Consider the following 144,179-nt stretch of genomic DNA (forward strand, 5'->3'; position numbering starts at 1 on the left):
GGCTTTTAACAGCAGATGGTTCTGCACCACTGTTTGTGAGTGGAAGGCTGCCAGTAAGTTCCACTGACAGGAGAGGGTGATTTTTTACCAAGTTCCCCCCTCATACTGTTCCGTTCCATCAGAAGCAATTTACAGAAGAATCCAAGCACATCTATTTTGATTGATAGTGTTCTGTAACCTAAGGATTCCTGTAAGGACACAGCTACACATTGCATTGAAAACGTGTTCTCATAACTGCATTTGCCAGGCAAGTACACAGGTGGGATATCTGTAGAAGAAAACTGGCAAGTAGAAGGAGCAACTTAACCCTTCCTGTGCCTTCCTCCATTAACCCTCTCAGCTTCCTCTTCCTTCACTTGTCTTCCAGTCTCAGAGCCCAACTAAAAAATTAATTAAAATGATTGGAAATATTGCAAACAAGAATCACTGGACAGAAGGGTTCATTATTTCCATTCTATCCAACAATCCTCCCTTGCAAGTACCTTCCTAGCCCATATATTAGTGATGCAAAACTAACGGGGAACAGAATGGGAAACCCTGAGTTTATTTCATAACAAGCATTTTATTTCTGTGCCAGTGGCTTTCAAACTTGATCATTTATATTTTTCCAAGGTGGATTACATACTGCATGTGTGAACAGACTCCTCTGAATCTGTAATAACAACATTCTCTCCAGTGTGCTTAATTATTCACACAACAAGTTAGTATCTGCTACTGGGCAAGAAGGGATTGTATGTGAGAATATACTGGCTGGCTGCCACAGAACTTTGAGAATGGCCTCTGTTTATCATTGTCCCAGGTCTCCTCAAAACCTTCACTGTATGAAACAACTACTGAGTTGGTTCTGGTGGGTTTTCTGGGCTGTGTTGCCATGGTCTGGTGGATCTTGTTCCTAACGTTTTGCCTGCATCTGTGACTGGCATCTTCAAAGGTGTATCACAGAGGGAAGTCTGTTACAAACTGTGTCCAGTGTGTAACAGACACAGTGTGTAACTGTGATACATCTCTGAAGATGCCAGCCAGATGCAGGCAAAACATTAGGAACTAGATCCATCAGACCACGGCCACACAGCCCAGAAAACCCACCAGAACCAGTTGAATCCAGCCGTGAAAGGCTTCGACAATATAACTACTGAGTGTTTAACATGAACAGTTTGTATTCCATATGCTAAATTATGCAGAAGTTGTCATATTCCTGTGAACATTTTCTTACAGTATGGAACACTGTCATGTTGAATGAGGCATAGTATCACAGTTATATTGAATGAGTTACATTGAATGAGGCATAATATCAAAGGTAAAAGACAGAGTTTCAGCCTTATCTTTGAACTTTCATGCTTTTCCTTATGAGTCTATTACAGTTTTTGTGGTCTAACAGATAAAAAGTAACTGGTAGACAGTTGCATGACTTTTCACATAAGCTCAAAACATTAAATTAATTGGTTGCTCTGGACAGTGCTGATATTATAAAAATTACAACTGAACAATGAAGATAATCTGGCTCTTGTTTTATCATATAAATGCAAGTCTGTGGAGTGTACCTCAATATATTGTCTTCATAACAAGACATATAGTTAGATATGAAACACTTTTTATACTTTCCTAACTAAACACTTTGCATCTTCATATGTTCTGTTTTACAATTTAAAGTGATACCCAAATATACTTGTACAAAGAAAACTGTCTGTAGTGGTAGGTATAGCTAGCTAAGTAAGGCTAGTTCACTAGGAAGACTGGTTGGAGAAGACATCTATCGATCAGCAGTGGAATATGGGGTGCAGAAAATCAAACTGTGTGAGAACCAGGCTACAAGTTGTTCTTTACCCAGAGAAGATCATTAGTGGGTTTTGTGCACTCAAGAAAACTTCAGATCTAGCATGGCCTAAGGGTACTCCTCTCTTGTAATTATTCTCCAGCACACTCCAAATCGTTTGTGGGAGCAGAGGCACTGCAAAACTAAGGATTAGAGCTTCCCTATCTGTGGACAAGGAGTAAAATAAAAATAAAAGGTCATACAAACTTACATTTATTTAATCTCAGAGTTGGAACGGTCTACCTGGGGAATCTAATCCAACTCCCTGTCAGAGCTGCAGCTACAACTGTAATTCTCACCAAGTAAGTATCCAACAGATACTTAAAAACCTCCAATGACAAGAATCCATCATCCGTTTCCCCCATGAGGGAGACTGTTTCAGTACCAAACGTACTTCACCATTAGAATGTGCTTTTTCAAATTTACGGAAACTGTTGGATGGAGGGTGATTTGCTTCTCCGACCACACAAAAAACAGCAGAATATATTGTTGAAGGCTTTCACGGCTGCAGTCAACTGTCTGTTGTGGGTTTTCTGGACTACATGGCCATGGTCTGGAAGTTTGTTCTAATATTTGGCCCACATCTATAGCTGGCATCTTCAGAGGTGTGTCATGGTAAGATGTGTTTTGAAAATACTCATACTATTTCATGAAATCTATATTTAAAACGACCCTTTAAAATCATTTTAAAATTTATCTCCAAACTTCTTGGTCAGTCCTTTTTTGAGAGAGAGAGCATGATCTACAGTTTTCTCTTTAATGTGTAATTGCTTAAAATAATGTTTTATTTGTCTTGAACATTCAAGATAAAGCAAGTTACACACTGAACTAGTTCTTAATACATTTTTTTAAATGATGGATTTTCAAATGATAACAGTAATCTTGTTAATCTGACGTCTGGTTAATCACTTGGTGTGCACTAAATAAATATGCACGTCCTTCCATTATTGCCATCCCATTTATGCTTGCCAGCTTTCATGACAAATAGAAGCATTTTCATCAGTCCTTGCTAATATTTCACAGCATTGACTTTCCCTTAAACACCTGCTGCCTCCATATATGTGCTTTCTACCTGTAATCCACAGCAGTACAATAGGTGGCCTCTAGTCATTCATATTTTAATACACCTTTTCTACTTTAAAATTATTAGAAATTAAAAAAAAAACAAATTATGATTTCTGAGATTGTGAAGCAAACTTGTGCTACCAGCACGATTTATATACACCTCAGAAACATAACTGATTCATTAGCAATATTAAATCACTGACAGCACAGTCAAACTGTGCAACACCCTTCTAAGCTTACTGATTTCAATTAATTTAGAAGCATGTGGCTGTGCTTCAGATTGCACTGTGAGTAATCTAAGAGTGATCGGATTTCCACACCAATTCCAAGTCCACGGTCACAACAGAGCCTTCAATTCTCAGATCTCAACCCAACAGAATGTGGAGACGATAGAAAAGTGGCAGTGATTTCTCAGCTGAATTCTCAAAAGGAAAAAAAGTGCCAGAGATAAGCTTGTCATTAGCTGCTTAAGAGTCCCATCCAAAGAGGGCGGGGCAGATCCACTTGTGAGAATGTGTGTGGTCGCACAAGCAGATTTGCAATCCCTAGGGCACTTATCCTGGCGGAAGGGAGATTTTGGTGGCATGTAGCTAACATGTGCTCCGCCCCCCGGCCCTGGGTCATGGTGCCAGACACTAGAGTCAACATCTCAGTGCCACTGACTGTACCACTGGCATAGCGAGAGCAGGCCAGGGATGTGGCTGGGGGGAGCTGACATTAGTTGGCTTCTCTCCAACCATTCACTGCGTTATGCCAGAGGACAGGGCCTCAGAGGTTCAGCTCCAAAAAGGGTGACATCAGTCCATTATGGCAGTGAGGAGGCTTTACCTTGCCAGTCTCCCCATGCCGCCAGGAAGCCTCTTTGGGATCAACGGCCTGGTGTGGCCTCAGCCAGGTTCATAGCCCCTTGGATGGGACTGCCCGTAGCTCAGAGCAGTATCCAGTACCTCCTAAGTCTTTCCAGGGACCCATGTCCTTCACATACTGCTCAATAACAAGCAGAATCAGAATCACTTACAGGCACTGTCCTGGATACCACTAAACAACAGGATTACAGAACAGCAACATCTGTCAACAGTTATTTGGTGAAACTTTCTTTCTTATGTTGAATGTTCTGGGGTTGGGCTAACAGTATTTCTTGCCAAGCTTAAAGGTTCTAATGGTATTTTTGCCATATCTAATGGTATTTCTTGCCAAACCGCTACATCCCATTTTGTAGAAGAGGGCAGATCAAACTTATACAGGTATGGATAATTTTCACTCTGTCATTACAAACCTACCTTTTCCTCTTTAAAAAAAATCTATTTGGTAGACTACCGGGGCCTTCCACTGACTTTTTTGTTTTCAACTTATATGGTGGTATTAGTCTTTATTAGTCTTAACAGCCTCAAACTTTATCATGTATCCCTTAACACTCCCGGTTTCTGTTGTGTTTTCGCTAATCATATCACACACATCAAGATGTTAATGAGGTATTGAATAGATGTAGGCAATATCTAGAAAAGGAATTGATATAATCTCCCATCTGTCACATAATAAATGAAAACAAGCAATATGAAAATTGTACAAGCGACATGTGATTCTACAGCCCCCTCTCATCATTTGATTTACCTCTATAAATTGCACATTCTCTTAGGTCAGGGTTTTATATTTTCCTTAACGATATATTTGATAGAAGCTTGTGAAAATACTGCTTATGTCGCAGCTATTCTCTAAACAGTAGACTTTTGTCTCCATGGCTATACAGACACTATTTGTCTATGGGGTGATGTGGCTCATGTTTTTATTGCAACTTTGTTGGCAGTAAAAGCCTTACTCATATTTTAGAAAAAGTAAGATATGTGTTGTCATAGTTTTACAAGGCTGAAGAATAAACACAGATGTCACAATAACAGATAACATTTGTAACCATTTCTCTACTTACTTTCACTGACTCAGCATGTAAAATTTCAGTTATCTAATAATCAGCATAGAAAATGCTTAAGAATAGAAGCATTCTGAAATTTGTCCTACACAATAATTCTTTTGCATCTTCAATCACAATAAATTGACATAGTGAATCCTTATTAAATATTTTGTTTACATTTTAGAGAGAACATTGTGGTGTTTGTTATGTTGCTCCTGATGTTCTTTTTTATATTGTACTGATTGATACGTCACTGAGTAGGTTGTACAAAGACAAATGCTACTTTTGTTTCCCTTTCCTGTACTACAAATGAACTAGCGCAGTTAGTGCCATCCCCACATATTAATGAACAAATTTTTAAAAAACAAGAAAAGGAATCCACATTTTTGTGTCCTCCTAACAATGTAATTGGGCTCTCCAAACACACACACACACACACACACACACACACACACACACACACACACACACACACACACACACCAACCTCCAAAGAAAGATACTCCACCACACTCTGAGGTAGTGCATTCCACTGTTGAACAACCCTTACTGTCAGGAAGATTTTCCTGATGTTTAGGTGGAATCTCTTTTCCTTCACCTTGAACCCATTACTCCTGGCCCTAGTCTCTGGAGCAGCAGAAAACAAGCTTGCTCTCTCACCAACATGACATCCCTTCAAATATCTGAACATGGCTATCATATCACCTCTTAACCTTCTCTTCACCAAACTAAACATACCCAGCTCCCTAAGTCTCTCCTCAGAGGGCATGGATTTCAGACCTTTTACCATTTTGGTTGCCCTCCTCTGGATCAGTTCCAGCTTGTCAATATCCTTCTTGAATTGTGATGCCCAGAACTGTACACAATATTCCAGGTAAGGTCTAACCAATGCAGAATAGAGAGGTACAATTACATCCCTTGGTCTTGACACTATACTCCTACTGATACATCCCAGAATAGCATTGGTTTTCTGGCCACCGCATCACACTGCTGACTCATGTTCAGTTTGTGGTCTACTAAGACTCCCAGATCCCTTTCACATGTAGTGTTGTCAAACCAGGTATCTAATAATGAAATGTCAGGTCTTGCTTTTATTAGTTTATTATTTAGAAGATTTATATACTTCCTGTCCAGAGACCTGCTTGAAGAAACTTACAAAGCAAAAACCATGCAACAATAAAATAAAAAATTACAAAAATAAGAATTATCAACATTAAAACCAGTCATAACACAAGCCAAGAGCTCATTAGGTACAGAAAAACAGCAGAAAAACAATATTCAGAAGCCTAAAATAATATCATTTGATGTTAGGATTTTACAAGTCCTTGCTTCATTCAGTCAATCAAGAGTTAACTGTTAAGTCACATGACCAGAATCACATGAGCTTCTGCAATAATCTAGCCTTTCTTTTCCAGCAAAAGAAGAGAAACGGACAGTCAGACACACACAGATAGACTGCACAGATGCACAGACTAAGAACTTGCATATTAGCATAACATTATTTTGCTATCTACAAAACAACTCACTCACAGCTCTACCCTATTATTTACTCTGCTAATTCATTGCAATAACAACAATAAAGCAGTTCTTCAGGCCATAGAAACACAACAAAAACTATAGAACACTTCAGTTAAAGGTCTGGTTAAAGATAAACATTTTTGCCCTGGCAACTAAAATTCAGTGAAGAGCTGCTAAGCAAGCTTTGGGGGGAAGTCACTACTGGAAAACTGTCATCTGTTGCCATCTATTTCACTGCAGCAGGAAGGAGCACAGACAGCAGGCTTGGAACTAGAACTTAATGGGAGGGCTGGGCAGGATGGCAGGAGGCAGTCTTTCAAGCACTTCAAACCCAAGCCATATGGAACGTAGAAAGTAAAACCAGCACTTTCAATTGTGCCAAAAAGCAAATAGGCCACTACTACAAATCTTTCAGCATAGGAATGTGATTATGCTTGCATCCTGAACCAAATGAAGTTTCTGACTGTTTTCAAAGGGCCATGGGCCGTATCAATTACTCTGAGCCATGTTGACAAGGGAGAGCAGTCTAATTAAATAAATAATTAAAAAACCCTGATAATAGGAATAGCTGGTATATCCTCTGAAGTCTCTCCCCAGCTGTTTAACAGAGTTAAAAGCTATGACTCTTCCCCATCTTTTCAAATTGCACAAACATTCGCTTAGTTTAATGTCCTCTTTTAATTACAGCAAATCTGTGCTCTCTGCAATGTCCCTTTTCCCAGTCTTTACAACATACAAATGCTAGATTCATGTACTTGGATGACCACTGTGATAGTATTTTATCTTTTTTAATAATCTCAGTTGATTCCCATTTACATTATAAAGCTGTATTTTATCCAGTTTATACACCTGGCCCAACCTGTTCTTACATTGTCTAATTATATATACACTCTTGCCCCGGAGACCCACCAGGTGGCAACTCTGCAAGAGTTTAGGTATCTGGCCAAGACTATCCTCAGTACCCGGAAATAAGGGTGATCCCTCCTGGAAGATGCCTCCCCCCTCTCCCCATACTTTCCTATTTACTAGGTACTTGCCATCACTGTACTGGTACTAAACTGGTACAGCCCCTGCCCAATTTTTGAAGTGTGTGCTGGTGGGGCCATTATGGGAGAGGGATGGTTATGTATTTTTAGGGGGGAGATGGGGATGGTTTTTAAAGTCGATTTTATGATAATTTTAATATTGTTTTGTGTGCGTTTTATAAATGCACCCTGCTCAAGGACTTTGGTGATGGATATGAAGCAACAGTGCAGATACACAAACAAAAATAAACACTTCTCAATATCATCTGTAGTTCAACAAGACCCTTTTCATAGTAGGACTCTTTTTCTGAACTAATACTTGGTCACACCAAAGAGATCTGATCTAACCCAACTCCTTTTTAATCAGACTTGGTTTTTAACCAGTATTCCTCAGGCCAAAGCTTTTCACCTCACAGTTGTTTTGGGAACAGTTTGATTTCTTTAACAAGTCCAAGCATGTATCTCTCATTCAGAACTTGGCAATATACAGGTGCTTAGACTTCACCGTCATTCATTTCAGGTTTGCATGAAAGACCTTTATGACGAGACAGTTCCACCGACAAATTTTATGAAGCAACTGTGGAATTATGACCCATCATTGCTTTCTTACATAATTATGTTAGGGAAGCCCAAAACAAATCCAAATGAGAATTTTGTGGCTGACATGAAAGACATATATAGGTAAATAAACTTTCCCTTAATTCTGGAGACGTTAAATAGAATACTTTTTTAAAAAAAACCTGCTACTTAGAAGGAAATAAATGTCTACTTGATTTTACATGACCTTTACACTGTGCTGAGCCCATGGCAGTTTTATCAGACACAATAAATGCATAGTAACTTGCATACACAGCACAGTTTGTACGTAAGTGGGGCACACCTAGTCTGTTCCATAAGTACCGAATCCAAATGAAAGTATCTTTCTTTGAATGTTATAAGCTTCTCTTGATTTTACTGCCAGGCATCACTCCATGCCTTCTGAAAACAGTTATCCGTGAATTGCAAAGTTTTTGCATTATCTGGTTGCATTTGGACCACAATCAGTTTTCTAAAGGAAAAGCCTAAAGGCAAAACAGTTCTTCAAGAAAAATAAATCACTGCAGGAGGTTCTGCTGCTTAGTGCTAAAGTACACATTACATTTTATGACAAGTTGGGTATGGGTTGCTTAAACCTGACTTGCTTTTCCTTTGGCCAAACAGCAACGGAACACCTTTAAAATGTCCATGGGGCCTATTTGCCTTTGGACCATGATGTGGGGAGAATAAAAGCTCCTGCCTTTCCCGCTGCACTGTTTTTGAAGCTCAAATGGTTCCAGGGGAAATTATTTGCCGCATTTTGGAGGTGCAAATACACAGAACAATGCAGTTTATTCAGAATAGGCACATGAATAAGGAGAAGTCAAATGAATAAGTCAGTAATTCAGGCTAATGGAGGTTTCCAGTCAGCCAACAGCTTCCTTTATTCTCCAAATTAAGAAGCGTCACCTCGAGCACATTCTTGAGAGAGATGGCATAATTTTTTTTAGGTAGGCCAGAGGATGTCAGTGGCTTGTGGAAGCCACTTGTAGGTTTTCCTTTGTGCCACTGTAGGATGAAAACTGATCACATGGGACAAGTGCTTCAATTAGACTAAGGTAATTGATTTATGGAAGTGACTGCCACAGGATGTAATGGCCACTAGATGGCTTTTAAAAATTCATGCAAGACACTTGCATCAATAGCTGTTAGCCATAATGGCTCAACTAAACCTTAATGTTTAAGTGATAACATCCCTTCTGCGGCTTTAGTTTCTGTGTTTTGCCTGTATGTCTTCTGAACACATTGTGGTGGCCACCCTGTGATACTGGATACTGAACAAGGTGCGTCATTGGTGTGATGCAGCAAAACTGCTGTTGTGCTGGATAGACTTCATTTACTTCTAAATATGAAGTATTGATGTAAAAACCTCAACAACTTTAAACATCTTCTCCTTTTTTCTGAAGTAAACAACATAGCAGCTGCATGGGCATCCCTAAGTATCTTAGTGTTACCATTCCGCCCTGCCATAGTGGGGGAAATGCTTATTCACTGGTATCCCTGCCCACGTGCCAGCCTAAAGGGTGATGCTGGCGTTGCAGAGATGGGGAGCCCATTCTCTGGCAATAGCCAGGTCTACCTACAAGGAACTTCCAGGATTTTTTTCTCTTTCTGTTCTCACACTCTCAGCTTGCTTGCCATAGCAGCAGATTTTCAGCTCCACAGCCAAGGAAGAATGTGCCCTCAACATGATACAATAGCCCTGCTTAATGGATACTCATTTCCAGCCACAAGAGGACCCCTGACGACTTTGCCTCCCCCAAATACTCTCTTCTGTAACTAACTTATCCTGACCACCTTACAATGCACCAGTGATGTAGGTATAGATTTTTAATGGAGGCATGGTCACGCCTCCCCAAGCCCCGTCCCCAGCCTCAGTGCTTATAAAAGCAGCTCTCCAAGACCAGGGACGGCAGACTCCTCTGCCCCCCCCCGCCCCCCCCCCACTGGCTGGGCTTCCAGCCAGCAGCCGGCAGTCCCTTCTGCCCTCCCCTCTGGGCAGAGGTGTAGCTAGGGAAAATGGAGCCTAGTGCAAAATCTGAGCCTCCCCCCGGCCCCCAGGTGGCCGCTGTGATGCTGGAATCCACCCCCAAACAGCGTCACTTTCAATGGTGTTTAAACTAGAGAGCCCAGATTCCCTTTTTAAAATCCACCTTCAATGGAGAATCTGGGGACCCCAGTTAAAACAACATTGAAAGTGATGCTGTTTTGGGGTGGATTATCCCCCATCCTGAAACAGCATCACTTCCAATGTTTAAACAGGGGACTTCAGATTCTCCCTTTAAATCCGAAGGGGGTGGATTTGGGGGTGCCTGCTGTCAGGGGTGCAATTGTTAAGCTAGCAGCACAAAACTTTCAGGGTATCTTTAGGAGACCTCATGATGATACCACCCAGATTTGGTGAAGTTTGGTTCAGGGGGTCGAAAGTTATGGACCCTCAAAGATGTAGCCCCCATCTTCTATTAGCTCCCATTGGAAACAATGGAGGATGGGGGCACCCCTTTTGGCAGTTCTTAACTTTGGACCCCCTGAACCAATCTTCACCAAACTTGGGTGGTGTCATCAGGAGAGTCTCCCCAAAAAATCCTGAAATTGTGATGCTGCTGGCCTAAAAACTGTGCCCCTGAAGGCCAAAAACAAAAAAAACACCCCAAAATACCAAAAAACATAGACGGGGGCGGCGCTTCGGACATGTAATATGGGGGGTTTGAACCCGAGAAACCCCCCCCCCTTACCTACACCCTTGCAATGCACTCTATTGTTTCTCAAACAATCCACCCGAACACCTCCAAAAGGTTATACTAGCACCTCCCCAAAGTCGTTCTGATACCCCTAGAGGTGCTTCTAAACCTGAGGCATACCAGGCAAAAATGGCACCCAGGGCATGACTGGCTCCCCGCCTCCTCCCTGGCTCTTGGCGCCCACCCGGCTCCCTATGCCACATTTACAGCAGCCAGTAGGCAGGCTGGGGAGGTCAGGGCTTGGCGGCAAGCAGCTCAAGCAGGCACCACAGCAGCAGGTCGGCTCAGCTAGCAAGGGGTGCCCCCGCACAGAGGAAGCTGCTGGGCACTGGCTGCACCGCAGAAGAGGCCAGGCAAAAGGACCCAGCTGGTGCCCCCCATGTGATCAAATGGCGTGCCCCTGGGGACATGGGATACCCCTGTTCTTCACCCTATACATATCCTACCCTCCAAAGGACCAATCGCCCAGTGCCGTTGACAGCTTTCCATCTTTGTCACTGTGCCCAGCACGTTGTCCCCTGGAACCAGATGCTGGCCGTTTGGTTCTGAACCCTGGATCTTCTTCATATCGCCATCATAAGATATATCCCATACCTCTTTCATTCGAAACCTATTTTCCAACCTATTTATATTTTAGGAACTCTGTGTGTGTGTGTGTGTGTTTATTGCATTGAATCAAGTGCTTGTGAACCTCTTATCCCTACAATAAAGATTGTCAAATTTGCATTTTATTCCTCTCTGTGGATTTTCTTCAAAGAGCTGATCTTCGTATTCATTGGTGTTAAAGATTCCCTACCCAGCCTGTTTTTTCCCACATTATTGAGAGACTGCGTCTCCATCCAGGGTAACATTAGTTTTGTCCAGAAGTCAACAAAACAGACAAAACCTAGGAGTGCACCCTCACCCACACATGCACAGACAGAGGATTCCTCTACTTTCAACAACTTTGGACAGGTACACATTTAGCTGGTGAAGCATGCCCCAGAGATGGAGATAATTTCAGTTTCAGGGCTGCAGTAAATCCCACTGAAATTAATGGTTTCACTTCAAAGCAAACTTGATGAGGAGGGGACAGAAAGAGGTCAGAATTCCCTCAGGAAGAACATTTGCTGCTTATAGGGTGAAAAGGTGGAACCCTTAACGGTTTGATAGTTACAGACATAGCAACGTTGCAATATTAAATATGTGCCTTCAGGAAGTTTCTGCCCCATTTCGAAACGAACCTCAGCTACGGGTGGGTGAACAAGGGCAAGGGAGTGATGGCGTCGCCGGGAAAGTTATATTATCTCTTCCCCCCACGCCACCGCCGCCCGGGCCTCGTTCTTGTCGCCTCAGCAGCGACTGCCCGCCAGAGGTGAGGGAACGGGACGCCACGGCGGCGGCGGCGGCGGCGAGGACGGCAGAGAGGGGAAGGAAGGCAGAACCGCCAAGCCTGAGGGGAAGCCGCCGACCGTGGCAGAGGCCACACCAGCGCCTCCGCCAGCGTGACAAGCCAGGAGGGCGGGCGGGCGGGCGGGTGAAGAAGGAGGCGGCACTTGGGTTCCTCAGGCCCGGCGCGGGTTGGCGGGGCTGAGGCCGCGGAGGCGGGGCGTGCTTGGAGGAGAGCCGGCCCTCGTTGCTGGGCTCGGGCTGCCTGGCTGGGACTGAGGCAAGCGGCCGCCCTGGGGAAGGAGCGCTGGCGGAAGCGTCGCTGCGGATTTTTTCCCCTTCCAGAGACGCGCGGCCGGGGATGTGACAGGCAAAGGTGAGAGAGGCTGCAGGGTTCCCTCTTCCTCGCGCCGGCCTAGCTGAGGGGAGGCTGGGGGGTGAGCGTCGCCTTTCGGGCTTCTTGCCCGGGCGACATCCTGTTGGGCGGCGAGAGGCCTCCTGCAGCCCGGGGAGAAAGGGGCGTGCGAGGCGGAGGCGCTTCCCCTTCGTTTCGCCGTTTTCTTCGTTTTCCTGACGAAGGATTGCAATGCAATTCATGCAGCCCAGCTTCATAAATCTAACCTCCCCCCCTTCCCGGATGGAGGAAGTTAAGCGCTGCAGCTGCTTGCATGGCTGCAGCCCGCGCCTATGGCAGCCCTGATCCCAATTGCATTTTAGGGAAAAAAAGGAATCCGCCTCATTTCTTCTCTTCTCAATGTCATCCAGGACTGTACGGAAATGTAGCTCGGGGTTGCAAGCCTGCTAACGTGGGTTGTGTTGGTTGAAACTGCGGCATGCCCGAGCGGGAAAGTGGAGGTCTTCTGCCTCTCGAGGGGGCAGAAGATGGAAGGAGGAGGGAAGGCTGCAGGAGGGACTGACCGCAAGAGACTTTTTTTTCCCTTCCTCCTTGGTCAGAGTGAACTCTCCAGTGAGTTGCACCGCAGGTGGGCCAATTCTTAATCGCCTCCTAAATTAAAAACCACAACCAGACATTAGCAAAGACTCCGTTTGCTGACACGCTCTCTTTTCTTTTCTCCCCCTCCCCCCATTGGTATCCGTGTACTTCCGTCTCCTCCACAAGAATGTGCCAAGTCCATTGCTAGTTTATTCGGATTTTTTTTAAAGCAAACCGAAAGAGTGAATGGCACTCTGTAGTCTAGACAGTGTGCAATGGCACGATCGGAGCAGAGTCCCCGGCTACTGGGTGCTAAATAAAGCTGGCTAAATATTGACACGAAAATCCCATTCTCAGGATAAGTGAGCCATCCCCCAAGCTTAAATTGGAAAATTGCTTCACACAGTTTTCTTGATAAGAATTTTCATTGTATATCCAATGTCTTTCTTTTCTACCACTCTGCTTTAATTGTTCCTGCTACTTGTGCTGGATTTGCATACATTGACAAACTTACTTGCCTTTGGCTCCATAGACCTTCCCTTCGCATTGCTTTCAGACTGATTTTAATTTGTGCCTCCTTTTTGTGTATAGGCTCTTCCCACCCCATCCTAGATACTGATTTTAGTAACAGCTCCATCATGTGTTTAAGCTTGAGGTGCAGTACGCTGAATTCATTCAGGTTGTTACTTGGTGAGGCTGTAGCAAAGTATAGTAAGTTTAAAACAGACTTCTTGTGAGGCTTGGAAAATGTTTGGGTATGGAACAATCGCTTTTATTAAGTGTATTTGGACTTTCCTGAGACTCCAAGGTGTTTGGTTCTGGAGGAATAGATTAGAATTGACTGAAAGAGGTTCTGTTCACAAGCTTGAGAAGAAAGAAAATCTTTTGCTTTCTGTTGCCAAATCGTGGCTTTCCAGCTTTGGAGGAGTTGCATGTTTGGATTATTCTGGCGCCTGTGAGGAACAGAAGTAGGGTATGAACTCTGGCCTGCAGCCTTTGAAATGCAACTTCTCGCTCAGTGATTCTGGCCATTAATTGACCTTTGTCTGCATGTGTCCCTGCAACATTCTGAAAGGACTTGTTCTGATGTGGAACTTTCTTATTATTTGGTGGAAACTAAATAAAATTAAAAGTGTGCATGCTGTGATCATCACCTATAGTTGCCTTCTGGTCTAGATGGCTGTAGTGTTTGAAGAGATTTTAGATTTATTTATTTCATTTATAGCCTGCTTTCTTGCTGTGCTATTGATTCACATAATCTTTTGGACTACAGCATTTGCATCTCCAGAAGTTTAAGAAGAAGAGTTTGGATTTATACACCCCTTTCTCTCCTATAAGGAGACTCAAAGGGGCTTACAATTTCCTTTCCCTTTCCTCCCACAACAAACAGCCTGTTAACCCTACCTCACCCAGTTGTTGTAAGGGTAAAGTGAACTAGGATAAAAATACTCTGAACACCTATGAAGGACAGAGCTGCCACCACGTTAACTATAATGAACTCTTTATCCCAGGGGTACATCTTTAGTATGGGATAAAGAAAAGTGTTGTGCCAAAATGAAACGCAACTAGTTAATACACTGTTGAAGAAATGGCATCACATTTTGCTATAGAAATAGTTTGGTGTGGGTTGTAAATCTTGTTTATCTGGAGGTGTGTAATACTGAATTGACTCCCAAGTTAGTTTTTCAATGTTTGGGTTGTTTACAGAAGTTTTTGTGAGACCAACAGTGTGATCCTGTGCATAGTCATTGTAGTCTAAGTTTGCTGAAATCAATTAGTTTTGATTGGAGTAATTCTGTATAGGATTGCACTGTAAATCTTACAACTGGTAGAAGAACTTCATTTAATGTGAATTCACTGTTTGCTGTGTTGCATGTGCATTATGTGTTCCTTGCTGTGAACAGGTTCAGGAAGCCTTTGTAAGCAATATCAGATGAAAATGTAACTATAGTGATATGATGAGGGTGTGAGACTTGGGCACAACTATTTGAAAGAGAGAGGAATGCTTACTATCCAGATAATGTGCAAAACATTATGTAAGTAATAATACAACAAATCGAAGTAAGGGAAGTCTATGTACGCATCCTATGTGATCAGTGAGAAATAATTAATTCGAACATAACGGCTTGTCTGTAGAGGGATTCTTGTTTGGGGAGAAGAAACTAGTAAAATATCTGAGGTGGATAGGGTTTGGCAGGTCAGTAGAATGCAGGCACTGATAGGGTTTGGCAGGTCAGTAGAATGCAGGTCTTTTTTTCCCCTTGGAGTTGTAGGATTCTGAAATGACTTAGAGCATAAGAACAAACTTTTAATTTGAATGTGTGGTATCTAATGTTCACAGCTCAGTGGGTGAGTGTATGCTTTGTATGAGTAGGTTCCCAAGTCAGCCCCTATAATCTCAGGCAGGGTTGGGAAAGACTTCTGTCTGCGAACCTGGAAATCAGTCATAATAGGCAGTGCTGGGTTAAGTGGACAGATGGTTTGGTAGTATGAAATAACTCCTTGCATCCTTAAGCAAGGGAGAGCTCCATCTGTGTGCAGGGATGCAAATGGGTGCACTTATTTCTCTGCATACAGATTCATCCTGTAAACTTCAAATAGGTGAAATTTGGGGCATATAACTATTCTATTTGGCACATCCAGTTCTGTTTTGTTTAAAAGATTGTAATGCAGTTGGTGTATTTGGTTCTTCTTATAACTTATTGACTTATAAATTTTATAATTTCGGGACAGTTGTGTAACTGTAGCTAGAGACAACTTTAATTTTGGATTAAAGTAGTTGGTTTGCATAATATAGTGCAAATAGTAAAGATAATGAATAAATAGCTCTTGGTCTTTTCTAATTTGTAAGTCTAAGGCCCCTTCCGCATACGCAAAATAATGCGTTTTCAAACCACTTTCACAACTGTTTGCAAGTGGATTTTGCCATTCCGCACAGCTTCAAAGAGCACTGAAAGCAGTTTGAAAGTACATTATTCTGCATGTGCGGAATGAGCCTAAGAGAATGGCAGCTCTACCAGTACATCAATATGTCGCCAAAACTAGAAAATTCTTACTAACATGTCTTGATCAAGAACATAAAACTACCCTCTCCCACCCCAACTCAGATTGCAGACAAGAGAATCCTCTATATCCTATCATTGTACGATATTCTTGGCTGTGGTCAGCGTGTGATATTTGTGTTGCCTTTTGGGGCACTGTTGCTAATAAAGACATGATACTTCAGCCCTGATTTCCAAGCAGCCTATGCTGAAAGATTATTGAGAAACCAGAAATTGAATTATTTGGTTCAAAGAGCACATTACTATTTGTAAGTTCAGCGCTTAACAAAGAATATGCTGTAATATACTGGGTCTCTTTCCATGTGATATCATTAATTCTTATGCTTCTGGGAATTGCTGCTTTTTTCTGTGGAGCAGTCAACATTATAAACTTTCGTGGGTGAAATTGATTAAGCTTGATAATTTTCTCGGTGATTAGATAAAAACTTTGTTTGGACGTCTTTCAAAATGCTTTTAAACAAAAAAAATTTCATGTTTAAGATAGTAGATATTTCAAGGCATTTTGGACTTTGGGGAAGGTTTTCTGGTACATGGTGTGTGCTTATAGTTAGCTGTTGGCAGTGTTCTGGAATCCAAATCAAGGTGTGTTTAAATGCATTTACGTGTTTGTTGGAGGATTTAGGGAGGAAAACCATCCACATACAAGTGACTGTGGAACAATTTAATTAATGCTAATGATCTATTACCATCTGGTTTGTCAGTTCCTGTTCTGTTTCTGTACAGAGGTGTGACATTTCTAAATCAAGTAGCAACAAACTTCCAGGGTAATGCCTAAGTTTTAATTTCTTTGCTGGTGTATGTTAAGGTGTATGCCCTTGTAATTAAGAGTTGCTTTCTGTCCCTTTTCAGAAGCCTCAACCTAACATAAAGTATGTGTCTGACTTCTCCATAGGTACTGAAAATGCAGTGCTAAGTTTTGGGTGCTATATCTACAGGAAACTCTTTCTGTCTCTATGAGGGGCTTTCCTGAACATCACTCAAATACAGATATTATTTGCCTTTTATGCTGAATATTATTTTCCCCAGAACTATCACTACTTAAATTTGTCTGTCATAGACCATACACTCCTATTGTTTAGAAGAACCGTTTTCCCCTTTCTGACCAAATCTACAAACGAAGCACAATTGAGCCATCAACATTAGGAAGTCAAAAAAGTTGCATATTTTAATGTACAATTTGTATGTCTTTATTTTCTAAGCAAAACAGAGACTTTGGAGCACTGGAAGGAAGAGCTTGGGTAGGAAGGATGAGATTTATCCGTACAAGTGGTTGTGGTCACCTCTGTACAGTGATTAATAGCTCTAGAACCTAGGTGTCAAACTCACGGCCCTCCAGATGTTATGGACTACAGTTCCCATCATCCCCTGCCAGCATCAGTTCTGCTGTAACTTCTGCTTTGGTAGGGGCTAATCATAAAAAGAAGTTATTTCCACGTGTTTTGTGCTTTTCCTTCTTAGTAGTTTCTCTTTTTATTCACATTGATGGTACACGATTGGTAATGCAGAAACTGTTATTTTGCATTATTGTATTTTAGGAAATTTTCTTCTAACTCGAAGAGTTTTGATACTTTGTGAAGAAATAATTATCTTTTAAATAGTCCCATATGTTGAAATATATGATAGTCTCGTTAAGAACTCAGTTCTTCCTTTAGAAGGTGTTCACTACTCTTACAATTAGATTATGACTTGAACTTTGATTTTTCTGTAGAAACAAAATGAGTAACAGGTGAAATAATAAAACTTTATAAGGTACTTTCTGCTGGAATTTCTCTAAGCTGGTGTTTATTGTATATTTAAACTATTTTTTCAGCACTCTATTTTGCAACCAAGCCAACAAGATTGAAATGTCCAATCCTTATTTCAGGTATAATTTAAGTATTTGCCACTTTCCCACCCGATCCAAATTCTCCTTCTTAGGTGGTCTAGGTGTGTCGGCGGAAGCATAATTACCTAAAACTTTGGGAAGTCTATATCAGTATGAAAACAAATAGCAGAAAGCGTCCTAGAAAAACTGTACCTGTCATATTTTGTTGTTGTTGTCGGTGCCATCCCCACCACACACAGGCGCGCACACACACACACAGAGGAAGGTAATCGGGTTTGGAACATTAGGCATAACAGTGCTCTTTCTCTCATCTTTTTATCTTCTCACAAGTTAACACTATCTGGAGATTGATGAGTTGGAAGAAATACATCATAAATACCCATTATCAGTTATACAAAGATGGCTTGAATTTTATGGATAATCATGTGCATGTTAATTAGGATGGTTTCCTTGTTCAGTTTGTAAAACAGCTTTGGGTTGACCTTTATTTTGCATGCACCAAAGGGATTTGTGTGCTGTACATGTGTATTTTAAGAACAGAATCATGCAAAAGCATCGTCCATATTGCCAAGGGATCCTTTTCTGAGCTAGTGGTTCTTCTAGTGTTCTCTGTGCTGTCATTTGTGTCAAGGTTTTCATGATGAGTTGCATTTTATGAAAACATGCCAGTATTTGAAAAAATTCCACAGACGTTATCATATGTAAGTTGAAGCTTGAAATGACTTTGGAAATAATTCTACTAATTTTATGTCTGAATATTGTTTCTCCATAGGTGAAGAATGCACACAGAATTCAACAACCAGTGTTTTAAGACAAGCAAGAGATTTATGGCAAGAGGTGCAGCAAGAAATAATATTGAACCTGCCTTGAAATACTTTACCCATAAGTGCCAAGCAAATCTGACAAGGATCTAGTTGGGAGCCAGTACATAGATAGAAGAGAGCATTCTTTTGTATTTAAATATAAAACTACGACATCAGCCATTCAACAACAGATCCTGGTGCTTTCTACATCTTTGAATTACAATCTTTGAAACTGATACATTGCTTACCTTGCTTAGAAATCCTCAAATTACATATACAGTAAATGGAACAAAACTGTTATTGTTCACTAAAATAACTGAATGTTAAAACACTTGCCAAAATGAGTGCAGAAGGATACCAGTACAGGGCTTTATATGATTACAAAAAAGAACGAGAAGAAGACATTGACTTGCGCTTAGGAGATATTTTAACTGTGAATAAAGGTACTTTAGTTGCCCTTGGATTCAGTGAAGGGGAAGAAGCAAAACCTGAAGAAATTGGTTGGTTGAATGGCTTTAATGAAACTACTGGAGAAAGAGGGGACTTCCCAGGAACTTATGTAGAGTACATTGGAAGAAAAAAAATTTCTCCCCCAACTCCAAAGCCTCGCCCTGTTCGACCCCTTCCAGTTGCACCAAGTCCTGCAAAAATAGGAACAGACAGTGATCAACCAGGTTAGTTGTGTCTGTCTTTTTATTTATTATTTTTTGTTATTTGTGTTTTTGTTCTCTCTTTTCCATGTTCACATCGTCCCATCAAGAGAATGCAGTTGAATCCATGCTATATTTGTGCATTGAATTTTCACTGAAATATTACCACAGGTTACTCAAAATACTTTTAATAGTTTAGGAAGTACTTGTTTTTCAGTCTGTATTCTGGAGAACTTTGGAATAAATCAAAGAAACAGTCAGGCAGACAGACAGACCTCCTTGGAAAAGTAGACTGTCCACATCATTCCTGGTCTTCTCCTGCAGTCTACAAAAACAACAAGCATGCTATATGTCCAACCAGTGCTCAGAGTACCTTTCCTCAGAACAGTCCCTCAGAATGGTCTGTTACATGCATAGATACCATGGCAAATGTGCCACCATTGCCTACTAAGCAACATTAAGAAGATTCTGTAAAGGAAGGAAGTCAGGAAACTACTTCAGTACCATAATGTGTGGAAGAAGGAAATGCTGACACTATTACTACTTGTGACTAAATACTCCCTCCTTCCATGTATCCACTGCTGTTGGATTATGTTTCTTGTAGATCTTGGTCAGTGAGCTACATTTAAACTATAAAGAATAAATCCATGTTTATTTATTTATTTATTTTGTTTTTTGTAGTCAGAATTTATTAGTGGATATGTTTGTGTCAATGATAAAATTAATAATGAACCAGATTATTGAACATTTGAAGCAGAGATTGTATGTATGATCAACTATTAAAATATCGAATGTCCCAACCTTAAATGAAGTTGTTCAGTGTCCATTCAATGTTAATGACACATGGATTCAGCTATAATGAAGCAGTTTAAATGCTTAATAGGTTGCTTATCTAGCCCTTTTGTTGAATAGTGTTGTGTTCAGAATATTTTTTCCTTTTTTATCAGAATGCTATTTATCCTCCTTCAAATTCTGTCCTGTTTTGATCTATGCTGTTACTGAAATGAGATAGCTTTTAACTTTTTAAAAATAACGCATCAACATTCTTTGACTCCTGATGCCTTCCAATGTGGTCTTTTCTGTTCTCTTCAAACTTTCTTATTTATATGCATTTTAAACTAAAGATCCACCACAACTATCCAATCATCTTACTTCAATGACTCAGCATGAAATCCTATTGCTCAAGCAACTGTTCAGTAATGTTTGGTTTCTCCAGCTGTCACTGATAATCACCCTGTTTCCTATGGTTGAACAAAATGACTGATTGAACATAATGGCTGAATGGTAAAATGTCCGAGCATGTTGCAGGAAAGTGGTTAATGGAAAGGAGGAATCAGCTAAGTGATGGAGTAGAATGGAAGCCAGTTGCAAGAGGGAATATGGATTTGTGGATCTTTATCCATCCATTTGCTCTGATGGATGGGAATGTGAAAGAGGCTCTCAGATCTGGTAAGAGGGTCACTGGGCAGCAGGCCCTTAGAGTAAAAGAGGAAATGCGGATATGTATCATGCTCTTGTCTGTGTTCCTTGGTATATGTGTGAATCCTAATCACTTGCAGTATTTGAAAGCTTTCCTAGAGCGTCCTCCAGTTTAATACACCCTCTCGGGGAAGGGCGGTATATAAAACCAAATAATAAATAAATAAATAAATAATACCTAATTATTGCCTGGCTAGAGGATATGAATGATCAAAATGATTGGTACTGATGTTATTTTATTAAGTTTAATACCCTGCCCTTTCCTGGCTCAGAGTGGCTCACACACAATGAATTAAAACAGTCATGGAATCAATTCAATGTCATATAAATTAATAATCTATAAATTAATAACTGTAAATCAAAGAGACGGCATAGACCTAGATGTCCATAAGGACGCTTCAGCCCAAAATAAATTATCAGCCCTGTCCCATTGATCTCTAAGTCTAGGAAAAGGGGGGGGGGAGGATTGGGAGGCTGGTAGATGCAACAGACTCAGAACTGCCTCAGACAAAGACCTGGTGTTAGCTGGAAAAGAGTTCTACCAGGCCGGGGCTAGGGCTGAAAAAAAGGGTCTGGTTGAGACTCATTGAATGTCCTTGGACGAGGGTCTACCAGGAGATTTCCTTCCAAGGATTGAAATGTCCTTTGCGAGCAATGTGTGGAGATGCAGTCCTTAAGATACAAAAATTGCAGTGTGCTGAAGGCCCTAAAGGTTAACACAAAGACTTTGAACCTGATCTGAAACTCAACTTGGTAACCAGTGCCCCTGGCAAAGCACAGCTGAAATTGCACTCTTATTCAATCACCAGTAAGACTTCTCTCCGCTTCATTCTGGATCAACTGTGATTTCTGGAGCAGTCTCAAGGTTAGGCTAGCATAGATTGAGTTACAGTAATCCATTTTGGAGGGTGACTGTTCCATGGATCAGTGTGGCAACATTCAAGCCAGATAGGTAAGTAGCCAATTGACTATCCTGGCGTAGATGGAAAAGGCCAGTTTGACCATATGTGCAACCTGGGCCTCCATAGACAAAGAGGATTCCAGAATTACCCCCAGGCTTTTAATGGAAGAGGTAGGTGTTAATGCCTCTCTGTTCCATTTTAACAGTTGGAAACCCTCCACCAGCACTTCTTGCCCCTGCCACAGAACCTCCATCTTTGATAAACTTAACCTCAACCGGATTTTTCTTAACCATCCGCCACGACCTCCAGACACTAAGCCAGAACATCGGGGCAGTGACTGGCTGGCCCTCCATCAACAGAAAAAGCTTGGTATCATCAGTGTATTGATGGCAACCCAGCCCAAAACTCTGTGCCGGCTGTGTTAAGGGGCCCATGTCATTAAATGGCATTATAGAGAGATTGCCCCCTGCAACATCCACAAACCAGAGGATGCCACTGGGACATCCTCTCTCCAGTTGCCACCCACTGTTCCCAATCCTGAAGAAGTGAGGCCAGCCATTACAAGGCTGTGCCCCAAATTCCAGCAATGGCAAAGTGGTGGGTCAAAAGGTGGGTCAAAATCAACCATGTCAAATGCTGTGGTGAGATCTAAAGACACCATTAGTGCTGAGCTGCCTCGATCCAGCTCATCTGTGATGGCTGCCAGTACAGTCTGGAGCTCATCTGTGATGGCTGTCAGTACAGTCTCCATCCCATGGCCAGGATGGAAGCTGAATTGGAATGGATCCAAGGCCGATGTGTCATCCAAGAATACCTCCAGTTGATCCGCCACTGCCCTCTCAACTACCTTACCCAGAAATGATAAGTTCACCACCACTTTAAGCCTCCCTAGGAAAACTCCCTGTTCAAGAGAGATTGATAATTTTCAACAACAGAGGATGGCGTACCTAACCGCCACTGGCCTTCACAATGGGCATGGTTCAAGATGCCAGGTGGTAGGCTTCACAGCTATCAGTACTCTGTCAACATCAGCCAAGGAGAGCAGCCTGAAATGATCCAATCTAGGACTGAGAGACATCCAAGGGGCCTTCAATTCACCTATTGTATCAAATTTTGCCGGGAGATCACCCTAACACATACTGTAATGACATCAGATGTTAATATGGTGATCAGTATTCTACCTTCTCTGTGTGGAAGGCATGAAAAAAAAATTCTACATTGGATTCCTTTCTTTTCCTGCAACTCTGCCCCGTGGAATAATCATTCCTGGGGTTTCAGGAGCTACACAGGGGATCAGTGAGTTGGAGTGAGGAGGCTCAAGAGGATCATATCAAATCAGGCCCTTTCCTCAGGGGAGTTGAGCTTGCAGAAGAGAAAGGAGGAGGAGTTTCTACTTTTTACCCTCCGCTTTCTGGCCCCTCTCCTGCTGCTGACTATTCTTCTGTGTGGGAATGATTTTTCCAGGGGTTGAAAGGATCTGCAAAAGTAGAAAAGGGGAAAATGACATCCAGTGCACAGTGTGGTAGGATATTGGCCTGTTTTAGCTTGCGTGTGACTGTCTTGGAAAAAATGAAACTAGGAGAAAGGGAATGGAAACCACTACTGTTCATAAATACATGCTTGATCCAGAAAGAAATTGCACAATAGTTATCCTTAGCTATATGCTGAAATTGTTGACTTTCTAATACCCTGTTGATTATATATTTTGCATGAAGTTCACTCTGACATTCTGGCACAGACTTACAAAAACTCCTTCAGATCTTATGATGTGGGGGAAATCTAGTTCCAGAACCAGTGGCTGTATGCTCTTACAGTTGGCCTAAACGATTTAAAGTGGAAAAATTGGATTTTCTGCTCCCAAGAGAATGAAATAGTTACTCTTTTATACAATCCAGACACAAGTGGGCTACAATCCAACAGGAATCTTCCCAGGACAATAAACTATTTCTCTGAGGGCATTTTGAATTTGGAGACCTTCATGTAAGATTTGCTTGACTGTATTTGGTCATGTTTATATTTTCTGGGCTTAACAGTTTGAAACTGCTCTTTATCAATACAAGGGAGAGAGGCCAGGGAAATGATGTTTCTCACTGTATAATTTAGAGTCAGATTGAAAATGAAAATGTAGCTGCATTTGACTTGTATGGCCTGTAGATTAAGTTGTGGTTTCTCACTGACATGTTAATTTAGAATATCTATAAACTATCGTAAACATGAATGCTCCTGTAAACAGAACAAGATATTATGGGGTTTTAACTTGTGTTTATCAAAAGTAAAGTAGCCTATATTTGGTGCAGTTCTTAATAATAATAAAAAAGGAAGTGGGCAGTTTTTGTTAATTTACACAGTATTATTTAAACATCTGGTTATAAATAATATGCTGTGTTTGGGTTAACAAAGCATTAATCAATCTATATCCTGTTCTGCGTAAAGACCTAAGTAAAATTGTAACTTCATCTGTCATTTCCTGCTACCCCTCCCTCCACATGCTCCTCCCCCTTGCTCATTGTCTACTCCAGATCAGGCTATGACAATTGGGGGCATGGAGCACGTGGGGGGGGGCAGGAGGAAATGGCGGGCCAAGTTACAATTTTACTTTGGTCTTTATGTGGAACAGTGTGTAGGAAGGGAAATTTTCCTTACAATTTCCTATTCTAATTTGAACTTGTGTTCACAAAGCTGACAAAATAACTAAATCAGATTTCATACAGTGTCTGGTTTAGGGGTGAGGGAACCCTTTTAAACATTACCTTCTACCCAACATCATAGAAATTTCGGCAGATGCCAACACAATGCTAACAGTGGTCATCTTCAGTCTCATCACAGAAACTTAAAAAGTATAACTATGAACAGAAACATTGATTGGCCAGTGTATTTTCAAAGGCCCAGAAAACCCACAAAACCCAATTGATTGGTTGGTTTCTTATGATATCTGACTGTAAAACTTTTGTTCATGTGTGTAAACAAATGCTGGCAGCAAGAGCCAGTTTATATGTGACTGCAGTGATGAGTGCTGTTTCTTTTTAGTTGCTCAGCTTTGTGTTCTAGTGATATTTGGAAAGGAGGACTGTGGAATATGAATAAATCACGGGGTCCTGCTGATGTGGGAAGCAACTATGTTATTTTAAGCATTACTAGAATAGTGAAGGATTAATCTATTAGCAGGTGGTAACCTGCTACTCTGGTAATGTATTTAATCTGGCCTAAATTTGGTGTTAGGTAGCAGGACACTATAATTTAAGGATGACAGTCAGAAACATTCCTTTATAACTTGACATAGGTATACTAGATGTACATTTGTCAATTTAGAAACTTTGGGAGGTAAGAAGGGAGAATAATTGATTTTCCTTCCAGTATTGCAACATCCAGTTTGTCTGATAGCTTTATGTCATATGGGGGTTAGCATGACCTTAGAGCGGATGAAGATCTTCCTCTTAAGATTTCCATTGGATATTGTATGCGTTGTCTCGGACTAACAAAGTAGTTGTGTTTATCTGTTCTCTCATTCTAATGTTGGAGGTTTGTTTTCAAAAGTTAATAATTGAAGAGCACTTTCAGAAACATATTTAAAAAAGCATAACTTTCACATCTCCATTTGATGAAATGAACCAATTGGTTGCAGTAGATTTTCTGGTATTTTTGAGGTCAGAGGACTGTGAATGTGGCCGTTAGTCTACTCCCCATCGACCCTTTTCCCAAGTCCTATGCCCTGTAAAGAAAACAGAGAAGGAAAATGTGTACATTCTTACACTGGATTTTCACAGAAGATGCAAGAAGCCTTTCGCTGTTGTTGCTGTCTGTCAAAGCCCTGTTAGAAGGATCCTGTGCCATTTCTCTGCAAAGCAAAGGGTGACTTTTCTCCCTTTACCACTGGGCTACTGCAGAACAACAGGAGATAAGTGCTGCTTACAGGGTAAAGTGGGTGATGTATGCAAGAAGGAAAGGGAGAGGACCTCAGGTTATGTGTATAGTTTCTTCTGGTATTCTGCCTGGCGTTCCTGGGTATTCTGCCCAAGAAGAAAACTTTCTGTATGCTATGGACATGAGGAAAGGCCCATAGAAGAGTTTCTTTCTGTTCCTCCTTTCGAGGAAGTGCATGGGCCAGGACCAAGTGCATAGGAATGAATCCACCCAATTTCTTCTTTGAGCAGAAAGAGCCATCAGTCCCTCTCTGCTGCCGCCACCTTGAGCAGAAGCTTAACGAAAAGGGAGAGAACTTCAGAGAAAGCAAGAAGGGGAGTTTCTCCCACAGAGTAGGTTTGTTTCAGGAAGTTCTCACATTCTGTTACGAACAAATAACGTGTTGCCCTTATTTATATTTTAATGTAATGTTTCTGTTGACCTCTGAACAAAGAATTAAATCCAGCAGCAATAAACTGAGAGATCGGTTGTCAGCATCGTTGGTCTGTACTCCATAGAGCCATGGGGTATCATTCAAAACAGGATTATTAATGTACTTTTTGTATATTTTTATATCACTGTGTGCATGTTGTGAAGTGATACAGTTATTGCGATTTTGTTTATATTTTTAATTACTGCTGGTGAAAGGGAAGTAAAAAAGTATTGAGCTAGATATTATTTCTTTTGTTTGTTCTCAGCTCTTGTCTCTGTCCTGTGTTTGTGCAAACAAATTCACTTGTTTCCAACACAAGAGTTGGGTAGGTAAGCTCCCCTTGGTGGACAGCACACTTCTGTAATCAATCAACATTATCTCTGTTTTTGTTCCTGTATATACTTATGGTGCTAGGTAGTACCAGAAAACCTCTGAGGAACAGTGAGTTTAAGATTCTTAAGAGTTTATTGCAGAGTTGCCTGCAGTCTATATGAGATGCAGTCGAGTTCTGAAGGGGAGTTTTGTGACTGTCCCATAGGACTTAGCATAGTATTGCAAAGATTATCTGATCGCTGAGGCCTTCTGAGGATGATCCATGGCATTGAAAGCTACTTTCACAATTGTTTGCAAGTGGATTTTGCTATTCCGCACAGCTGCAAAGTGCATTGAAAATGGATTGAAAGTGCATTCTGCATGTGCAGAAGGGGCCAGGGTGAGGCTGCTTCACTGGGAAAGCAAGAAATTAGGACGAAGCATCTCTTGTCCTTTTTTTCTGTTCTCTTTCCTCATAATGAGGCTGAACTTGAGTATTTACATAATCTCCTTTGTACTGTTCAGAATTGTCTAAATTTTCATACACAATTTTGTACTGTAGTTAAATTCATAAGTTTAAAATGTCTGCCTATTAAGCGTTATTTATTTATTTTTTAAAAATAACAGTGGCTGAGGTTGGGGCTGACACAACTTGTCTACTTCTATGATTTGATAACACCTTCCAAAACATCCTGTTTATTTTTATCAGAGGAACCTCATTCTACTCTTCGTGCTGGTGGTTATTATAATAATTTTGTAAAGTATCTCTTTATTTAAAATTATGCTGAAATTGAGAATTTTCAGTCTTTGTTTCATAAGAGCACAAACATGTTAATCTTTTTTTAAAAAATGCGTAATATCTATTTTTCATCAATTGAACTACTCTCTGTTGTTTGACTCCACCTGCTGGTTAAAAAAATCATAGTACAGCAAAGATTCAAGAAATAAAATTGGTGTATTGGAATTCGATAGAATGGCATAAACTGCTTTCTGATAAACGTCGTATTTTAATAGTGTTCATTGTGTAAGAGAAGCGATTTAATACCTAAGCTTTAAGCTAATGGTAACTCCTGCTTCAGTTTTGAAACAAAAGACTTGTCGATTTTTGTCTCGAAGTGATTAGTTGCATGCCAGAGCAGTTAATTTTTTTGGTTTTTTTAAGTAAGTACCAGTCACAACTGGGGTACAATTTAATCTTGTGCTAGTATCTATTACCTGGCACTGTCTAGAATAGTTTAGCTGGCTTTTGGTGGGGAAGGGGGGTATTAGGGAGAGTATTTATTCAACATATGGTTGTTTGCAATGGCTAAATTCTTGCCGGTGATAATTCTGTAGTACTAGTAAATTGCTATGCCCTCTTAAATCTTTAATGCCATTTATGCACACACAGTTCTTGTGAAGGAACACAGATGTCTGCAGTGCAGCTGGCCGTAAAACTTTTCGCATGTGTATCTAGCTTACAATCTGGTTCCATGATGAACTACCGTGAAATCAATCTGAAGGCTGAAATCTGAGGAATTACCTTAATTTAATAGTTTGGAATGAAAAGGGCATTTGTGTTATAATTTAAGGATGGTTGTGTGGGGAAGGCTTAAACATCCAGAGACACTACTTTCACATTCTGAATTTGAAGAAGCAATTAGATTACAGTTCTAGTGAAAGAAAAACACTGATCTATTATTCATTTTAATTTTTATTTGAAATTGAACAGTGGATGACATTTTGTGCAGCTTATTTAAATGATTGGCCCACATTGTCCCAAAGATTCAAGTAGCAATGAGTTCTGATTTTAGAATTTTGAAAGCACATTAAAATCCAGTCTGTGTTGCCTGAATGCTGACCCCTACAAGCAACCTCAGACAAAGGTCTTACAGTGCACCTAAAATGTGCTTAGCCTTTGGCAAGCCTCCAAGGGGAGGGGAGTTCCACAGCTGTGAGACAGCCACCAAGAACGCCTCTTTATGTGCCTTTGTTGTCTGAATGTAGCACATAGATGGCATTGTTAAAAGATTACTCATCACTGATTTAGAATGTGAGGGAACATAAGGAGAAGCCAGTCTCTTGGTGGCGTCTAAGCAGTTAGAGGCTCATCGTGAGAATGACAATAAACCGCAGAACAGAAAGTTCAATGGTAATAACATTTAATTTGGGAATATTTTGCACTTACATTAACTATTACGCATCAAACATGTTCACCTGTACAATATCATTATGAACTTAATACTACTGAAATCCAGTCGTCAAGTTGACAAGTGAAATAGGATGTTTGATGTGTGGAGGGTGAACCATAACTGTGTTGCCTAAAGAGAAAAGTAAACATTGTGTTCCCCAATCCTGGCGTTTTTTTCCCCCCAAATGCTAATGCTGGAATGGGAGACCATTTGCAGGAGAGAGTAAAGTCTAAACCAAATGTGACCTGTGAATACTGGCGCCACTTCAGAGCAATTTTAAAATGTCATGACGTCCCAATCCTAATGGGTCCACTGTGTCAGGACTGAGGTGCTGTGTCCCCTTCCATCCATCAGGTCTTTTTCAAGTGCCAAAACATCCACAGAGGAGGGGGTGCAGCTGTTACAGCACTTGAAAGACCATGGCAGGGAAAAAGGAGTACCTCAGCCTACCACACTGTGAACCTGATTGAGATTGTGGTGTCGTATTTTGAAATCACAGGTTTCAAGTTGGACCCATAAACACAGTCACCTCCAGATTGCCCCCCCCCCCCCCACCACAACCACAGTGAAAGAACTCAGTGCTTGAAACCTGGTGTCAGGCTAGCAGTTCAAATGTAGAAGGAACTAAGGCCAGGATTAGAGTAAGCACTTCTTCTGCCACTACTATGCAATGCAGGTTTGTGTGTGCAGGCTGATTAACTTTCCCTTGCATTCCCCTCAAATTGTGTGTGTGGTCTATATTTAGATATAACAAAACAGGGCTTGTTATTACAGAAACAATTCTTTTGTAACCTGAAATTTCCATATTCTATCCAAGCCACATTTTGTTACTTTAATAAAAAGCACATATAATGGAGCTTGACTGTTACTACAGCAGTGGTTAATAGCCTCTTCTCGATTTCTGGTAGTTTTCTGTAAGCATTCTCTATCCTTGTTGCCCTCTAATTTTCACACTGCGGCAGTGACAGCAGGGAAAATGATTGCTGTTCAGGCGAGGCCAGTCTATCAGGGTTTGTATTATCTGTAGTCTGGTTGGCTGCATGGTCCAGCTACTGGGAGGACTGCAAGCCTCCTGGAAGAATCGGTGGACTTTTACTCTTGAACCCTTCTCTCCAGTCATGCTAGGGCCAGGCTAAACTCTTCGGACTAGAGCAAAGCTCCCTCCTTGGCTTTGCAAAAGAAGCTCCTAACAACAGTTGGTCAGGCCTGCAGGGGAAATGGAATCACTCACTGGCTGAGGAAACTCTGAGGGCTTGCTAGTCCTTTCTTCTTCCCCAGTAGCTGTGTGCTTGCTATTGATTTTTTTAAAAATGAAGGCAGTCTATAAGTTCTGCCTTGCAGTGGTTACAGCCACTTTCTGAAAAGCTCGGCAGATGCCAAAGAAAGTAGACTTATGTTGAGAAAAATATATCTGAAGTTAACAGTACAACATATTAGAAAATAAATGCAAAAGCAAGATGGTCAAGAAAAAGGAGAAAGCGCCTAGTTACAGTAACCAATAGGAGGCATCTGCACCATAGAAGTTGGTGATGGTTGACTGGCTAGCAGCTCCCACACTTGCACGATACTTCCAGTGACACCTTCTGCTTCTCTGTTCAACTTCCATTTGATAACACTCGGTTGGTTCATGGGAGTGAATGTCATCACACTGACTACTGCTGCAGCTGGTTTGTGATTAGCAACTCAGTGATTTGCTACAGCAGATAAGAACTGCTCCTTGGTGAACAGAGAAGGGTTTTTTTTGTCAGTTGGAATTTCTGTGTGTGATGTGATATGCATCATAATTAGCTAATGTAAGCATGTCATAAGCATGTCACATGTGAATAATACTTGAATTCATATGTGTTCTTGTTTGTGAATAAAGGGACTTTGGAATATAAGTTTATAGAAGGTGAAAGTCCTCAGTTTTGCAGCCTGTCAGGCATTATTACTATGATAATCATTTCTAGCATAGCATTTTCTGTGAAGTTTCCCTGCCTGATTGCTGGGGAACAATTATTACTGCAGGTAGAAAACATTTGATTTGAGATTTCAACTTTAAGTAAATGCAGCCTACTTTTTCTCTCTCAGATCAAGGGTTAATTTTTTTTGTATTTTAATATACTCTGTTGAAGGCAATCTTAATGCCTTCTCTGATATTTCAGTCAATCTTGATCATGTGCTTTGAGTTTCATTTGAACTAAGTTACCGTATATACTCGCGTATAAGTCGACCCGCATATAAGTCGAGGCACCTAATTTTACCACAAAAAACTGGGAAAACTTATTGACTCACGTATAAGTCGAGGGTGGGAAATGCAGCAGCTGCTGGTAAATTTCAAAAATAAAAATAGATGCCAATAAAATTACATCAATTGAGGCATCAGTAGGTTAAATGTTTTTGAATCTTTATTTCAAAGAAAAACAGTAAGCTGGCTCTGTAAGTGGAAAAGAGGGTCAACAAGAACAATATGGTATCAACAATAACTTTAAAAGTACAAAAACCTTAGCTCAACCAGCAACCAAGCTAAAACATAAGAGTTAAAATCCTCCAAAACTGGATTCCTCATCATCATCTGTATGTCCAAATGTAACCCAACTTAGATTTTAAGACGGATATTATCAGAAATGGAAAATCTACTATTAGCTTCCATTGTAAACAATGGGGGATGGGGCATCCCCTTTGGGGGGTCAATAACTTTGGATCCCCTGACCCAAACTTCACCAAACCTGGCTGGTATCATAAAGAGACTCTCCTGATGAGACCAGCCAGGTTTGGTGAAGTTTGGTTCAGAGGGTCCAAAGTTATGGACCCTCAAAAGGGTAGCCCCATCTACTAATAGCTCCCATTGAAAACAATGGGGAATGGGGGCACCTCATTTGGGGGTCCATAACTTTGGACCCCCTGAACCAAACTTTACCAAACTTGGCTGGTATCATCAGGAGTTTCTTCTGAGGGTACCCTGAAATTTTGGTGCCGCTAGCATAAAAACTGCACCCCCTGCTGGCCAGCAAAGTAAAAACACACAAAAAATTTTAATGACCCGCATATAAGTCGAGGGGAGCTTTTTCAGCATTAAAAATGTGCTGAAAAATTCGACTTATACATGAGTATATGCGGTAACTCCTTTTTTCAAATCTTTAATTTTTTTCCTTTGCTACTTTTAAATCTTTCTCAGACTGACCAATTTTTTTTGAGATCATTCTTTATTACTTTAAATTCCTTCAATAATTGTTGCTGGTATCTTTCTTTCATGGCTGTTTTTTATAGAGTCCATTTCCGACTGGAGATCTTATACACTTGTAGCTGTAATTTTAATGTTGTTTGACAGCTCCAGAATCTCCAAGGACACAGACCCTTTTCTTTTTGCAGTCATTGGCCGTTTCCGCACGGCCCATTTATGACGGCCTGGGGGTGCCAAAAAAGGCGCCCCCAGGCCGCCGTTCGCACAGGCGCCGCTGCTGCAACGCAGCAGCGGCGACCTGACTCTTCTTCCCTCTCCCCAGAGGCTGACATCAAGCGCCCTAAACAACAACCCTTTAAAGGGTTGTTGTTGAAGGCGTCTTCCCTGCGGTGCGGTGCGAACAGCGCCTGCCAGGAAGAGCGGCTGTCTCCGTCTCCGCCCCACTCACGGTGTCCTCCTGCGTAGCCTGCGGTCGCAGCCCCGCCCACACTGTTCTCCGACCTCCAGTGGTTGGAGGGCGGCGTGGGGCGAGCTGTACTTCCCGCGAAGCGGCAACGACTACCGTGGTGAAGCGAGGCTTCGATCGCGGAGCCGTCTGCCGGCCTCCGCTTATGGGCTTCCGCCCCCACGCCGCCCGCACTCTTGGCGGCGTGGGGGCGGAAGGAGGCCGTGCGGAAACGGCCATTGTCTCAAGCAGTGTCTTGAACATTCACTAGATGTCACTGTGAAACATTAGCAATAGACTATCACTGAAATCATTCTTTCTGTCTCTGCCACTTTCTCTGATTCAGTAAAATTTCCTTTCTTTATAGTGTTTTTTTTCTGGTCTTAATCTGGCATTCCATGAGCTTCAAAGAACAATCAGCTCAGTCTTATTTTTATGGCTGTAAGTCAGCTATTACTCTCTTCATTTCAGAGAATCTCTCTTAAACTAGGTTCCTTTTTTTTCTTTTGTAAACTTTTACTTTACTATAAGTCTGTACCTTTTAGAGAGATTTTCTAATATTGCTGGTCTTATCTGCAACAGGTTTGGACTCTTTTTATTTTTCTCTGTTTTTATCTTCTCTTATTCTCTGTTTTTATCTTCATTTCTTCAATGTGATGTGCATGGCCAGTCTTCTTTAGAAAAGTTGAAGACTCCAGTAGGGAAATAATAATGGTGCCACAGACTTGACTTCTCTGGCCCAGTGAATCACTGTGGTAAGCATTCCCTTCCCATGTAATCCCAACCAGGAGACACTTTTCTTAGGAGTCTATGTGCTTCCTCTGGCTCTCCCTTTGGTCTGCGGAGGCATGTAGCTCCCTTGGAACTATTGACTAGAGCTTCGGATCCCGAAGCAAGTCTGAGAATGACCATCTTGGCTAGACTGGAAATCCACTTCAGCTGCTTCTGTTGATATGGTAAATAATAGCTCAGTAGTACTTTAGAGACCACCAAGATTTTCAGGTTGTGAGATGAAGGGAGCTTTGACTTTCAAAAACTTATATCCCAAACATCTTTTTGGTCTCATTAAGATGTTAATGGATGTGAATCTAGTTCTTTTACTGCAGTCCGGAACAGCTACCCTCTGAATGTACTGTTGATATGTATGCTCAAAAATAAACCTTAGGTACTCAAGCAACAGTCCAGTTGATTGTACAGAATGTAGCACAAGGATTCAAGGAGCATAAATGTCTATAACAGGGGTAGGGAACCTGCGGCTCTCCAGATGTTCAGGAACTACAATTCCCATCAGCCCCTACCAGCATGGCCAATTGGCCATGCTGACAGAGGCTGATGGGAATTGTAGTTCCTGAACATCTGGAGAGCCGCAGGTTCCCTACCCCTGTTCTATAAGGTGTAGTTTGCGGAGGGATGCCTGCACTTAAATGCTGTTAAGGAGTTTATCAGTCAGGAAAGAAAACTGATTAAGGCGTGCTAGGCATACTTACTCAGCAAGGAAAAAATGTAACACTGAAAAATAAAATGCCTCCATGTTATCAAGAAAGAGATAACAATACTAAACCCCTTTGTCTATGGCATGATCCCAAACATCGGGAAGTTTCTGTCCCTAAACATGTCATCTTTTTCATGTAAGAATGCTGCTAGAGCAACGTATTCCGCAGTAGTACTAAGTAGTCCCACTAAAAACCAGTGGCTGATTATTTGTTTCTGTGTATTTGTCCATATGCAACCTACTGTGTAATGTTGGAAGCAGCCATCTCCTGTCTGGTACTGTTGCCACTACAAATAGTTCATTGATGCACCATTTCTGCTGAGGAAGAACCAAGCCTCATTCTACAGAAGAAAAGATTAGTTTCTTCATCAGTGGAAATGCAGAAGCAAATACAGCACTGACTGTGCATAGTATCCTTGCTTGCATTAATCTCCCCTCCCCTTGAAACTTGGTCTGTGTACAGATTCTCTGTAGCTGCTAAACTTTGAAGAAAGAGGCAGTGAGGATGAGTGGCATAGGAGATAATAGGTAAAGCATGGTGATGCATTCTTTCTATGCCTAAAGTATATGAACATCCATTTACATAACAACAGCTATTGCAGGAACAATTTGTTTGGGCAGCACAAGCTTTTGACAAGTTGCATGCAAGTTTATGCATGTGTGTGTTTCATTACTGGATTGCCTTAGGAGGCTGTTCTTCAAGTTGGCAGACTTAGGAAAAGGAAAGCTTGTCTTCCGGCAAGATTACAATATGGCAGGGAGGGGGAAAGCCCCAGTGTTGAAGCACAGTGGGCTTATGGTGCAAAGAAATTTGTGTTAGGAAACGTAGGATTAAATGTGGTTCCAGTTTATTGTACTGGGCTCAAGTTGTTAGTGTTTAAGAATAAAGGATTATTTAAAAGAAGAAGAAAAAAGAACCCACGTGATATTCTGGAAAACCAGAAATACTTTGCCATCCTAATACTTAGAAAGACTGGAAGTTTTGTTGTGAGTTATTTCTTAAATGTATGTTAGTTAGCCTGTTTGTTTAATTTAACAAGCAAAATAATGATAGTTGTTTGGCCTTTCAGAGTATATTGATGATAATCTGTCAGTAGGTTCTGTAAGCAGTTAGAGCTTCACATAGCATTTTTACTGTTGGTATAGGGCCATCCTGGCAAGGGCTGATGGGAATTGTAGTCCATGAACATCTGGAGTGCCATAGGTTCGCCACCACTGGTATAGAGGAAATGTGAGTTGTAGGACTTATTTGGAAAATAAGTGGGGGGTTTTCCCTCTCACTTGTACTGGGCTAACTGGAAAAATATAACAAACCAGATACTCTGTATGCATAATAATAATCTCAGTCAAGATTTTGCTGTTGACTGATATTTCATTAGGCCAGGCTGCGTTCTGAAACAGTTGATAATAAGCCTTAGAGACTGTTGCTTGGTCGGGAACCATGAAGTATAAATTGCACAAAGAACTTCTTAGTGTCTTTATGGCTTCAGTTCAGGAATTCCACAACTACTTGAGCAAATTCAGTGTCAGATTCATTATGTTTAATTTATCTATGCCTATGATGGACCAGCTGCTTACACTAGACAAAAACTACAAATCTTTCTCCCAGATGGCAATGTGTAAGACCACTGTGCCTTTTATACTGGAGGAAGATTAAATTTTACTGAGGTGCTTCGCAAAAGAGAAGATATTGTCCAGTAGTTTTTTAAAAAGCCCTGCTTCTAGAGAAGCAAATACATAGTTAAGAGAATAAGTTAATGGCCTTAAATTGCCCAAACAACACTCTTTTTGTAGAAAAACAGTGATGAGGTAGAAAAGATGGGCAATTGCTACATCAGTTCACCTGCAACCAACTTTAATTGGTGCATATTTTGCTGTAAGGCTAATTAGAGCCCAGCTTATTCTGACTTCAAACACAAATTCAATATATGATAAAATCATGCACAAAGTTTGGTTTCAAGTCCTGTAAAACTCTCATCCCTTTTAGGTTTTTCAGCACTGGCCTAAGAAAAGGTCACCCAGAGCAAGGTGGATTCTGTATGGGCCCCGGGAGTGGTGGGGAAGCAGTGTACCTGACACTGGCGCCGGCCTGGGGCCGTTCGCACACATGTGTGGGCGGCCCATAGCAGTGCCTCTGCACGAGGTGTGCCGCAGTTTTTAAAAACATACTTCCTTGTTTTTGCATAGCTCTGTCAGGACGGGGGGACACACCCCGGAGGGCAGGGGTTGTGTCCCCTTGTCCTGAAGGAGCTATGCAGGGACGAGGAGGTAAGTTTTCAAAAACAGCAGCGCGCCAGGAAACAGCGCTGTCTACCTGGTGCTGTTCGCTCAGCGGATTTAGTGAGTCAAGAAAACACTGTTTGGAGGGGGAAAGAGCGGCACTGCCTCGATTTGGAGGCGGCAGTTGTGGGAAGTTCCCCCTCCAAACGGTGTTTTTACTGGGCTGACAAAGTGATGTTGGCCTGTGCAGAATCTGCCCAAGATCTACTAGCTCTTCAGAGTCTTTTAAAACCATTTTCTGTTGAAGAGCTTTAATTTTTCTCTAAAAGGAGGGCTGCTTAAGAAAACTTTTCATTTCGCAATCTGGCACCTTGATCCTAAAAATGTCTTCTGGTTGCATTTCAGTTTTATTGTCGTTCCTGCTGTCTAAACATTGGAACAATCTTGGTACTGAAATCTCTTCCTGGTTGATTATCATTCCCCTGCAGTTGGTGTCAGTGCAATCCTAAACAGAATTGTACCTTTTAAAATTATTTTAACTCAGAGGATTTAGAAGGGCTTTGACAAAGCCCTTTAACTTGCAGTTACAGGTATGATAAGATCTGTACCTTTCAGAGGAGTAGATGGGCAGAGTTAAGAGCGCCAGAAAAAGCTGAAGAGGCCATGAGACCAGCAAACTAGCTTCGGGGCAGGCAGAGAATGGCTCCTCGTGTGTAAACAGAAAAACATGAGGATGCTCCTCTGCAAGCTCACTGAAGAGCCCAGAGGTAAGCTTTCTATGCATAATCGATTTGTGTTTATAGAGTTGTTATTATTCCATCAGGGTTACATATAATCCTGCTGGGAATAAAGATAATCGGGTAGAAGAGAAGACCTTCCTCTAACAACTGCATCCAAAGCCACTGCCAAGGAAAGAGGACCTTTGAAAAAACGATGGGATGGGATGCAGGAGACTGGAGCGAGGGAATCCACCAGAAATCATCCCCATCCCACGCGTGTGAATTCTTTGTGAAGCTTCTTCCAGTTGTGCACGGCAGAGGGGGCAATATCTCTAATCCCCCCTCCAAATGTTAGGCTTTGCACCATACCCTGCAGTGTTCTTCTAAATTATCTGATGTTCAAAAGTAGTGCCGGGGGGGGGGGGGGGGGTATCTCCTCACTCTGCCAATGGAAGGATTGCACCCATTATTTATTATATTTGTGTTCTACCTTTCTTTAATTGTGAACATTATAGGCTCTCCAAGAAGAGACAGACACCAAACCTGCTTAGCTATTGTGAGGTTGCTGTATCACACTCTGTCAGAAAGTATTTCTAAAGAAGCCAAAGCGAAAGTAATGTTATTAATTCTTTAACACCAGAGCTATAAAAATGGCCCATAGGGGGAGTGGAATATAACAGACACTTTAACTGCAAGCATGTTTTTTTAAAAAAAAGATTCCAGTTGGAGCCAGCGAAGAACATCTGTTGTCTTATTTATAGCTCCCGTTTCCAAGAAGTATATTCAATAGCAGATGAAAAAGTGGATGACAGTTCATAATTCATAAAGTTACCAAAGCCTGATCTGATAGAACATCATGTGCAAAACTCCGCCCCACCTCACTGACAATATTGCTTCCTTTTAACACAAGAAATCATGACTTTGCAACGTATTGAACTGACATCCAATTTACAGCATTTGTTATAATAAAAAGAGGTAGGAGTCAGGTGTCTCCCTTTTGCAAAATGCTGGCTTGAAACCCTCTGATGGTTAGTAAATTTCCAATTCCTACCATTGCATGTCATGCCTTGCATGTCATGCCTGTTACTAGATTGTTTTTACAGCAGCAAAAGTATGTGTATGGTGAGGCATATTCCCTATTCATATTCCAGAACTTACCCATACTTGGATAGCCCAGACTACCCCAGTCTCATTAGATCTTGGAAGCTAAGCAGGGTGGACTTTGGTCAGTATTTCTGTTGGAGACTGCCAATGAATACCAGGGTAGCTATGCAGAGGTAGACAGTGGCAAAACACCTAAACCCTATGGGATTGCTGTAAGTCAGCTGTGACTTGATTGCAAAAAAACAAAATCAGAACTTATCAAAATTTGGGTCATTATCTTCTATCAAGGTCCTGAAGGCAGTTGGGCGTAAATTCTCAGAATTGTCTGAATTCCATCCCACCTTACTACTCTAGAAAGCTCCAGTATAGCCAGAGGTGGGATCCAGCAGGTTCTCACAGGTTCCCGACAGTAGGTTACTAATTATTTGTGTGTGCCAAGAGGGGGTTACTAATTGGTGATTTTGCCACGTGATTTTTGCCTTAGTTACGCCCCATCTCTCAGCAGTAGCGCTCAGAACTTGAAGCAGGAGGTGCACCGGCATGTGTGGCAGCCTGTGCCTGCGTACATTCGTTTCCCGCCCAAGGACCGGCGCAGCGGCTGTGTCTTTGCCACAGCCCTGGCCAGGAATGCCCCGCCCCCAGAATGGCCGGCCACGCCCCATTGTGCCCCGCCCAGCCCCATTGGCGCTACACTACAATTTGAATCCCACCACCATGGGAACCTGTTACTAAAATTTTTGGATCCCACCACTGAGTATAACCACAGTTCTTCAGAACTCTCTCAGCCTCACCTACCTCACAAGGTATCTGTTGTGGGGAGAGGAAGAGAAAGGAGCTTGGAAGCCACCTTGAATCTTCTTACAGGAGAGAAAGGTATAAATCCTAACTACTCCTACTCCTGCTGCTGCTGCTGCTGCTTCTTCTTCTTGTGTTGTCTTATGTTCTTGTGTTCTTATGATCTATATGTAAAGAAGAGAAATGATGTAGCATGCCATGAAATGCATGATTACCCATTTCCCAGTATTCTAAATATATATATATTAAAATATGGCTTCCTGTAGTCTAAATGAGGGGTCCCCAGCCTTTTTGAGCCTGTGGGCACATCTGGAATTCTGACATGGCATGGTGGATGTAGTAACAAAATGGCTGACACAAAATGATTGTTACAGCTTAACTAGTAATATAGTGTAGATCCTTGTGCTGTGGTAGCAACTACTTCCAAAGCAACATTTTTACAAAATCTGTGCAACCAAGTAAATTTGCAGTAGTCTATCAGTAGTTTTGCTGGGCAGAAACCCCATCTGTCTCTAACTAGTTTCTTTAAGCGCTTGGCAGGCACTAAAAAAGGTGTAAGTGGGTGCCATACATGTTAGGGATTCCTAGTCTAAATAAATGACTGAAATTCGTCTTTAAGTTTCTGTTGGTAGAATTCCAAAATACATGCTGTAACATCATTACACAATTGCAATATGTAATTGTGATTTTCAGTTGTCCAAACTATGGTTGGATTAACCTAGTATTTTACATGGACTAGTGATGACTTCTGGAAAGAGAAAAACCATAGAATCATAGAGTTGGAAGAGACCCCAAGGGCCATCAAGTCCAATTCCCTGCCATGCAGGAATACACAATCAAAAGCACTCCTGACAGATGGGAATCCAGCCTTTGTTTAAAACCTCAACAGAAGGAGACTCCACCAACCCTCAAAGGCAATGTAGTCCACTGTCAAACAGCCCTTACTGTTAGAAAGTTCTTCCTAATGTTTAGATGGAATCTCTGTTCCTGTACCTTTGCTCCTTGTCCTAGTCTCTGGAACAACAGAAAACAAACTTGCTTTCTCTTCAACATGACATTCCTTCAGATATTTAAACATGGGTATCATGTCACCCTTAACCTTCTCTTCTCCAGATTAAACATACCCAGCTCTCTTAACTCTCTCCTCATACGGCATGAATTCCAGAACTTTTACCATTTTGGTCACCCTCCTCTGGACCCATTCCAGTTTGTCAATATCCTTCTTGAACTGCAGTGCCCAGAACTGGACATAGTATTCCAGGGGGAGGGGGAATTTTAATCTGGAATATTGGACGCCAACTATGCCATTTATTATGATGTATTGCATCATTTAGATTTTTAGCTTTTATCGCTGCTTTAAATGTTTGATTGTTTTATACTGTTATTTTATATGCTGTACACCGCCCAGAGCCCTTCGGGGATGGGGCGGTATAAAAGCCTAATTAAATAAATAAATAAAATAAATAAGTGAGGTCTGACCAATGCAGAATAGAGTGATACTATTATGTCCCTTGTTTTAGGTGCTGATCTTAGTGCTGTATTCCAATTGATGCAGTCCAGAATTGCATTAGCTAACTCATGTTCAGCTTGTGGTCTACTAAGATCCCAGATCCCTTTCACACGTACTGTTGTCAAGCCAGGTGTCACCCATCCTGTACCTGTGCATTTCATTTTTTCTGCCTGTGTGGTATTTTACATCTATCCCTGTTAAAATTCATTTTGTTAGATTGGACCCAGGTCTCTAATCTGTCCAGGTCATTTTGAATTCTGACCCTGGCTTCTGGGGTATTAGCTACCCCTCCTAATTTGATGTCATCTGCAGATTTGATTAGCATGCCCTCTGTTCCATCATCCAAGAAGTCATTGACTAAAATTTTGAATAGCACTGGGCTCAGGACAGAAACTGTCCAGGTGAAGAAGAGCCATTGGTGAACACCCTTTTGGTTCGGTCAATCAGTGTAAGACCTAAAATTAAGGGGGGAGTAGAGTTATTGCCCCTCTCGACCTTGCACAATTGGAAGAAGCTTCACACCTGTTCTGGTGTAACTGCATTTTATGCCAGCATAAATGGCATTTATGCCGGTGCCAGAACACACAACCTCCTGAGGGGTTTTGCCCCTCCCTAAGGATTGCACTCTATCTCTCTTCTTTTATCAAGTTGCAGGAAAGCTATGGAGTAACTTAGCCAATATCTAGAGGCTGTGAAACTAAATGAGGGGTAAATAAACTAAAACACACAGTGGTGCTGTGGGTCATGGGTAAAACTGATCCTGAAATAGGCACAGGATGGGGTGGCATCTTAAAAGAACAAGCTCATAGTTTGGGTGTACTCTTAGACGTCTAATTAACTCAGATGCCCAAGTAGGTAGTCCAGGTTGTGTTTTTCCAACATAAGGTGATATCCCAGCTACTGCTTTTTCTGGGCAAGGCAGACTTCCTGGATGATGGTCACACATCCCTTAGTAACGTCCAGGTCTGTGGGCTGGAGATCCAGCTGATTTGGAAGTTTCAACTGGTTTCGAATGCTATGGCCAGAATGCTTATGAGGTATCATTTTTGTCTTATGATCAGTGGGAATCCACATGATGGCTTTCTTGGCAGCTACTTCTGCCTGTGGAACTAATTCCATTCTGCACTGTGAACGGCTTTTTTTTAACAGCTAAAACATTGTTTATTTCAGAAGGCTTTAAAAACAAATTCTGGCATTTGTTTTCAAAGTCTGGTGGTTGAATTTTTCAATATTGATTTTGTGTGACTTTTAAAATATTTTATAAGTTGCCTTGAAGTATTTATTTCAATAGAAAAGGAGGGTATCAATATTTCCAATGCCTTCTTGTACATGCTTCGCTTATTTCAGTCTATTGTGCTTTCAGGGGTGCTGTGGGCTTGTTTTTAGAATATTTAAGGTTTTTTTGTTAGACATATTTTCTTCTGGAAAACTGAAAAATAGCGAATTCTCTGATGGCTACAGACTTAGCACCCCTTAGTTGTTTTCAGGGTTAAGAACCATGATGAAAGAACTTTTCTCTCAAAATCCCATGAACACATGAAGCTGCCTTATACTGAACCAGATCTTTGGTCCTTTGAAGTCAGAATTGTCTACTTAGACTGGCAGCAGCTCTCCCAGAAGATCTCAGTCAGAGGTCTTTCACCTCACCTCCTTTAGCTGGAGATGCCGGGGATTGAACCTGGAAAATTCAGCACGCCAAGCAGATTCTCTACCACTGAGCCCCAGCCCCTCCTTTAAAGTAGATCCAGTCACTTTCACATGGAGCTGCCTCATATTGAATTGACTTCTCCTCCTCATCCTCCTCCTATTTAATTAATTAATTAATTAATTAATTAATTAATTAATTAATTTACTAGACCGTCCTACCCCCAAAGGGCTCAGGGCAGTGCACAATAAAACCAACAACAAACAATATAACATAATGTAACAATAAAAATCAAAAGTGCATTAAAATCCATTAAAACAGTAGCAATATCATAACACGCAAAAAACCCTGTTTTAAAGAGGCGTCCGAATCAAACTCCCTACTCCATACCCCCTTGGGAGGGGGCCTGCAGATTGCCACAGATGGTATGTCCAGATGGTACATGGGGCATCAGGAGGAAGTGGACAATCTGCGGCTAGCCTCTCTGAAGGCCCGGTGGAACAACTCAGTTTTGCTGGCCCTGCAGAGCTCACCAACGTCCTGCAGGGCCCGAACAGTTGGAGAAAGAGCGTTCCACCAGGCGGGGGCCAGGGCCAAAAAAATTATGGTCCGTATTGGTCTACTCAGACTGGTAGCAGCTCTACAGAGTCTCAGGCAGGTGATCTTTCGCATCACCTATTTCCTAGTCCTTTTAGCTGGAGGTGCCAGAGATTGAGTCTGGAACTTTCTGCATGTCGGGAAGAATCTAGTCCACTGAACCGCAAGTTCTCCTATAGTTTTTCTGAAAGTCCTTTCATCACACGTCTTCCTTTTGTCCCCTTCTTCCCATGCCCTACCACATTAGAAAACGATTTTGAAACTCTGTTGAGCTGGGAAAAAAGTAGCTTGAAATGAGGAGCGCTACTGAAGGCAAGTTGGTGAATGAAAGCCCCACTAAGCACAAAGAAACCACAGCTAGTGTCATATCATTGATTTTTAGTGAATTTGGAGAATGCATTCACATATCTGAATAAGTTTCTCTGTGTAAATGTAAACAATGGTCAATGCTTAACATTGGTACATAGAGGATATTTAATAACTGCATATCATACTCCCTGTGCAGGAGAGTCACTGAAAATCTAGGACAAAAAGAATTGGTAGAGTGACTTGGGTTTATATTTAAACTAGAAATGTTAGCCCATAATCTTCTGTCTACCTTCTAGTAAATGAGCCTTTTTTTCCACAGTATATCTTATTACATTTCAAAGGGCAGGTTAGGTTATAATTTTTGTTCTAGTCACTTTCATCCTTCCTCCAGCAGTAATGAAAGATTTGGCTGAGACGCTTTAAGAGTCAGTCTTCCAGCTTTAACTTTCCATAGGTCTTTGCCAGGTAATAACTCTGAAATATCTCTTTTTACTGAGAACTCCTCCAAAAGGTGCAGCTGCGTGCCGGTTTCATCTTGCAGTTTGTAGCTGTGTTGGCAAAGCTTAGATACAAGGTATGTTTGTCAGCTCCCACACGTTGCTCTGCTAAATGCTGTCCAGGCCTGTCGCTACTAGTGAGAGAGAAGAGCCTGTGGATTGGAGGGAACTACAACTTCTGTGTCATCTGATTGGTTATCACTGTAGCGAGGTAAAAATAGAACCTGTGTAAAATCCTGCATTTCTGACATGTCATCAGAAGCCTCCCTTAACCTGGGATAAATGCTTAATGACTGCTGGAGAAGGCATTGCTAGCTTTCCAAGACACCATCAGACAGAGGGATATAAAAGAAAAACAATAAAAGTAACCTTTAGTTTTATGTGGAGTGTAATTATGATTACTTTACGTGAAAAACTAATACTGGATTGCAGCAAAGGGATCTGCAAAGTTGCCCAAATTCTGAAGAATGGACTTGGGTCGCCAAGCATCTGTGCTGTGTTACAGCGCACTTCAAAGCAGAAGATAATTTTGAAGTCAGGTATTGGTTGCAAACTTCCTGTCAAGTTTTATTAAATGCATGCCCTCACTGAACATGTCATCTTGAAAGTGTTCAGTTCTCACTGTAATTCTTTTACGTATGTGTTGTCTTCTGCTGTTACATCTAATCTACATCCAGAGCTTGTTTTGGCTTCAGTAGTTGGGATTCTTTTTTCCCTGTCCCCAATCTGTTGCTGTAGGATGTCAGCATTTTGAAAATTAAAAGTGCCCAGAACAAACCTGGTCTTCTTCTGGTTAAATGATATAAAATGGCATTTAGTGTAAAGAATGTTGTAAACTGTTGAACTTGGCTGGCTTAACACTCCCTGGGATTGTTTTGTTTTGCTTTGTTTTACTTTAAATGACTGTAATTAAGGTGGAAATTTTACTATTGAAAATACCATATCGGTATAAGGGTATGGATTGTTGTGCTTGAGACTTGCAGATCAGTACAGCTAGCTGCTGGGGGCAGTCATGTTTTAAAAAATTCAAAATATTGTTATATAGCATCCTGTACCATTATTTCAATGTCAGTGGCCATTTGAATTTCTCATTGAGCACTTCGTCATATTCCATTTTTATTGTTTAATTTTAATGAAATGTCTTACGAATTGGCCTTGGATATGTTAACTTTCAATAACAATAACTTTTACAAAAATTAGTTTTAATTAAGTGGGATTGAAAAATTAGATGAAGCAAAATAAACTGTATGCAACAAAAAGCAAACCAGTTGCAAGAATATGCTCAACTTTATATTTCATTATTTTGCTAAGTACAATAATTATAGCAAGATAAGAAACAATGTTTTAATTTGACAGATGCTATAAAATTACAGTGTGTTTGTATATGTATAGTTTCATGAACACTCATATTAATCCAGTGCAGGTGTCCCTTCCCAAACAGACATTAAATAGTTAAAATTGACCAGAAAAATCCAAGGCTGGCACTCTCAGATAGAGATTGCCTTTTCCTCTACCTTTATCTCCTTTTCAATGTGTTCCAAGGGGGTGTAGTTTTAGAGTACAGTGGCATTAGATGCTGTGAACATTCCACTTGCTTGTTCTGGTTTTTTAGTTGACATATAGCTTCTGTTTTACCTGGTTACAATAAAATGTATACAGAGACATTAAAATTATGTTGGCTTTTGTTTGAAAGTAGACAATAAAAGAGTCATAGCACATATTGTGCATATTGAATTTCTAACTATACTTTGACATTTCTGGAGTGCGTTTGAGGAGCTCAGAAGAATGAGGACATTTGTGATTTGCTTTAGTTGTAGAAGCCACTAGAGGGAGTAAGAGGCTGTATAATTCCCGTTTATCTTTGCCTACACGGATACACGGATACAGCGTCATGGCCAAGTATTTACTGCTCTTGTAGGAAAACCTTACAGACTCACAACTTCAGAAAGAGAGAAAGAGATGTGTGAGTGCGGGAAGGTGGTGCTTGTGGAAGGCGCTGATGTGTAGAGTCACTAGTGGGGAAGCCAGTGGGGAGAAGCAGGGCAATGGAAAAGACTTTCGCTAAGTTCCATTTTGCCCCTATGCTACTGGCAAGGAAAGATTAAACTAGCATTTTCCTCACTGCATTGAGAGAAAAGCGAGGTGTGCCAGTATTCAAAATAAGTAAATAATAATTGTGAGGTATAAGCAGCCAACAACCTATAGAATAGCTGTGTCTCTCTGTGTCAGTCACTAGCTCAGTGCAGCTGACTAGCCTTGGCAGAAATCACAGCATTGTACCCTTTGCCCATAGGAAACTATACATGTAATTTGAAGGAGTTCCCAGTTAGTAAAGGTAGCACGCCTTCCCAAAAGAGACTTTGTAAGGACATCAAAAGGCAGAGAAGCAGGGAAGCTTGGGCAGTAGTTACATTGTATGTCAGTTGGAAGTGAAACGTACATTAAGTGTATAGAGAGAGACCTCAGAACCAGGAAGCAGCAAAGAACAAGATGGAGCATGAGAATGCAGATTTGTGCCATATCTGTCTAGACTGCCCAGTGCAAATGGGTCTTGCATGGAGGAATGATGCAGCATCTTATCATAGGTTAGCATCCTGTTGATGCTCTCTGCTGCTAAGCTCTACACCAGGGGTGGGCAATTATTTTTTCCATGGGGCCGCATAAGAAACAGAAAATATTGTGGAGGGCCGGGCCAAAAGGCTGAACTCAAGCAATGTAGGAATGGGGGCGGACCAAGGCTGACCTACCCAACAGGGCTGCTGTGACAATAAAGCAGACACAAGGGGGACGAACGACCCAATGCAGTGTGGCAACTGGAGTGTCAAGAAGTATAGTAATTGGACCAGACCAGAGTTCAAATCTCCATGGAGGTGTCTGGGTGAACCTGAGCCAGCGGGGCCCACCTCGCTGGGTTGTTGTGAGCACCAAGTAGGCAGGAAGGGAGGAGGATAGGCCAGTGCAGGGCAGAAACAGGGCGATCGGGTGGGGAGGGGTCCCTCTCGGGCACACTGGGCCGGACCGGGCGTGCCTACCTGCCCGGGCTCACCTTGAAGTAGCCGCCCTCGTAGAGCGTTTTGGGGCCCCCGAAGATGGACCACAGAGTCGTAAGGGGCCAGACGGGCCGTCCTCCGGCCCAACCCCCCGCTCAGTGCAGGAACAGCCTAGACGGGCCAGTCAGGGTCATCTGGCGGGCCGGATGTGGCCCGCGGGCCGTATAATGCCCAGGTCTGCTCTACACCATGCCCAGCAGTCATTCCTTATCAGTCACATTTAGTATTGGGGGGGGGGGGGGGGCTGGATTAGGTAAGTAAGCTCAGGAGGAGCTCCATTTGCCTATCAGCGTATTCATGAAGGTATTTATATCAATGAAACCAGATTATTTTGCTAACTCTACAAGAGTATATTTATGATGTTAGGTGTATTTAAAGAGTTTTATGAAAAGGAAAGGTGACAATACCTTGAAAGGTAACAATATCCGGAGCAGAGTTTCTACTTTTGAAAAATTGTTCAAACATAACATTTGATATTTGGGAGTGAAATTTAAAAGTTTTGTTCTAAACCAGTGTAGGATTTTAATACACAAGAACCATTAAGCAAACTGTTTACATAGACCATAGATAAAGAGAATTTGTTCAGTGTTTAAAATTTAACTGACTATATTACATCTCATTACTTCCATAACTTACCTTGTTTCCTCTGTTTCTGTTATATTTTACAGCTTTTACACTTCCAGATCTTTCCGAACAGTTTTCACCCCCTGATATTGCCCCACCGGTCCTTGTCAAGTTAGTGGAAGCCATTGAAAGGAAAGGTATGCAGTGGATGAACAAGGCTAGCTTATTAATTCGTACTATGCTCAATTATTCAGAATAGCATCTTTGAAGAGTTATGTTTTATCAAGCAAGCAGCAGCTATAAATATTAGGAACACATCAGTTACTGCTTAATCTTTGCAGTCATTGCATCCTTGCATATTAATATAAGAATAGAATCCAGTGCCCATGAGTTTCCTGTTTTTCACCAATTAATAATCAAACAGATCTAATTCAGTTTTACTCCATGGATATGCAACTGCTGCTTGATTAATAACTGTTTGGGTTTTTGGAAAATCAGAACATTTAGAAAATTAGTCCAACTTGTATGGTTTGCCAGTTGATTATGTAGCTCGACTGAACTAGATTTTACATTGGCATATTCTACTGTGGATGGGAAAGATTTACAGAAGGTAAAGTCCCCAAATAACTGGTCTTCAAGATTGGGGAAGAGTCTTCAGAAAAGGGGAGCTTGCAGAAATGGTCAGTTCCCCCACTTATTCTGTAAGTCATGGAAATGTTCTTGTGGGGGGAGTTTGGTTGCAGGCCTCCAAAACATATCAAATTCTGTTACTATTCCTGAGGGTCTTTGGCCCCTTCCGCACATGCAGAATAATGCACTTCCAACCTACTTTCACAATTATTTGCAAGTGGATTTTGCCACTCCACACAGTAAAATCCAGCTGCAAAGTGGATTGAAAGTGCATTATTCTTCATGTGCAGAAGGGGCCTTTCTTTGACACCGAAAAGTGGCTGGGGTGTGTGTGTGTGAGAGAGAACTGTAGTGAAGAGGGGAATGGAAACAAAACTCCATTCTGTGAACTCACTCTTCGCATGAGTGTAGGATCTTTTGCTTCCTAGTATAGGATTTAACTGTTTCAATCTGGTAAAAAACCAGTACAAATAAAACGTTTTCTTTCCAGATAGCAATATTTCTGCCCCTGAAAGCAATACAATAAGCCTTTGTTCCCAGAGTTCAATAAAACTGATATTATGCATAACCCCTTCCCCAAGCAGTGAGAAGACTTCAGCTGTGGTTTCATTTGGATAAGAGACAGCTCTAACAACTTACGGTGCCTCTTAATATCTCTACAAGCAGAGCACTGGGAGAAAACAGATTCCTCAGTTTTAGTCAATTCCACTTTAAAAAACGCTTAGGTCTTCAACACTCTGTGTCCAAATTTGCTATGAAGGGTTTCTCTGCTCTTCAATCTAATTGAAGGGTGTCTTCTTCTAACAGCTGGGGGTCAAACATATTGAAGTCCCTTAAATTCCATGAGCTTAGAGATAGGAGACCCATTCAGTGAAATTGTCGAGTAAGTGTATGGAAGCATACCCATTTTCCCCTTAAAGTTTTCTTTCTTCCATCACATTAACCTATCTAGAAGTGCCTCTAGACAGTGCAGCCAAAGGTAAATATTGTGTGTCATTCCCCTGGTCTGCTTTCTTGCATTCCTTCAGCACTTTCCTTGTTTCATGCCTGTTGCCGCCTCCCAAATGGAAAGGCTGAAGTTCAAACAGGCGAGGGCATTAAGGTTGCCAACAGCTTAGAGAAGTAAAATATTCTCGCTGTTATCCTGGCAGGGATTAATGTGTGTAAATGGACATTAATAGGGGATTAATGTGGGTAAACGGGCAGATGAAGCTTTTCATACCATAGAGCTGTGGTGGTGAAGCTATGGCACTCCAGATGTTAATGGACTACAATTCCAATTGGCCATGCTGGCACGGGCTGATGGGAATTGTAGTCCATGACCATCTGGAGTGCTATAGGTTCGCCACCACTGCCATAGTGTTAAATGAAATCACTCATTAAGCCTCTGTTTAAGGGGCAAGACATTTTTTTTCTCTATGTTGCTGGCAACCCTAGTGGGTATTGTTGGCAGCTGGGAGACAGAGTTCTGTTTTCAGTCATTTTCTTTGCAGTCTTTCACCGTTATCCTGGCAGGCACGGCTGCCTAACCTTTGAGGATGGAAAATACACAGCATTTTAATGACCATTTGGATCCTCTGTTTCTCTTAAGTGGAGCCAGTGTTTAATGTCAGCAACATCAAACACATCCTTTGAACAGAAAGCGGCGGGTCAGGTAGCTCCTGAACCTAAAACTGCTGTTGCAAAATGTGCATTTGCTGCATCAGAAGTTCTCTACCAACGCAACTGCTTTGTATCTCCAGCCACCAAATTAAGGCCTTGCACCTATTTCCTGCTTTCAAATGAGGGAGGTTTTAACCAACATGTAGTCTGCTTTCTGTTCCTTCAGTTACCTTCAAAACCAAGGGCTGCATAAAAACTACCAGTTTATATAACATATCAAGAATGGCCTACAGTTCCCCTGGAAAGTTATTCCCACAGTGTGTTTTGCTATGACGCATGTGAGTCGCTGAGGATAGAATAACCCAACACTTCTAATTCTGAACCTGAGACCCAGAGTGCAGATTTTAAAAAATACAAGCAGGGAGAGAGGGTGGGCAAGAGCTGGAAGGCATAGAACAAAGGCAGTTGCTGCTGGGAGAAAGCAAAGAAGAAGTTGGAAGAGCACCAAGATTGGGGCACCGGCCAGAAAGAGGTGGAGGCATTGACGTGCTTTGTCCTTCTTTGCTTTGTCTTCCCCCCCCCCTTTCCTTTGAAAAGAAAGGTGGGCAGCAGCAGCAGTGGCTGGGTGGAATCTGGCTCCCCCCTCCCCTTCTGCACTTGCAGCCCTTCCACCCAGCCAGGAGAGATTTCAGGCAACTGACAGTGACTGGGAAGTGGTGGTTCCCATCTTCCCCTCTCCCCCGCCCACCCTCCCCCCGCACTTGTTAGTTCTTATTATAGCAACATGTTTAATTGAAGTTAAAATATAGAAAGAGACCGAAAATGCTTTCATTGATAAGACCAATCTCTTATGTGTTTTAGGAATGGAGTGTTCAACATTGTACAGAGCACAAGGGTCAAGCAACATTGTGGAATTAAAACAAATTACTGAGTGTGGTAAGTATGTTCATTATAAAAGAACTGGCTGAATTTCAGTATGATTTACTTTCAGGTCACTTCCTTAGGATCACGGTGTTAATGTTTACTGCCTCTGGAATCCAACAAGCTATTTTAAATGTGAACCATAAACGTTTAGATAAAATACTTTCCCAAGAATACTAATGTGGTTACAGTGTTGGTTGTGTTGAATGTATAGTCCTGTAAATTAACTATAAATTTGCAACATTGGTCATAAAAGAAATTATGGCTTTCCCAGAAGTCCCTTGTACAAAGTTAGCTCTGAAGGATTGGCTGGATACAAGATTGGCTGGATACAAGACAGACTTCCTGCCCAAAATTTGGCAGTATTCAAAGAGCAAGCGGATATTTTTTTTTTGTCTTATGTGCTGTTTTTTATGGTTGTGATCTAAAGAACTCCTTTAGTGGGCTATGTAGGCTTTGATTGTAGTTTATGGTAATACAGCCATTGATTACAGGACCTTTTACCAGAACAAGAACTTTCAGCAAGAAGGATGCTGAAACCAGTATAGCAATTTTTTTTACTTAAACGCAATTTTTGTGAGTGTACAACACATTTTTTATTTCACAGTGCTACAGCATTTTTGCAGTGTTTATGGTCTGAGATATCCTTTTGTCTTAGGAAAATGAAAACACACTTCACAAACCAGTGTTTAATTTATAATCAATTTAATCAACGGGACAAGAGTAGTTTAAATCTTAATAGACCTGTTGAAATAATTTGCTGACTCAGCCGACAGTTTTCCTTCAGCTGTTTTTCTTCAGTAAACAAACCCTATTCTTCCAGATGTTACAGGGCTAATAATAATAAAGTATGAACTTTATAAAGTTTGAGAGCCCAGAACTCTAGTGAACATAACTTAAAATAATTGAACTTATATACTGCTAGGAATTACATAATTATTTGGAACTTAAAATTATATTCATTTTTTAAAAAATGTATTCCATATGCTCAGTTTACCCAGGTGTGTGAGTGCATGCATGTGTACAATTGATTATAATTCATTTTTTCATCCTGGCTTTAGGATTAGTTGTTCTACATAGCACTACAAAATATTAGTATGTAAAATGCAGCCCTGTTAAAAATACCTTGAGCTTTCAAGCCCCATAGGAAGATTCCAAAGTGCACCAAAGAATGTTGAAAATATCTGTGAGATCTAGTCACTTCAGAAACATAATGGTCTAGATAAAATATTCACTTTGCTGGACTAGCTATATCAGGGGTGTCAGACAGCTGGCTCACAAGCCTGATAAGCCCTAAGGCAACTCCCTCTGCTAATAATCTGGCATGCTGATCTGGGCTGGTGAGCCTGATCTGGGATGAAACTGCCACTCCAATCACCAGGCTTGGCCCGACCAAGTCACATTTATGTCATATCCAGCCCCCATAACAAATGAGTTGATCTACATGAACTGCAGTCCACTATCAGTATGAAAACCTGTCATATTCTACCTATATACTGTCAGCTGGTATCATCACAATACACCTCTGGAGGTGTCATGGGCCTTCAGGAAAGCTCTTTGGAGGGGCAGGGTGTCCCTGTCCTCTAGCCCTGTTTGGATTGGGCTGTATGAAGCCTTCCTCCAGAGGAAGAACCACCTCCACTGAAATAAGGTTCCTTAGGCTGAAGAAAAGCTTTGCTGAGCAAAGTAGGAGGTTGTAAGCCAGTGTTTTTAGACTGATTGCAATATAAAGCTGAATTCCATTTGGCATCTTTTACGACAGTTTTCTAAACAATTTAAATAATCTGCAAAGTATACATTGAAATCAAATTGAGATATACACCTTGTGTCTGTTGATAAAAATACAGAAGAAAATGTCAAAGGTCTGAAAAGCAAAGCATTGTGTGTTTTTTTCTATCTCCAGATGTTTCAACAGTGGATTTTGATTCCATTGACGTGCAGATTTTATCAGATGCTTTGAAGAGGTACTTTCTGGACCTGCCAAATCCTATAATTCCTGCATCTGTTTACAGTGAAATGATTTCCACAGCACAAGGTAAGAATAAGAAAGCATTGCTCAGCACAGAATTGTCTTAAAATTCTCAGAATCAGTAGTGCAGAGATTAAACGTATTTCAAGTATGGTGTTATTAGTATACTTTAACATTTTTAGATGTTAAAAACCTTAAAACATAATGTTCAAATGGTTGTTCAAGTTAAGAACTTGGCGTACTTGACCCAGTACAATATGTGCGCAAACACTATTTCACCTATCAAGGATTCGTCTCTATGCAGAAAAAGCTAATTGTTAACCTTTTATCAGTACTTGCAAAGTAAATGTATTAAGCACAAGAATCTGAAGTCCATTGGCAATTATCAAATACCATGCAATAAATACATACAGATAAGCCTAATTGCTTGTAATAATTATTTCAGACAGTGGGACTATAAACCTTTACAGTGACCAGATTCATATTCAGTTGCAAGTTTTAGGGAGAAAATATTATTGATGGTATAGCCTTCAAACCAGAACAGCAACTCTCAGGCATATCTGCTGTATCTCAGTATTACCCAGTCATGTGATACTAAATAGAAGACAGATGGCTACCAACACAGGCTGAATATTTTGTGGTTTTTATTAAGTATTGGTCTCTTTCAATTTGATTTTTGTAGAGTTGGAGTTTTTTTGTTCACTAAAGTTTTTGCTCTTTAAAAGACTAAAAAGAAGTACGTGAGTCTCTTGAAAAAGTTAATGTTCAATGTATTGTCGAAGGCTTTCACGGCCGGAATCACTGGGGTGCTGTCTGGTTTCTGGGCTGTATGGCCGGGTTCTAGCAGCATTCTCTCCTGATGTGTTCTGGCAGCATTCTCTCCTCTGAAGATGCCAGCCACAGATGCAGGCGAAATGTCAGGAGAGAATGCTGCTAGAACACGGCCATGCAGCCTGGAAACCACACAGCACCCCAAAGTTAATGTTTTTCCTTAAAAAAAAAAAAAAACGGATACATTTTGAGTTTCAAAACAATTATTGTAAACTTATTTGGACACATGTCTTTCTTTGCAGAAGGGCAAAACTTAGAGGAATCTGCTGAGGTGCTAAAGCGGCTCATCAAATCATCTAATACACCTCAACAGTATTGGCTTACTCTCCAATATCTGCTCAAACATTTCTCCAGACTCTGTCAGAATTCTACCAAAACTCTCTTGAATGCGAGATCATTGGCTGAAATTTTTAGCACTCTGCTTTTCAGGTCCCAAGTAGCAAGGTGAGATATCTAATCATTATCTAGACTATTTAATTCACATTCACAATACTTTTTATTATTGTAATATATGGCAATTATTTTTATAGCTCTGACAGTGTTGAACACCACATTAAGATCTTGGAACTATTAATTGCAAGTGAATTGAATGAGCGACAACCTGCACCAGGTAAGAAAATCTGTATTTTGGAAAAGGTATTAATCTACAGCAAATGTATTTGCGGGGGTTTAATGATTTTTTTTTCTAAAAATGAGCTTTTGTTAGTGGCATTTTTTTCTTGTCATTTTAATTTTTACTCTTTTGAACTGAGGTTTTTCCTTTTGTATTCACTTTTTCTTGACAGTCAATAATCTATGCCTCTGAAATTAAGTAACCTGTTGAAAGGTGTAAGGATAAGTACATGCCCAATGCAGAGTTTTAAAAGGGAAATCTAGGGTATCATTTCCACAAGACATTCTTATGCCCAAAAGTGACAACACAGTTTTGTAGAATAGCAAAGGTTTTGAAAATCACTAAATTAGGTGTGAAGAACTTTCTCTGAAAACATACCAAAAATTAAAATATGTAATCTAGGAAAAAGCAAAAGTCGCATTATTTATTAGAAAGACTTTAATTGTATATGTATCATTTCATTCAGTTAGATGCAAGAAATGTACATCTAAATTTAATTCAAAAGCGCTTGAGCAGGACATATTTTATTATCATACATCAAGCATTGCTTGCTACAAGAGTCAGACTTTCCATGCTTGCACTGCTATAGTGGAAGTTCGCTCAGCGGGTACTCGGGCACTAGGTATGCCAAAAGCCAAAGGGGGGGGGGGGGAGAAAAATACTTTATCGGTATTTTTCATGGGAGTTCAGGGTGCACCAGCCCAAAAGGTGGCAGTTTAAAGGGATCCAAAATCATGCTGGGGGGGAAAGAGAGCACAATTGGGGCTGCTTTGGACGCGCCACCAACACAGCTACTTCCCAGTTCCATGTGGAGCTGGGAGGCAGCAGGAATTTTTCAGGTGCGGGTTAAATAGACTCAAATATTGGAACAACTGAAAACAACTGATACTGAGTTGTGGCTTTTTCAGGGTGTTAAAATGTTTTCCAGAACTATTAAACCCAAACCCAAAAAAAACCTGTTAAAAAAACAGTGCCCACCCTCTCATTTATTTACATTATTTATAGTCCACCTTTGTCACCTGATCTCGAGTGGGAGGGTATATAAAATGTGGCCAAGTACAGTCAACAAAATTGGACAACCAGTGCATTAGGAATGTCGAAGGCTTGGACCACCCAGAAATAAGTATAGCAGAAATATTAACATGACACATTAAGCACTATAAAAATTACATAATAGGATCCTACGTGCAGTAACCTAGACACAGCTGTGTAGAACACAGTCCCTAACAATTATTCCAAGTCAGTTTCAGAACTGTTTTGTGCAGTGCAGCTCTATTACCTGTACATTATCATTTTAAGTGCTGCTGGACTGAGCTGTTGTGTTGAAACATAGATCTTGGGCTGGTTTTCGTGAGTCCTGGTTGCAATTAAGCTTTATGGATGACATCACAGTTGTGTATGAAGAGTAACAACAAGAGCATAATTGAGAGCAGCCGTGAAGGTGTTGTGATTGCATATTAGCTGCATTCATTTGTGCATTAAACTGTATTCATGCACAAATTGACTACAGCCTTCCTTTGCCATATGCTCTGATGTTGCATGAAGGTCATTATCCTTCTCTCTGCTAAACTTGTGAACTCTGAGTTCAGGAATTCTTTGTATTGGGTGACTATTCCTATTTAGCAGTAGGTGGAGTCTGAACCTCTAAACCTAGGATGATTGTATCGGCAATGCAGTAGCTGAAGGCAAAGTTAGTCTTAATGCATTCTTTGTAATTAAATATGTTATGCTGCCCTTGAAAAGAAGAGTAGAACGGGTAGGTGGAGATGGGATGAGGTTTTAAACCCAGATATTTACATTTGCTGTAAAGTAGAGAGAGATCATTTTAGAAAACAATTGTTAAGTGTCAGGGACCATAGTGTTAACCTACATTACGGGGTTGCTATTGGGATTACTGACATAATATATGTGAGGTAATCAACAGCTAGTTGATTGATGTTATTAATTGATCAATATTTTAGAAGCAGCTATCCAACTTAAATGCTATGATGGAAGATGTATGTGCATGTGCCACGTATGATCCACCATTCTCACTATGGAGGGTGATACAGTATAAAATCAACAGGATAGGACATCCAGTAAGCAATGTTATAGGGCAAAGTTTGCAAACATCTGAAACTAAGTAGAAAGATGAAACTAAGTATAAGTATAATAAATTCCCTGTTTCCTTATATCCAGAAGGAAGAATGATGCCAGTTGCTTATGTATAATCTTAAATAACTTTTGTATCTCAAACAATTGCACTTAAAATTTTGTTTGCTAGGGCTGACCTAAGAATCACTGTACAAGTAGGTAAGGGGTTTTTGACCTGTGCTTTGAAAATATGGACTGACGTAATGTCCTGTATATAATTTTCTTTGACAATTCCCAAGCCTTTTAATTGTATTATGTACTAGAATTGAATGATGTATGTTGAAAGATGATTTGAAGATAATGTTGTTTGCTTGTGGGCCATAATAAAGGTTGACTGACTGTACTGTTATGTAAATTTAGTCAGTTAATTCATTGTACTGTTTATGTAAATTTAGTCAGTTAATTCATTGATTACAAAAGCAATCTTAGTTGATTAGTTGAGTGACAGCCTTCATTAGAAACATTACAAACATGCTGAAGTGAAATGAACAAAAGGTACAATGTTCAGCAACATAATTAGAATTCTGTGTGTTCATTGGCTTTACCATTACCTTCCATAAGCAGTAGGCTGTTTCATGCATAGGCTCTTGAGGCTCTGTTGTATAGTAAGGCAATATGGAAATTCATCATTGGTCGTCCATGCATCCTCACATTGGGACTTCTCAGATCCAGGCCAGCTTCAGTGAAGTTCTTGAGCTTTGTCACCAAAGGGTGTTCTTGTGGCCATTGGTCTTGTACTGATTTCCTCTCAAGTGGCTACTTGACCAATGGCCCAGCGCCCTCCCCCTCAGTTCCTTTTTTGCTGCATCGGGAAAGGTTCTTCAGAGCTTCACTCTTCAAATTGCGGGTCTGTTGTTTCTCTCCACTCCTTTTCTCCACTCATGGGCTTTTCCCCCTACAAATCTGAGCTACGTGTAGGAAGTTTATAACAAGTTATGCATGGTTAAGGTCACAATTGCCAGACAAAAACAAGCAGGTATCAGGATTCTGTTAGGGATGCTTGAACACTCGCTAGTTTGGCTGACGTCTTGTTCACCCATCCTAAATAGGGAGCCAGTTTTTCAGAGATCAGTTTGACTGTTTTGCAACCTGTCTTGCCTATTGAGCAGGTTGCTTAGTTGTATTCCTTTCTGTCCATGCAGTGCAACACAATGTGTTTTGGTTTGTTTTTTGTGGGTTTTTTGGACGTGGATGTCCTCACATAGTCCAGTGGGTTCCATTCCCTGCCCTCTCCATGACTGCTGTGCTCAAAAGGCAGTTCTTTAAATTGATGGTGAAATTATTCACATCTACATCAGTCATGGATAATTACTATGTTTTCATAAAATCCTACTCTTCGGTGTGTTTTGTGTAAGTAATCCTTAACAATGGTAATGTCTGCCTATTGGTTTGAATCAGTGACATCATTGTGCATATGCAGTTTCACAGAAATCAACTGCATATCTTTTCAGTGGTCATTTCTGGCCATTCAACACCAATCAAACAGACCAAGTAAAGAAGGCAACCAGGTCAATAGTTGAGGGCATCTGAATAGAAGTATGAGTAACAATGAAGACTCTAGCATGGGTGTAACACTGGAGATAGCAAGGTCACTGGTGGGAGCATCTGAATAGAGGTATCTTGGCCTTTGTTTCTTTTGTTTATGGTCATCCTGTGTTTGTGTGGAGCTGGTTAGATACTGTCCTGACTCTAGTATTTTTCAACACTGGCAGCCAAGTTCTGTTCATTTTCATAGTTTCTTCCTTCCTGTTAAAATTGTCCATGTGCTTATGGATTTCAATTGCTTCTCTGTGTAGTCTGACGTAGTGGCTTTCAGAGTGGTCCAGAATTTCTGTTTTTTCAAATAATATTCTATGTCCAGGTTGGTTTATCATGTGTTCTGCTATTGCTGATTTTTTCTGGCTGAAATAGTCTGCAGTGCCTTTCGTGTTCTTTGATACGTGTCTGCGCGCTGCGTTTGGTGGTTCCTATGTAGACTTGTCCACAGCTGCATGGTATGCGATAGACTCCTGCAGTAGCTAAAGGATCCCTCTTATCCTTTGCTGAACGTAGCATCTGTTGAATTTTCTTAGTGGGTCTGTAGATTGTTTGTAGGTTGTGCTTCTTCATCAGTTTTCCTATGCGATCAGTGGTTCCCTTGATGTATGGTAAGAACACTTTCCCTCTAGATCAGGGGTAGGGAACCTGCGGCTCTCCAGATGTTCAGGAACTACAATTCCCATCAGCCCCTACCAGCATGGCCAATTGGCCATGCTGACAGAGGCTGATGGGAATTGTAGTTCCTGAACATCTGGAGAGCCGCAGGTTCCCTACCCCTGCTCTAGATGACTCTTTATCTTTGTTCATGTGGCTTGTTCTTGGTCTTGCAGCCCTTCTGATTTCTGTAGTAGGTTTCTCCACCCACCCTGGACACTCCAACAGATATATACTCCACTTGCTTTCCCAACATCAGATCCTCTGAAGATGCCAGCCACAGATGCAGGCGAAACGTCAGGAGAGAATGCTTCTAGAACACAGCCATACAGCCCGGAAACCACACAGCACCCAAGTGATTCCGGCTGTGAAAGCCTTCGACAATACATTAGACCAAGTAAAACATCTGATAAACAGCTTCAAGTACAGATATAAATTTCTGGTGAAATTCTCAGCATCCCTAGTTCTTCCATCTTGATTCAGAGCAGTTTCCCATCTTTGAATCCTCGCACCAGTCACAAAAAGTTGAGATACAAATACTTTTGAGATTGTCATCGTTAAAATATCAATATTGGTCTATCTTTCATATTTTGAAGAAGTATTAATTTAGTTGAGCAGTAAAAGACCTCTAAGAATGAATACACAATTGAACAAGAATATGACATACTTTTTTACAGAATCTGTTAAGTGCACATGCCTTGAGATTGTGTTATAAATCTTGGCCATACTACATATATTTCAAGAAATAATTTCTGCGTAATTTTGACTTTTTTTCCTTTGCTCTTCTTTTAAACCAAAATTTAGTTTAATGTTTGTCCAGCAGGGGGCTCTCTTTTTAAGCTAATAGCAATAACCAGGAGGTTACATGCAATTTTGAACATATAAAGTATCTTACTGAATATTGGATCCCTCGTTTTATCAATGACTTTTTACTTCAAATGTAGAAATAGACTTCATTTCTCTTTGATATAAAGTGAGTAGTACATACATTCATTTAGGCAATTGCTGCAATTATCTGTACACCACTCAGCTGTCTGCTTTTAGAGGGTTTGGTAGCTGGTTTTCTTAAGCACTGTCTACTGTGTATCAAAACCAATTGTGCCAATAGAGACTGAAGTATCCTGCCATTATAGAACACCATCCAGCCTCTCTTTGAATCCAGTCCAGATGTTGCAGTTCCTCTTCCCACACATACACAACTGTGTGTACACATTGCTGTGTTTAGGTTAGGGTGATTGGGACCCTGCTGCTGGCTGTTATTTTGCCACTATTAATATCTGCAAATGAATTGGTTCCTGACAAAATCCTTGCATGTCATGGGGAATAGTAAACAGACATTCACCTTTTCATGGTTTATTAAAGCATAAAGAAAAATTGGGGCTTGCAAATATTAAGAGCAGTTTCTGGAATAAAATATGAGCAATATAAAGTTGTCAGTATGGTTACTTGAGCTGTTTTTGTGTAGGAGATACACAATAGTGTATAGTGAGTTCCCTGTTCTTTTTATGTTTCTTGTTTTAAATAACCAGTAGTTCATTTCTGCTGTGATCTATAACTACAACTACTATAGTCAGAAGCACTAATTGTGGAAAAACATTATAAGTTCGCATCTCCCAAAGGGCTGAGATTGTCCAGTTTCAGGGTTTTGTAGCTCATTCTTATCACTTAATTCCATTTGCATATAGCCCAAGGGTCTGCAACCCGTGGCTCTTTCAGCCTTATACTGTGGCTCCGTGTAGCCTGGAGGTCGGAGGGTAGCATGGGCGTATCCCTCCAGCCCCCCAGAGCAGCGCTGGAAGGAAAGGTGAGTGGAGGGGCTGAACCAGAGGTGGCTCTGTGCGTGAGGGTGCCGCTTTTCGCATCCCCTCCACTCACCTTTCCTTCCAGCACTGCACTGGAGGGCTGGAGGGACACCCCTGGAGGTCAGAGGGTAGCATGGGCGTGTCCCTCCTCTGCAATCCCCGCAACCACCATCCCCCCCCCCCTCTGCCCCATGGAGCAGGCGCCTGCCTGCTCCGTCAAGCAGAGAGAGTTTCTCTGCCTGGCGCCTCCGTCTCCTAGCGCTGGAAGGAAAGGTGAGTGGAGGGACCAAACCGGAGGCGGGTCTGTGTGGAGCCACCTCTCCAGCTTGGTTGATCTTCTGGGCTGTGGAAAACGGGTCCAAATGGCTCTTTGGGTGGTAAAGGTTGTTGACCCCGATATAGCCTGATCCCAGGACAGCACATGTTCACTTAGGAAAGAGAATGCCACCTGATACACAAGCACAGTTATCACAAGAGATGTCAAAGCAGGTTCCACTCAGCATGCGGATAGTTTAAGGTAAAATTTAAAACAAAATAATAAAAAACAAAACAGCTGCTAGGATGCCCGTTAGCTACTAAACCTTTACACATCCTTTTTGAAAACCTTCCAATAAATTTGATAACCAAATAAATCCTGCTGTTCGTTTCAGGCAATCTTTCTTCTGTACGGGCATGTACAAAAGTTCAGTTTGGCCCCACAGTTGGAACAGGGAAGAAAGAAAAGAGCAAATGTGCTGGCTGGGGTGAAAACAGGACACGGTTTTATTGAACCAGCAGCTATCCTGTTTGGTGGCTAGAGGGCTGGGCCTTGTGACATAGCTATAGCACCCAGTGTAGCTGCAGGCCAAAAATAGGGAGAAGAAGGACTCAAGACAGTGTCTGTTCAAGTTGATGACTGGTGCCCTGAAGTGTCAGCTCCCTTCCCATGGTTAATGCCCATGCCTATCTTAGGAATGGGTTGGTAGCTTTAGGAGGCTCCCACTGCCCATTCCAAGTCTCTGACCAGCTACAAAAATAAAAGCTACATAGCTATGAAAGATCATCCTCTTTGGTGATCCAAACAAAGAAGACAAAAAGCTTAGGACCTTGAATCAAAGTGTGGGTAAGTCTGAGCCCCTTCCCTGTGAATAGTCTGGAATCAGACAAGCGTAAGTTGGACTCCTGTTCACTTCTGCCCCATCATCTTGTCCCCATCTTCACTCCCCTATCCCCGGCCAGCATCACTGAATGTTACCTTCTCAAGAGATCATCTACTCCTGGGACTTCCTGCATAACACAAACCAGCAGAGTCCAAAAATGGTAGTAGATACAAACAAAATGACACATTTTTGCATGTTTAATTGCTGCGTGTGTGTGTCTGTTATCTGGCTCATGAAAATGTTCAGTGGTGGTTTTTCATTGTGAGAACTAAAAAGAAGTTGGTATGTTTGCTGCTTGGTTCACTCAAGGCTTTATTTATTAATTGACTGCATTGTACTGTATTTATATTCTGCTTTTCGTCCATCATGGAATTCCAAGCAACTGATATGGGGTTTTCAGGAGGTCTCTGATGCAGGCAATTAGGTTTTGAGCATAACAAATTTAATAGCGATATGGCCCTAAATTTGATTATTATTTTTTGCTCTTTTGTCCTTCACCATATTTGCATACCTGCCCTGTTAAATGCAGCAACATCGATTTGACCTAAGACTTAGGTCAAAATTTGACCTTGCTCAGTGCCCAATGACGCCACACGAAAAGAACGACTGTGCTGAATTTATTGGAAGTTCAGTAGCAGTCAGCTTATCAAACTGAAGCCAGCAGGCATTTCAGGAGGGGGTGCACATTGGTTTTAATTTGACTCTTCGTTTTATGGGTCTTCAGCAACACCTGTCGCTGTGGTCCGGTGAAAGTGTGTGGGAGGTGATGCAGTGAATGCTAACAAGTTTCTTCAGCATTTGTGGGCTCTGGGAGGTGCAGAAGTTTACAAGGAAGGCTTTCATTCTATTTTTTTCTCTCTGAACTAGCTCAGCCACTTCCTGTATTTGGCGGCTCATAATGCTTTTCTTGACAGTCGTCTGCTTCAATGCTGCATGCAGCAGCCAGTTACAGAGACTATTTTAAGGCCACTTACAATGGCCTTCTCATTTACTTGGCTAAAATGAGACTGGTTAGTCTTGCATTGACCACTTGTTAGCTGATGACAACTCTGACTTTGACTCTGGTTCCCTTCCCCCAGCTGAAATGCCTTGCTCAGCAAATATTTGAACCTGCCTGTGTTAATCATGAAACAGATCTTTATCTCGAAGAGACGTGCAAGCTACTAAGCATGTTTTTTTTAAAAAGCATTGCTAAAATCAGTGATGAAACAGAAATGAGCTGATAGCCTCAGAGAGCACTGAAGCTGATTCTTTCCAAAGCACAAGGACTTGTGCTTTTTTTCCTGATTATGCATGTTGCTGCTTTTCTTCTGGATTTAAGGAAGTAGAGGAATAGGTTCCAGGGCTACTTTTCCCTTCTGATCCAAGGATAGCTTATGTTCTTGCTTTTTAATTTTTTTTCACTTTGTGGAGCTGAACAGAGATTGTTGGATACAAGTATTTAAAGGGTTATCGTGTGCCATGCACAGTTCATAAAGTAAGTAACTTATAGTTTGACTGTATTTTGTCTAGTGGGAGTGGGAGACAGGGTGAGGTGGGGTGGAGGAATCTGATCTGCAAGTTTAACAGTTCCATAGTTTAAAATGTGAAGGAGTGAAAATTGATACCTGTCCAAAGTATGCAGGAACAGTGGAAAATCACCTGTCTGTCAGTATCTTGCCTATTCTGGTTTGCCACATGGTATTTCAGCAAGCTGGACTAGTTTGGGTTATGCAGTAACCTGATCATACAAGTGTAACTGTCCAGAATTTAGCAGTAGTAAAACCTTAATGGGAAAGCTCTTTTTTCCCCCTTTTGCTGTTGAATGCATGCAGAAAGAACCTGCCTTGTTGGACTGTGGTGTATCTAGCTTTGTGTGTTTTGTGTCTCTACTAGCCTAATTTAAGCAATGTACCTTGGCAACACAGCTATTTGGGTAGCAGGTGGGCTAAACCCTCAAGTTCAATGTTTGGACTTGTGTCTGGGACTGTCTGAAGTGTCCTGTTACACGAAGCAAATGGAAGGAATCTCTGGAACATGTCCACCTAAATGGATAGGGAGGGAAACTACTTTAGAATGAGTTTAAGCTGGACAACATATGTGTATGTTGTGTCACCACCCTTCCACTCTACTACTTGTCTCAAAGGATAGAAATGACCAAGATGCTGTCCGTTTGTGTAGTGCATAGAATGTGAATCATTTTACTTGAGACGTTTCTTCGTAGTTCCCGTCCAGTAATTCCATATGACATGTATGGTTCTAAGAAGTTATATAGCGTTGATGTTTTTAAAGTTTGGCTTTCTGCAGTTGCCAATTTCAGTTTACTCGGAAATTAGCCACAATGGTAAGCAGCAAATTCTTTTGGGAAGGTTGAGCATGAGATCTCGTTTTGACTGGGGAAATTCTAAGAAAGAGAAGACTGACAAAAGAGTCTTTGCTCTTTAGGAACTGCCGAAATGACAGATGCCCTGATGAAAGCAGGGTGAAAGAACCCGAGAGATCAGGCAGACTGGAATATTCTTCGGCATTTTACCAGACATTTAGTAACTCGGAGAGTGATTTAACTATCAGGACTCTATTTGGTTTTTACGGATTGTAATGTAATGTTGCTCTTAATGAAGTTTGATTGGCACTTAATACAGCCAGGCTTGATTTCAAACTTAAACCACTTCACATGTAATTAAAGAATCGTGTATCAGCCAGATTTTTTTTTTTTGCAAATCATCCTTTATGGACATATTTCTAACAACAGTGTGAGGCATTGTGACTTTTTAAGTATTAAATATGCACAAAATGGGCACTCTGCAATAGATTTGGAGCTTCCTGCCCGCATTGCCCTTCATAAAGCGTTCATACGCAGATGCTTCAAAACATGCATAAAAGGATTCCAGTCAGTAACCCCTACGAGGTATGCCTCAGAATGCCTGGGCTGAGAAGTGGTCCGGCTCTGTAAACCAAGAAATCTACTGTATAGAGAGAAAACGCTTCCTGCTGCAGCATATCAGCCTTTTGTCAACCTGCCAGCAGTGGAATGTACCAAGCAGCAGACAGAAAAGATTAAGGGGGGGGGGGGGATGGGGGAAGGAGACAGAAATCAGTGTAAACTGAAAATACATTCCGTCTCCTGAATAAGATCAAGTGCCGACCACAATTCTGTCAGCTCTTTTTTCCCCCCTCAAACGACAATTGCTATAATGTTAACAATGAAGAATGAAAATGATGAAACAGGAGTGGTCCAGTGACATTATTTTTGACATGATTGGCTGGGGATTATGATGTAATAGGTTACAGTGCAGCCCCTTATAGGTTTTAAAATGAATTCCAAGACACCATTACAAAGAGATCCTGACTGTTTCCTTATAACTGAGCTTACTTGCTGATAATGTACAACACTGTCTGGAACATGGAAGAGCTGGACATAGACTATCCCAGGACAGATATAAATTGTGGCACGGATTTGATGTTTTACATAGAAATGGATCCACCAGGTAATACTGCAGTGTTATTTTTGAAGGCTGGGATGTAGCAGTATTCTGGATGTAGCAATAACTGCTTCTTTAGGAGAATCTGGTTTTTAGGCTTATTGTGTCATTTCACGGAATTATGTTTTACTGAATAGAAGAAGCAGTCAGTAAAGGCTATTGTCTAAAATTTATTTTGGCTTGCTTAATGAAACTATAGTCCTGTAATTTATCTCACCTGTAGGTACGTTTGTTATAGAGTAAAAACAGAGCAGTCTTTTCTGCATTACGTCAGACACAAGATTCTGTTTTTTAAAAAGTGCTTTTTAGAAAACAGTACTGTCATACTGGAACATCTTAGTTAACAATGGTTAGGGGTAAACTGTTTTTACTTGCAGTTATTTAGGATGAGATAGAAAAATAATTAGACTATACTGAACCTATGATAATGCAACATTTGTTTTGACAGGTATGGTTTATGCATGCATTGAAGTATATAAACTAGCTTGTTGAATTTGAAGTATATAAACCAGTTTGTTGAATTTAAGCATGTGTGTTTGTGTGTACACACACACACACACACACATATGTATACTGATTTCAGTTTTGTTTTCCTTTGCTAATAAACCAGCAATGCTGCAGTATCTTCTCCTACACTCACTGGTCTGCAGCTCTGATACTGAGTAAAAAGGATGTGATTTTATAATCAGTCTTACCATTTGGAACAGTTTTTATCCTACAGAATGCTAAGATTAACACCAGGGATATTTGGGTCACAGATGGATTCCTTAGATAGGTTTTTTTGGGGAGGGGCAGAGGATCATAGAAATTCAGTTCCTTTCCTGAATTGTACAACAGTGTTGTGAGGATTTGCTGATCTAGCACAGCAACGTTGGAGCTAGAAAGCAAAATAATTCTTCCTAGATGATCAAATGGGGGTAGGGGGCAGATACAGCATATATTTTGTTTTGTGAAATGATATAAAGATGCTAATACAAATGTTAAAAAGGAGAAAAGATACTTCAGTAGGTATCTTTTAAAAACAAATTGCAATTCGTGAAATATCAATAGAGAGGGGAGGGACAGTTCTTGGCTGGAAATGCAAGACTTTTAGGTAACTGCCATGCATGTGTTAGTTTATGATCTGCTTACTGTGGAATGATTTTTGTTTCCTGATCCTTTGTAGAACAAGAAAGGATGGGAAATTTGAGAAATGTAGCTGATTTTAACAAACAAATCAAAGCTGCAGGAATTCCGTAGATTTAAGTTAATGATGTAATTTAACATATACTATATGATGTACAGATAGGCTAAGATATACTTTCTTTGCATTTACAGCACTTCCTCCTAAACCTCCAAAGCCTAATACTGTAACAAATAACGGTATGAATAACAACATGTCTCTGCAAGATGCTGAATGGTACTGGGGAGATATCTCGAGGTAAGGCTATCAACAAAATCAATTTATCTTGCACTGAATTATATATTTTCTTAGTATACACTCCATTTAAAGATAATAGAAATGTATTTCAACTAATAAGAATATAAAATATAACACAGTTAAGTGATGGCATTTGCTACAGGTGACAGATTGTTTGCAAACATATCATATCTCAGACTAAAGGACTTAATAGAGAAGGCTAAGAAGGGCAATATGTGTCCAGACTTTTTGAACTTTTTTTTGTATATAAAGGATGTAGGCTACTATTGAATCATTCCCTTGAACACGCTTCTTAGACAAGTGGGAAGATACCTTTTTCCAGCAGAAAATAATGATAGTAGCTGGGTTGTTTTAATGCAGAAAGTAAAGTACAAGAGTCCATGTGAAGCTTTCCAAGTACTGCAGCTAATTTTAAGATACTGTGATAATTTTTGATTAAGATAATTTTGAGATACTGTGTTTTAGTTGAAGTCTGGTATTTTTTTCAGAAGTCAGTTTCTAAACCAAGTTTTGGTTCCATCATAGGGAAGAAGTAAATGAGAAGCTTCGCGACACTGCTGATGGTACCTTCTTGGTACGAGATGCCTCCACCAAAATGCATGGGGACTATACTCTTACATTACGGTAAGGAGAATTGCATCAAGCTGTTGTTTAAGTATTGCATTTAAGAAAATAATTGGGCATAAATATGGCTGACTCTTTTCCTCAATTTGTTTTACAGAAAGGGAGGAAATAATAAATTAATTAAAATATTTCATCGAGATGGAAAATATGGGTTTTCTGATCCATTAACGTTCAATTCTGTGGTTGAGCTAATAAACCACTACCGGAACGAGTCTTTAGCGCAGTATAATCCAAAATTGGATGTTAAATTGCTTTATCCAGTATCCAAATATCAGCAGGTAAATATGTCCTTTTCTTCTGCTTGAGCACAGTACTGCTATAGTATTAACTTTGGGCAAGTTGGCTTTAATATCTGAGGAATTTGGATTTAAACGCCTTTAAAAATGTTCTTGCTATGCTTGAGTTCTATATATGATTCTCGCTGCAGAATTAATCATGTAAATCAACGAACAGTTCTCAGTGAGAAGGTTGTATTTTTATTATAATGTATTTCACGAAAGTGACTATATTAATCTTTTATAGCAAGCACATAGAAGAATCCTATAGAAACTTAAAAGACTAATAAATGTTTAGAGTGAGCTTTTAAGGCAAGAGGCAACCATTACATCTTATGAAGTAGCCTCTTGTCTACAAAAGTTCATTCCACAGTAAGTGTATATCAGTATATTCTGTTGTGTACACAATACAATCCTTCTGCTGCAAGAAGGCTCCCATGTGGATTTCCAAATGATAACCTAATTAGTGCTCTCTACTGGATATTAGTACTCTCCAAGAATCCTCATCTTATTAGAGATATGCCTATTTGTTTATCACCTCAGGATCAGGTGGTTAAGGAGGACAGTATTGAAGCAGTGGGAAAGAAATTGCATGAATATAACATCCAGTTCCAAGAAAAGAACAGAGAGTATGACAGGCTGTATGAAGACTACACAAGAACTTCTCAGGTGAGCAGTGTTAAATGTCAGCCTAAGAGCTCTTCACTGGAGCAGGGCCAAGTCTGCTCAGGAAAGTTGATATTGACAGTATTTTGAGGTTAAAGGTTTAAGGTCTTGACATTTTAAAGATTTTGATTCAAACTGCTAAGATGAGCTTTGATCTAAGTGCTTTAAAGCTGACAGGTTAAAATTGCTTAGATCTCTAAAGTATTGATAGAATCTAGTGGCACAAAATCAACTCTGGTAGGTATTTTATATTCTGAGTGCTCATTTGCTTAACAAGCATTGTGTCCTCTGATAAGTTCTAACACAATGGCATATTTTTAATAGATAACTTTAAAAATAATAGAATGTTTGATCAGGATAGTTAACTACAGTAGGAAGAATTAAGAAGACATTCTTTTTTAAAGAACTTCAATGATTTTCATAGAAAATATAGAATTTTGAGGATAATATGATAAAGATAGATAAGGGTGTGTGTGTATTTCTGTTTGTGCATGTTTCTGTGTGTGTATAAAATCCTGATTCTGAGTTTCGTAATCCTGAAATTGCTGTCTTTGTACATGGAGTTCTTATTGTGATTTTAACAGTACTTGTTTTTGGCTTTGATGATGACTGTAGTCAACTCTTGTCAAAAATGTGCAGTATTTTTGTGATGAAATCTTAGTACTCTTGGTTTCTGCTGCTGAAACCTTCAAAAGAAAGTGTGAGAACTTAATAGACTGTATGATCCATCTTGTCCAGCACCCTGTTTCACACTGTGACTAATTACTTGACTTGGATGTCCAATAAAATAAGGGGACAGAGGCCAAGGCCTTCCATCGGAATTAGGGAATGACTGGCAGGTAGTATAGTTGCACTAGAATTCGAAAGATTTGGGTTCAAATCTCCACTCAGCAATGAAGCACAGCAATCAAAATCTCAGTCTCCTTTGTAAGATTGCTGGGGTGATAAAATGAAGAATAGCAGAAACATAAGCTCCCTAGAGGAAGTAATTTATAATAAATTTTACAGATAAGATAAACCTAGATTTAATGCTGGGGAAATCACTCTTTCAGAACTAAATAAGTGTTCAGGGGCTGGAGTCTAACATTTTTGGATGTGCCCCATTGGATTTTTGATGCTGCATCACAGAATGCTTTGGAATGAAGTGGGAGAAGTGATAAAAACATCCCTGTTTTGAAAAATAAATCATTTGGGGTAGTTGGATGGTTATTTCAGTGGCTTCTTATATACAGCCTAAAATGTTTTTTTCATTCATTGGAAGAATAGATAGACAACTAACTGCTTGTGCTGTTTTTCTGTTCTTTTAAAAAAAAAACCTGCCACAACCAAGCCAGCAATATTGGATAGCCAGTTGCTTTTGAATTTTGCTGTAACTGAAGGTCACCTTTTCTCCCTTTCAGGAAATTCAAATGAAAAGAACTGCCATCGAGGCATTTAATGAAACCATAAAAATATTTGAAGAGCAGTGCCAAACACAAGAAAGATACAGCAAAGAATACATAGAAAAATTTAAAAGGGAGGGGAATGAAAAGGAAATACAAAGGTTAGTAGCAGTGTTTAAAATATCAGATTTGAAATATCAGACAGTCTAAAACAAGATAAATATCCTTTGAAATTATGAATTCCAACTGTCCAACCAGAATGTAATACCCAAAAACCTTTTCTCTAGAATTATGCACAACTATGAAAAACTGAAATCTCGAATCAGTGAAATTGTGGATAGCCGGCGCAGACTGGAAGAGGATTTAAAGAAGCAAGCTGCAGAGTACAGAGAGATTGATAAACGCATGAACAGCATAAAACCAGACCTTATGCAGCTCAGAAAGACAAGAGATCATTATTTGATGTAAGTAGCTATGAATTGGAAGACCTTTTTAAATATTAAATTTTTACAAATACTTCTGTGACTAATGTCTTCAAACCTGTTTTCAGGTGGCTGACTCAGAAGGGTGTGCGGCAGAAGAAATTGAATGAATGGCTCGGCAATGAAAATACAGAAGAGTGAGTATCCCAAATCTTTTGAACTGTTGTAGAATCTCAGCTATATTATTGCTAAGTGAGTTTTCAGTGATAAAAAATAAATCTGTTCCGTAAAGTACCACACCATTTTGACTTTGATATATCACTGGAAAAACTAGCTTTGTTAAATTCTGAGCCAGAAGAATGCTAAGAGTTGAGTCATTAGAGGAAACCTTAAAAACTAGAATTCTGGGGCGGTCCTTTGCTTGACTGACTGTAACCTACACCTTTTGCCCAATATCTTGAACAATAAGATAGATGTCCTTGATTGCATCAGATTCTCTGTGAATTCAGATGCGCTGGGCTATAGTTGTTCATTTAATTCTGACCATCCACAGATGCCTCATATAAAACATTGGTGTGTAGCACTTCCTATTCTCTTCAATAAAAGGAAGTGGTCAGAGAAGGCACAAGGGTTTTTATTGGGCACCCTCACATGTGTGTCATAACCACTAGCTAAGGACCATAGTCTTTTATATCCAAATTTGTGATTTGCAGCAGTTCATTTTTTATCTCAAGTGTCTGAAGCTGGAGGATGAAAGTGCAACCAACTTTCATTGATCTTCAAATGCTGGACACAGCCCTCTTTGAGAGGTTTTGCGTTGTGCAGTTGCTAAATTTTCTGATGTGTACAATGCAGTCCTTAGTATCAGTGAACACAGCAAAGCAAATAGTGAAATTCACAGATAATTTTTTAGAATAACATTTGAAAAATTGAAGATTGATCATTTGGTGCTGTTTTCTGCTTAGTGATATGATCAAACTATTGCTCTGAGGGCTTCTCTATTGGTATGGAAGGCTATGTGGTTATTATACTTCAGATCTTATGCATCTGTTCAGGAAGAATTCTTCTGTGATTTCTCTGTGTGCTTATCTGTAGTAGAGCCCAAAATCTCCATTTTAATGTTTTATTGGGGCTTCAGTGAAGATGTAGTAGTGCTGGCAAGAATGGAAGTATGGGGTCAAAACTCCACGGTCATATTATGTTTTTTAAAAAAGTTGTAAAGCTTACTAGAATTCTGTTGTTTTCTTTAGCAAAATTCTGAACAAAAGCTGCAACTGTATAGACTTGGGAATCTCAATTGTCACCACTATAGGGTGTTTCTTCCCAGATTCAGGAAATAATCTTTATCATAAATGATTTTAAAAGTTACTTGTTTCTCATCAGAGTTTAAAAGCCACAGTATTTGACCTCATGAAAGTTACTTGAGGTTGCTGAGAGAAAGCAGTTGAATAATATTTGGATATTAAATGGTTTTTGTTGCTGCTTTCTATACAGTCAGTACTCTATGGTGGAAGATGATGAAGATTTGCCTCATCAAGATGAGCGAACATGGAATGTGGGAAATATCAATAGAGGCCAAGCTGAAAATATACTACGTGGCAAACGAGATGGAACATTCCTTGTTCGGGAGAGCAGCAAACCGGGCTGCTATGCCTGCTCTGTAGTGTATGTATTCACACATTTTGACCTTACTATATGACTATAACCCGCAGTTTTCTTTTCCTCTGTTTCTGTTAAAAGTTTTCCAACTCAGTTGTGTAGTGGAACAAAATGTTTGTACAGTATACTATAGAATTCACCTTTTACTAATGCTGTCTCTTCATCATTAAAGAAGGGTTCCCAATGGCTCTCCACTGCAATTATTTAATTATTTCCCTTTGGAGATTAGTCAGAATTCAAACCTGAAGCTCTGTCTGTCTGACATATTTTTTAAAGGAATTTACAACAGAGAACAGGATTTTTAATAGCTTCAAGTTAGACACAAATGGCCCTTGAGAACACAGCAGAGTGGGCTGCTTCTCCTCCACTACCTTTAGGACACTTCCCACAATCCTCCACTACCTTTCGGACACTTCTCAGCCTAATGTCACACTTCATGGTGTTTATTCTAGCTATTCTAGGATCCTGAAACACAATTTTGGAAGCCCTATTCTGACTAAAAAGGTAAAATTGTAGGGTTGTCCATCCCAGTTTCACAGAGTAAATCTGTTGAGGCTCTGTCCCAAGTATGATTTTTCAGGAGGCCCATTTTAAACAGATGACTCAGAGGTACACAGTGCCTTTGAAGTTGAAAATGAATAATAAAAAATCTGATGATAGTGGAAGTGCCACAAATAGATAGCTGTAGCCATGAAAGGACTGAAAAGTCATAAAATATTATTGGTTGGAACTAGTTTTAGGCTAAGCAGTCCCAAATGACCAAGGATATTGTTTACTTCTTTATATGAACATTAATAATAAAGGAAAATCAGTCAGTAAAAATGTATCTTTTGACAACATACTAAGCTTTTTTTTTCCTGTTTCTAGTGTGGATGGTGAAGTAAAGCACTGTGTCATCAACAAAACACCTACTGGGTTTGGATTTGCAGAGCCATATAATTTGTACAACTCACTGAGAGAACTGGTGCTACATTATCAACACACGTCGCTCGTCCAGCACAATGACTCTCTCAACGTCACTCTAGCCTATCCAGTATATGCACAGCAGAGGCGATGAAGAAGCTAATACTCTGGGGTTTTTAACTTAAATGCCCACAAAGATAACTCAGCAATCTTGAGGCCTCTGGGTAGAGAAAATGCTCATGTGTGAGCGGCACTGTCAAAGCTGTCTGTCTTCAGATGGGACTGAAGCTTTCTTTGCAACCGCAGCGAGAGAGATTGCAGTTGAGAGCTGTGAACATACATTTCTAATCTAAAGTGCTTTTAAAAAAAATAATGAAGCAAAGGAAAATGCAGCGAGAGAGAGAGAGAAGTGCTACAACAGTCTCCCTGCAGGGACATAGAGGCCTTTAACCATGGTGCTTGTTGACCATCTCTTTAAACAGCTTTATGAGCTCAAACAGTGGAACTCTACAGACACACACACACACCCCCGCCCGCCAAGTTCAGCTGGGCCTGCATAGATGGCAGTGAAATTTCTCCATAGTGACTTGGGCGATGCAGCTGTGCACAGTGGATTCAGATGCCCAGCGTTGTGGATTGCTGGTGGATGATATGTAGCAGAATGGCACTTTTCGTTTTCAAGGGACACTTTAAAAAGACTTTTGATGACAGTATGTTTATCGGAGAAACAAACATGGTAACAGAAGTGCCAGGAAGTGTTTTTGTTTAGACATTTAAAATCTGTTTTAAGAAGATATTTAAGACTGAAGAAAAATCTGGACTTTTTACGGCATACAGTATATAAAATGTACATAGTACCGGATGACTAACTATCATAGGCGGATACTGTCACTACCAAGCTCATTCTGTTTTCCTTCTTTGTTTCGCCAAAAGCTGAATCCTTATACTGCTATGCAATACTTCATCTTCTATAGCCTGCATTTCAGTTTCAAGTGTAACTAGAGGATAAGCCTTTTTTCTAGGGTTTTTTTTGTCTCAAAGTGTCCCCTAAACCTAGTAGTCCTTGTGTGTTTTTCATTTTCCTCATTCTTTTTTTTTTAAAGAAATGTATAGGATGCCAATAGAAGTTGGCTTCAAAATCAAACATATAAACTATTTTACAGGGGGTTATTTTCCTTTGTATATAGTACTGGGCTGCTAGCTCAAGGTTCAAATTCATGATTTCCCTTTTTGACTAAATATTTTGTTGGGCAGTGCCTGATAAGCTTCAAAGCTGCTTTATTCAATAAAAAAAATATGAACATTGCGAAGTATCACTGAGTCCAAAAATATTGTTTCAAAAATATCTTCAGATTATGGTCTCCCACTATATTTTATTCAGAGGGTGTTTTACATTTCTGTCTTGCTTCTGATTGTATTTGGAAGAAGAGAGATTTACATTTTATAATGAATGCTGTAGATAAACAGATGGAACACACCGGCTACTAGAGTAGTCAATCTTGACCAACAATTCTAGACACTGCATCCAGATATTTTTCATGTCACATGGAAGAACAGATTTTTTTTCCTCTGAATTATGTGTGCATAATATATATAATAAGGATAATTTTAGGAAGCGCTCTTTCTGTGACATTTTCGTTTGGTAAGAATTAAAAATAGGACTATCATCTGAAAAGGGCAATTTTAGATCAGGTACCAATGATAAAATGTAATAAAAGAAACATAAGACCTCAGTGTTGTATTTACTCAGCCAAAATCTGCATTTCTTGAACAACTGAACATCATGGATGTCCTTTATATTTTACAGATAAGCATTAAGGAACTAGAAGACTGTTTAATGCAAATGCAAAAAGAAAATAGATCTCATGGAGGGGCTTTTGATGGCTTTGACTCCTTTATGCTTCTTAAAATGAAGCAGTAAAGACTTCTTGTAGATATAACTTCATTTTGTAACACTATGAATAAATTGGTTTGTTTTATTATCAGTGAAGCTGAGAAAGGTTTGTTTATAGCTACTTTCATGAGGAATGTGTTTTGTTTCATTATGTGGAAGGATTTAATTCAAACCCCTTAAAAACCCAGTGGGGATTTTGCAGTCCTTAATAATGGCTTCAGTGAGAGTTGAGGCCGTGTTCTCCTTCCCCGTTGCACTAGGTTGCCTCAGAAGGAAGTGGGTTTGGAGTCCTTTCAGGGAGCAAAGATCAGCCCAAACTTAAATCAGTGTTCTTTAGACCTCATATTCTTCCTCACTAGACCTCTCGGTAATATAAAAACATTGTGTTGCATTATGAAATTTGCTCTGTTTTAATTGTTATTTTGGCGGCCAAATTATTATTGGTCATTTGGCAGCAAACAATTTACAAATGTAATATAATCCCAAAAGCACTTTGATAGGGAAAAAAATTAAAAAGACCCTCCTGCAGAGAATCTAAAGTGTACATCAGTCTACACACAGCTAGTTGCCACACTGCCTGCTCTGTTCATCTGTTTGCAGGGGCAGGAGGACTGTATCTAGGCCTATTTGAATGAGCCAAGGTAAGATTCAGCTCTTCCTGCCCCGTAAACTAAACACGTGATCAGCGCTGTTAAATCTGACAGCATTGAACATCTATTTGGTGCTTTGTATGTGCTTGCTAATTCCAAAAGAGGAATCCCACTTGCAGTCAAGTGCAGGATACCAAGTTAGAGCCTGGCAAACTGTGCGAGACTCTGCAGTTCCATCCTGGGCACGGGGACACCCTTCTGAGCCCATTGATGTCAATGGGCATAGAAGGACGTAACTCTATTCAGGTTGGCACTGCTAATACGCAGTTCCAGGACCACTAGCGGATGAATGCTTTCTGTACATGCATCTCCCGCTGGATAAGGGCACCAAGAGACAAAACAAAAACTCACGAACTACAAAAGTAACTTTAACAGGGCTGCTGAAATATGAATTGCCATTTTTATATTGTGATGCGCCTGAAATGAGTAGAGCTACTACAGACAAAACAAGTTACAGATTTCTTAACTTGAGGCTTGGGTTCATGGTGTCTAGTATACTTTTGTATATATGTATTTTTGCGTGTGTAAAAAGAAGCGACAGAGAGAATGAGTTGTTGTTCTAAGTGTAGCTTTGTGCAAATTTAAATATACAGTGAAACTTCTCTTCAGATTTTGCATCCAGATGGCCAGGAGAAAAGGCAATGGTCTTGATTGGATTTTATTGTCATATTACATCATTGGTAGGCCCTAGGTTCTTTGTTGCCGTGTGGCAGGGAAAACGTTGTAACCATAAAACTGAATTTTAAACTTCCAGTCGCTGGATGCTTGGATAACTAGGAGTGTTCTTTACCATGAGCATCAATTCAATTCCAATAGCTAGGGCAGTCTTATCAATTAATTTTGAATTTAAAAGTTTTGTGTCTGTGCAGTGGTCATACAAAAAAAGAGAGCATATTTTAATATCTCTAGCCATTTTTTGAATGCACACATATTCAGATTTTCTTTGCAAATGAGGTACTCACTGTTGAAGAGCGACTGGCCAGGATGCACCTGACTGTTTGAAAGGCATGAGGAGCTTGGAAAGGTCATGTTTGTAGAACTTCCTTTTAATGTGTAAAGCCAAATTTGTTTTTCACTGTCAGCTGTTGTGTAGAAAAAGTGGCTTTGTCTTGTAATTAACAATGAGCTTTGATGCTTGGAAAAAATTGTTCTGATGTTTATGTTTTTGACGGGGAAGACATCAGTTAGTTTTTAATACAGTGCTTTTGCAATGCATGGTATTTGTTTGGGAAAGCAATTCTTAAGATGGTTTCTGTTCCGGATTGCTTTTCAGAACGGGCAGTGCTAAGCACAATGCCTCCCATGGGACATGCTTCAAGATGCACTATTCTGCTCTTTTTAACGAATCATGAAAGGCTTGATATAAAACTAAGAAAAGTGACATTGCATGTGTCCCTATGAGACTGCATTAGCTGCCCAAGATGCTGCTATTTTAATTTTTCCCCTCAGAAAATTAAGCTCTATTCTGTTAAATATCTTTACAACATTAACATTTATTTGTTTATAATGTGTGTTTTTGTTTTGTTTTTTAGGGAGGGAGTCAGTGGCTAAATGGGACAGTTATAAATTGCCTTTAAAAGGCAATATTTTAAAAATGTGCCTCCTTAAAAATGTTGGCTTTCTGGAATTGATGGAGTAATGTCCTGGGTTTTTTTTTTAAGTTGCTTTAAAGAAATTGTATTAGGTCTTCAAACAGAATAAAGATGGTTTTGAAACTGCACTTTATATGTTGAATCCTCAATAAGGGTATCTATACCTTGGGCTTATTTTCTGTTGAGTAATTGTATCTTGGAAGGAAATAATGGAAGCCAGCACTTTTTTAAAAAAAATCCTAAATTTTCCTCTTCCTAAGCTATTTGACACTCAAGTTGAATAAGTCCCATTTATGATGTGGATTTATTGTCTCACCTATCCTCTCTGGTATTATAGTACAACTACATTCTCCCAAACGGCTCTTTGAGAAAAAAATAACATGGGATTATTCATGGCTCAAGTCTCCTGCAAATTCCTTCAAGTAAAGAGCAATCGTCCAGAATTCTGGCTAAGGTCCAAAGAAATGTTCAGCTTGTTTTGAATGTCCAAAGAATAGTTGAGTTGTGTTCTTGAACTGTTTTCCATATCGCAGCTCTCTTTTGGAACCAATGAGCCATTCAAAAACTCACTGATAATTTTTTTTAATTATATAAAACTGTCCAGGCCGGAGTTGTAATAATGGTCAACCTAACTTTAATGGAGGTGCTAGGACTTAACTGAGGAATTTCCACAAGGAAAGCACTAGGCACTTCCAAGGAATATCCCACTATGCATGCTGCCACCAGTCATACTGGCTCATTAGAAGTATAAAACAGCCATGTAGATTTTTTCCATTTTTGCCAGGCTCCTACAAAGCTTTTGAAATACACCATCCTAGTTTTTGTGTGTATTTAAAAAAACCCATAATCCTCTTAGTTTGTTAAAAAACTGATCCTCTGGATCAGACTCCTTCCATTCTGAGGTTTTGAGGTGAAGTAGGGATTTAGGTAAAGGACTTTAGAAAGTAAACACTGGATGGGAAACAGATTTCCAGGTAGACATTAACTGAGCACATGGTAATAAAGAACCCCCTAGAACAGTGGTTCTCAACCTTCCTAATGCCACGACCCTTTAATACAGTTCCTCATGTTGTGGTGACCCCCAACCTTAACATTTATCCATTTTACAGATGGAGAACACTGATGCGGAGAGTCTTAGGCGACCCCCAAAGGGGTCCCGGCCCCCAGGTTGAGAACCACTGCCCTAGAATCTACTAGACTATTATTTGCCCGAGTACAAAGGTTGTGTATAACTGGGTTCAAGCCTGGTCTGTCTTGAGTGCAACCTGACAAGTTCATCCACCCCAGTTTAAAAGAAATATCTTTTACTCTTCGTCCTTTCTCCCCAATCTCAGCAGAAGTTCCACACCATGAAGATCAGGGTATTGTACAGGAGAATGAAGTTTATCCTCACAACAGTTCTGTGAGATAGGATAGGGTAAGGGAGAGCAGCTGAGTAAAACCTTGTCTTCTACCCTTGTTGAACTGAATGGCTGGGGGTGGGGGGAATCCTTACACCCCACCTAATAAAGCTGGACACTTGAAACAGCAGCACAATGCGAAACCTAAAATCCCTCCATTTTATTGGTTTGCTCTATAAAGACTGCAGAAAACTAATTTTAGAAAATGTGTAATGAGAAAAAGTATTGCCATTTCTAATAAATATTTGTGAGTAAAGAATTATATCTTTCATTATTTTGGAACTCCCTCCCTGGGGAGATTCATCTTTGTGTGTGTCTTGCCAGTAGGTAAAGGCTTTTTTTTGTTTTGTTTTATCTTTCATAACCTATTAATCCCTCCTTCTGGTGTTTGTTTATGTGTTTTAATTGAATTATTTTATAATTGCAACAGGCCAATCTTAAGTGGGGGGCCAGAAAGGGACTCATGGAGGCTGCACAGGCCCACACTGGCAAATTTGCCTTCTTCAAGGTGTGGCAGAGGCATTCCTGCAGGTGAAACCGATCTTAGTCAACTTTTCCCCGAGTTTGCAGCAGTTGTGCCATGACCCTGGGTGGCATAAATCTATTAAGCCCTGTGGAGGGGTTTCCGGCAGTGATGAGGAGTTTGTTTTATTTTTACCCGTCCTGCACTTGTGGAAAGCCCTCTGTGGCTGGTGTGGTGGGGTGACAGCGGCACCATCCTGGCCTGCCTGGGCCTCTAGATTGGGTTGCCCCAATTTTTCATTGCTCAAATGGTGTATTTTACATGTTCACCACTTTGTAGACCTTGATCAGGTAGAAAGGGGGCATGGAAATGTTTTACATAGTACTAATTAATGTCTGCAAGTTGAATGCATAATTTGAAACATTTGCCATTCAAGTCATAGATGGGCTAAAATATAAATTGCAAATTAAGGAACATTTTATTTATTTAATTACTTTATAATCCAACTTTCTCACTGAAACTTAAAGCGGTAAGTCAGTGCAGCCAATAGTATGAAGCATCTGATAGTGGGATATGTTATGTCTCCCAATTCTAAAAGAGTTTCAGAGGACAAGAGTGCAAGGCCAGTGATAGCAAAATGGCTCCTCAACAATCTGGCAGGCAATACCCTTTGCCAAACAAGAGCAGGAGCCAGATCCAGCTTTTGCCAGTATCATACGGCTGAGCCTTATAACTTTACAGGTGAGAAAGCTCAAGTTGCATTTCATAGGATCAGTAGAGACATATGAATATATGGGGCTTAAAACAGCAATAAATTGCTTCAGAGCAATGACATGTTGTTCAGAAGGTGAGGGTCAGGTGTAGCCGGGGTCAATGTAAAATAACATTGTATACTTCATTTATGACTCAGTTTATGTCATTCTCTTCTTCATTTTACTTTCACAACTCTTATGAGAAATTTATTTACTTCATTTATATGCTGCCTTCTTCACCACCACCACCACCACACTAGGTAGACCGGATAAGGGGCTCTAACCAATGTCTGGTCAGATCCACAACACGATTTCTGCCACTTGTACTCAAGCTGTCCTGCTTCATTTGCCATGGGGTCTGATGGAGTCTGCCAGATGGGCGATGACACTCAGGAATGATCATGTCAATGGCCCTCTTGATCTCACCATTCCACAGTGAGACCAGGGCTTCCAAAGAAGTGCCAACCATGTCGCCAGGAAAATCCACCAGAGCTCTCAGGAATCTTTGGGATTCCATACTCCTCCAAAGGGGCACCATTTTCATTAGTCCCTCACCCCTGCAGTGAGGGAGTGGCATCTGAAACCCAAATGTCACAAAGTTTGGACTTCAGATGCCACACCCATGACAAGGGACAAGTATTAAGTCCCCCAACTAACAGATCACCTCCAACCCGCCCTGTTGTAAAGACCAGGTCAAGAGTATGTCCATCTGACTCCATTGGATCAGAAACAAACTGAGAGCCCCAATTTTGGCCATGGTGGCCATGGGGTCTTGAGCCAGGTCATCAGAGGCACCCTCAATATGGAGGTTGAAGTCCCCCAGAATCACTGCACTGGAACTCTCCAATAGCACCTCCAAGACTACCTCCCTCCCTACCTGTTGGCCAGCAGGATGAGCAGTACACCAGCACCAACCTCAACTTATCTCTCTCGTCAAGCACCAACAACAAGCTCTCAACTCCAGCCACAGGTTGGGTGGGTCATCTGGTGTGGGTGATGGAATCTCAGTGGACCACAGCACTCACTCCCCCATCCTGCCCCACCAGCCTAGGCTGGTGCTGCACGCAGTAACTGGGGGGCAGAGTTGGGTAAGCACTGGGCCTCCCAGCTCACCCACCCAGGTCTCCATCAAGCACACCATCTGCAAATGTACAAAATCAACAATTGCCCTTACACAGGCTTTTTCTGTTATGGCTCCTGTCTTCTAGAATGACCTGCCTGAGGAGATCAGGAAAGTTCCCATTCTCCGGGCCTTTACAAACTATGCAAAACTGAACTATTCAAGAGGGATTTTCTGTGCAAATAATAGGGTTTCACCATACAAAATAGTTCACAAACTTACTTGGATAAAAGACTGGGACTTGTGATCTATACTGTTGTAAAGCTTATTGAAAGTAGGATCCTACTTACCATTTCTGTACACTTAATGGGCCATGCTTATGCCTATCAATGAGACACACATGCCACCAATAGAAGGGGTTGAGCTGGAATCATGAAACTTGCAGGGCATCTTCTTTTCCTCATGGTGACCCGATAAAGTCACACATTTCTCCAACTAATATTTCAGCTTTTGCAGTCCATCTTTGTAGAACATCTCTTCCTGAGTTGCAAACCACTGTTCCACAACTAAAGTGACCTTCTTATCAGAACAAAAATGCTGACCCTCCAATGACTCCTTCATAATTGGAAAGAGGAAAAGGTCAGAAAGTGCCAGATTGGGTGAATAAAAGGAGTGCAGCAAGAGCTGGTAACCATACCACTTCACTTATGTGAGTGTCTCCTCAGTTTTGTGAATGGGAACATTGTCAGCCAAAAGCCAAATACCTTTGGTCGGTTGTCCCCAAAAGGCTTGCTCCTGTAATGAAATAGTCATAGGTAGTTGGTGAAAATGGCACCATCATAATCCCAGATGACAGACAACATGAGCTTGTTTGCAAACGGTTGCACACCCTCTTAGGAAGTGGTGAGGAGTTGTGCCTTCACTCTTTACTCATGGTCTTGATTTCTGGGTCAAAGTGATACACCCAACATTGATCCATTGTCACCAGATGACCAAAAAAGCCATTTAGACTAACACATGGCCAACACAGCAGAAGCACAATCCAGCCATCGTTGCATCTGAAAAGGGGTGAGCAACTGTGATATCCAGTGTGCTGAGACCTTAAACAGATGAAAGTGGTCATGTAATACTTGGACCCCAACCCATAACTCATGCCCACTTCACCCACAATGGATCAAACATTTTGCAATACTAGGGGAATCAGTGCAACTAAAGCAAAATTGGAGCAATTTGCACCCAAAAATGCTGACAGTTGCAAGACTGGATATCTTATAAAAATTTAGAAATACTGTTCTATTGCATACAAGGCAAATTTGGAGATTTGCCTTGTATTCAGTAGTAAAATATATATAAGTTTTTATAAGATAGCCACAGTGGTGGAATTCAAATAATTTAACAACCGGTTGTTCACAAGCGCCATTTTAACAATCAGTTCTGCTGAACTGCTGTGAACCTGCTGAATCTCACCACTGGATATCCAGTCTCGTGACTGCCAGCACGTTTGGTGCAAATTGCTCTAGTTTGACAATGGAATGGATGGCAATTTGTCCTCCATGTCTAGCCTTTCCAATTTCTTCACTATGACAGCATCAACTGCAGAACAGGGTCCTCCTTCTCTGGGTTTAACTTCGAACTTTGAATTAAAAACTCCTGGGAGTAAAGAGGAATATCTTTTCAGCTGGGTCTGTCAGGGGAGGCAGAGCTACCATCTGAGGTCTGGAGAAAGCATTTTGACAATATGTTGTCTTAGGGAGCTGGAGGAGACTTCCAGGTAGTGGAAACTCTGTAAAGACCTATAACATCCTAAGTTCAAGAGCCTGTCCTATATTCTAACATCTGATGTTTCTCTCATTTCTTTTATGGATATTTTGATCAATCTGGTGCTGTAATAAAATTATGCTTGTAAACTTTTTTAAAAAAATTAAATACTTTGGATGTGGGTGACAGTTCTCTATACCACATAGACCTCCATTGTCTTGGATGCCCCTTATTTTTAAAAAGGGGACATCAGGAGGGGGAAAGTGGCCAGTATTCCTCCAGGACAGCACCAGGCAATAAATAAACCCTATGGTGCCCAGCAGTGGGGAAGCAGGAGACACTGAGGCAAAGCTGAAAAGGGATGCTGGGGAGGGGGTCCTGATCCTCCCCATGGACAGATGGTGGCAGTAATTAGAGAGAGAAGTCCCTCTAGGAGGAGCTGGAAACCTCTGGGAGAGGGTAGTGGTGGAATAGAGAGTGCACGTCAGAGCAGACCTATTGCACCATATTCCCCATAAGCAATTCTCAGTTTCACATAGATCTCTGTGTGTCCTTAGCCTTTTAAATGGAGGAACTTGATTACTGCCCTGTATTCAAGTTTTGGTAATGTACCAGCATCCAAGGACTAGTCATTCTCCCTGTTTTACTGCTCACATCTTCACTCTGCCTTGAAGTTAACTGAGTGACCTTTTGAAGGGCCATAGTATGTCCATCACTCACTGGAGGAATATCTGGCATGTCCAGGAAATTGTAGTTCTGCTAGGACACAGAAGAGTCATTGAGTTTGTTGTTTGTTTTTCAGTTTCCATCTTGTATTCCAATTGAAATCTGAGAGCGGATAATCTGAGGAAAGCCACCTGTTAGAAATGCTTGTGTCCCTGGTGCCATCCTTATCTGTTTTCTGTTTGTCTTAAGACTTCAGAACAACAAATCAATTCTACACCAATCTGAACAATGCCAGAATCAGCAATATTGCTGACAGTTTGAGTGACAGTAAGAAACCATGCCATTATCTTGGTATACACTTTAAAGGAGACAAGGGTGGAAATGAGGTGCCACAGTGTGTGTTTGTCCACTTCTTCCCACCTTTTTTACCCAGAAATAATCCCTTTCCTTGGGTTAATTAAAAAATTCTGTTTGTTTTAGCTATAAAGGTTATTCTTTAAATGCTTGTTGTGTGTTTTAATCTTCTAATGAATATTTTATGGATTTTACCATAATTTGTCTTGGTTTGTTTTTTGCTGTTTTTTGCTATGGCTTTGAGCTAATGCAATAAAACAAACTAATCAGCTGATCTCCAGATGACAGATATCAGTTTACCTGGAGAAAATGGCTGCTTTGGAAGGTGGACTTTTTGGTATTATACCCCTTTGACGTTATTTTCCCTCCAAAAACCCTGTCCTCCTCAAACTCAGCTTCCCAAATCTCCAGGTATTTCCCAACTCAGAGCTGGCAACCCTGGTAATCAAGCCTGAATACAAAACTATTCATAATATACTCTATTATTTCTGTTCTGAATGATTCCAATTCCCTCTGAAGGTTAGCTTGAAGAATGGAAGACTCGTCACTTTCTCTCCAGTCCAAGTTTTTGTGTTCCACCTCCTACCTGAAGGGCAACAGGTATATTTGGTATATATAATCCTGTCAAGCAAAGTAACAGGCAGAAATGTGAATTGTGCAGCACATCAAATTAGAATTGTTAATCTGTCAAAAGACCAGCCGTTTTACCTCAGAAGTTCATTAAAACATAATCAGAACTTTAATTAACCTGAGAGAGAAAATATATAGTATGTACATTAACAAAGTATCACAAATAATAGTTACATGCGGGGCTCATGGTTTGTTACAATTTGGTTGTGTTACAATATCTTTTAGTCAGAGCACTTTTTATGTATCATTTGGTTTAAGTATAAGCATCTTTCTTTTAGTTAGTCAGTCAGTCAGGCAGTCTCAGAGAGTGTGTGGGGGGGAACAGAACACTACCAACGGATTTTAACTGTCACCTTTAGAATGTTTGTGCAGCTTCCCAGAATTCCATGCTGCACTTGCTGCTGCTGCATGCAACGCAAGGCTGGAAATTCCAACACTACCCTTGTGGGGAACTTTCCTAACACCAAGCACAAGCACCCACTTCCTTCAGCTTTCCCCTGGCTGAGGCAGGAGAGACTAGTAATTTCCAACAAGAAGAGCAAGTATTTATTGAGCTCCTTTTGCAGCTGAGCTTATATCCTAGCAACAAATTAGGTCAGTTATAGTTTGGCAGAGCATTCCTTTTAAGAGCTGACTTCCCCTTTTCCTTATCCTTTTAAACTCTATAATGGAGTTTACATGCTAAGGGCCATGGGAGCTCTTGCAAACACCAGCAAACTTCAGATAATAATGTCAGTCACCCTTGTTTTCAGCTGCTATATGAGGTCAGTCAGAGATTGCATTTAGGGCAGGACCAGTTTCATTTTAGTCAACACTATTTTATTTTCTTATATACTTTGTTTTTCCAGGATCAATGGCTTTGACTTTTTCCTGTTTTGGTCTACATGACAATTGAGTCCATGTAGACAGGGCCAGTTTAAAAAATGCTGAGGCCCTAAATCAAGTTTAAAACACCCCATAGCATTATTGAAAAACTGGTCATTTATGTGTGGGGTGGGGGGAGTTGTATTTGGAGGCCCTAAAGTTACTGTACCTTACTTAGCTTGTGCATAAATCTAGCCCTGCATGTACACTGCCTTAAGTAAGCTCAGTTTCTATTTGTTTAGTGGTAAAGCAGATGTGTTCCACACACAAGGTCCCAGGTAAAAGGAACTTAGATAATGTTGTTGAGAAGGCCTCTAGAGTAGATCTTAGAAAGCCATCAACAATCCAGATAGATATACCAGGAATAGGCACACCCATTGTCTGGTTCCTTCTATAGCCCCTTCATATCAGATACAGTTAATGATGTCTAGGTTAATGAGAATAGAACATTCATCACAAAATTGCTAGAGGAAGAAAGAGAAGATGTTCCAGTCATGGAGTAATGGTTCAGTAGCCAGGAAGGACAAGATAGGGCTTGCATCCAAACTAACTGCAAAAAAGTTAAATGAGGTTTTAAGTTTTTTGTTTTAAAAAATTTGGAAAAGGTGTAACAAGCAGATTCACTCTGGATGGTTTTGGGCAGCTCAGTGCAACTGAACTTCCTTGTTTGCTGTCTGGTAGCAGATGGTGGAAACCACTTTGTGACAGACCTTCTCACCTTCTTTACTCACTGAGGCAAGATAACCACTTTTTGACCTGGCTTGTCAAATTTCCCACCTTTTTTCCAGGAACCATGCTGCTGAAATGGTAGAGAAGTTGCTGGGTTGGCTGTCGACATCGAGTGTGTGACCTCCGGGCTCCTTCCAGTCATATTTCAGGGCCCTAGCAAAACCACCATGGAGTGGGAGCTGGAGTCTTTCTGCAGTCACTACGAGTTTGATACTGAAATGCAGGCAAAGAGGAAATCTTCTCACAAGCCTCCAAAATCCTCAAAGTCACTCCTTGAACAACTGCCTTCATCCTTAAAAAAACCCTTTGTTTCTGAGATCATCAAGGGGTCAGAGAGCAACCGTTTCAAAGTCCCTTTGGGAAAGGCTTTGAAGCAGCTGTGGTGACCATCTCTCAAACAAGGTACCCATCTGTCTTATTGGTTCATCTTTCAAAGTCCTCCTCCTTGCTTGGGAATAATGGAAGCATCTTCTTCCCTCTTGGTGAAGGGGACACAAGAAGCCCTGAGCAGGAGTCAATGGGTCATTGAAATTATGATATGGAATGCTTTAAATATGCTTTAATTGTTAAATTATTGATATCATGTTTTATGTAAATTAAATATGTTAGATTTCGTTTAGAGTCATGGATATGCCCAGTAGTGTGTGTGAATGCAGTTTACAGAAACTTCTCCAGAGACATAAATGTAAAAGGTAAAACTTACATTTATTCAATCATCTTCAGTTCACAACTTTGTTCCAAGAAAAGGTAGATAGAAAGAACCCTAGTCTAAAGAGAATACTTTCCCTATGACAAGAGTATATGGGCACTTAACTAACAGCGCCATCACGTGTGTGTGTGGAGGTGAGGAGGGATGCTGCAGTGGCAAAGGCCCCCACTAGAGCAGGCTGCCATTGACCCATGCGCTACGGTTCAAAGGCTAGAGGCAGAAAGTGAAGCTAGCATGGGGAAGAAAAGGGAGTTAGTGGGCGGTCTCCCTGGCCCAGACTAAGGAGGGCAAACAAAGAGAGGCAACATCACAGTTAGAGGGTGATATACAGCACCCCCCAGTGTCCCAGGCATGCAGAAATTAAACTTATTCCAACACTCCCTCTCGACACTGCATGCTTTCCAGGCTATAACCACAATGTTCAGTTTGTCCACGCCCGAGGCTTTGGGAGACTTGATCTGCTTGGCAGTGGTTTGGTCAAGATGTCTGCTGTCATCCATATCAGTGGGACAGTAGCGAAGTTTTCACAGTTCCCTTCTGCCTGTAAAAGAGGTCTTACATGTGATCCTTGAATTCCAATGTGTTTTGAAATGCGTGCACTGTTCTTATCTGAAGAGAAAGAGCTATACAACTCTGGATTTATCTTCTAGCATTTGTACAGGTAAAGGTTCATCAATACCAAAATCTTCTAGCACAACATTAAAAGGCCCATTTGTAATTCTCTACATGTCTCTCAGAGAACTGATACCTAATTCTGATTCAGTAAAGATGAAGGTGAGCAACAACACTTTGTTTACCCGGGGTTGCCTTGCAACTTACAGCAGCGCACTTTCCCCATAGAAAAACTACACATATGCCACTGTAGTAGATCTTAAGATCTGTTGCTTTCTCCAAGCCAATCTGCATCAGCATATCCCAATAGTGTGGGATGCTTTTAGTTGCTGGCAGTTTCAGTTTGAAGTCCTAAGGAGAGGTACCTCTTAAAGTACCTCACCACTTTCGTTTAACAAGCAGTCCAGTCTCTTGTGGTGGAATTAAGCTAACCCTTCCCTGGACAATATACTCACAGCTGCTAATAGCAATGTCAGGTCCTGGTTGTCATTGCTAGGAGTACAAAAAGCTTTTGCCTATTGCAGTCCTGTAATCATTGTTGTCCAGGTAGCAAGTCATCAGGCAGGTACTTGTCTGTAGAAATCCAGAGACTCATTAGGGGTAGGCATTGGATTGACACCTTCCAGGTTCAGACTCTGTAGCAGTTCCAATATTTTCTGTTTCTGGCCCTAAAGAGGATAAACTTCCATCTGGTTCCGCGTTGATTTGGATCCCCAAGTAGAAGCTGGCATCTCCCAGGTGCTTGACTTCTACTTCCTTGTTGAAGGATTGGGATATAATCTCCCAGCACGAGGGGTCCAGTTTCATTTTCATGGCAAATAATCCAAGAGTCATCCAACATATGTCAGGATAAATGTCCATCTCCCATTTCTGTGCCTGCTATAAAGAGACAGGGGTCTGCATTTGCCTTGTTTGAAGTCCTGACTTAGTAGCATCTTGGCTAGCTTATCTGAGCCAAGCTTTAGCTGCTTGTTTCAATCCCATACAAGAGTCCTTTCTGAAGTTTACAGACTAAATGTTTATTCTTTTCCATCCTATAGAACCCTGGTGGATTTGCTTCATATAAAGCTCCCTGTTCAATTTAAGCCATGCTTAAGAAATGCAGTTTGCGATCCGAAATGCTCAGTTCTCCATGTTTCTAGATGCAGCAATGCTTAAAAGAGCATTCTAATTGTAGAATATTTTACAACAGGTGCAAAAGTCTGATCATAATCTGTTCCCATAGATCTGAGAGAATCCTTTAGCAACAAGTCTGGCCTTATATCTCTCAATCCTGACCCTTCCATCTTGTTTACGCTTTAAAACCCATTTACAACCCGATAACTTGTTCTTACCCTTAGGTAGTTCAGTGAGAGTCCATGTTTGGTTTTTATGTAGTGCAGCAATTTCTTCTTGTGCTGCCTCTTTCCCATACTTCTTTTGCTTCCTGGTTCCAGGCATTTCGCTGTAACTCAGACCATGAAGCTGGTTCATTGCAGTGTGGCCCTTGCAAGTGGAGGCTAAGTTTCTCGGCTGGAACTCCCCTTGTTGAGTGCCACGATGAGCGCCTGAGGGGCCAAAGGTCTGTCTGCCTCTCACGCCAGTAGTCTGTGACTCCCCTCTGCCTCACTTGTCCAGATCCTGGGATTTCCACAGCGCTGCTCCCTCTTCCAGGTTGAGCATTTGCTGGCATCTGCACGGTGATGTCATCCATGGGACTCCTGGGTGATGTAGGATCAGCTGAATTGCAGCTTATAAAGCGCCATCTCCCTCTGAATGGTCATCCCATCACAGCAGGCTTACCATACATCTGGAGTTGCTTTCGTCAAACTGCACAACTCTGCATATAGTAATTTGGTTAGTTTCTGGATCAAAAATCCTGTATCCCTTACTTTCCTGGAGAATAGCCCAAAATATGCCTGCTTGTGTGAAGTAGGGTCTAAAAAAAGCTTGGATCTCTTTTTCTTTTGGTATGTGAGCATAAGCTTTACATCCAAGAGACTCTGATGTGTTCTACATTTGGTTTCCTGCCATTGCCATAACTCATATGGAGTTGCTTCTGTGGCTTTGGTTGGCAATCTATTTTGTAGGTAAACTGCAGTCATTGCTGCCTCTCCCCAGTGCTAGCGAGGGAAGGCCCTGAATCAATGAGCAAGCACCCGAATCCCATGTCACATTATATAGCGATTTCTTCTTTCAGAAATTCCCATTTTGTTCTGGTGCCGAATGGGTGACAGTAAGAAGTCTGTGTTGGATCCCATGTTCCCTCAAAGAAATTTGTTTATAGATGTAGATTGTATTCTCCACCTCTATCCACGTTTGAGAAAACACTTGGGTTTCCCTATTAAACTTATTAGATACCCATAGCAACATAGTCCTCTTAATTTCTTATTCAGTCTGAGACTTTTCTTTTAGCAAATAACACACAGTGTATCTCGGTAGTCATCAATAAAGAGACAACAGATGGGTGTTATTACCAGTTGATGCTGGTTTGATTGAGTCCACATAGATCCAGAGTGAATTTAAGTCAAGAGGCTGGCATACCGAGCATCTTTGAAGCTTTGCTTTGAGGAAGTGAGAGGCCTAGTTCCCCTTTCCTCTTAAACAACAATCCACACACATTGGATTTATCATTTGGGACAGTCTTTTATAGAAATACCTGTTACCAAGTCCCTTGCTTTTCGAGAAACTTCAGGATGGCCTCTTTATCCCTGGTGGACGCAAAACCTCCTATGCCAGAGCTCAAAGACTGCTGGGTAGAAGTTGCCTTGGCTGTGCGGAGAAAACTTGTGGTTCCCTCACCAGTCCAGTTCAAGAGACTCCATTTCTTAAAGTGCACCTGTAAGGAATATAGCTCACCATTGCGCGAGATAGTGCACACATTATTCTCAAAGTGAACAAGCAAATCCCTTTTTTCTGATAGTGTGGGGCGGCTGATCAAGATTAGCCCTCAAGGTTTGCAATGTACAGGACATTTTTCTGCAACAATCTCAGTTCCATTTACCCATCCAGTTGGCAATGTAAAGTAACTTTGCCCTTTCCATTCACTGGAATCTGTTTTCCATTGGCTAAATACACATTGCATCCAGCATCTCTGTCTGAATTCATTGAACAAAGCAACATCTGTGAGCCATGTGCCTGGAAGCACCGCTATCAATAATCCACAAGGCTTATATTTTTTTCATTAGTTTGTATCATGTGGGTTATTTACCCAAAAGTTGAATGAATTTTTTAGAGGTAAAAATCCCTTTGTCTGTGTGAATAAGCAGTGTGAGATGGCTTGCTGCCAGTCTCCCACAGCATTCTTATTGCGTCTGGACACTCCCCTCTGGAGGTGACCAGGTTTATTACACTTGAGAACAGATGGGTGGGCTCCTCCTTTCCCCTGTGAGGATTAGTTTTTCTGTATCCAAATGATTTGGATTCCAGCCCCCCTTGCCTCTGGCTTCTTGGGCAATGTAACTTGCAGGCCATTCTTCCCCTCTGCTCTCAGAGAGATACTCTTGCTGCTTCACGAGAAATTCAGACCCTAGATTTAGTCCTAGAGATTTCCTCAAATGTGCCAGTCTTTGCCATTTGCAGTAAAGAGACAAAAGCTGAATATTTCTCAGGCAATGAGCTTAGAAGCTTGGTCCAATTTTCAGTTCTTCCTCCCAGGAACTTTGTGCCAGTGGTTCCGCTAGCTTATCAATCAGATTCAGCAATTTCTCTATATGGCAATCCAGCATCGTCCATTTTCTTGTAATGGTTGATTGAAAATAGTTGTTTAAATAAACTCACTTTGCTATTTCTGTCTTTGCTCTCCAAAGAGACCCTTTTTTAATGCTTCCTAGCATGTCTTTGGCAGAATCTTGTCCTTTTAACATACACCAGTTGTGAGTTTGTAGAGTACTAACAATTACATTCATGGCCTTTTCATCTGCTCTTTGCCACGTCTAGTCTCTTCATTTCCACTGTTTGGTTTTGGTGTAGTTAAAACAAAACCTATGCCCTCTTCCTTTACTTAGGATTGAAGATCCTGTAGAGCCATGAAGTTAAAATTCCAGGCTTGTAAGCTTCTCCAAGAATTATGCCTTAAGCTGAGCCATTTTAATGCACCAAAGGCTTTTCTCTGCAATCTCTCAATTAGTCCACACACACACAGAAGGAGGAAGCAAGCCTTCAGGCCTATGCAACCTTTTGTTACTCGCTGGCCTGTTAGAGCCAGGTGAGCAAGAAAACACAATAACCAAGGCAATGGCTGCTAAGCCATGCAAGGAAAAAAAATCTGCTCCAACTTTAAAATATCTGGGCTTCAAAAATAACCATCCATCTCTGCTACCATGTTAGATTTCGTTTAGAGTCATGTACTAAGATACAGCACCCCCCAGTGTCCAGGCATGCAGAAGTCGCTTATTCCAACAAAATATGTATGTTAGCTGCCCTGAGCCTGGCCTTGGCCGGGGACGGGTGGGGTACTAATTCAAATAATTTTTTTAATATATATATATAAATGTCTCAGCTCTGTAATTGTCCCAGAAGGTAAAAGGAACCCATTCTTTTACTTTCTTGGCAAACTCCTTCTCAAGGCACACAATAAAATTGAGGTAGGTTCAACTAAACAGAGTCTTTCTATAGCTGACTTTGGAAAAGGATGAGGTATTTGAAAGCAGGACAGATGTCCTGGATAAAAGATACTATAAGAAATAGAACCACCGTGGGCTGAAAATTTTGATTACTGCCATTTTGAATCTGTCCACTAATAAGCATCAGGGATATGCAAAAGTAAGTCACAGCTGGGCCCTAACCCGCATTCAAAATACATAAACTCATGAAGCTGCCTTATACCAAGTCAGGCGATTGGTCTGTCATGGACTGTATTCTCTACTCAGACTGGCAGTGGCTCTCCAAGGTCTTGGGCAGTGGTCTTCCCCACCCTCTACTGCCTGGTCCTTGAAACTGGAGATACTAAGGATTGGACCAGAGACCTTCTAGCAAGCATAGCAGATGCTCTGACACTGAGTCACAGCCAATTTATAATCCAGCTCCACCTCTCTCCTGCTTTAGAAGTGATTTGGACAAACTCACATTTAAAAAGACAGGTTGGCTGCTGTTATGTCTGGTTTAATTCAGGAGTTATGTAAGGTGAGAGATAAAGATAAGAAGATATGGATGGAAAGCATCTTCTGTTTACAAATCCAAAGATATTGACATGAGTTACCAAGCAAACAGTCATGAGTCAAGAGAAAGACTAAAGTCTGAAAATTATCCATTCTTCAAATTACCCATTCCTCTTGCACACTGAGGCTCATCTCCTCATTCGTCAAATCACCATTTCCTGTTTGGAGTGTAAAGCAATCCCAGAGAGGATAAATTAGCACTTATCTGTCTGACCAGATAAGATAAAGCTCCTAGTGTGTAAATGGGTAAAGCAGAATTGTTCAAGAGGGTGTTTTTATAGAAGGAACAGAGCTTTAGTCAAAGTCTCTGAATTTTTAGGTAGGTTTCCTTGAATTGTTCATTCTATACATTAGATTGTGTTTTTGTTGGATTGTTTTCCAGTTTTGTAATACTGCTTTATTTTTTCCTCTTATTTTGTAATCTGGTTTTATTGTACTGTTTGTTTACTGTAGTATACTTCCAGTTTGGCTGATGAAGAATATGAGAGGGAACACAAATGGTGGCAAAAGAGAAGAAAGTTAGCTGTAAGGGAGGCAAAAAAGGATTATGAGGAACGCTTGGCTGCGAACATCAAGACCAGCAACAAACAGTTCTTCAAGTACATCAAAAGCAGGAAGCCAGCAAGGGAAGCGGTAGGCCCGTTAGATGACAAAGGAAAAAAGGGTGTGCTAAAAGATGGCAGGGAGATTGCAGAGAAGCTGAATGAATTCTTTGCATCTGTCTTCACCCAAGAGGAGGTGAGGAACATTCCTGCACCTGAACCAAGCTTCTTAGGAGGCGAATCCGAGGAACTAGTGAAGATAGTGGTAGACAAGGAAGAAGTTCTGGCAGCCATTGATAAACTAAATGTTACCAAATCCCCTGGCCCAGATTGCATTCACCCAAGAGTTCTTAAAGAGCTCAAGCATGAAATTGCTGATCTTCTCACTTTAATATGCAACTTCTCCCTGAAATCAGGCTCCATCCCTAAAGACTGGAAGATGGCCAATGTCACACCAATCTTTAAGAAAGGATCTAGGGGGGACCCGGGAAATTACAGGCCAGTCAGTTTGACATCTGTTCCTGGTAAATTAGTAGAATCTATCATTAAATATAAAATTATAAAACATGTAGAAAAGCAAGACCTGCTGAGAAAGAGTCAGCATGGCTTTTGCAGAGGCAAATCCTGTCTTACAAACTTACTAGAGTTCTTTGAGGGTGTAAACAGGCATGTGGACAGGGGTGAACCGGTGGACATTGTCTACTTGGATTTCCAAAAGGCTTTTGACAAAGTTCCTCACCAGAGACTGTTGAGAAAACTCAGCAATGAAGGAATAAGAGGGAAGTCCTCCTATGGATTAAAAACTGGTTGAGAAACAGGAAACAAAGAGTGGGTGTAAATGGGAAGTTCTCACAATGGAGAGATGTCCCAAGGATCCGTTTTGGGACCAGTGCTCTTTAACCTATTCATAAATGACCTGGAAGTAGGGGTGGGTAGCGTGGTAGCCAAGTTTGCAGATGATACCAAATTAGGTAGGGCGGTGAGAACCACAAAGGATTATGGCGAGCTCCAAAGCGGACCTTGATAAATTAGATGAGTGGGCTCAGAAATGGCAAATGCAGTTCAATGTAGCAAAATGTAAGAGTGATGCACATAGGGGCAAAAAATCCAAACTTCACATACACGCTACAGGGATCCAGTGCTATCAGTCACAGACCAGGAAAGGGATTTAGAAGCGTCTTAGTTGATAGTTCCATGGGAATGTCAACTCAATGCATGGCAGCTGTGAAAAGGCAAACTCTATGCTGGGGATCATTAGAAAAGGAATTGATAATAAAACTGCAAAGATTGTCATGCCCTTATATAAAGCAGTGGTGCGACCGCACTTGGAGTACTATGTCCAGTTCTGGTCGCCGCATCTCAAAAAGGATATTGAGGAGATAGAAAAAGTGCAGAGAAGGGCAACAAGGATGATTGAGGGACTGGAGCACCTTCCCTATGAGGAGAGGCTGCAGCGTTTGGGACTCTTTAGTTTGGAGAGGAGACGTCTGAGGGGGGATATGATTGAAGTCTACAAAATTATGCATGGGGTAGAAAATGTTGACAGAGAGAAATTTTTCTCTCTTTCTCACAATACTAGAACCAGGGGGCATTCATTGAAAATGCTGGTTCTGAAGAATTAGGACTGATAAAAGGAAACACTTCTTCATAGCGTGTGATTGGTGTTTGGAATATGCTGCCACAGGAGGTGGTGATGGCCACTAACCTGGATAGCTTTAAAAGGGGCTTGGACAGATTTATGGAGGAGAAGTCGATTTATGGCTACCAATCTTGATCCTCTTTGATCTTAGATTGCAAATGCCTTAACAGACCAGGTGATCGGGAGCAACAGCCGCAGAAGGCCATTGGATTCACATCCTACATGTGAGCTCCCAAAGGCACCTGGTGGGCCACTGCGAGTAGCAGAGAGCTGGACTAGATGGACTTTGGTCTGATCCAGCTGGCTTGTTCTTATGTTCTTATGTTCTTATACTGTCCCTATTGAGGAAGAAGAAGAGTTTGGATTTATATCCCCCCTTTCTCTCCTGTAGGAGACTCAAAGGGGCTGACAATTTCCTTGCCCTTCCCCCCTTACAACAAACACCCTGTGAGGTGAGTGGGGCTGAGAGAGCTCCGAAAAGCTGTGACTAGCCCAAGGTCACCCAGCTGGCGTGTGTGGGAATGTACAGGCTAATCTGAATTCCCCAGATAAGCCTCCACAACTGAAGCGGCAGAGCTGGGAATCAAACCCGGTTCCTCCAGATCAAAGTGCACCTGCTCTTAGCCACTGCTCTTAGCCACTACGCCACTGCTGCATTATTTTTAAATGGTGTAATCATTCCAGAAAGACGACAATAAATAAATAATTGGGCACATTTCTGGTACAGTAGAGCTACCATTCCCACACACCCATCCACAGCCCACATCTCTCCAACAACTGCTAAGGAATCAAATAATTCTTGAGGCCATTCCACAAATTTGTGTGCTGTTAAGGGTGTCTGTGAGATTTTTGAGCCAGGTCACTGAAATATGCATTTCCTTTCATATGCCTGCTTTCCAGCTTCATGTCTAAGATTATGTCCAGTTGAAGACTCTTTTGGGGCACTCCATTTTACCTTTGGTCTCACTGACCCATGACTTATACATTTTTCCACACATATTAACTTACTGTTGTTGGCATTATGAATGTTCAAGCCTAGACTGGTTGTTCTGTCCTTTACTAGGGACACCACAAATTTCACAGGACACACATCCAACAATTGAGTTTATCTGATGGCTGCAATCAATACAAATTGATCCCCAGATTTGTTTGGTTAGGTGGCAAATGGCTTAAATGTAGGCTTGTCAACACACCAGTATTGCCAGCATGATAACATCACTTCTGGGGAAAACTTGGAAGTGACAGGTATAACTCATTATCATCACTCACATGTTCCTCCAGAAGTCATCATACTCAATGCTGCCCCTCTACCATGTCTTTGCACCCAAACCATCTACCTCCAACCTACTCAAACAATTAAAAAACTGATTTATAGATTCTAGCTGCACAATACCTGTTCTTGATAGCTTTTAGAGGCTTGAGCATGCGAAGACAGCCAATCATAGTAGCCCTTGCTCATGACACATTTGATTGTCTAATAGAATGTGCAAGGAAGGGAAGAGTACATACCCTGTTAAAGGGATTGTCCAACAGATTTGTGCTTGCTTCAGAATATTCTTTTTCTTCTGGGGTGCTTTCACTGTGCTGCACAATTTTCATTTTTTTTAAATTATTTTATTTTTTAAAATGCAAAAACAGAAGTGGTGCTTTGCAAAATCACACATGTGTGTTGTGATGGATTGCAGGATGACCTTAGTGGGTTTCAAACAGATTTATTTATAGTTAACAATTGATCTATCTGAACAGTGAACAGCTAACAGAATCTCTAGTCTGAACTCTTCCAGCTCTCAGCTACAACCGCTTTCCCTGAGTCGCTTAACTCCGCCCATCCACTCCGCCCATCAGACTCCTTAAACGCACACATCACCAAAATGTGCAAAAAAGCCCATCCAAATATTCACATACTGACAATTATTATCATTGCAAAAATGAGCAACAAATGTTAGGATTCTTGATTTTAAAACATTTTTGATTTGCCATCAATTTATATGATTGATTTAAACTCTCTGTCAGGTGCAAAGTGAAGCAGCACTGGAGGGAGAAGAGCGCCGTTGGAGTTTGTGACAGTGTGTGTGTATGAAAGCCAATCATGTTGCTCCTTATGCTGTGTTGGGAAGGAGTACTTCAACCTGGCATGAGTTGGAACTGGGAGAACAGATTTTATTTTTTAAAAACCTGGTTGTCTGATTATGGCAAGTGATCAGCAGGTGATCTGAACCAGCTGGTGTTGGAGTACTCCTATCCTTGACATGACATAAAACAGATCAGATTATTTGGATCAGGAAAACGCTCCCATGGTCAGATGTACGCAGTTCATCTAGGAATGCACAGAGGGCAGGAAATAAATGCCAGGGGATCCTATCTGAGAATTCATGCTTTATGTTCTCCAGATAAAAACCACTGCATATTTTTTAGAAGAATGGTCTTGTAGGTCAGGGAATGAGCACAGTTGCAGGGGTAAGTATTCTGCTTAAAGTCATGGTCAGTGTTTTATAGTCACCAGATTAGAGTTCGCAGCTCATGTGGAGGGATGGGGAATTAAACCCAGCTCCCCAGAAGAGTCCACCTATCTTAACCACTATACCATGATGGTGTATGTGCACAATTCTGTCTGTGCATGTGCAGAAAACACTCTTACCTTTTTTTAAAACAGATCTGGCATTAGGTGAAGCCAGGAGCCACTCTGGGCCTGGCCATGGCAGCAGCAGACTTCAAGCGGCTTCAGGCTCAGCTATGGTGGCAGCAGATGCTGGGAGAGGTTCCAGACTTGGCAACAACAGCTGCAGATGCCGACAGCCACTCCAAATCTAGCTGCAGCGGCAGCAGATTCCAGGAGCTGATCCATGCACTGAAAGACTCCTAGATACTGACACTACTGTAGGCCAGGCTCAACAGTGGATGTTGGGGCATAGAGCTGTGCTAAGCTCAATGATATGGGAAAGGGTGATGCAATTTCCCCATTGATCTCATGGGCTCTCATCTGTAATACAATCATCTGTTGTCACAGTCTGGCCCAGGAATCCTTGCAAATGTTTATATTGTTAGATTTAGTTTAGAATTATGGATCAGCCCAGTAGTGTGTGTGTGTGTGTGTGAGTGCAGCTTATAGAAACTTCTCAAGAGATAAATGTAAAAGGTAAAACTTACATTCATTCAAGCATCTCCAGTTCACAGCTTTGTTCCAGGAAAAAGGTAGATAGGAAGAAACCCTAATCTAAGAATTACTTTCCTGATGACAAGTGGGCGCTCTAACGCACCGTCACGTGAGAGACTGCTTCAGTGGGAAAGCCATTGTCCATACGCTCAGGACGAAGGCCAGGTCAGAAGAGAGACCAGCATGGGGAAGAAAGGAAGTTAGTGGGCGATCTCCTGGCCCAGACAAGGAGGGCAAACAAGAGAGGCAACAACACAGTTAGAATGAGATACACAGCACCCCCCAGTGTCCAGGCATGCAGAAGTCGCTTGGGGCAGGACATTAGTAGAGATACTCTACTGTAGGCAATAAGATTCTTCGGTGTTGTGTGTTTTCACTGTCCGTTGTCATTGGTGTGGAGTTGCTACATCCAAACGGTAAACATAGAAGTGAAAAGTAAGCAAGTGGCTGGGAAACTATGGGATACCAGTGTGCTTCATAACCTTTTTTGCTTAATTTTTCATAGAACTGTACCACTAACAGATGTTTACTCTGTTACTCTGATAGGTGTTTACTCAAAAATAAGACCCTCTGAATTCAATAGATAGGGCTGTATCCTAAGGTGAATAATACCTTAGACTATAATTTCATGCAAATGAAAATATTCACTCTCTGAATAATTGATCTAATAAAGACATCTGCTTAACCATGCTCCCTGATTGGTTAGTCCCTGTGGCAAGCCAGGGAATGCAAAGCAAGGCTATACTGTTATGCTCAACTATACTAAACTGGTTATTGTTCTACACTTAGAACTTTTCCTCAGAGTAGAATGATTCTTTCAAGGTAATCCTTTTTTAAAGGTAATCCCATCCCACAATCATAGCCTCCACCACATAAGAAGTAAGCACCTTTCATTTACAGACAATTTTGTCACCTCCTTTCCCGGAGAGGTCTAGTATTTTACAGTAACTGTTTTTAAACCATAAAAAATCCTACATAAAGGGTGCGTTTATGGCTTATCTCACCACCAATCGCTGCATAGCTCCCCATTAACCACTTTATTATCCAACGACGACTCTTTTTTACTGAATGCAAATTAGTTAACTCAGAATGGCAGGCATAGTATATAAAAATTATTAGACATTCCTGAGGCTATGATTCCTGGTCTTTTGTCCTGGGAGAGAAAAAACAACTCTAATTCTGCTAACAATAAAAGGCAAAAAAACTGGATAAGCAGAAAATCATTCCCTGGAGAACAGAGGAAGGGCATGCATGTTCCAGGAACTGTTGGGTTTGTGTTTTCTGTGTGGTTGTTCGTTTATAATACCAGAAAACAAAAAGTTCTCAAAGCAGTTTGTTTACTTTGTAGTATTAGTAAATTATACAACTTCTCAATTCTACAAACCTTCCTTCCTTCCTTCCTTCCTTCCTTCCTTCCTTCCTTCCTTCCTTCCTTCCTTCCTTCCTTCCTTCCTTCCTTCCTTCCTTCCTTCCAGTTTTTCTGGCTCTTTTTCTTATAGTTTTTCAGACTAGTTTCTGTAGGCCTTTCTTTACAGATGATGTCTCAGAAGTATTAATTTCAGTAACTGTTGCTGATGTTGGAGGCTCAGTGATATACTGTAAAATATTTTCTCCAGTCCACTTTCAGGATTCAAGCATCACTCCTCATGCGTCCTGAAAGAAAAAAAAAGGTTTTTCTTTCTGAAAACCATAAATGGAGTATATTATGACTTGCAGCCCCTTTAATACAGTGTACCCATTCTTCCTTCCTCCATGTTTGGGCCTCGACTCTTGCTCATATTGCTGCATCACCAAGACTGCAATTGCCATAGAAACAATAGGTAGTTTGCAGTCCTAAGGGGAAGGGGGGGGGGCAAGCCCCACATGTTTAAAAGGGGACAGGGCCTTCTTCTCACCCAGGCACATGATATGTGAGAATACTTGTGTGGAAAAGAAATAAAATAATATAGAAGGCATGAGTTCTTATTTTGTCCAAAGTATCCAAAGTATTTCTATTTTGTCTAACAATTTTATTACTGTACAAGGTGTACCACATACCCTGTTTCCCCAAAAATAAGACCTACTCTGAAAATAAACCCTAGCATGATTTTTCAGGATTTTTGGAGGATGCTTGAAATATAAGCCCTACTCCAAAAATAAGCCATGGTTACATATTCCCCTGCGGAGCTGATCTGGTCATGTGAGGGGCGCAAAATCAAGGAAAGACATCTCCTGAAAATAAGCCTAATGCAGTGGTGGCGAACCTTTGGCACTCCAGATGTTATGGACTACAATTCCCATCAGCCCCTGCCAATTGGCCATGCTGGCAGGGGCTGATGGGAATTGTAGTCCATAACATCTGGAGTGCCAAAGGTTCGCCACCACAGCCCTAATGCATCTTTTGGAGCAAAAATTAATATAAGACCCTGTCTTATTTTCAGGAAAACTTACTCCCAGGTAAAGAATTGCACTTTTGTTCTTTGCATGAAAATCAGTGGGGTTTAACAGCGCTTAACAGGGTTACCTACACTGCTTCCCCAAAACTTGGTCTTAGGTTTAATGCTAATAATGCTAATAATCGAGCCCAGCAGCCCAGGCCAGCCAAGATGTGGGAGGGCACTCTGTTTGCGCGTGCCCACATAGAGGGCTCTGAGAGCCACCTCTGGCACTTGTGCCATAGGTTCGCCACCACTGGCCTAAGGCCTCTGTTAATCTAAATTGGGTACTGACTGTGATCTACCTCTTGTGAGGGAGAAGGAAAGACAAATGTTGTGACCTCCACTTTGCCTGTCAGGGTTGTATGTCCATTTCTCTTTTTCTTCCCCTTATGTGTGTTACAGTTAACTCCTATTTCCAGACTTTCAAACTTTGTTAATAAAACACGATTTTAAACATGATGCACAGATCGATTCTGGCACTTCATCATCAAATATCTCTGTCATACACCTGAGCATGCATGCGCTGCTTCATGTAGAGGTGCTGTAGCATGGCAACAAATGATTTACAGGTTTCTAAATAAAAGTGCTACCTAAATGGAAAATTTCAGATGGGTAGTCTATAGGGCTGCTAGATCCTCTCTGGTCATTGGTGGGGCCAACAGCTGCCAGATCCAGGTTGGGAAACTTCTGAACATTTGGAGCTGGAGCCTCGGGAGGACAGGTACTTCAATGGGACACAATGCCATAGAGTCCAGCCTCCAAAGGATCCAAAGCCAGCATGATGTAGTGGTTAAGAGTGGTGGATTCTCTGGAGAACTAGGTTTAATTCCCCACTGCTTCACATGAGCAGTGGACTCTAATATGGTGAACTAGATTTGTTTCTCTGCTCCTACACATGAAGCTGGGTGGGTGATTTTGAGCTAGTCACAGTTCTCTGAGAACTCTCTCAGCCCCACTTACCTTATAATTCTGTATTGGGGAGAGGAAAGGAAGGTGATAGTGAACTGCTTTGAGAATCCTTAAAGAGAGCGAAAAGTAGGGTGCAAAAATCAACTCTTCTCCTCTTCCAGGGGAACTAATCCCTGTAGTCTGGAGGTGAGCTGTAATTCTGGAGGATTCCCAGGTCCCACCTGGCGGCAGCCCATGGTACTTTAGTATGCTTGAATGGGTGGTTAATGGTGGTTACAATCATCTGGGAGTAATATTTAGTCCAGATTAGAACACTGTCAGATTAAAAAAGAAAAATAAGAAAATAACATCTCCGATACCTCCAGATCATCTTATGTGCTGCTGATATGTTAATCAGTATATAACAAGAAGGGATGTTGCTGAATTTCATGACAATCCTAATTCTATCCAAAAATTTGTATCATTCTCACCAGACTCAACATTCTGTTTCTGTCATGGTTTTTCTATGCTTAGGACAGATCTGTAAATTATCTTTGATTCAAATTATTAGCAAAATTAGATAAGAAATATTACCGTTAAAATTGATCTCTTAGTATCAATTGAATCTAAGCAGAATACAAATGGCAGACAATTGCATATGCAGTGGAACCTCAGTTTTCATTGCCTTCGTTTTCATCAATTTCGGTTTTCATCTATTTTTTCGGTGAAAAATTTGTCTCGGTTTTCATCGATTTGCCTCGGTTTTCATGAATTTGCAGTAAGTTGCAGGGGTTTGTGGAGAAAAATCACCCGGTCAAAGCTGTTGCAGGCCGTGTCTGCAACTGGTTTAATGACAATGTCTTGCCCCATTTCAGACAAATCTTAAAGAGGTGTCAGAAACAGACCTCTTGGGACAGCTTTCTGGTGTGACATTGGTCCACTGGCTCTGAAGCTGGTCCTAGTGTTATTGTTTGTTACTGTTTTCAGCATTAGACACTATGTTTATTCACCAGAAATGTGTTTTTGGTATGTTTTTTGGCATGCCCAGAACGGATTAATTGGATTTACATTGATTCCTATGGAGAAGTTTTCCTCGGTTTTCCTCGGTTTTGATTTTCATCGATTCTTTTCGGACGGATTACCAACGAAAACAGAGGTTCCACAGTACAGATGGCATAAAAATTGCTTTTAACATGACATAGGCATAAAATTGCCCTCCCAAAATAGTAGCTTTATTTTAAAAAAGCATTCATTAAAATTAAAATAAATGTTACACTATATATTTCTCCTTCTTTAGTGATAAGAAACATTTAATCAGATAAGAGAGCATTTTTTTAATTTTTACTCTGGGAGCAAACAAATCTTGTGCTCTCCCTGATTGTAGCACAATTGCTTTAAGTCTAACACTTAAGGCTACTGCATGCAGTAAGACAGGGCAGCCTTTCAGTAATGTCTTGTTCAAAAAAACATTTTTAAAAGTTGCTATGACAATCGCCATTCAATGGTTGATAAAAAAAAAATAGAGCTGCAATTTATGCTCCCAAATACTACCTTTATCTTAAGGCTCTTAAGGAGCATTTTCAGTAATAATGGCTGATTTAGATAGATTTCCATGGTGCTGGATCATTGCTGGTGACATTAATGGTTTAAGGCTCCCTGAATGTTGATTGATTGCCGTAATCTGCTGAAACTATTTCAGGACATAGATTTATTATTATTAAGCCTATAAAATGGTGTCAGGGTCAAAGCAAGCTGATGATTTGTTTTGTGATGCAGACATTACACAGGAGAAGATGAAATCTTTTAATAAATGTGAAATGTGGGAGAGAACAATGTTTCATCGTCTTCACAGGAAAAATCTGTAGCCAGCTAATACAGATTACAGCCGTTCAAGGAGGAAGTATAACACTGCCCATGGAAATAACCTTCAGACACTGAGCAAACTCTGGAAAGGTCTTTACGTTGCTCCAGAAAAAAAAACCTGCCGTCCAGTCTTCTTGCCCCGCTAACCGAGTGACCAGTCTTCATGCAAACAGCTGAAGCCAATCTAGTTTGGTCCAATCCAAATTCAAATCCCATCGATTGTATACACTCAGATGTTTGGATTTAAACTGATCTGACTTTCAAAAATCATTTGTGTGTCCTTCTCCTGCCCCCACCTTCTCTCACTCTCTTGGTGTATCTTTGCAGAGACAAGAAGTCCGCTTTATTTCCTGACTCAGGATTAAAATAAGGGCCGGGGTTACAAGTCAATGTGACAGCAGAAGAAATTGTCACTCCCTGGGGGGCGGGGTGAAAAATGTGAAATGCCAGAACTGAAACTTGAACAAGCATTTAAAAACTGCACACAAGCATAAAGTGTGCAGCTGGTGCCTTAAATGCAGGGGAAAATGTGTTAAGGTCAAATGCATTTTGAAGTGAATACAAAATTTTGAAGGACCAAAGGTTTGTTAACACTTTATATGGCAGTTATTTTTGGTGTGGTAAACAGTGTACAATGTAAAGGAAAAATGCAGCATGAATCTGACATTGTTTTAGACACTCAAATCATTGCTCTCACACATCCAGTATTGTTTACTCTAAACGGCAGTGGCTTCTCAGGGTCATAGGACCAAACAATCTTTGATATTAGATTTCCAGAACTGGAACTCTCAGAGTGTTAATTAGCCTATTCTGATTGGGGTGGTAGAAGAGAGGAAACTAAGCTCTAGGAAAGGGGAGCCTATTTCTTTGATCAAAAAGATATGCTTCATAAACTCCACCAGCCATATACCTGAGGGCTGGGGCACAGTAATTATGGTGCCATTCTACAAAAATGGAAGAAAAGACTTGCCCTCAACGAATAGGCCAATTAGTCTGTTGAACCCCTCTAGTAAGTTGTATGGACAAACATATTAGTTGGCTCAATCAGGATGATCTTATTGCAGTTGAGCAAGCAAGATTTAGGGAAGGCAGATCCACCATAGATCACTGCTTGACTTTACAACATCTCATTTAAAAATACTCTTCTACTAATCTGACCTCATTATATCCTGCTTTTGTTGACTTAGAGGCCACTTTTGATTCCATATTGAGACCACGCCTTTGGAAAAAGTTAGACCTACTTCCACAGAGTGCAGGCTTTTATAACTTGTTCCTGCCCTACATAACCTTAGGGTTAGATGCAGCAGACAAGGACATCTCTCTAGTCCAGGGGTAGGGAACCTGCGGCTCTCCAGATGTTCAGGAACTACAATTCCCATCAGCCCCTACCAGCATGGCCAATTGGCCATGCTGGTAGGGGCTGATGGGAATTGTAGTTCCTGATCATCTGGAGAGCCACAGGTTCCTTACCTCTGCTCTAGTCTAACCAATAATTTCAAAGGACTTAAACAAGGATGCCTCCTTTCCCTTTTGTATATCATTTTCTATATAAATGAGTTGTCTTCAGGATCCAGACCTTCCTCCACCTAAACAATACGGTTATCATGGGATAACTGTATTGTTATATGTTGACCATTAAGTCTAGAACCCCAATAGGGTCGACAAAAGCACATAGGCATTTTCCGCATAGACCAAATATCCTGGTATGGGGAGGTGAAATATCCCGGTCTGCACATGATTTTCGCATGGTTTCTGGCCCCAAATCGAGCCTGCCCCGCAAGATTTCCCTTATCCTGGGGTTTTCAAAAATTGCTAAATCGGCAGTTCTTTTTTTTTTAAAATCTCACTGCCATGCAAACACCCGCCTCACCGCCTGCTTCCCCCCCCACCCCACTGAGTGGCTGTTTTTCCCTTCAGGTGCAGGAAAGCCTCCAGTCCCTCACATGTGCTTTCACTGAATAACTCAGATGAGCCCATAAGAGTGCTGCTGCAGCATCCAAAAATCTTTGAAAAGGGAGATAAGTTGTTGGACGGGACACTGGGAAGGGGGAATTGTGCTATGTCTCAGGGAGAGAGCAGGAACTGATCAGGTCTGGCTCAGGAAAAAGAACAAACAGAGTGAGGGGTAGCTCTGTTTGGTGGTGTGGCTGAGCAGTTTAGCTCTATCTCTGGAAGTTTAGCTCTATCTCTTGGGATGAGCAGGTTATGTACAATTTAGTCTGCCATTCTGGAAAGAGCATGCTGGTGTGGGTCTAATTCTGAATGTGTGAGAGAGAATCCAATCTAGCAACTAGTCAGTAAATGCTTGTTGTGCTTGAAAGCATTAAAGAAAATTCTAGCTACTCTCTAGCAGAAGCGGACGGTCTATAATATAGATATAAGCTCCCATTTCTTCCAGAGGAAAAAAATTCCTTGTCTGGAGATCAGTTGTAATTCCTGCAGAACTCCAGGCCCATCTTGAGGTTAGTAAGCCTATCACACTCCCCTTTTGGGGAAGGGCCAGTATAGAATAAATTCCATTTGTATGTTCTGAATTTGCTTTGAATCTATTGCATCCTCAGTGTGAGAAAATCTGTCATCTAAAATGTGTTAGCTGTGGTTCTAGTCTCAAACACCATTCAGCTTACAACAATTTATGTAATTAGCAGGTCAGTCTCATAACTATTTTTTCTCTATCTGGTTTTCCTGCACCAGAGTAGTTTGGTTGTCTGTACCAAATCACCAAGTGATAAGAACATTTTTTAAAATCCCACATCAGCTCCAGATCATTTCTATAGCCTTCCTTTGCAAGACAAAAATCCAGCACATTCTTTTGACTGGATCAGTTGACAATTACATGGATCATTTAACACAAACCAGAGAAATTATTATTGAAAACATTGTGTTTTTGTTCGGTTTCAGGGAAATCTAAGTCACACATAATGATGAAATATTGATTGGAAGTATTTGCTGTTCATATGAATTATTTTTAAGAAGAACTTTGCCTCTATCAAATTAAGAGCCCAGCATCTAGCAGCTGTTGATACATTTATATGCATTAATGATTCCTTCTGAAATCTATTACACACTTTTCAAACATTACAATCACATGTACTGGGAATCTACTAATGGTGCAATGGGAGTGCATGCTACCAGCTGTACTCCCAAGATGTGCCATATTGTGTGCAATATGCCTATTATACCCTTTTCAACAAAAAGAACCCAGTAGAATTGTAACTTCATCCGACATGTGCTGAACCATCTTTGTTTTAGAATGCTCTGCTTGGGTCCTAATGCCTACCTAGTTCTGTTAGGTACGCACTAGGACCCAAGCGAAGCATTCCAAAATAAAGACAACCCAGCTTGTGGTGGATGAAGTTACAATTCTACTGGGTTCTTTTTGTTGGTATATGCATATAAAGCTGTGGTAAGTGTGAAATGACCTCTGGACTTTTGCAGAGTTTGCATTCATGACTACAAAGGCTGTGTATGTATGTTAAGTATACGTGTTGCACCTTTTCACACAACATGCCATCACACATATTGAGAGTTTCACAGGTAGCACATGTTCTCCTTACACACAGTTGACAGGGTTCTGGTATGGATTCTTATACAAAAACTTAACAGGACCGCACCCACACACATATATGAACATATGAAACCTCCCCTTCCCTCTTCAAGTGTGAAGGTTATTGCTGGATGACAAAATGAATGATCTATAGATTCTGGTCTTTGTGAAAATATTCCACTAATAGTAAACTGGACAGCCCCGTGCAGTTAATGTGTACTGTGATGCAAGCCTTTTTTGGCGTATAAAATGACATGCGTAGTTAATGAAAGCTGCATAACAGGCCTACTCAAAGACAAAATAGGGGTCTTTATTTACTCGGGGCCCTGGCCTGGGTAGTCCATGCTAGTCTGGAAACTAAGCAAAATCAACCATGATTAGTACTTGTATGGAAGATGGCCAAGGGGGAACTCTAGGGCTGCTGTGCAGAAGTAGGACAGGGCAAATCATCTGAGAACATCTCTTGCCTTGAAAACCATATGGAGTTACCATACACTGGCTGCAAATTAGTGGCAAAAAAATATTTGGGGAACTGACAGCTATGCCAAATAGTGAAATATCCTAAAGAATTTTTGAAATCCCTAAAACAGCCAAATGAGGGCTGAAAATGATCCAGGAGTGATAGAATATTTAATTAATTGTGTCAATTAACAGAAGTGCGTCAATTAACACCGCTGTTAATTGAGACGAAGGGAAGAGATATTAGCATACTTGTGTCCTCCAAGAGGAGTCAGTTTTGAGAATGTTTCTAAACTGTTGTGTCCCCTAACCACAAGCCTATTTGTGTATTTCCTTGTGGACTTGTGAATTATAATCCCAACCCAACCTTTTCTGTGTCACATGCATCAGCCTTACAATTAAATTTGTTGACATGGGCTACGATCCAGATAGCCATGTGTCAACTTATGCATACCATTGGTTTCCCTAATCCCCAACCCTGTTGAACCAGTTGTGATGTTCAGTGAACTTGTGTTATTCCTGATATGATGCAGGGGGCTTGGTGGTGGTAGGGACAGGGAGTGAGAAATTTCAGTGAGCATATGCAATCATGGGATCATGCTATCTTGCCTGAATAAATAAATCATAACTGATGCAATTTTCTATTGTGAAGTGCTCAGTGGGAGTTCAAGCTGTTAATAAATACCAGCAACATTCACCAAGGCCCTCTTCTCAAAACAAAACTAAGAATATAATGCCCCATTGTTTGGTGTTTGTTTTTGTGAACATATGAACAGTCAAGCCCATGTAGATCTACAACACTATCCTCTTGTAATGATTTACTAATAAAAGCATAGGGAATAAGAGCAGTGTTATTTTGAGGCATCTAAGGTATGTTTGCACTGGGTTTAATTTAACGTCTGATGTGTAGGTCTTCACAAGCCATATTCAAAGTGGGATGCTTTTAAATTTCTCAGTTGTCAGTTTCTGATTGGGCAGTTTCTATTTTTATTTTTGCATTTCATCAAAACATGATCAATACAATGAAACCCTCCCTTAGTTTTCACATTTTTTAATCAGAAAAAGCACATTTTTAAATTATTTTTAAACATGTAATTTTTTTTGTTTTTGTCTGTTCCTTTCCCCATCACAGATATGTTACAGATGACTTATCATGACTCTATAAGATTTTCAAGGTAGAAGACATTCAGAGGTAGTTTATCATTGCCTGCCTCCACGGCATGATCCTTTATTCTTTAGTGGTCTCCATCCAACTATTAACCAGGACTGACTCTGCTTAGCTTCTGAGATGTAACCTGATTGGGCTAGCCTGGGCTAGCCAGGTCAGGGCTAAGAAGAAGAAGAAGAGATTGGATTTATATCCCCCCTTTCCTTCAGGAGACTCAAAGGGGCTTACAATCTCCTTACCCTTTCCCCCTCACAACAAACACCTTGTGAGGTAGGTGGGGCTGAGAGAGCTCCGAGAAGCTGTGACTAGCCCAAGGTCACCCAGCTGGCATGTGTGGGAGTGTACAGGCTAATCTGAATTCCCCAGATAAGTCTCCACAGCTCAAGCGGCAGAGCTGGGAATCAAACCCGGTTCCTCCAGATTAGATACATGAGCTCTTAACCTCCTACGCCACTGCTGCTCCTAATTATTTCATATTGACAGCTATAGTCATTTGCCACAAATATGTACAGATAATATATAAAATGTTATTAGAAGTCAACACAAAATAAAAATGAATAAAAAGGCCAGACTGAGGCCCTTTCTGAAAAGGCCAGAAACAGCGCCCCAGGGACGGTAAAAACACCATCCCTGGAGCGCTGTTCGCACAGCAACACTGTGCTTTCCCCCAAAAAATGGCAGGAAAACGCTCCTTTCCTGACTCGCTCAATGAGCAAGTTATTTGGAAAGCAGTGTCTTCCCGCCAGTTTGTTTTGTTTTCTTACCTTTTCTTCCCTCCAAGGCTCCGGAGGGAGAAGGGACACGCCTTCGCTGCCCTGTTACCTCTGGGGGTCAGAGGGCAATGTGAGCATGCCCCTTCCTCCCTCTGGAGCTTCAGAGGGAAGAAAAGGTAAGAAAACATCATAGACCGGAGGGGCTTTGGGGCCGCCCGAACGGGCCTGTGCAAGTACTCCTGTGGCTCCACCGGCATGAATTATGCCAGTGGCCATCCGCTTTTTCCGTCAGTGCAGAACGGGCCTGAAAGTACAGAGGAAAAAACATAAACATTTGCAAACAATGAAACCCAATAAATGTGTATGTTTCCAGTTCAAAAAGGTATGCAGTCTTTCCTGACATGAATCATATAGCAACCAGAGTTTCATAGATGATCCCATGATGTTTTTACTTCCACCTATTCTTTCCTATTTGTTATTGTGACTCCATCTATTTGGGAAGGGTTTTTTTAAAGGTGGTGTAAAGGGCCACCTCTCTCCCCATAACTATTTGAATATCTGAGTACTTCTGTGAAATGACAGTTTTGCCCTAATATTGAAAAATAACAAATAAAGACTAAATTTAGGACTGCCAGTCCCCTGATAGTGGAATCCCACCCCACCCCCCACCCCACCCCGCTGCCAATCAACTGGCCAATGGTGGGGGAATGACTGGAAAAATGGAGATGGCCGGAAGCAGTGTCCTCACACACCAATGTTACTTGTGGCATGTACTGGAAGTGATATTAATGCATCACTGGTGCTGATGGACATGCTCTGGTATTTTGCAAATTGATATGGTAAAGAAGGAGTTTACCATAGAGTTTTGTCCAAACATGAGATCATCTCCAGTGGGGCTGGCACCAAAAGTGCATCAAAAGTGATGGTACTGTGTGGTTTGTGATGTCACCATGTCACTGGGCTGGGCTGCTTCAGGCCTCCCCCAGCACAGGTAACCCTTCTCTTCTGCCCCCACTGGTTGCCAAGAAGAATCTAACAAACCCAGCAAAGGTCCACTGTTTAGCAGTAGTTGTGAATCCAACACTAATTAGGATCTACAGCTGTCTGCAAAATATCTGCTCCTTCAGGGACAACATACTATACTGAACACTTGTACAACCTGTATGTACTTGCATATCCCCAGTTTTACGGAAGAACCAGCATGTGTTCACTTTACAAAAGAAACTTGTGATCAATACCTGGATAAATGTGAGGTGTGATCAGCTGCCCATGGGTTGAATGTAACATGAGAATTGCTTAATATGTATAAAGAATAATCAAGTGTGCAGTGTACACTGGTTGTTCATGCATTCACTGTGACTTGTGAGCAAAACTGGGGGAGGAAATTTAAATGTGAGTGAACAAAGAAACATGGAGATGCCTAAAGACAGATGATAAACCATTAGCGGGTGTTGCAAACACATTCAAGCTTGCCTTTGACCTTCTCTGTCTTAACCAAAATGTGCATATTACATTACAATGGATTGGATACAGTTAAATTGTCTGCTCATGCAAAGAACTTATGTTAACCATTTAAAAATTGCTGCTGGGTGCATTTTGGCACTTTAAAAGGCATGGAAAAAAACAATATTGCCCAGTCCTACCACAGTGTGGACCTCTTGACAATTTTTAAATGGCTAACTGTCCCTCTAAAATGGCGCCCGTGGTCATGGGTTGGATACATGTCTGCTGTTGCATGTAGTTTGGCTCTCGGTTACCGAGTTCACACTCCTGCCCCCTGTGAGCTGTCACACAGGCTGATGAAGTAAAATAATAAATGATTACATCTAAATAGCACCTAAATAGAAAAGAAAAACAAGTTTCAGAAATGTGTGTTTAAATTGTATCTTCTGGGAAGCTGAACAAATGCTCCAATTTGGAGGATGATGAAAAGGTGCAGCTTCTTTGTGCACCAGTGGAAGTTACCTTGGCTGACAACACAAGAAGCTGCAAGAAGGTTGTTGACTAATCTCCAAAGAAGTAGAGCCAATGGGAAGGAAACTGAGAGAGGAGGAGCTACATTCCCAAATTAACATTAAAAACTATTAAAATGGAAAGTGCGGTGGGGGTGGGGGGATAACTGATTGAAAATAATTCTGAAACTTTTGAGAGGAGGAAAAAAGTATCCATTAAATTTAGCAAATCCAGGATTAGCTCATACATTCTCTTCCCCCACCCCTTCTCTTTTAAAACAAACCCTACAGCCCTTTCAGGTACATGTGGGATATTGTGTTACTTAGGCAGGCCTGCTAGATGAGTGAATGTGGTGAACTCATTGGTTTGCTTACCATGGCTTCCTGCCCAAGGGCGCTTTATGGAGATTATGTTGCACAAAGACATAATTCCAAGATAGCTCTGTAACAACAGCAACTGTGGAGAGCTCAGCCTAGAGCTAGCATTCTTTTGAATTGTTTACATATGTTATGAAAAGGGGGTGCCTTTTTCTCTAGCTTGAGTAGCGTTAATCCAGACAGTTTTCTTAGCAAAAGCATAATAAGAACCTGGAGAACAGGAAGCAGAGGATAGTTTGACTCAGTTTATTGTAATGGTGTCAATGTCTGTGTTCAAGTGTTGGACTTGTGAGCATGAATGTCGGGAATGTGAATGCTGTAAAGTTGCAGCTCACTTATGGCAATCCAGAAGGGTTTTCAAGGCAAGAGACTAACCCAGGGGTAGGGAACCTGCGGCTCTCCAGATGTTCAGGAACTACAATTCCCATCAGCCTCTGTCAGCATGGCCAATTGGCCATGCTGGTAGGGGCTGATGGGAATTGTAGTTCCTGAACATCTGGAGAGCCGCAGGTTCCCTACCCCTGGACTAACCTATGTGGTTTGCCATTGCCTTTGGATAGTGATCTAAGTATTCCCACCCAAGTACTAATCAGGATTGAATCTGCCTGGGCCATACAGGTCAGGGCTTCAAATCCTCACTGTTCATGAAACTCATTGGATGATCTTGGGCCAATCACTCTCACTCACCCTAACAAACCATAGTTTGAAACATGTAAGCACTAGTAGGTTCATTTATATGTTACTCCAGAACCTTCCTGTGTGTATGAATGTATGCGTCTTTTATTGCCCAAAAGCCTTTATTTAAGAAAAAAATATGTTTCTTCATTCCAACATATCTCAGACAGATTGCTGAGCAATGGAAAAGACAAATGGTTTCACCAGCTATAATAGGGTTGCTAAATCTCTAGATAGGATTGGGAATCCCCCACCCCAATTGCTTATCCCATTGCTATTGCCTTATATTCCAGCATGCCATGTACAGATAGATATACTCCAAAGAAAGTTTAAGCATAAGTTCTGCAGAAATCAGTGGAATCAGAAGACATGTCACTATACAAAGTGCCAGTGATGAAGAAGAGAGGTTGTATTTATACCACACTTTTCTCAGCCCTAAGGAGTCTCAGGGTGGCTTACAAACTCCTTCCCTTCCTGTCTTCACAACAGACACCTTGTTGGGTAGGGTGGGGCTGAGAAAGTTCCAAAGAACTGTGACTAGCCCACTGTCACCCAGATCTGCTGACAGCATGCAGTTGGAGGGGTGGATGGTGGAATCAGGAATAACTAGAGTATATGGGAATGGATAAAAACTTCACACTACAGTAAAGTGGAAAATGGGAACTTTTACTTTATGGTGATGAATGTTAAGATCTCACTAAGGTGTCAAGGGACGATTTAACCGATTATGTAAAATGTGTTTGCTATGTGGTGGGAAAATTGTCCACTACACCAAGATTTCTTGTATGGACACATTTCTTCAAGCTCTGCTTTCACTTTTCATTCTCTCCATGGCAAGTGAGACCGCTTCTAGAACAATTTTAATTTTGCTTCACCATCAGAGTAGGCAGTTTTGCCATTGAGCACAGCTTTGCCCCAGATATCTTCCCTCTGCCCACAGCCAGCCCTCTCACTCACTCCCATTGCCCACACCTTCCCTCTCTCCTCCCCTCTCTGTACTACTCCATAGCATTTTTTTTCTGAAGCAGCAAAATACTGGGAAATGGCCATACAACATTAACTAAAACTGGTCCTGAAAGCTTTGTCTCAGACATGGGATGCTACATGTTGGAGCAAATGGTTTTGCTGCAATTATGACAACTAGTTGATGCATTAGAGGTGCTTTCTCATGACACCCCACAAGTACACACAGGCAAAAATATACTTTGTATCCAACTAGGGCCCTCAAGGCAACAAACTGTTAAAAAGATAACCCTTTAAAAATATGTATAAAACCAAGAATTAAAGATTTGAATTGTGATATTTTTGGAGGATATAACTCAAGATGTAACTCTTGGTTTGAAAAATCAAGTGATGTATTTCTCAATAATAAAATTTTTTTCTTGTATTAGCTATGGTTCTTGTGATCCTTTGATCCTCTGTTGAGTGATAAAATAAATTCCTTCTCTCTGTCAGATGGTTTGAAATGAAAATCTTCAGTATGTTGGGATTATTCAGCTGCTTAAACATTCTGGAGGGATAGGGATTGTCCTCCTCACTTTCAGTGATAAGCGTAGAGAAACTTTTCTGCAGACCCTTAGACTAAGGCTCCTTCAGAACAGTATATTGGATTTATACAAATGATGCCTATTTTTTGAACAGTACTCCAAATAATATAATGGAAGGAGTATTATTTGCTATTTGGTTTTATATGAAGTAATAAAATAACTAAAAAAGCAAAATTTGGCATAATCCCTTTACGGGGGTAAGCAAATTGAAATAGGAAAGGGGGTGGTTGAAGAAGAAAAGGTAGAGCCAAAGAGGAGAGGCCAGACAATAGAGGTGTGGTTACAGGCCAAAGGCACCATACCAAAGAAGAAAGGGGGCCTAGTAAGACTCTTTTGCCCAGGACCCATGCAAAGGTAGAATCTATCACAGATGTACTGTTTTTGTCATGATAATCAATTATATTTTTCAAGGGTTTACAGCAGCCATTCTCAACCAGGGTTCCGTGGTACCCTGGGGTGCCTTGAGCATGTCCCAGGGGTACCGCAGCAACACTACCGCCACCCCCCTCATTTTTGTGGTGTCTCCCACTGGCGCCAGCAAGGACATGGAGCTGGCCCATGGGGCAGGGCCTGCCACAAGGTCAGCAGCCACCCCCCCCCCAGTGCTTTCCTTCACCCTGGGAGGGGATGGTGGAGGGTGGCGGCAGGGGTACCGTGAGATATGAAGAGTGAGGTCAAGGGTACCCTGACCTCGAAAAGGTTGGGAAACACTGGTTTACAGTCTGCTAAACAAGTTACACAGTAGATGTGGCCTATAAATGGGACAGTTTTACCTTCTTTTATATACCAAGCTTTATATTCAGGGTCTTATATTCAGGGTCTAACCAAATCTGAGCTAACCAAAATAACCTTCTACTACTTAGTCCTACTAACTGTCTTGTACAGTTCAGCACAAATGTAATTCTGTGAATGGAATTCAGTAGGACTTAGAAGTTTTTAACCTTGGCTTGACAAGACCTGTTGTGTGAAAGCAAGAAAGGTTTTCCACTTATTTATTTATTTAGATTTATATGCTGCCTCTCCAGAGACCTGCTCGGTGGTGGGGGGTTGTGCCATCAGTCACAGCTGACATATGTGACCCTGGTGGGGTTTTCAAGACAGCAGACATTCAGAGGTGGTGGTGTGAGTCAATCCCCAGACAGTGGAGAAGCCTCTGAAGAGGAGCCATTTAGGAACCAACTCTGGAAGAAACCAGGCAGAAGTCCAAAATGCAGGAAGAAGTTTTGACGGAAGATGTCCAACCTTGCAGGCCATTTACAAAGCTCAGCCAGGCACCAGCTGAGTGAATCCAGGTGGTTAGTTCACTAGACTCATCCGCAGAGCAATGCCGGTGGCACCTGAGGACTGAATTGCAGATTAAAAGATGCAGCACTCAGTTACTGCATAGAAGCTGCTTGCTTGAAACAGTGAGTCCTTTCAGGATGAAAGCTAAGGTCTGTCCAGTCAACTACAAAAGAGGGGGGCTGGGTCAGTAGGCAATCTTAGATGCAACCTTGCAAATTCCTGGCAGTTGTGCTGACATTTCTCTGCTCCATCTTTTGGAAAACCTGAACTTTAGACTGTAACTGTGTGACTTCACCCCTTGACTTCCCTGACTATGTGATGACTGCATGATAAATTGGCTCCTTGACTATGGACTGGTACAGGTTTTCTACATACAGTGCTTGGCTCATGTGATTGTTTTCTGGCTAAATTCCAAACACTGAAACCTGATCCCTGGGCTTTGCCTGAGCCAGAGCAGGTGGTTTGCCATTGCCTGCCTCTGCATCATGACCCTGATATTCCTTGGAGTTCTCCCATCCAAATACAAGGCAGGATTAGGGCTTAGAGTGTGTGACTGGCCCAAGGACCACCCAGCAAGCTTCCATTGTACGAGTGGGGATCCTAGTTCAGCACCTTAACCACTGCACCACACTGGTTCCCAGGGAGTCTTACAACTAATAAAATAAAACCAAAGTATCTCCACTTAAAGATGTTTCCAGTCTTACAGTAACTTTAATTCCTTCGAGATGTCCAGGATATTAGCCTTTAGCTAGGGCATCCTGATCACTAATATTCCCAGCTGTCTGAAATAGGAATAATTTGAGCTAGTTTGCTTGGAAAGATTTGAAGCTTTGTGAGGCCACTGGATTAGAAGGTACACACCCACAAAGACACATCCATCCACTCCCACAATGCTTTGCAGCAATGTCTACTTCAGGAATATGATATGGTTAAAGCAATGCAGCTCCAGATTCCTAACAGCTTCGAGTTTTCAGATGTGTTCCTTTAAGAATTAAAAAATATGATATATCAGCAAAACAATAGGGCTTTTTCGAAGCCTTCTTTTCCAAGAGATATTTCCTGATCCTCATGTGCTTCCCATTTCCATGGAGACTGAAATGAAAAGGTTCTCCCAAGCACAAGAGAACTTACATTCAGGAATTACTCTGTAAGATCTTGCACATGGATGTTAGCTGCCAGGCTGTTAGCAGGAACAGGTCAGCATTCAGTTGGAACAGCAAGTCACAATGTACATTAAACTGCATACAGTAGATAATAAGTTATCACAGATGAAACAAGGCATAGATGCTTTTCTGATGCAAACACATAAATCTCTCTGGTCAGAATCTAGCACAGTACCCTTAAAACCACTGAAATCAACTTTGTGCTATACTTTTTCCCTCCTGGCCTATTAAATTACTGTCATTCCTTTCAGCGCCTTACATAATGAAATAAAATTTACATCTCCTTCTCCCTTAATTATTTATATGTGTAGCTTAGGAGCTATGCTCATAATCACCTCTCAGATGTTTGATTCAGTGGTCCAAGGATCTACCTATTTTTAAAGAAACCTCACATGAAGAGTCATTAGGCTTTGAAGTGACACAAATGTGAAGGCTATAAACTAAACAGATACTTAAAGAGAACCTTAATGAAAAGAAGCAGTAAAACTCTGAAAATCATATGCTAGAAATAAACACAGGGGGACACCATTGTTTTCAGACCTATCTTGTGAGAACACATTGGAAGGTTGCCATGTGGCACAGCCAACTCTAACAGGTTCTGGAAAAGCTGTTAGGGTTGGCTTCCCCAAGCCTCCTGCCTCCCACAAGCCTCCTGAGACTTCTGAATTTTGTTACACTTCTATTCCCTAAAAAGAGCAAAATTCCAAGAAAGCTGCTTCAAAACAGGTTTCTGCATGATCCGGTGCCTTCTTTCTTGGACATCAGCCTCACCAAATCCAGTGGAACTTGTTCCCCAGAGTAGATCACAGAGCAATTCTTAAGCTGCAGCCCAACAGCACAATCCAACCCAAGGTTATTCAGAAATACATTCCTTGACCCCACTGATCACTGACAGCAGGTTCGTGTTGGTCAGGCCATCAGCTTCTTTTGAGAAAGATGCCCCCCTCCCAAGTGCTTGTGGAAATCACCCTTTGTCCTAATCTATGGACACTTCAGGCTGGCCCCTGCGGGAATCTATGGAGACTCCTGGCTGGCCACCGCTGGAACAAGAAGGCTGGATGAGATGGATCTTTGTATTCAGCAACTCATCTTTTGTGCCTTTTTGTTGCCAAGGCAACCTAGAGACCAACTGGTTTATTTTGACAGAAGCTTTTCAAGGCAACACCCTGTTGTATCAGGTGGCTGAAGTAGATGAATAAATATGCAAAATATCCCAAAAAAATAAAAACCACACCCTTTGTGATAAGTCATGGTGATCGTTGATATCAAAACACAGGAATTCATTTTAACCTGTGATTTTGTAGCAGGCCAGAGAGGAGAGACAGCCAATCACAGGACACCTTCCTTATCTATAGCTATACTAGGTTGATGCTAAAGTGCTGGGAAACTATGAAACCTTAATGGGAAGATCTCTGGATTTTGTGGGAGCAACAGGTGGGCTTTTGTCCAGCTATGAAGCCACTTTCTGGAAAAGTCCTATGACCGCAGCAGGCTTGAGCTCATCCCTCTTTTGAAAGGTGAATTTATTCTTTTTCAGTGCCTGGCAGAAATGTCTGTTTTAGAAATGAAAGATATATGATAGATAGCACTGCCACAAAATCACAAAGTGAGCCAAGGGGGTGTTCAATAATTACATTCAGTGCTCTAAAAAAGAAACACAATCTCATTGACTCCAATCAGTCTCTTCTTGTCCGACATTCCTACAAGAACATTTTCTAAATAAGATCTAAAGGCTCATTTATTCTGTTCCTTTGCTTTGGCACTGGGCTCTGTTATTAGCATGAGAGGCTGGTTTCATGACAGCCAGGATTATTTCGCCACCCTCAGCATGACTAATGGGATTAAACAAAAGCTTCTAGGCATGCACAAAGTGGGCAGCAAGCCCTTGCCCCATCCAATCAAATGGTATTTGGAGCTTGAAAGCATTCACAAGGGAACTTTTAAGTCTTGCTGGCAAGATGTATCTATGTATGTATACATGACATGTGTGCATGTATGTAGATATCTATATACACACACATATATACATATATACATCTTGTATTATATATATATTCCAAATTTTGTGTGTGTGTGTGTGTGTGTGTGTGTGTACACACACACCCATAATGGAATGGAACGTAACATGGAAATGGGGCATTCAAGACAAGCCTCAGCTGAATGGGTGGGAAATGATAGCCCAGACATTTATTTCCAAGTGGCAGTGCCAATATTCCATGATTTTGTTTCCTCCCCTCCCACTCCCCTGCCTCTGCCTTTGGAGGCTAGGGAATTTCTGTGTTTCCCTCACTGTGTATGTTTCTGTAGGGAATTTCTGTGTTTCCCTCACTATGCATGTTTACTCAGAAGTAAGCTGAACATTTGTTAAGGGGATGGGATACACCAAGGTAAGTGTGCACAGGAAATTGTAGCAATTGTGATCAAAGGTCTCACTTGCTGCTTGCTTCTGAACAGTCCCGTTTCTCCTTTGCTTCCAACTTCAGTGCACACTTCATATAGTTATTTGATCTTTCCCTTAGTGTATGCAAGACACTACCCTCAATGGTAGGAAAAGTGCTCCTCCAGATTACCCAAATAGGGATCCTTTCCCTTTCTTAAGCTTTCCAAGGATAGATCTAGTGTCCATGCCAACAAAACAGTTTGGAAGAAAATAGCAAGCACATAAAAAACTGCAGGACTATTATTTAAGGTTTGTTTGTTTGCCAAGACTACGTATCTATTGGAGAGCATTCTTTCCCAAATGAGCATTTAGGCTCTGCATCCACAATTAAAGAATCTCTTCTTTTGAGTTCCCCACACTAGAGAAGCAATGGCCAGCTGCCTCCAGACAACCCAGCTCGTCTAAAGAGCTTTGCCTATAGTATCCATCACGCCCTAGAGCCCTTCAGAGGAATTAGTTTCAGTTGATCGGCAAGACTGCAAAGCCAGCACATGCTATAATAGAAAAGTCAAAATCCTCTTTGTCTGAATCCACCCATGGCAGCCAGCAATATAATGGCCTAAAGAATGGGTGCCTTCCATCACTGGGACAAAAAACAACAACACCCCATTGCCTCTTTTATGAATTTTTTTCATCTCAACAAATATGTGTTGCCAAAATCCATACCACAAATTTGAGTCACCTGCATTTTCAAGACTCTTTCACTTCCCTTTTTAATATAAAGAATGTGACCCAGAATGTTACTGGTGGGTTTTCCGTTAAATTATTATAATAAAATCTTGGATTTGCACTGTTTCTTTAAGTTTGTGTCAAAATGAATACAATGCACACCATTCAGGTGGGCTCCTGATTTCAATGAGCCTAAGCCCCTTCCACACAGATATATCCAGCAGCGAGAGAACTGCTTTCTTATGGCACACTCCCACATGTGGGCTGCTCCTGTCCAATTGAAATGTGGCATTCACATAAATACTATGGCATAGGATCATATCATTGGAAGCAACTTCTGTGCACATTTATGGTGGGCCCCCAAGTCCTAGATGTAATTCTGTGCTAATTGTTCCATTTTGGCTCCTTCCGCACACGCAAAATAATGCATTTTCAAACCACTTTCACAACTGTTTGCAAGTGGATTTTGCTATTCCGCACAGCTTCAAAGAGCACTGAAAGCAGTTTGAAAGTGCATTATTCTGCATGTGCGGAATGAGCCATTGTCTCAGTACTTGCCCATATGAAGCTAAAATAAATCTATTATTTTATTACAGGTCTTTATACTAGGATTGCCAGGCAGAAGGAAGTACTAGTGGTGACGCATCTCAATGGTGACATAATGATGTCATTGACATCACACTGATGTCACTCCCTGCACATCCAAAAGTGACATCAGCACATTGCCAGTGCTAAATGTCAGATTGTCCCTGGCATTCCCCAGTGATGTGCTGATATCATTTCTGATATCAGGGAGTGATAGCAGTGCTTTGGGATGCTGCTGGTGTTTCCCCTGTTTGCTGCCACTCCCCTGTCTGCACCAGTCAGCTGAGAGGCAATGGGGAAGTGCCTGCTGGGGCTGAGCTTGAGGACGACATGGTCAAAAGACCTTTAGTAGGCATAAGTGTCAAGGATAAAATCATAAAGGAGGCAAATATAACGAGACAGATTAGGTTGCTTTTAACAACAAAACCTGCAGCAAATACTGGGCTGTGTTCGCTAGCATCAAGGGATTGTTACTGTTGAGTAGCTTTAAGGTGCTAGCTTTAGGCGAGCAGTTGTGTATGAACTGTGACAATAAGGCTTCCCTGAGAGGCTTATATTTTGGGCAGTAGAACAAGAAGTGTTCGAGCGTTTCAATGCAAGTTGGGCAACGTGGACATACTCTGTCCAAAAGAGGGGAATTCCCAAACCGACCCTGTAACAAGGCTGCAGAGAAAACATTGCATCTGGCTCTGGTGAGGACCTGACGTTGCCTAGGATCAGCAAGATGCAATAGGTATGTGGCCATCTTGCCAGCCGCTGGATTAATAATGCCAAGGAACAAAGGGGAGCATGATGTTCTTTCTTGACTCATTAGGAGTTGCTGCTCTTGGTCAAGTAGTTTTGTTCTAACTGCCCTTAATATTTCTTGGGGTTCCATGATAGCAGGGGCCTCCAGGGATCAGCCCAAAGAGGTAAGTTTACCCATAATGCAATGGGATATAGTGCCATAGAGTCCAAAGCAGCTTCCAAAGCAGCCACTTCCTCCAGATAAACTGTTTTCTGTTGCCTGGAGATCAGCTGAAATAATTGGGGATCTTCCACTTTCACCTGGAGGTTGGCAGCCCTACCAGTACAAGGCAGTATAAAGGACACAAAGTCACAAACTGGTTATATGGAAGCCCAGCATATATCTAAAACTGTGCTCTGAGAGTAATATTTCCTTGTAGGATCCTGGCCAGAACACAGTACAGCCTCAGGAGCTCAGTGAACCTATTTAAACCTATTCAAAGCCATGGGCTGGGCTGGAAACTGGCTGGATCAATAAGTCTACTATGTGCAAATTGGGTGCTCCTATCTTAGTTCTCCAGACTTAGCCAGCTTCTGGGCCTGCTACCACTTGAGGAAACCTGACTGCAGAGTGCAGAACACGTAGGGAGCAGCATTGCAGGAGCAGCAGTGGCATAGGAGGTTAAGAGCTCGTGTATCTAATCTGGAGGAACCGGGTTTGATTCCCAGCTCTGCCACCGGAGCTGTGGAAGCTTATCTGGGGAATTCAGATTAGCCTGTACACTCCCACACACGCCAGCTGGGTGACCTTGGGCTAGTCACAGCTTCTTGAGCTCTCTCAGCCCCACCTACCTCACAGGGTGTTTGTTGTGAGGGGGGAAGGGCAAGGAGATTGTAAGCCCCTTTGAGTCTCCTGCAGGAGAGAAAGGGGGGATATAAATCCAAACTCTTCTTCTTCTTCTTCTATAGATTTTTGCAGTTCGTTCTTATTAGCACTGGGTTTTTTTAAAAAAAAACTTAGCAGTGCTTTCTTCATTATGTTTTGTGGCTCTTTTATAAAGATATAGGCCAGATATAAAAATAAATGTTCTTTTGAACTGGGATGCAACTGTGTGGAAGATATAAACAGTTGCCTTGAACCTGCTCAAGGGAATGGTAAAGATAAAAGTAATTTATTGTGCATTCCTGACCCATAGGTGACATCACATTACAACATTTTCTAGGCAGACTATGGCCCTTTCTCCACAGCACAAATAAAGCATCTTGAGGACAGGAAAAAAAAGTGTTTGGGGGAAGAACTCCACATAGGCTCATTCCGCACATGCAGAATAATGCACTTTCAAACTGCTTTCAGTGCTCTTTGAAGCTGTGCGGAATGGCAAAATCCACTTGCAAACAGTTGTGAAAGTGGTTTGAAAATGCATTATTTTGCGTGTGTGGAAGGGGCCCATAGCTTTTTCCCCAACACAACTTCACAACGTTTTATTTCTGCTCAATTCTGGGTTTTCAAAAAACACTAAATTAGCATTCCCCCCCCCCCCAAGACATTTTCTCTTGGCTGTGCAGAAAAAGTGTTTTATCTTTCCTGCCCGAGTTTAAATAGCTCTCATTTTTTGGTTTCTCCATAGCTCATGCCAGCCATTTTCTCCCTCTTCAGGAGGATCCATGCTGCTGTCATTAATGTTCCCTTAGAGCTTCCTCTGCTTGCAGTTCATCTGCGTGTTCTTTCAGTATACAAAGTGCATTAATGAAGTTAGTTTTTCCTGGCGATCCGGCAAACGTGTCGTTTTTTTCTTTTTGTTTTAAATGAGATATCTTTGAAGCTACAACATCACCATATGAGAATCACAGCCAACCTCGGAAGGCTGAGTCAACCTTAAGCCAGCTACCGATCAAACTCAGATTTTGAGCAGAGATTTGACAGCAGTACTGAAGCTTACCACTCTAAAGTCAAGCTTCTCATCCGAGGTTTGGTCCACATCATCTGCTCCCTTCCCAAAAATGCTAAACAGCAGAACTGGCTGAACATTTCTTTAGGAAACCTGGAGGAAGATGAAGTAAGCCAAGTTCTTCTTGGATTCATTACGAACCTAAAAAATGCCCTGGCTGTGTGAAGTTTTGAAGGCTTTTCAGCACACCAGAGCCAAGTTTCAAATGACTCAGGGTGAAGCTTCAAAGAGGCTGAGTTGAATTATGATTCCACCTTAAACCAATCTAAAACTTGGCAGTGCGGATGGAATTTGACATAAGACTTGGGTTTATTTGAAACTGAAGCTCACAAAAGTGGTGGCAAGAACTTGTAACCTGAAATGGAGCACTGGTTTCCAAGAGCCCTTCTGAAGTGAAGAGCATAAACACATCCAGGGCCTTACTGCTGCCTCTTGTTTCTCCCTCTCCATATGAATGGATTCCTGGTCCTTAATACATTTCTGAAAAGATATTCATCTCTAATTAGCTGTGGTCACCAAACAGGGACAAATATATAATCCAGTCAGAACAAAAAGTGATTTTCATGGTTAATTGGTTGATTTAGATGTTTATACTGCACTTTTCCCCCAGAATGGAGACCCAGAATGGCTTACAGTATTGTTCTCCTGACCTTTATTTTATTCTCACAGCAGCAGATCTGTCAGATAAATGAGACTGACAGAGTGAAAGGCCCAAGGTCTCCCAGTCAGCTTTGATGGCAGAGTGGAGATTCAGACCGGGTCCAGCATTCTAATCACGACATCATCATGCAGGCTTAAAGTTTCTCAATGTTTTTGATGATGGAAAAGAAGGAAGGCTGCAGAGAATCACCCAAATGGTTGGAGCAACCCTCAGGTGCCGCCTGCTAGTGCAGTTAGCTCAATTTGCTTACAGAATTAATTTAAGATGCTAGTATTGGCCTTCAAGACCCTGTATTGCCTGGGACAGTGTTCTCCCATAAGAACCAGCTGTCAATTCCAATTGTCTTCATCGGTATTGTCGAAGGCTTTCACAGCCGGAATCACTTGGGTCCTGTGTGGTTTCCGGGCTGTATGGCCGTGTTCTATCAGCATTCTCTCCTGACGTTTCGCCTGCATCTGTGGCTGGCATCTCAGATCCTCTGAAGATGCCAGCCACAGATGCAGGCGAAACGTCAGGAGAGAATGCTGATAGAACACGGCCATACAGCCCGGAAACCACACAGCACCCAAATGTCTTCATAGGCCTTGTTTGGGTGTGTCTACCATCTGAGGCTAGATAGGTGGTCATCCAAGAAGGAGTCTTTTCAGACAAGGTGCCAAACCTCAGAACTCCGCTGGGAAAATGTGTCTTAGTCTTTTGTTGTATTCTGTCAGTTGTCTTCTGTGTTTTGTTTGGCACATCCCCCAATAATTCTTTTTGGCCTTCTTCCCTGTGGTGTTATGGGTGTTTATAGGTCTATGTGTTTTTCATGAATTGTTTAAATATTTTATATATATATCTTATTTAAAGTTCTGCTTTAATGTTTTCAGAGTTGTATTTATTTTTTGTTAGAGGACCATTATTTGGGTGGAAAGGCTGCATAGAAATGTGAAGAATAAGTATGATGAGTTGAGTTGTTTCTACCAGCCCTGGCCCCCTCTCCTCACTGCCACCACCTCCACCACCATCACTACCCAGGAGCCAGAAAACAAACACTCCTTTCTTTTTTCCCCTCTAGGCTCCTTTAAACACAGCACAGCAAATCATGGATGACCAACAAGGATTCCTGAACTGCTGCTTGAGAGAGAACGCTTGGATATCATGAATTCCATTCCCCATGACCTGGTCACCTCAGCTTTAGAAAGACCTAGCATTCTTCTCTGGTTTACCTCTCTTGTCAGCAGGCCCAGGAGAAGGGATGAGAGGAGCTGAGAAGGAACTTTCATAGATGGAAAGTTCCACAATAGCTTTACTCCACACCCTTGCAATTGGCTATTTTTCCACAACAAAATGCAGGTAATGCTGCTTAGTTCTCGGTTATACTCTTATCAAGTTTTTCTTTGATCTTGTGTAGCAGAAACCCATCATATTTTGTGTGTATAATTTCAAGAGTCATCATTGTGTCAAAGCAACTCAGACCTTTTCTCCAGCCGCTTCACTGCTGGATTTACTTGGGCACCCTTTCATCATATTCAATACAATCCTGACTGAATTTCTCACTAATTCTCTGTAGCCTTTCCCCCTTTCCTCTCCATATTCACTGGCACAATGCCTTGGCTTCACCCTGTGCCACCTGAAATAAGAACTTCCCCCACATATGAACACTACCAATAGAGGAAGTGTCCACATTGGCTCTCCCCCCCACAATCACTCAATAGATCCTTCTTTAAATTGGACTAAAACAGTATTAAAGACTTCTAAAAACAGCATAAACCAAAGAGGAGAATGGCATCATGTGAACTTCTCTCTTCAACGTGGGGGCTTGTTGCTTTCATGTAGATAAAAATCCCTTTGTGGAAGCAGTCTAATTCTGTTGCCATGGTGACTAAAGGGAACCTTCATATATAGACAGAGTAAAGATCTGAAACACTACAATTACCTACTTGTATGAGGTGTGACAGCATCACAGGAAAGCCTTGAGGTCTATGCCTTGTTTGGTGGCCTTCAGGGCAACTGGTTGGTTGTTGAATGAAACAAAATGCTGGACTAGATGGACCACTTGGTCTAATCCAGCAGGACTTTGTTTATGTTCTTATTGTAAAGACCCATGTTGTAGTTGTATATTAGCTTAGGTAAGCACATTGGCATAATAAAAATATAACAATTGTAACTTTCTCTGTACCTTTGCATATAAGTAGCTGCCAAAGGAGGACAGCATTTTGAAGTAGCTAATAAAGTTTGGTATAGTTCATGAAACCTTAAAGATTTCTCTATCCCACCCTTTCTGATATGCGGCAGGTTAACACTGATCTATTTTTGGATGTTGTTAACAGTTTAGAGTAGACATCCCATATCATCTTCTCTGACCCAGTCAACAGATAATATCTACTAAGGTTTATCAGGTGAGCACCAAGAGTGGTTTTGGGCTGGAAAAGATATATTCAGCTGACAAGAGCCACTGCTCTGGATCAATAACATCATATCTTTGTTTAGAGTGGTCATTAAATTATATTACAAGATAAAAAATTTTATGTTAGAAATGCATCAGTGCTTGACGTATTATTTGGCAAAGACTTCAGACTTCTGAGATTCAGGAACTGGGCCCATGTTTCTGAGTGTAAGCCTATACATGCTGTGTTTGTTGGGAATGTTGGCTTAAAAGTGGGTTCAAAACCCCACTGAACAATGAAATTTGCACGGTGATCTGGGATAGTCTCTCTGCTCACCCTGCCACAGAGGGTTGTTGCCATGATAAAAGGAAAGGTCCATGTATACTGGCCTAAACTCCTTCGAGAAAGAACAGGCTTAACATTTCTCATTATGTGAAGAAATGGTGCAAATTTCATTTTTGTAATCCAAGCAACCCAGACCCACTATGACCCACTGATACACAGTCCTCAGGGGAGGGAATCTATTCTGTGTTCCCATGACAAGCATTATTTGCCCAGTAAAATCCACACTGCAGTATGTGTTGGCTGGTGGTAGTACCAGTGACAGGATGCACCTGCACTTGGGGGTCAAGTGAAAGGCTTGAATAACAACAGAATACCAACTGAAAACCGGAATTGGGATCTAGCACCTAGCCAATCAGCCCCGATTAAGTGACTCCAGCCTTGGTCCTGAGATGCTTATCAATGACTCACAGTCAGAGATTAGCATAGATAAAGAAAACATTGTCATCCCTAACAGCAGAGCTGCAGTCTATGTATCTTCCTTGGAAAGTGCCCCAAGTGTGTAAGCAGTTGTCCTCAGGGAACATATGAGACATAACTACTCATCTACACAGGTTGAGCATCACAGGCTAGACTGATAGCTAGCCTAACAGTTTGCCAGCAATTTGTACAGTTGCTTCATCGCTGAAAGAATGCTGCACAGTATGTCAATGTAAGTAAGAATGAAAGTCTCAGATGGGTATAGGAACAGGTACATTTATGATTGGCTGAACTTTAGACTTGCAGTTTTACATTATTAATTACAACAGTGTTTTAATTACAACAATTATTAATTAAAACGATAGTGTTTTGTAATTATAATTATGTGAAAATGAAGCAGATTCCCCATCTAAGCAGCCTATATCAACAAAACACCCATGGTTTTCTTAATTTCTTTTTTCAGTTCTTGAAGTCTCACTTTTCCCTAATAACAACTAGAGAGAGCCCAGTGTTCCTCAAGGGGAGGTGGGAGAGAGGCTCTAGTCTTTTTCACTGACTGCAAACTTTAGCCACTAGGATTACCTACATGTGTGAGGTATTCCAATCCTGATGCAGGCAGTTTTGTCAATTACATGTGGAAAACCATGACAAAACCTGACAAAAGTGGGGAGCTCTTCCATGGAAACCAGTGAGAAATAACAACCAAAATAGAATTATGAAAACAAAACAGTAACAATGAAAGAAACAGGACAAACCCGCCTATAACAATCGAAAAACAAACCAGTCCCTTTTCAAATTAAAGAAATAAAATAAACTCCCGTGTGCAAATCTATTGAATTTTTTTCCAGCTAGCAAAAGCTTCTTTGTCAGGGCCCAAATATTTGATCTGGTTTGATACGAAGACTCACATTTGCCTGTTCAGCTTTGCCCCGCTGACTGCATCCTCAAGAGAACTGCTCCAAATTCTGATGTGCTGGCAAATCATTCCCCTCCCCTTATCCAAGATATCTTATAAACAGCTATAACACCTGTCAGCCTGGGCAGCAATAGATCCGAGAGTTGCTGAAAGAGCCTGGGTGCTGTCTGTGCCATGGGGAGTTGATTGAAACCATCCTTTCTGGATATTAATCATCAATTTCCAGCAAGGACAGCTCTGCTACCCTTTGATAAGTCTTTTTAAAGGCCTTAGAAAATGTTTGCTTCCAGCCACTCTCAGAAAACACATCTTGTGATTTCACAGTAAGGTCTCTACAGACAATACTGAATTGACTAAGTTGGTAATTGCCCCAATTTTGCAGTTGCCTCAGCATCTCATAAAGAGTACAGCTCCTCGTAAAGATCAGAAGAGCTGCTGTCCCTCCATCTCTTGACCAAATACCAAACCACAGTTATGCACAACTGTTATGCTGTATCTAACAACACATAGTTGACTAATCCTGTTGAAAAAGTTAGATCCTTTTCATACCCTCAGACAATCTGACAAATATCACATTCCCCTTCTGAAACTAGCCTGGTAGCAGGAAAAAAATATGTTAAGTAATTCAGGTAAGTTTTCACAAACTTCAACAACTCTTAATGTTGAACCAAAAGAGATTTGTTTAGCTTACACAGAACAAATATGAACGCAGCATTGGAAGCCATCAATGGGAACTCCCAGAACCAGTCAATCTATCAGCCATCCATATAATGAAGCAGTAAATTTAGAGGTTACGGACAGATTCTTTAGGCAGATTTAAATACTTTGTCGCAGATTCTTTACACAAATAAGAATACCTGAGTCAACTTAATTTTCCTAAGTTTATAATTCTGCCATGCGGTTTGAAACAATGTGGCTAGAAGGGTTCCCCCCACCCCACCCCAAAGTATGGCTGGGGCCAACAAGTAGTGATGCAAAACACTTCAGTGCTTCCCCAAAGAAAACCAGAACATATTTTTTCAATCCAACTCAGATTACACTTTTGGGCTAGCAAAAATGGCTCACATTTAAATGTTTCAGACCCCTCCACACAAGTCAGAGCTGTTCCTCCATGTTGCACCCTCAGCTCTTAACCTCTGTTAAAAAAAAGCCCTAAAAGGAAAGACCAGGAGCTAGTTACAATTAGGGTTGCCAACTCAGTTGGCAAATCCCTAGAAATTTGGAAATAGAAGTCTGGGAAGGGCAGGGTTTGGGGAGGTGAGGGACCTCTGTGGGGCACAATGTCATAAGATCCACTATTCAAAGCAGCCACTCTCTCATGGAGAACTGATCTCTGTAATTGACAGATAAACTATAATTCCAGAATATCCCTAGGCCTCACATACAGCATGTACTTGCAAAGTGCTTTTCAGGATGTTCTCCAGATTTTCAGGAGTAATACTGACTTATAGGGTTCCCAGCCTCCAGTTGGAGCTTGGATATCTCCAGTGGTGGGATCCAAAAATTTTAATAACAGGTTCCGATGGTGGTGGGATTCAAACAGTGGTGGCGGAGCATGCACACACCTCCAGTCCCTATTGGGCAGGGAGGTTGCTTTAGTAACCCCTTCTTAGCACTCAGAAAAAATTAGTAACCACTTCTAGAGAAGTGGTGAGAACTGGTTGGATCCCACCTCTGGATATCTCCCACAATTACAACTAATCTCCAGAAAATAGAGATCAGTTTCCCTGGAGAAAATGGCTACTCTGGAGGATGGACTCTATGGCATTGTACTTTGTCGAGGCTCCTCCCCAAACTCCACCCTCCCCAGGCTCCATCCCCTAAATCACCAGGTGTCTTAGAGGGGACAAAGATCATAATTCCAAAAGTGGTCCCACCTTGACTCCTGAGAAAGAGAACTGAGAGTGCAGCCACTTGACTGAACTGCTGAAAAAAGTGGGTGTTCCAATTAAATGGGAATTACCAGAAGGAGTCTCCTTCAATTTTAAAGGCATAAAATTCTGGAAATTTTTGAAAACAGAAGAATTTTTGCGTAAGTACAGAAAGGACTCAGAACAAACACAAGAAATCTAATCACAATGGATTATAAAATTTTGTCTTGGAATGTGAATGGCCTCATTAGGAAAAAGGAAGGAAAGTTTTTCATCTTCTCAGAAATAGAACAAATATTACTAGAATATTCCTGTGGAAATATCATATTGATGGGAGATTTTAATGGAGTAACCTCTGGGTATGGTTGAGATACAAAAGATTTATTGCAAGTGTAATACCAAAAAAATCTCTAAAATGTCTAAAGGAATATCAAACAAATTCTGAAAATGTCAACAACAGGATGGTTCTTTTTTTTTCATATGTTGTGGACATGTAAACATGCAAAATCATTTTGGGATATGATTTTAAAAGAAATCCAAAAGATTTTAAAAATAACAAATGGGGGCGTTGATGGGGGAAAGTATTCCTGATCAACACAGAACACTTTTTATGTATATGACAACTGCAGCAAGGATTTTATATGCATGCAAATGGAGGGACAATAACATTCCAACAAAACAAGACTGGATCTTGAAAGTCACAGAGTATGCAGAGATGGCAAGGCTGACAGCAATTTTAAGAGACAAGAATATGGACAATTTTCTTAAAGACTGGAAATCCTTTGTGGACTACTTACTGAAAACATTTACAAACAGAGAAACAACAGCAAGATCCAAGACTTAAATAAAAAACAGCGCATTAGATTAAGGCAATTTGATAAAAAGGACTAAAAGTGGGGAAAATGTAGATATTAATTATAAGCACAGAGTTAGATTTATGTTTGGATCCATAGTGAGGTAGCTGGAAGTCACCATATATAAGTGTAAGGGTGTGTGTGTGTGTGTTTTCGTTTTCTTTTGTTTTCTTTCCCCCCCCCCCTTCATTTAGTTCTATTATAGGGAGGAGGGGGATTAGATCAGTATCTCTTTTTATCTTTCTATGTATGTGTTATTTAGATGTGCCAAATAAACAAAAATTCTCAGAAAAAAAGAGAATGGTTTAAAGATTTAGTTCATTACCTGTTTGCCAGTTGCAAACAGGGAGCCAAATTTTCCAAGGACTGTTTGTTCGTCAACCTTCTTGTTCAGCGGGGTGTTTTGCCCTGTTCCTTTCTAAAAGTGCTACACAGTGAACCCAACCTTACATACATGCACCTTGTCGCTCAACACAGCTGATTTCTACTTCCCTCAGCAAGCAATTGTTTTGATAACCCATTAAATCAATCACATATCATACGCATCAGCCATAAACAAATCAGTGTTTGTATAAGTAGTACTTCTAGTGACGTTAATGGCTGGCAATGTGGCTATGCATGCGGAATTTTGAAAAAACCTGAAGTAAACTGCAGGGGTCAAGTCATTCAGTTCTAAACCAAGAAGTTCTGGCAATTGAAGATCTGTGTTTTTCATATTAGATTTCTGCCCATTTTTAGAGAGGAGAATCAAATCTGACTAGCTGAACCTCTGAAACTGCTCTGAAACTGGTAACTAATCCTTCTGAAATCAAAGCTCTGATGTGTTCCCTGCCAAGCAGCTTGCAAAGAGGTCATGCTGGGAAACCTGACAAGGGAAGGTTATGTGAGCTAGGTTTTTTCCTGTAAAATGAAGACACATTAACCTCAGGTCCAGAGTACAAAATGATTGTATGAATGGAAGAGTCTGATTATGGGGTTAGTTGATAAGTTAATGTTTAGCAAATATATTTGGTGACAAAACATTGCCAAACAATAGTGATAGCTGTTGGGTTTCTCCTCAGTCATATCTGATGTTTGCAAGAGTCATGAAAGCCAATTCCAACCAGAATTTTTCAGTTTGTTGTTATTTATGCATTGGCAATTAACATTATGGGTGCAGTGAATTAAAAGATAACCTTGTTCGGTTGGTAAAAACAGCGTTTTAAACAGTTTAATCTCTGTGTCCTAACTGGGCCCTTTGTGGACCCCAATATAACCAAAAACATCCTTATGATGTTTCAGACAGTGCAGTAATTATTGATATTAAGAGCCACCAATGGCATACCAGTGTGTTTATGTAACCCCTATGTTCAGAATGGGTTGACCCAGAAAGGGGTGGAGACTCAAAGCAGGAATAGGCTGTAAAACTGGTGAAGTTGGAGGAAGCAAGGCTACCATGCTGGGACCTTGATGTAATTCTTTATAAGCTCTTAACACCTTGTTTAAGGTCACTGCAAAGTTGTTGGGAACTAGTGTGAAGGGAGTTGTTTACTTTTGCTGTATTGTAAATGTTAGAATTTATTGTTTCAGGGCTTGCTATGTATGTACTTGATGGGCGTTCTTTTGGGGACCTTCATCATCTTGAATCCCGTTCATCAAGCCTCTGAAGTCTTCACAAGCCAACCACCAGCAAAGAAGCATTTGACTTGGCATTATCAGTATACTGTAAATATAAGGACTTGAAAATGCAACCTAAAAGGACTGTAAATTGTAAATGTTAATGTTAAAAGTGTTATTTGTTAAGAGAAGTAAACTGTTTTGTTTAAAATTTAGGCTGATTCCACACATGCAGAATAATGCACTTTCAAACTGCTTTCAGTACTCTTTGAAGCTGTGCGGAATGGCAAAATCCACTTGCAAACAGTTGTGAAAGTGGTTTGAAAACGCATTATTTTGCGTGTGTGTAACCTCTAACTGTGGATTCTGTGGGGCAGTACTTGGAATGAGTTGCAACAACAATTTTTAAACAACAAAATGGTTTACTTTTTCTTTACAATTTACACTTTTAAAACATCAACATTTAACGTTACAATTCAAGGTCCTGTTCAGGTTGCATTTCAAGTCCTTCTATTTACAGTCTACTGATATTGCCAAGTCCAAATTCTTCTTTGCAAGTTGGCTGGCTCCTGAAGACTCCAAGGGCTTGATGAACAGGTTGCAACATGATGAAGGTTTCCAGGAGAACTCTCACCCATTACAACCACAAAAAGAAACCCTGAAACAATAAACTCCAACATTTACAACACAGCAAAACAACAACTACCTTCCCAGTAGTTCCCAACAACATTGAAATTACCTTAACAAGGTGTTAAGGGCTTATAGAAATCAAGGTCCGAGTCTGGTAGCCTTGTTCTTCTGCAAAAGAGCTCTTTCAGCCTCTCTGCTGCTCCGAGTCTCCACCCCTTACTGGGTCAACCCATTCTGGGCCAACCCATTCTGGGCATGGGGGTTACATGTGCAGAAGGGGCCTTAGTTCTTTGCAACTCCTTCCAAGTACTGCCCCACAGAACCCACAGAAAGAGGTTACATTTACTCACTATCAGATCCATTGTTGAAGTCACACAACTTGCCTTCTTACCTGTACTATAATACTACAGAGGCCCCAGCGTTTTCCCCATCCACGTGGCTGATTGGGTCTACACCTGCAGTTATTTTGCAGTATCTGGTGCTCCCAGGCCCTGCTTGAGGCAAGCTTGCAGCAAGTCAGTGTTCCTCACTGGGAAAGATTATGCATGTGAGCATCATGCAGTGGACTTGGACACTAAATTTCTTTCAGGGTTTCTTTTCTCACCTGACTTATACTTCTCTGCTTTCATATTCCTTGTAATGGAACACTTTCTGTGGGTGCATCACAAAGAAGAATGGGAGAATTGATGTTCGCCAATTTGAAGGACTGGTGAAGTGGTTAGTATGTCATCCTGGGTGGGATCTGGGATAAAATCCCCCCATTACTATGGAAGTTCACTGGCTAAGCTTGGAATAGTAACTCTTTCTCTGCCTAAACCAGCTCACAGAGTTGTTGTTGTGAAAATATGAGGGAGGGAGGGAGAATGATGTAGTAAACCTCTTTGGATTCCTATGAGGTGATAGTAAATTAACTAATAGGTAGTTAATTTATTAATGTAGAATTGACATTTTGATTGCACAAAGAAGTGTGAAAAGGGGACCTGGCTGTTTGTTTGTTTGTTTGTTTGATATACCACCCCATCCCCAAAGGGCTTTGGGCAGTATACAACCAATAAAACAATCACATTAAATTATGATCAATAAAACAAACATTTTAAAATACCAATTAAACATAAATAATGTAAATAAAATTTACTCTGTGGAAGTTACCAGATCAAAACATACCTCATATTTTTAAAACCTTGATTTAAAAGTATTCTCGGATAAAATTATAAACACATGAAGTGAAGATAACATACAATGGTAAAACTTGAAAAGTCTCAAGATGACGTGGCTGTTGTGGGTTTTCCAGGCTGTGTGGTCACGGTCCGGTAACTTTTGCTCCTAACGTTTCATCCGCATCTATGGCTGACATTTTCAGAGGCATGTCATGACAAGATACGTTTCTCTCTGTGGCACATCGTACCATGACACAGCTCTGAAAATGCCAGCCATAGTTGCAGATTAGGAACAAAACATTGGGAACAAAAACCACTGCCACAAAGCCTGAAAAAACCACAACAGCCAGTTGATTCTGGCCATGAAAGCCTTTGACAGTACTCTCAAGATGAAGTCTGAGAAACTTTAGTTCCACAGAGCTCCTATTTTGGAATGTGGGTGCTCCTTTATTGCCTATGCCTGTGGTGGCGAACCTTTGGCACTCCAGATGTTATGGACTACAATTCCCATCAGCCCCTGCCAGCATGGCCAATTGTAGTCCATAACATCTGGAGTGCCAAAGGTTCGCCACCACGGGCCTATGCTGAAGCACATATCTAAGTCTTTTAAAAGGGAGAAATCTTTGTAAGTTACAGTTGATAGTCAAAGTAAACATCTCCTCCTCCCAGAGGGACTGGGTTTAGAGTACCCAGTATGCCTCACACCAAATACTGGGGATGTTCCCTCTAATGTCTACTGGGCCTCTCAACTTTTGTTCTGGGGTGGAGGGCAGAGTGGTATCTGCATCTCAGGGGAATCAATGCCCTCTCTTCCACAGTCCACATGAGGAACTGTGCATGGTGGGGTACATGCCAGTGGGTTTACAGAACAGAAATGAAGGCTTAGTGGGGGCAGGGTGGAAGAGTTCATGAACTTTCCAATGGAGGTATCTGCTGCACTTATTTTTTTGCATGGAATATTTATAATTCCTTCCCCTGCCCCTATCTTTACTGTGAATTTTCCAGCATTTTTTAAAAGTAACAATAAATCCCCCAACAATGTCTAAAGCAGGGAATCTCCATCTTTTGCAATTCTTGCAAAGAATTTCAATTAAATGAAGGGGAGAAATGCACAGAAATATTTGGTAAGGAAGAGAAGGAAAACACCAGGCAACATTCTCATACCTCTTGCCTGCATAAATGACATCGCCTTAATTTCAGGCGCCTCTATAACTGTCTTGTCCTTCACCCTGACATCTTTATACTGAACATCTGTTGCTGATACAGCATGACTAGACCCTTGTTTACAGTATGTTGTTGAATAAATATAATGCCAGGAATCTGCAAAACTAGCCGACCTCTCCTCAAAGCCCTTCACCCGTACAGCCTCCAGTGTAGTAAAGTGCAGCTTGCAGCAAAAGACTTGAGTACTTTGGAGATCACACTCCAGAGTATGCCAGATGCCAAGACTTAAACAGCTAAATAATCAGGGTAGGGTTTTTTTTTTAATTGCACTGGGCATTCCACACCATAAGATGTTTGCATATAACAATTTGACCAATGGTGTCACATTCCCTTAGCCCAGTGATGCCACCAAGTATATATCTTTTATTTATTACATTTCGGTTTTTTCCCCTCAGTAATGATAAGCTGCTAATTACATTTCACATCAAAACAAGAAAATCAGCCGTAGCTCTCTTTCAAACCTACAGCTGTTGCAGAAACATACGTGAAGGGGAATTAGAATGCAAAGCAATTATTATTCTAACTCAAACAAATGTCAAAAGGAAATGCAGATTTTTTTTCTCAAATCATTTTCTATTTTCCAAGTTTCCAAAAATTATTTATGGATCCAGAAGGTGAATTGCAGAATTTGTGAATCCAACTTTGGATAGCTGGTGGGATGGGGAGGGGGGTTTCCTGTGTTTTTTCTGCCATCAGAATGCTTCTGAAACTGCTGTCCTTTTGTTACAGTGCGACACATGGGAGGTGAGGGTGAAAGGGCTATGGATCTGGTATCTCCCCACATCCCCTCCCCTCCACTGTGCTTCAAGACCTGCCAACAAAGTCCTGTTACAAGTGGCATCCTTTGTAGATTCAGGGCTGGCATCCACTAAGATTAGGGCCTTTTCACTGGTTGCCCTAATATTGTGGATCATTTCCATAAATATTTGGCCCCATTGTATAGGCATTTTAGGAACTGACAGAAACAGTCATACCCTGTTGAGCTTTTGAGATAAATTTTGTTTTACTGTTGCTTTTATCTCTGCACTATGTTTTGTTTTATTGGTTTTAAATGTTAGTTGTAACCAGTAATTTTGTTTTTTGTTTTTTTAAACTTAGGCGCTACTTTGGAAAACAATTGGAAGGATATACGCATGCACTCACATCCCTATTTAATAAGTAAATGAATGGAATGAAGTTTAAAGTATAAAAATACATCAAGTTCATACACATGGAAAACATATTTGGATCCCAGGTTTTGATTGAAGGATGTTTGGTACAACCATCTTGTTGAAACATAGCAACCCTGGGGCTAGTTAGTACCTGGATGCAGCCTGGGAACACTTCTTTTCATGAGGGAAGAAATTTCTAAAGAAAATTTCTATCCTACCTTTTCAGCATGAAAACCAGAAAAGCAAGTGAGGGGTCTCCCCATCTAGTTCTCCCAACTCCTTTTTGAAGAAAACTTGATTAAGTTGGCCTGACAGCAGTATGAATTTTAGTCCAGGTCTCTTTGTATTAGTCTACACATACCACACTAGTTCAGTTTTGAGATACATCCCATTGCAGCAAACCGGTCTTTGCCCAATGCATCTTTATCTGGTGAGGGGCTCCTTTCTTCCTAACCAGAAAATCCTTTGCTGTTTGTTTTCTACATCATTTGGTCTCTGTTTGGACAATGCTCACCTATCTCTTCCCTGTAGTTTCTTTAGAGTATCCACATGGGAGGAACACAATTTGGGTTAAAGGTAAATAGAATTGAGTACTATCTTAGAGAAATTCAATTAACCACTAGGAATGCATAAATGTGTGAGTTTTTTTGTATTGCTACATTTAAATTGTTATCAGGGATGAGGATGATAAGCCCTATGAGGAAAGGACTTGGGAGAAGAGGAGGCTGAAGGGAGACATAATTGCGTTCCCAAAATATTTGAAAGTCTGTCACTTAGAGGCAGGCAGGGAGCTGTTCCTGTTGACAGCAGAGAAAAGGACTCACAATAATGGATATAAATTATGAGCAGAAAGGTACCGGCTGTGAACAGGCCTTTTGCAGCCTGAAAAAGTTCTAGAAAAAGGAAAGGAACTAAGGTAAGTGTGGGAAGGGGGGCACCGCAGGGGGGCCATGGGGGGGCGGAAAATGTAGAATGCGCACCAGGCGCAGTCTGGCCCAGCTACGCTTCTGAATTAGACTAGTTGAGCCATGGAATCAGCTAAACATCTAAACAATTAGATATCTGTCTCCATTGGCATGAAAGGAAAGGATAGAACATATCTATTAAATGGATATTCCAAATACAAGATTGCATACAAGACCTTTGAATCGACAGAAATGGAAATCTAGAATTTGTAGGCTGTAGTCAACCTCCATGGAAGAGGGTCGCTCTAAGCTGCCAGGAATAGGCTAGACGCTGAGGAGGAGGTTTCTACATCCATGGCAGGAGAGCCGTAGCCAGGCAACAGGAAGCGCGGGATTTCGCGGATCCTGACAACTCTGCCCTGTGCTGGATCTCTCGGCACCTTTTATTAGGGTTTAATTGTGGGCGTGTAAAGGAGGTGGGTAGGGAGATGAGCGGGAGACCGGGAGACCTGGAGATCATCATGGTGGATGCACTTGATCTCACCTGGCCCTACCCCGATATGGAGAGGAAGCGTAAGCGTCTGAGCCTAATCCTCACCTGGGGGCAAGACCATTGTCCCTGCGCCCGGTGGCTGAGCCAGACAGTTCAATGACCCGGTGGACTCATGGGGGGGGGGATGAGGAGTGGGGGTGCGGTGCGACCAGCAAGGCCGTAGGTCCATTGGCGTCCCAACGTTCTACCACGGCGCTGCTGGGTCAGCAGTGCATTACTACAGTAGGCATCTATCAGCTTTTTCTGAATACAACATTCTATTGTGCATGTTTTAAAGAATTATTTTTTCCCCTCCCATTAGCAGAAATTATCCCTGCTCCGGGCATAAAGAAGTGACCATCTTCAAAGCTTGCATTGTGCTATTTGTCACTCCTTCCACAAGGACTTTTCCATAAATTCATAGTTATTGCCAACTCAGGACCTTATGGCACTTTGGCAATTTCTTAAAAGCTATTTGTAGTGTAGTTCTGATAATGTATAGAGCAGAAAGCAGCTATGTGCTGTCACATACTATATAGGAAAGGTAAAGAATCTGTAAAATCATTGATAGGCTTTCTTTTGAAATACAGCTTCTTAAAAAGTTGTCACAGACCAAGACAGGGCACTTGATGAAGGGGCTTTTCAGATGAAGTATTTTCCTGCAATAATGTGCTCTTCCACAATTGCTGTGTGAAATCTTAGCCTTTTTTCTCAGGTAGGGCTTTCTTTGGTTCAAATGGTATTGCATTTTCCAAGCACAGAAGAGGCGGTATTTTGTCACTGGGGGGGAAACCTATCTAACATGTCATTATTTATGTATTTATTTTATTTATTTATTTATTTATTTATTGTTTCGATTTATAAACCGCCCCATCCCCAAGGACAGTGAGGACTGTTGGGAAAAACCCTTGAAAGATTCCCTTGAGCAAATATAACTTTCATTCTGTCCTCCCAGAGAATTCTGGGAAATGCAAGGAGCTCTAACAGGCAATTCTTAGCTTCTGGCCAAACTGCGCTTCAGGTGCATTGTTAGCAGTAAGATTTCAGTGTGCCACACTTCCATACCTCAGTGGGCTATGGCTCAGTGATAGAGCACCAGTTTTGTGTACAGAAGATCCCAGGGATCATGAATTAAAATGCTTATGTAGTAGCTGTTACAAAAGACCTTTGTTACCCTGCAGCCAGGGTCGATTCTCCACTTGCTGAATCGACCTAGGTTCAACCTGGCTTCGACCTTGGTACTCCCCACAGCCACTGAGTTTGATACGGTCCGTCCCAGCTTCGCCCCCTCTAACTGTCAAATTTCCAAATCCACCAGGGAGGTACAACTTTTTCAGCAAACCTAGGTCGAACTCAGGTCGAAGCCGGTAAAGTGGGGAATCATCCTCACCATGACTCTCCCATTCAGCCAATCATAGTTCAGTGTTTTGAGCATGCACAGAACGGGAGACTCACGGTGGGGAAAAGTGCGCCTTTTAAAAAACATTTTCCTTCTTGTATACGTAGCAACAGCCATACATAGTGCATGTTTACTTGCTGCTTTTAGCTAGGAAGATCACTGCTTTGTGGCTACATTGCCATTATGTAAAAAAACAAAAAAGGGACGCACATTCATGTTTCCCACTGCAGAACAGCAGCCAATCAGGAACGTACAGCGAAGAGGCGGCGAGGTGATCCCGCACTCTGAGCTCGGCTCCGACGGAACCACCTCGGCTGCTGTGGGGAGTAACAACGGAGTCAACCTAGGTCAGTACTGTTCAGGAACCCAAGTCGAACCTAAGTCGATTCTCAAGTGCGGAATCGACCATGGAGTGCTGTTGTCTGTCTGAAAAGATAGCGCTGAGCAAGATGGACCAATACGACAGCTTCATATTTCAATGTTCAGAGCACAGCAAGTGAATAAATTTTCTGGCTTCAGCATATAACTCCATGGTTTAGTATTCTACATGCATACACCATCAGTTTATCTGAAGGGAGTCCTTTTTAAGTCCTGTGTTCTATGTCAATACATATATACACATACACAAAACACATTGGATTCATTAGACAGTTCCAATGATATCTTTTTAACTTTAAGAGACAGACACTTTTTCTTAAATAATTTCATTTTTTTAAAATAAAAAAGTATCTATACCAGTTATCAGAACCTGGCTAACTATAACCCTTTCTAAATTTCATGAATGTAAAGTGACAATGGACAATTGCGGCCAGTACAGACACATAAACTGGTTTTCCTAAGATCCTGTCCTGGCTGTTCTTAATCACTTACTGGATTTACAGAAATCTCCCATTCCCACAGAGGGTGAGTATTGAATTTCTCAGTGGTTTGGAATAGGTGGAAGTTCCACTCAACAATGGAAAGGGAACCCTATTTACTGAGCTGAAAATAAGACATCATTGTCTTGGGAGCAACTGGATGCAGAATCAGTTCTTCCGTTGCAACCTTTGGGTGATAGTCCACAAGGCTCTGAATATATTTCTACCTTATTTATTTATCTTTCCTTCTGAGAACAGTAGACAATTTTTACCAATATAAGTTCATCCAACCAGAATAAAAGATGCTTCGCTAGTTGCCCAAGACATTCTCTCCTCAAGTATGATCATTTTGATCAAGCAGTATGATTGCATTGTCAAGTAGTGGTGGGAGGTAGTTCCTTTGAATATGGATACAAGAAAATTACAGTAATCAGTCTACAGCTTTTAGATATGGATCACTGATCCCTTGTTCTGGTAAGGAAAGTGACAATTGCAATAAAGCATGCTAGGGATTAAGCCTTTACCCCCAGGAGCCTTTCAGAATAGTTATTGGTACAGTGAGGGAGACAGTCTTATCAGCTGACTCATCGCCTAAGACCAGCTTTTGAATATGGAGAATACAAGAATGGTCATAAAAGAACAGATCAGTTAGGCAGAGCCAGTCATACTTGGCAAGTCATACAGCCAGCAATCAAGTGTTTTAACAATGTGGTGTTCGTTGCATCAGGCGAAAGAAAGGTGGAGAACATCACATGTCTCTGAGGCCATGGAAAAACCCAGCAATGATTAAGTCATCAGGACAAGGAAGGAACCTCTCGTTCACTCTGCCTACAGTACAAGATTGCCTTTAATGTACACAGATTGTTAACCCACTGCCATTCCCACTATGGGCTCTTTTTATGCCCATTCCCTATCAATACAAGAAGAAAGCTACAGAGGATTCCCCCAGCTGAAATGTTATTTTGATTGCTGTAAAATAGGAGAAGACAATAAGCAGTCTGAGGTCTTCACAGAGTTTAAAGAAACCTTTGACCTGGTCCCTTCACCTCAAAGAATCTCCCCCTCAAATACTCTCCTCCTACCTCTGCTGCTTCCATAGAAGCCAACATGTGGCACACTGCAGATATTTTTGTATCCTGGGCCCTTTCCCCACTTTAAAGAAAACGTAGAGTCAAACCGCTCTCCTTTAAATCGCTGCATTTGACTGCGAAGTACTTACTCCCCATTGCAGCTTGCCCCTCTGTAGAAGCCTCGTGGCTGCTGCGGCTTAAGACATCAGCATTCCCACACGACCGCGCGTTCAGTGCTCATCGGAAGGGAGCTTCTCTGTTTCGATTGGCTGGAGAGCCGTTTTGTGGGTGGAACTTCCCATTCAAAAAACACGCACAGCTACATCTACACCCCAGGCATTTACTTGCCCTCTGCAATACTGTGGTCTTCCCGCCCTTTTTTGTATTCTATGTCCCCATTTAGTGTATTGCAATGCTCATGGAGCAACTTCAGGATAAAATCAGTAGCGCGAGTGCATGTATGCAGCAATGCCGCCCGGGGAATCCAATGGTGTATGTCTCAGCAGCGTGCACGTGTTGTGCGCGCAACACATTTGGAGCAAATACTTCTGAACCACACACTGCGTTCTCTTTGCAACACCTCTTTAGTCACTCAGCACTGCAAACCCCTCTTTAAAGAGAGCACCAAAGTGTTCCACGTCGGAAACATCGGCAATTAACCATAGTAAGCAATGTCCGTGTGGGCTTGAAGTGACATGCGGTAGAAGTTACGTGTCGACAAGTACTTTCCGGCCGAAAGAATGGCGGAGGAAACGCTGCGTGCGCATTGTGCACGCCCCCGCAGTGGCCTGATTGGGCGGCGGGATTCACGTCATAATCTGTGGTGGGAAAATCAAATCCGCAGTGACCCCCCAGCCTTCCCCACTTCCTAGCTCTCCCCCACACTCGGCATGGGGTTTGAGGAAAAAACGCTGAAAAAAACAGGAGGAGAAATGACGCGGGTTGAGGAGGAATGAGAGCGGCAAAATCGGGGTCGCTGCGTTGCCGCCGCTGAGGAAGTGGGGAATGCGGCAGGCCCCCGGATTAATTACCACAGGTACCGCGCAACTAAAGGTGAGTGGGGAAAGGGCCCTAGTTACTGAAAAAGCAATATTTGCCATGGATCCTTACAGATCTCTGCAGAAATAAATCTTATATTCTGATTTAGAGAACAACTACATGGGGAAATGGCTTCAATAGAAACAACCTACATTTGGGTCTGCAAAGCCAATACCATCCAGATTTTGAAAAGTTTCATCCATAACCCACCAGGTTAAGCTGATTCTCCTCTAAATATCACTAGGTTTTGTTCCTGAAGTCCTTGGGGTTCCTGATCTACATGATATATCTTGGTTATACCTACCTCCATCTCTATTCCCCAGCTTTGACAAAGGGCCTAATATTTTTAAATCCAAAGCAAGCAACCAACTAGTTTTTTCATATTAATATTATGTTGGACCTCCTTTTCTTTTGTACCAAGTAGATTAATATGAAGCAATAATTTTAGCATGAACTCTAGGTGGACTACCTCATTGCATTGTCTAGTATTTTGAGCAATGAGCCAAAGAAGGGCCTTTCCCCTCTGAAAGGTTAAAGCCATCGAGATCCATCTGCAATACAGAAGAGACACTTTAATTTAGATAATGTTTGAAAAACTGCAGCAAAGCAGAGATAACTTAGGGTTTGATATAGGCAAAGTCCTTTTTAGTGTTTGCAAACACAAAGCAGTAAAAGGTCACTCCATCTCTAATTGAATTGCTCTGCATTGTGCTAATCTCCCTAATGCCCTGTTTGTAAGTATTGTATCATATTATGGCACATTGTGTCATAAGGGCTAACATTCAAATTATGGCCTTTATTACATTTGTGCATTTTGTAATTAAATGAGCGGGCTATGAGAAAATCATAATGGCTTTATATTCACATTCATTTTCTATTTATAGCTGAGCTGTTACACTGATACAACCTTACCTGAACATTGGTTTCCTAGTTGTCAGCCCAGTTTCTACCTATTTAAGAAATGTGATTTCCAAGAGGATTTTCTGTAACGTAGAAAGGCAGACTTCTATATATTGGCTATTGTATATCTGACCCCTGCAAACAAAAGGTTGGACCATACAAATCACCAGTGGAAGGAATTGGCAGAAGCAGATCTTTCCTTCCTCCAGCAGTCTGCATTTAAAAAGAATTAAATGCATGTAGTGAAATATTCACTACAAGGAATTTGGCTAGATATAAACAGGAAATAAATGAAATACCAGCTTTGAAAAATATACATATCATTTACCAAACGTCACAATACTACCAGGCAGTCAGGCCAAGAAGAAATCCTTGTTAGTCCTATTGATTCTAATGATTAAAAAAAACTGCTCTCAGTGGTAACATTATCTAAAATAGTGTCTAAAAGGGGCTATTAGGTGTAAAATGAAATAAACGTAAGCAGAAAGCAAGCTGCATACACATAGAAAGGATATTGAGTTGGCTCCAGTAACCTGTGAATAGGACAAGTTCACAGGAGGCATCATCTCTTCCCTTTTCCTCTGCAGTCTCCTTCTCCCCCAGCTCCCTTTAAAGGTTCAGTGGACCTTGTGTAGCTCTGCATTGCCCCACATGTTTTGATGAAGCTTTTGTTCTATGTATTGTCGAAGGCTTTCACAGCCGGATTCAACTGGTTCTGGTGGGTTTTCCGGGCTGTGTGGCTGTGGTGTGGTGGATTCAGACCCGTATTAAGGAACACGAAAGACACTGTCGGCTTAACCATCCTGAAAAATCTGCAGTTGCAGAACATGTGTTAAACAAAACTGGACATAACATTTTATTTGAGAACACTGAAATTCTGGACAATTCAGAAGCTTACTATGTCAGACTGCACAGGGAGGCCATTGAAATTCACAAACACCAGGACAACTTCAATAAGAAAGAAGAGACGTTAAAAATTAGCAAAGCCTGGCTCCCAATACTCAAAAAATGGACTGATAACCCCACTCGCAATACAATGCACTCAACCACACCTTTGCATAGCAAGTTCCACTTAAACACTTAATGATTGGTTCTCCCACCTTGGGACATGGACAATATACCCCACTAAACTTTCCCTTCTCACTTAAACACAGTATGAAACAGACTTTTCTCTGTGATACATCTCTGAAGATGCCAGCCACAGATGCAGGCGAAACGTTAGGGACAAAATCCACCAGACCACGGCCACACAGCCCGAACAACCCACCAGAACAAGCTTTTGTTCTGTTTACAGAGCAGCTTGCTCAAGAAGGGAGGGAATGGTGTGTATTCCTCCAGCTTTCCTTTGAACTGCAGTCTCCTCACTCCCTCCACCCATTATCTTACTCTGTTCCTGAGTGTTCTCACATGCCCTGGATCTGCATTTTGGTGGAGTACAGCAGACTGCAAGGGGAAGAAATCTGTTTGCTGAATTCACCTTACTTACTTACTTACTTACTTACTTACTTACTTACTTACTTACTTACTTACTTACATTTATATGCCACCCTTCTCCTTCAGGGTGGCTCCCAATATATGAAGACCCGTATTATTATCAAGGTATAATCATGGTGCAATTATGGGGCATTGGAGATTCTAGGAAAGGCTCTGTGTTTGTCCTTTTTGCTCTTTTGACCCCAAATCCTCCGTTTTGCTTCAGGTTGTGAGTCTCTACTATTACAAAATGTTCTGTTTCCTTGGGCTGAATTCTTCCTGTAAAATGTACACATTTTTTCCAATTTCGGTATGTACAAATAAATCTGCATTATACTATGCCTACATAGGTGTGAGATATTCATTGTGTAAATACCATATGAATGACATAAGATATGCATAGATAATACAAAAGAAGCTAAAACACCAAGGGAACTGAGCCCTCTGAGAAAAATATATATGAACTGATCAAAAGAAAGAAAAGCAGGAAACATTCATCCCTCGGCTGCTCCCTGTCCTGTAAAACACACCACCCTATCAAGTCTTTCATAGCGCACAGACTCTATATGTGTGTAGGGAGGGGGCTTACGCACACTGGCTGTGCCTCTGGAAGTTTGCAAGTGCATATTGTACTATAGGAAAGCAATCTTGCGCATGTACAAGTGAATATAAGTGGACTTTGTACACATGGCTGGGACTCCACTTTTTACAACACTGATTGCTTATGTGAAGGCTGTCTGCAGCCTCTGATACCCATGTAAGGTCCTTGGCACACATTCGTTTGTAGGTGTGGCAACAGAACCGGCAGCTGCATTCCCCTTCCCCTTGACACCCTTACAGTATATGTACTTTGAGCAACTGAAAAGGTCACCAAACCGAATAACCACATGACTCCTGATTGCTTGGAGGCAAAAGTGAAGGGGATTCCCTATTCTTAATCTTCATTTGATTCCTTTTCTAGTCATTTCCTTAAACTTTGCGCACATGGATTTCTTTGACAGCTATGTCCCAAAAGTCCTTAGAGAGCCTCTCAGGAGGCAGCCCCACGCACTTAGTGAATCAGCAGTTTTCGAAGCAATTCCCTTGTGGGGTGGTGATTCTGAGGAATCTTGAGCGCCCTGCTGTGCTGCAGCCCTCATCTAAGCTTCACATGGTTACTGCTACCAGAGAACCTCTTCATGTGATTCATCACGTAGTCATTTCTGCTGGTGAAGTGCTGTTCCTTGGAGAGCTGAATCAAGGCCCCCCCAAAGTAATTTAACCTCCACAAATAACAAAATTGTCCTTGTTTTGAAAAATGGTTTCATTGCTGCAAATTTTAGATACAAGTGGGTTTCCCTTGACAAACTTACAGCATTCCGAAGAAGATATAAAATGATATGACCTTTTCTTCTGGATGACGCGTCTGCAATTGTTCTGCTCCACCTTCACTGCACGCTGATCTATTTGGACAGTGATACTGCATGTATTACCCTCCAAGATGCCTCTTTATCTCTGGGCAAGACAATAAATGCTCTGCAGGCCATAAATAACAAATGAATGACTCAATAAAATATATGAGTGCTTAGTCAATAAAAACATAACAAACATTGCTTTAAAAGAGGCCCTGGCTTGCAAGTTACATAGGTCCCAATCAAAAAATCCCTTTATTACACATTGAAATCAACGTGTAAAAGGCCCATCATACCTTATCTTATACATGCAATATCACAATTACAATTACAATACACAGAAGAGTACTATGGGACACTTTTTTGACCATTAAAAACAGATGTGTTTCAGCCAATTGGGCTTCCTCAGAGGTCAAAAGTAATACAGTTATACAGTGTTTAGCTTCCCAAATACAAATTGCAATTAAAGCACTTTTTTTTACAACTGAGACCAATTGTTGAAGAGTTGTTTAAATTGGCACCCAGGTGTTCCACACAAAGTCATGTCCTCTTAAAGAATATAATGCAATGTTCCAATCATGTCCAATTCTGCTATGGCAGAATGTTATATTGCCTTGGTCATAGACAATTGTTTTAGTGTGGAGCAAATGAATTAGGTCACATTTGGTACTAGGAAGTTAACTATGCATTTGTTTGTATTACTTATATGTACACATCACAGACAACCATGCACAGAGCCAGAGTTTTGCTCACCTGTGTAGTGCATCCCCAGTGAGGTCACACAGGTAAGTCAGGTCCTATTGAATTGGCTTTTAGTAGTGACCTTTTGATAGTGACCAGCTGCACATTCTGAGATGGTATGGGTGTCTAATTATGTGCCTAACTACACCTGCAGCTCAGTTGTCAAACTTAGGCCCTTTCCACACAGCAAATGTATAGCAGGTAGCAGTCGGTATAAAGTAACCCGCTTTCCTGTTTTCGGGTTCGCATGCATCCGTGCAGGCAGCGATTGGAGCCCACAGAAACAATCCGGAGAGGCATCTTTTTAAATTTACCTCCCACCGATGCATAGCTACGCAGGCATGCACAAATAAACCCCCACAGTCATGCTGACATCTCACAATACCGTAATATGACGATTTGTATGCAGATGTAA

The 144,179-nt window shown here is 41.2% G+C and overlaps 1 protein-coding gene across 3 annotated transcripts; it reads left to right on the top strand.

Moving 5' to 3' along the window:
* Window positions 1–12,257: 12,257 nt before the first annotated feature.
* PIK3R1 (phosphoinositide-3-kinase regulatory subunit 1) lies at window positions 12,258–75,502 on the top strand. 3 transcript variants are annotated; one of them, XM_048502883.1, is made up of 16 exons: window positions 12,258–12,388; window positions 18,606–19,310; window positions 46,698–46,790; window positions 49,687–49,761; window positions 51,650–51,781; window positions 52,789–52,990; window positions 53,077–53,156; window positions 65,205–65,307; window positions 65,833–65,931; window positions 66,029–66,209; window positions 66,750–66,875; window positions 68,273–68,415; window positions 68,542–68,718; window positions 68,805–68,873; window positions 70,171–70,341; window positions 71,203–75,502. In XM_048502883.1, exons 2-16 carry the CDS (start codon window positions 18,977–18,979, stop codon window positions 71,390–71,392), a joined length of 2,175 nt encoding a protein of 724 aa, XP_048358840.1. In that variant the 5' UTR covers window positions 12,258–12,388; window positions 18,606–18,976; the 3' UTR covers window positions 71,393–75,502. The 3 variants fall into 3 exon arrangements, with proteins under 3 accessions (XP_048358840.1, XP_048358841.1, XP_048358842.1); XM_048502884.1 differs by lacking the exons at window positions 12,258–12,388; window positions 18,606–19,310 and adding an exon at window positions 43,359–43,518; XM_048502885.1 differs by lacking the exons at window positions 12,258–12,388; window positions 18,606–19,310; window positions 46,698–46,790; ... (2 more) ...; window positions 52,789–52,990; window positions 53,077–53,156 and adding an exon at window positions 63,733–63,893.
* Window positions 75,503–144,179: the final 68,677 nt, after the last annotated feature.

The sequence above is a fragment of the Sphaerodactylus townsendi genome, linkage group LG07, assembly GCF_021028975.2.
Source record: "Sphaerodactylus townsendi isolate TG3544 linkage group LG07, MPM_Stown_v2.3, whole genome shotgun sequence".
Classification (NCBI taxonomy): Eukaryota; Metazoa; Chordata; class Lepidosauria; order Squamata; family Sphaerodactylidae; genus Sphaerodactylus; species Sphaerodactylus townsendi.

What these genes read in the sequence shown, in the direction of transcription:
- PIK3R1 (XM_048502883.1), top strand. Translation starts at nt 18,977, where the DNA reads ATGAGTGCAGAAGGATACCAGTACAGGGCTTTATATGATTACAAAAAA. An exon ending in ACTACACAAGAACTTCTCAG is followed by an intron (nt 66,876 to 68,272) that starts GTGAGCAGTGTT and finishes TCTCCCTTTCAG; the next exon opens with GAAATTCAAATGAAAAGAAC. An exon ending in AATGAAAAGGAAATACAAAG is followed by an intron (nt 68,416 to 68,541) that starts GTTAGTAGCAGT and finishes CCTTTTCTCTAG; the next exon opens with AATTATGCACAACTATGAAA.